This window comes from Salarias fasciatus (assembly GCF_902148845.1).
Source record: "Salarias fasciatus chromosome 7 unlocalized genomic scaffold, fSalaFa1.1 super_scaffold_4, whole genome shotgun sequence".
NCBI lineage: Eukaryota > Metazoa > Chordata > Actinopteri > Blenniiformes > Blenniidae > Salarias > Salarias fasciatus.
In genome coordinates this window covers 1,818,843-1,959,159 of record NW_021941229.1, presented here as the reverse complement: position 1 = coordinate 1,959,159, position 140,317 = coordinate 1,818,843, and the positions used below count along the sequence as shown (strand labels likewise).

Sequence of the window (140,317 nt, the reverse complement as noted above, 5' to 3'; positions counted from 1 at the left end):
CAGTTAGGAGGGGTGATTACGTGAGGCTGGAGGTCTGCGGGGCGAGTGAGCAGCCAGACATCTGGGGAACAGCTGGGGACGAGCGCCCGGGTAACAGCAGCCCCTCGTCAAACCACAACACTACTGAGGGCGGAGCAACCGGCGCCGCTTCAAACAGCTCGTCAACACTCTGAATAGACTTCACACACACCCACACACACACCGGCCAGGCTGGAGTCCTCCAGCATCGCCTCAGTCCTCCGGCTGCTGGTTGCTCCAGAGTAAAGCGCAGGTCCCTGCAGGTTCACTGAACAGCCAGAACCTTGTGGACCCACCGAGTACAAGGTGTGAAATGTGATATTCTAAAGAATATTTTAACATTTCATCACCACACACGCCTGTCAGCTGGTTTCACTGCAGGACATCAATAATGAATCTGACCCGAGCCCGTAAAAATGAATCCAACAAGACAATGCTGATAAGAAAAGGCAATTTATCTCGTTTCCCCACCGAGGAGGAGGACATGTTCCAGACCTCTGCTCCGTTCCACAGGACTCGGTAGTCTTTCTACAGAGGAGAGACCTGGACTGGCGTCTTTCTCTCGCTCTCTGTCCAAATCGCCACTTTGCCCACTTGAAGCAGCCTGTTCAGCAGAACGACTCCGAGGACGGACGAGCGGCGGCGTTCTGGGACAAACACACGCCGCCTGCTGCCACACCGACTCCTCAACTCCCTCTCATGTCCTTGGCAGGATTTCCAGGCAGGATTATGCAAACCGGATCGTTTGCTCGAACGGCTCGGCTCGTCCACAGCGGGAGGGTTTCATTAATTTCTCCTGCGGTGCATCTGAATCCATCCCGCCATGGAGAGAATAAAATCTAATGACATTTCAAGCCACGTTTCTGAGTTGCTTGAGTGTTTGTTGTGGTTGGTATCAGATTACACTGAACGGTTACATGGTAAAGCCTGTAAAAACACTCCGGAGCCTCGTGGCTGTCCACCATTCGCTCCACAGTCCTGGAAGACGAGGACTGAAGTCTCACAGGGCGCTGCTCTGCAGGAGGCTGGCTGAACACACTCCACACCAGGACCAACCGCCGGAGCAGACGCTGGGAGCACGGTGCACCAGCCCTCTGCACGGAGGAGCACCTGACCTTTGAACCCTGACTGAGTCATCTGCTGCTGACTCGAGCAATAATCTGGCGTGAGATTACTCAACATGTCACTTCACAGAGACCGAGTCCGACCTCAGCAGACAATCCAGACTGCTGGTTAACAGAGAGCGGCACTGGTCAACAGTTAAACTAGAGGTAACAGTATTCACCCTCCAGGCTTCCTGTTCTCCCCGGGCCTCCTCAGAACCGTCCTGGCCCTCCTGCCTCTCCAGCTTCAGTCACTTTCACACAGCAGACGCGGCGTCCGTCTGTTTCCTCTCTGAACTCACACTCCGAGCTGAAACACTCGTGCAGCGCAGACATTGATAGCAGGGAACACTCCACGGGACTGATCTACATCCACATCCTGCAAATAAATAACGGGGAGCGCGGCGTCCTCCGCCGTCTAAAGGACGCTCTGCGCCGCCAGCGAGGCGCTGCACCCCGGAGGAGCTCAGATTAGACACAACCGGGTCAGCCTCGCTCCTCACTACAATACGACCTACACACAATCCTTCCCCATTATTTCCACTTCACACCGTGCATTTGTGGGATGAGCAGCAGAAAAGCCGATGGAAATTCACCGTATCCTCCGAGAGCTGCTGATTTGAACATCTGGTGCTTCTTCACAAACATGAGGAAACTACTGCTACAGTGCAGAAGTAATCCATCAGAACCAGGTTTTCTGGCCGGGTCTTCACAGTTCAGAGGTCATCCTGGAACGGTGGGTCTGCACCACTGTGTCAAATGACAGCCACGGCGTCCAGCCCTGGTCCTGCACGTCTCAAATAAACACTGGTGGATCCAGTGGGCCAGGAGCAAAGTGTAACCGCAGCGCTCAAACATTATCTGAGACAGTGAAAGGTCGGTTTGCTGAATGGGGCGCCACTCGCCGAGGCCGCCAAACCCTGCTGCCTCCAGCCGGAGACGCTCTCCCGCCTCTCCAGACGCTCCATGGTCACTTCGCTTAGCCGCACGGTCGAGCTGTGCAGCTGACCGCAGGAGTGTGAGAACTACGTCAAAACAGAAGGAAAACACTCCTAAAGAGCAGCGAAACAAGCCGAGTTAGCGTCTGCAACTCCGTCCATGTTGAAATGAGAGGGGCTCAAAGTGAGGGGTGGGGTCTCCCAGGGGGACAGCAGGGACATTTCAGCAGCCGTCCGGTTCTCAGGGAGACGCCTGCTCACAACATGACATCCTTTTCTTCAACTGGAGGGTAAAACTACCAACGCTCAACTGTAAATGTAACGGAGACGACTAAACAAAACTGACCAGATGATCTGGTTTAAAGCAGGGGTGTCAAAAATAAGGCCCGTGGGTCAAAACCGGCCCTCAAGAGGCTCCAGTCCGGCCAAACCAAGAGGCAAGCTGTAACAATTCAAAGAAAATATTGATTTTTTTTACATATTTCTTAAGAGTCACAGACAACAGTAAGAGGTATGAGTGGTGCTGTTCCCAACTCTGTTCTCAGCACAACAACAACAACAACAACAGCAACAAGTAAAGATTATGAGGGTGCTACTTCTCCAGTATGGCTCATTTAATGAAACGTGACTGTACAGAGCTCCTGGCCCACCTGAGTGTAACACTTCTGGTTATAGTGTTAAAACCCAGCCTCATGGTTTCATGCCATTCAGTTTTTTTTTTTTTTTGTAATAATTGTGTTCTCTGTAGAACCTGAAATACAATTCCAACAGAAGTCCCAGCATATGCAAATCAGTCTGCGTGATTGACACACAGACTGATGCAGAGCTCAGAACCTGTTGATCTGTTCAGTTAATCCCTTGTCTGAGCGTAACATTAAAACATGAAGCCTTGCACCTGATCCAGGCTGATCAACGGAGCCCCGGGCGTTCTACTCACCGCCACGGCGATCATGGAGTTGTCGGGTTTCCACTCTGCTTTCTGGTAGAAGCCGAACTGGGCGGCCGCCTTGGCAGACTCGATGTAGCTGACGATGAGGACGCTGGGCTGCGGGGAGAGACAGGAACAGTCAGCACTTCAAACACCGACAGAGGCAGGCCTCCTCACTCAGATCCCTGAACACCACAGAACCTTCCTATCAAAACATCTTCATCAAATAAACCCCAGAAAAACAGGACTTCTTAAAGCATGCATGTGAAACTTTAACTCAGTGGATGAACAGCACGGTAATGAAATCCGTGTCTTCAAAACCTGGATGCTGTGAAGCTCCTGCAGAGAACTGAAGCTTCACTGAGTTCATCAGTGGTCTGAACTTGGTGTGACGAGCGCACAGATCATTACAACATGAATCACTCTGTCATTCTGAAGCAGGCAGTCCTGCCATCATGTTGACATTCATTTTCTCTCCAGAGCGTGACCATTTGATCATTTTCTAAAAAGGAGGCGACTCCACTCTGACCCCGCTCCGCCAGCCAAACCAGGACGCTGTGTGGAAACGGACCGGGCGTCCAGTCGGGGTGTAATTCCAGCTGCGCAGCGGCGATACCGGCGCCATGTAACCAGAGCGGCTTCTCCCGCCCGCCCTGTCTCCACTTCACACAATTAAACTTTAATAATGCAAATGAAGGTAAAGCAGGGCGACTCTCCACAGCCTCTCTCAAACGACAGTTCTCTTCAATAAAAACGTTCACGGAACCCTGTGATCTACCAACTGCTCTGTCTGATGTTTTCAAGACAGGATGTACAACGTCCGTTTCCACGGCAACGGTACAACATTTAAAAACGCTGTGACTCTTGACAGCCTGTCAGGCTGAATCCACGTCTTCAGCGTTTCACGCTGTTGTCATGTGAACACTCGACTGTTCTGAAACGGAGTCAACGCAAGCCATGTTTTCACGTGAAGCGTCCTGTTTAAGGGGGGCATTAGATCTGAGGTAACCCCCAGAGAGAGTAGTGGACCGGGGACCGGGTCCTCAGTTACAGGGTCTGATCCTCTAAGCCGTCAGAGCGTTGGCGGTTTAGCGGTGGAGCCGTCTCATCCAGGACGGCCTCGGTGCTGAACAGCTTTACTACGCTCACTAGGCCTGCACAATATATCGTTTGAACATCGCCATCGCAATGTGCACATGTGCAATAGTCACATCGCAGGATGTGCAATATTTTTTTATTATTATTATTATTATTAACTTTTGTTTTGCTTCGTAAAAGCAGCAAGGTGCTCCATGCTCTGCACAGCTGCACTCTCTTCCTCCCTCCTGCTCGGCACTCACCGCCCCCCTCCCTCCTCCACAGCAGAGAGGAGAGGGGAGGGGCCGCTCTCAGGTACACTCTGAACACAGGCGACATGCAGGAGGAAGCAACTGACGATTTAGTCCTTAAAAGAAGGTCAACATCCAAAATTTGGATGTATTTCGACTGTAAAAAAAGATGATACAGAACAAAAAAACGTTCTCTGCCGACAGTGCCTCGTCGTGGTTGCCTCAACACGAGGTAATACGTCAAACCTGTTGGACCATTTGAAACGCCATCACAAGCTCCTGTATTTCCAGGACAATTACAGAAGCCTTTGCCGGCATAACACCGTATGATAAGAACTCCAAACAGCATCGACAAATCATGGATGCAATAACTTTTTACCTAGCAAAAGACATGGTGCCATTGAACACAGTGGATCGTTAAAGAGGGATTTAAAAAAATGATCCGCATGCTCGACAAGCGGTATGAAACACCACGTATTTCTCTCAAGTGGCCATCTCCCCAAATACAGCTATTCAGGTCATCTGGTGAAAATTTTTCTATTTTTAATATTGCAATATATATTGCAATATATTGCAAGCCCCCAAAAAATCGCAATGTCAGTTTTTTCCAATATCGTGCAGCCCTAACGCTCACTTTAACTCGGCGGCTGAATGAGGAATTCCAGTTGAGGAAGATGTTCCAACATGCAGGACGGGGTCTTCCAGAACTTCCAGGACCAGAGTTCTACCTGAGCAGAACCGATGAGGGGGCCGGTGAGAGCCTGGGAGCTAACCTGTCAAATCACCAAACCAGCTAGTCCAACATGCCTGTTAGCAGCGGCTGAAATCGAGCGAAGCACCGATACCGATCAGCTCAGATTCTACTGAAGATACCAGTCACTGGTAGCCTGACGCCTACCAGCCCTCTGTGACGGGCCGGGGTAACAGTAGGGTGTCTGGGTCAACACTGAGCGCTTCCTGTCTGCTCCGTCCCCGGCCTTTCCCTGAAGCACACTCAAGCCTCCTGCAGCTCTCGTTCGTTGTCATTTGGAGGGATAATTGGGCAATTAATGGGACAAATGAGTGTGTGTTGGTGGTGATTAAGCTCGTGTGATCTGCCACAAGAGGGCAAACAGACGCTGGAAGCAGGGAGTGAGGAGACGTGATGGACAGGGGTTGGTGGAACTCTGAGCTGCGGTCCGTTCAGGGGTGGAGTCCAGAATCCCTCCAGAGCGGCAGGACACTAGTGAGACCTCAGAGCGGCGGAGAGTGACTACTGCTAATCTGTACCCATGATTACACACAGTGAAGAAATCCCAGCAGAGCATCAACGGTTCCACGCACCATTACTTCCAGTAGTACGGCAGCACAGTGAGAAACACTGAGCGCTTAGTGATTAAACTGATTAACGGACGTCCAGTGTGCTGCGCTTCAGAGCAAACACCTGGAAAACACCTGTACCTCAGCAGCACGTCAGCCTGTAATCCCATCAAGGGTTTATGACCCCTCCTTGACCCCTTACGGCCAGGCTAACTGGATTCCCTGGCTCTGAGGCAGTCCCACAATGTGCAGCGCCTCACAGCTTTCTGTACGGATTTCAGAACCAGCTCTCAGCATGTGGACAGTGTGTGTTGCCAGTGACTGACGGGACTGGACGGCTGGAGTTTAAAGACACAGATTGAGACAGGACTGAAACATTAAACAATACTAGTGTCAGCATATTTTCAGGCGTTTGTTTTCCAAACCATTTCTGCTTTGGAGAAACAAAACATGATTTTGCAGATTGATTCTCTGAACATTCCAGTGAGGGAGACACAGCCACTCTCACATTTCGCTGGATTAAGACTCCTGGTTGAAACCCAAACAGGTGGGGACGTGAAACAGAGGCTAAACAGGAAGTGAACGTTTGATTTTCTTCTCTCTGCTGTAAGACACACGCTGGCCTCAATAGATAAATCAATGCAGTAATTATATAACGATATTGACATGATTCACAGCCCACTCTGTCTAATTTAAGCTCTCTAAGCTGTTTTTGACATCTAATCCATGTTTTGCTGGAGCGCCGGCGCGTTGGCAGTGAAGGGATGACGGAGCGAGCAGATGTCAGGAGGAAGACGCCTCGGCGGCACTGGAAGGCAGGCGAAGCCCCGGAGAAAGGAGGGAAGCGGGACACGTCCACATCCTGTGCGGGCCTCAGGAAACCGGCGGCGACCCTGAGCCATTGTTGCTACGACTCAATAATATACAGGCTGCTGTAAACAAGGAGCTCCGAGGCGGTGGGGCGGCGAGGCCAACGGTCCGCAACTCAGAAACCAACCGGGAACAGGAGGAAAAACAAGCGCACAAGTCTGCCATGAAGCAAAACCTGTCCGGGTTCCCAGAGGATCACTTTAAAGGAGGGCCGAGTCGCCAAACTGCTCCAGCGGTCCAATCACAGCTGCTGGACATCAGGGCCAAGAGAAACAACACTGTTGTTTACAAGAACACGTCCTATCGCACGAAGACGTGATCCAATCAGAAGCTGCGATACTTTAGACCTTTACAGGTCTGAGCAGCTCTGAGGGCTCGCCCCCCCTCCAGCCTTCTATCCAGGAACCGCTTCACCGTGCGGCTCAAACCGAAAGCAGCCTGAGCCGAACCTCCTCCAGGTTCACAGTCCACCGCCAAGACGCTGGCATTCCCCTTACTTTTACGGCGCCGGCGTTATGTAACTCTGATCTTTGACTTGTGGCCCGGCCTGCATCGGAGACACGGTGTGTTTTCACTCTGTCTTCACTCACAACACTCAGGAAGTACAGCTTGGATTGTGTATAATATTCTGTAGACAGTAAGTAAGAACACACCCAGAACTAATTTACCGGTGATATAATGAAAGTGGTACATGAACACACACACACACACCGAAACAGACACACACGCCTGTTGTGTATGTGGCTCCTGAATAAGTAAGTGTTTAGAAACCTGGAGAAGACTGACGGTGATAAGTTAGAACGTACCGTCAGATATATCTACAGCACTGGAAAACATTTGAAAAGAGGATTTTAAAGACTTGCAGTGAACACGCCATCTGACTTTCAGCTCTGTAATTCACTTCTTTTGTCTTTCACTGAAAACCAGAGCTGTGATTAACAGATTCTGGTCAGACCGCTCCATGAGGTTACCTGCTGCTCTTCTTCTTCTGAGCTGAATCTGGTGCAACAACAACAGAAAGTCAACTTTCATCAAACTAACTCACTGTAATGACAGAGGCAACAACCCAGGAGTGGCTCTCTTCTCAACAGAAGCCAAATCATTTCTGGTTAATTTTTGACTCTAAAGCTGAAACAAAAAGTGAGGAGAAGAACTAAACTGCTGGTGGAGAAGCTCCCTGTCCGCAGCGATCAACCTGCAGGTTCTAGATTCAGTGCAGACAGTGTCAGGGATGTTTCTTCAATAAGAAAAATACAGTGTTTTAAATTATTAGCAGATTAAATTAGATCATTTTCCAAGACTGGGAACTGTAGATGAAATGTTTTAGAGAGATGTTCATGTAAGCACATCTGATTTCCTGAAAACCTCTTGAATTACCGCTGAACTCCCCGTGGGAATGAACCCAAACAGTCAGGGTTTGTTTGCTTCAAGACTCCAGTGGATGTTAACCAAAACGTTGGGAAAACATCTCTAAACATGACTCCCACACCCCAGAATCTAATGTGATCCTGTCTGTTATAGCATTTCATCCATCTCAGCATGCATTTTCAGGCTGGGGATTTTAATACTACTGATAAAAACTGAATGTAACGTCCAGCCCAAAGCTGCTCGTTCTGCTCCCACCTCCTTCAAGGCTCCGCTTCTTTTCCTCAGTGCAGCAGAGACGAGAGAAAATCAGGCTGCAACAAAGAGCTCAAGAGGAATTGATTTTTTTCTTGAAGTAACTGTGTTGGATTTAGTGCGATAGAAGCTGAACTGAATTGGTAAATATAAATAACTTAGCCCTGACTAGAAATTCACTATTGAAGCAAAGAAGTCTGTAAAATGAGGATTAGAATGTCTCCATTTCTCATTTCAGGGTCTTCAGGAGTTGAGGCCGAAAACTAACACACCCAATTGTAAATCACACACCACAGAAAGAACATGCAAACTCTACACAGAAAGGCCCCAAAGCACAGCCTGGACTTCGACCACTACAGCACAACCACTACTCCACTAAGTCAATCACGTGTATAACTGAAGTCTCTTTTCAAACTTCACTCATCATAGACACATTCATTTAGAGACTGTATATATAAAATCCAGATCTTTTCTCGTCAGTTTCTGCAGTCCTCCTGTTCCAGTGTGATGCTGCTGTTGATTTTGTTGTTTTATTGGTAAATAAAGTCCAGTGAGCAGAGGAAAGGTGTGTGATCAGCTGTTCCGTCCATGAGAGCGGAACTACAGTGAACGTGAGTAGCTGCTGTCATCAGTGTGTAAGACAGTGTGTGTGTGCCAACACACCTGCGTTACGTGTGTGTGTGATTTGCTCAACGTGTCAGCGGGTTATTAGGCTCGCTGAGCCTCGGTAAAGAGGCGCGGTAATGGAGACGTGGATGCTGGGACTCACCCGGCTGAACCACACGCTGAGCTGGGTCTCGGACAGCAGGGCGAAGTAGAGCCTCTGGGAGCTGGGCTGGATGTGGAAGGGCTCCTCGTCGCTCCGCAGCGGGCAGAGCAGCCTCCGGGGCCAGCCGGTGAGAAAATACATGACGGCGGACTCACTCCGAGCGGCGCCGCTATGCCAGGTCGGACGGTCTGAGCTCCCCCGGATCCTCCCGAAGCACCGCTATCAATCCAGGGCGCTCATCGAGCGCTGCAGGCGGTGAAAAGAAGCTACTGGAACCCGGTGTAGGCTGGCTAGGAACCCCCGGGCGCCATACGGAGGGAGTCCGAGCCGCCGACGGAGCTACGCGGCTAGCTGCGGGCTAGCATCGGCTTCCCAACTTAAAGCTAACGAGCTGCAACCGAGAGCCAGAAGCGACCCGACTCCCCCAAACCCGCGGCCGGTCGAACGGCTCGACCAGCTGTCGCTCCCGGTGTCGCGTCGGCTCTAGCGGTGTCCGGTCCAGACGTGTTTAATACGGGAGAAGCGGCCAGTCTTCACTCCTCTCTGCTCCTCCGCCGTCGCCATCTTTACAAGAGTCTGTGAGGCTGCGCGCTGATTGGCCAACGCCGACGGCTCGCGTCGTGTTGACATGTGACGTCACCGCCCAGACGTTTCAGTCCACGGTGGAGCCGGAGGCCGCACGGCCCGATGCTGACACCTGGTGGCGGATATCTGGAACAGCAAGTAAACTTTTTTTGTTTGTTTTGTTTTTTGGGGAAAAAACAAACGAGAACAAAATAGTCGCAGCATGAACTTAGTGTGACATTTCCATGTTTCTTTGTCTCCATCCGACACAAACAAATAAAAAAGCCCCACACCTGAACCTTGATAGCACCTATCTAAAAAGTATGTAAACATGCTAAACAATGCATGAGTAAAACAAAAACTGACATCAAGTGATAAATCAGTTAAGAATAACCAATATTTTGTAAAATATTGTTCCTATTATCAGTTTTTGTGATGTTGTGGGTGTAATGCGCTGTTGTTGCCACTCCGGATCAATAGGTGGCGATAATGATCACCGACGCTGTTGAAAGGGCTTCAGAAACAAAACAGAGGAAGAAGAGGAAGTGAGGTTTACGAGCATGCTGCTGTGAAACATTCCGCCTTTTCCCTCAGCTTTAATGTTTCCCATGGTTTAAAAATATCAGTTTATTGAGCGGAGCATACATACACATTGCTCTCTTGGTAAGTGGTGGGAAACTGTTGGATTAGGCGCGTAAACCTCCAGAAACGGACGAGAGGAAGGAGCTAAAGCTAAAGAAGCATGGCAGCTGACATGAGATTACCCAGAGTCCGAAAAACTCTCTCTGTGTCAGAGTCTGCTTCACACCGCAGAGATCTGGTCGTCCCCGGAGATATCATCACTTCAGATACCGGCTTCATGAGGTAGGAGGAGGAGGGACACGGAGATGTAGCTGCTGAAGCTAATCAGGGAGTGAAAACCATTCAGTCTGTCAGGGTTCACACACACACACACACAGACCAGCCAGACCCTCCAGAAGGGGTCACTTCATGTCATCAATATTTAGTTCATGGCCGGTTTTCCTGTCTGATTGTAGTGAAGGCTGTAAACATTCCATCCTCTTCAGAGGACTGAGTCCACTGCAGGGGGACACATTTCAAGGCTGGCTGGTTTAATGAAAGGGTCTTCAGTCATCCTCCCTCCACCTGCTCCTGACCTTTGACCTCTCCCCAGGGGCCATGGGACCTACGTCGACGACGACAAGCTGACCGCCTCAGTCGCTGGAGAGGTGCAGAGAGTCGACAAGCTGATCTGTGTCAGGCCTCTGAAAACCCGGTGGGTGATGATCTGCATTCTAAACACTGGTGCTGTGGTGTATCGCTCTATAAACCTGTTTCTGTGCTAAATATGAGCAGTGTGTTGCTGATTCTGCGGTTCACACCCTCCTCATGCTGTCGTTTGTGTTGTTTCCCTGCAGGTTTAATGGGGAGGTTGGAGACGTGGTGGTGGGCAGAATAACGGAGGTGAGGCCCTCGTCTCTTCTCCTCTCTCCTCATTTAAATCTGTCATTTCCAAAGCACCTCTCTTCCCCCCCTCTCTTCTCCCCCATGGTGGCAGAAGGTTGATGTGTTCTCAGGTTACAGATGTTGCGTTTCCTCTCCTCCACTGTTCACAGCGCAGACGTGTTGCTCTGGCCTGTTCTCAGCTGAACGTGTGTGGTTTCGTGTTTGGCTGCAGGTGCAGCAGAAACGGTGGAAGGTGGAGACGAACTCCCGCCTGGACTCCGTCCTCCTGCTGTCCTCGGTCAACCTGCCTGGAGGGGAGCTGGTGAGGGAGGCTGGCTCCGCCCACAAGATGGACTCCACAGCAGAACTCCAGCAGCAGTGATGAGAACCGTTTCCATGTGTCTGGACTGTTTCAGAGGAGGAGATCAGCAGAGGACGAGCTGACCATGAGAGAATACCTGCAGGAGGGCGACCTGATCAGTGTAAGCCCCCCCCCGTCAGTCCTCCGCCAGCCGGCTGCCTCCCGCTCCTCACTTCTCCCGGTTCCTCCCCTCAGGCCGAGGTTCAGTCCGTGTTCTCCGACGGAGCGCTGTCCCTTCACACCCGCAGTCTGAAGTACGGCAAAGTGAGTTCCTCGTCGGGTTTTCACCTCCCGCCTGCTCAGAGCCGTGGAGTAACAGTGTGAGCCGTGTGTGTGCCGTCAGCTGGGCCAGGGGGTGCTGGTTCAACTCTCCCCCTCGCTGGTCAAGAGGCAGAAGACTCACTTCCACAACCTGCCCTGCGGCGCCTCCGTCATCCTGGGGAACAACGGCTTCGTGTGGCTGTACCCCACCCCGGGGCAGCAGGAGGAGGAGGCCGGCGGCTTCTACACCAGCCTGGAGGTGAGAGCGCCCCCGCCGCAGGGTGGCCAACAGAAGGCCCGGGGGCCAGACCGGGCCCCGTGTGTTCTGTGTTTCACACCAGAAGTTTCATTAGTTTTCTTTCTGAGGAAATCAGGTGAGTAGAGGAGCAGAGTGCGCCTGGTTCCAACAGTACCGGCTTTAATGACTCCTGAAGCAGGACAACTTTCAGACCGAGATGTGGTTCCACGCCGAGCACTTCCTCCATTTTTTTTTTTTTTTTTTACTGGAAATGTAACACCATGTTTTGAAAGATGAAACTTCTGGATTTCTGGAAACGTAAACCTGATGAGTTCATGACTGAACTAAGAAGTCATTTGTTGGAGGTTTCATGATCTCAGTTTAGTAGAAATTGAATTCAAGATGGCGACCAAAATGACCAGATGTGGTTTATTGCCTTAAATTGATTGTATTTCCATAATGACTGATCATATAGCAGCTCCATATGACCACTTTTATTCCTTTTTGTTATTAGTGACGTGAAAGGCGTCAATCACAGTAAATATGCATCTTTTATTTTGAATGATTAAAAGATCAAACTATAAAGATCCAATAACTGAAATGAAAATGACCCCCAGGAAACCTTGGTGTATTCAGCTGAGCAGGAGAGTGAGATGCGGCTCCACCAAATTCTGATTAACTCTGACTGACTTAGCATTTTTTCAGCTAATTCAGAGCCTTTATTTTGAAAAAGCCCTTTAACCCCCCATATTTTATTTATTTATTTATTTATTTATTTTTACCAAAAATGACTTCACCTCATTTTTCCGTCCATCTAGAGTCAGTCCAGCATCATTAATGTCTGAGACAGGTCCTGTCCCCCCGCTGTCATGTTAAAACTGGCTCTATGTTGAGATCTTAGTTATTTATGGAAACTTTGTGGAAATGTAGACATTTTCTTCACGTGCACGACAACAGTATCTGCTTATGTGGGTTGGAAATCACTTTGAAAGATGAGGAACTGTTCTTTGGTCTTCAGCCGTGTCTCTGTCCTCTGTCCTCTCGTCTCCCGTCTCATCCCGTCAGCCCGTCAGCCTGGCCGACCGGGAGGTGATTTCCCGGCTGAGGAACTGTCTTCTGGCTCTAGCGGCTCACAAAGTGCTTCTGTTCGACACCAGTCTTCTGTACTGTTACGAGTCGTCGCTTCAGCACCAGGTGAGACGTCCTCCAGCGGAAACACTCGTCTTCAGGAGCCTCTGCGCCCTCTAGAGGTCATCCGGTGACCCCGCAGCCTCCGGATCAGGGCAGTTTTCCACTTTGCCCTTCTGCCCCTGCGGTCTGGAGCAGCTGGGAGGGGTGATTGATTATCTGATCATGTGAAGAAGGCCACAGGAGAGACAGCTCTGCTGTACTCAGCTTTTAAAATCCATCTCTGTGGTTCTGACTGGTTCTCCCACCTGCCTCCCAGGTACCCGCCATTTGTTAGACGCTTTAAAAACACTCATTGTTTTGTCTGTTTAGGTGAAAGACATCTTGAAACCGGAGGTGATGGAGGAGATTGTGATGCTGACACAACAGAAGCTGCTGGAGCAGGAAGGATAACGGAGCTGGGACAGACGGACGGCGAGGAGACGGCGTCACGGTGCTGCTCAACGCTTCTGCTCTGTAGTTACAGAGGATTCCGGTTAAATTTTGAACTTTAAGAAGTTTCACATTCATAAGATTACAGCTCTTTTTTACCAACAATATGTGATTTTTCTGGACAAACTGTTGTTTTCAATAAATGTTCTTGTATTTCCATCAGAGGCTGCCGCTTGTTGTGGTCCGTTTCAGAAAGAAGCAAAATTGAGTCTGTAAAAATGACATTTTGGATAAATGTCCAAAACGGGGGTGTCAAACATAAGGCCTGTGGGACAAAATGGGCTTTATGTTGAGATTGTAGTCATTTTCCATAGTAATTTTTTTTTCATCATGAATACTCTGCACTGCTTCAAGGAAAAAACTTTAAATTGTGAATTTAAAGGTCATTATGTTCAGGATTTCAGTCCGACTGAAATGTGTTTGGTGTCCCTGATCTAAAACAGCCCGTCGATGTGGGGAGAACAAGTCGCTTCATGTCCGCCCAGCAGCTCTCGTCTGTGTCTTGATGTTGCACATGTGCCACCAGGTGGACAAAATGCAGAAATCAGCAGCTCATTCATAAAAAAAGATCACCGCCGAGACGTTTGCTGCTGCAGCAGAGCAGATCGGAGTCTGGAGGCGAAAGTGAAACGGCAGTACTGCTGCTCATCTCCACATCTGAGCGGATCACAGTCCAGCGTGTCCACCTCCAGTCACTGCAGCCCAGGAAGTCCTCCTGTGGGCTTCAGTGTTCAGCCTGGCGCGTCCTGACGCCCTCTACGTGCTGCCACGTGCTTCATCTTCACGTCTGTTACAGGATTTAATAAAAATGAACAAAATAAAAAGTTTGTGGTCCGCGGACCAGCCCTTGAGCGCCCCTGTAATAAAACCTCGACTGCGCCGCGGCGTACGAGCCCACGCACGCACGTGACGTCACGCGTCGCCCCACCCACATATTTGTGTAAACCACCTTGCGTGTGGAAGTATGGCGGCCCAGGCGACCCCGCTCCGCGCTCCGCACAACTTCGCTGCTCGCGCTTCCCGGGGGGAGCGATGAGCGGGCCCGCGGACCGAGGGCACGGCAACCGACAGCGCTGCGCCTGCGAGCAGAGGAGCCGACCCGCGGCGGGAGCCGCCGCCCCGCAGCCGGAGCACTTCCCTCGACTCGCCCCGATCGAAGCGCCTCCAGCCCGGGTTCCGCCGGGGAAGAAGCTCCGCGGGACACGGAAGTTTGGAGCTCGCTGCAGTCCGAGCCCGCACTAAACCGAACGAACGAGGAGAAAGCTCTGGATATTCCGCTCCAGAGGCCGCATGCTTTCCTGAGACTTCCAGCTGGACTTGGCGAAGTTTCGTCCGCGGCGTCACGGCCAACTGTTGCCCGCTCGGAGCGCCTCTCGGGCCGGCTCGACCCTCCAGCAGCAGCCGCTGGTTCGCTTTCATGGCTGCCTGCGACTCCGGCCTGAGGCCGCCTGTGAGTATCACTCTGGGAAAACACACCTTCCTGAGGGGGATAAAGCACTTTTATTCACTTTTGAGTGGTGATCGATGAAGTTGATCAACTTTTCACTGGAGTTTTAGGACCATGTCTGATAGTTCTGTTGAGTCATCCTCTGTAATTATACTTTTTTGTTGATTAAATTTCCAAACTGTGACACTTAGATCTTAATTATTCTGCCTTTAAAACACGTGTCAGACCCGAGGCCCTGCCTCAGGCAGATCAGTCAGTGTTTCTGTGCAGACAGGTAAACAGACTTTTATATAGTTTGATATTTGAGGCCAGCTCATAACTTTATCACACTTTGATTGCTGACCTCAGGAAAACTTTCTGCTGCGTGTTATAAATCAGTTTTTCTCACGTTGATGCTTCTGAAAGGTGATTAGCTGTTTTAAAATCTGATTTATGGGATAAAATAAGCAGAATAACGGCAGGTTTTTTTTATTGGTTAGGTTACCTGACTGTTAAATCTTCATTTAAACATTGTTTAATCCACGTCCTCTGCAGGTAGAAAACACCTGTAATACAGATTTAATAAGGCTGTAAATCTAAATGAGGCAGGCTCTAACTCTAAGTTTCATTAAATAATAGCATATTAACTTACAGATCATGTCTTCACATGTCCTACAAGTCTTTCACCTGACAAAACGGGCTGAAAGATCACATTATTATTCTTAAAGTGACTGGATTGGCCTGAGAGTTGTGTGCTTGGTCATGTTAGACGACCTTTAAAGCACCAATTCAGCAATCCAACAGTCAGTCAGAGTAACTCCAACGCGCTGCAACGTTTTGAGTGTTTCTGCATCTAAAAACACCAAAATGACCTTTTGATAGATGTCTCTTAATGCCTGCAGACCGGAGCCTCTGTGCAGGCTCACGTTAGTGACAGCTGCCCCTGCCTCCTCCTGGAAAGCACTCTCTAGTTTTCTGAAACATTGCGTTCAATGACAAACTTAGAGTTAAGCCTTAAAGGTAAAGTTTTTTTCCCCTTACACAGAGTCAGAACTGTTTGGTGACCTATTGGCTTAAATCATCAGGGTCAAATATAAGGCCCGTGGGCCAAAAAAGGCCCCTAAGAGGCTCCAATCCGGTCAACACACCAAGAAAACTGGAAAAAGAAAAAATTTAAGAAAGAATTTTTTTTTTTAACCAATTTCTTCAGAGTAGTGAACACAACACAGAGCTGACATATTGGTGATACTTCCATGAAAGCTAGCTAACTAGCATTAGCCTCAAAGCCTTGCTGTCAGGGGGAGTTCGGAAAAACACCCAGAATGCAACAGTTGTAGAAGTTTGTGGAGTAAGTTGTAATAAGTTGTGACTGTGTTCCGTCTCTCCACAGATCCCCGGGAGTCTCTTCCTCCGTGCTCTGAAGCGCTCGGGCCTTATTGATGCATGATAACCAGAGACCTGCTGGAGAACCTCAGATCTGCGTCGGTGCTCTGCTTCGGCCCCGCGTCGGGAGAGGAGCCCGTGAGTCCGGGCCCCGGGCCCCCGCCCGGCCCCCGTGTGGCACGGCGAGCCGCGGAGTCCAGCTCGGGGAGGCCCGGCTGCGGCTGGCACCCCGGCCTTATGGGGCAGCAGCCGGGGAAGTTTGTCGGGGACCAGAGGAGACCCAGTCTGCCGGCCTTCATCAAAGGGGGGAAGAGGGGGGAGTCGCGCCATGGCAGCCAACCCTGCAACATATTTGTCGTGCACGGTAAGAGAGTCACTCACTACTGACGGCGGCGGGCCGCTTTGTGTCGTGATGGTCGACAGTTGGGACCCATTAATACTGCAGGGTTGTCAAAGTGGAAGCTCCAAACCTTTGTTGCCTTTTGGGGGTCTGTTTCCATGACAACGGTGCTCGAAGCCACTTGAAATGCAACTATGGAGGACTTTTAGATTCCCAATATCAGTAACTCTATCTACTGTGTTTTCAAGTCCAAATAACTGGACTTCACATTGCCCCGGAACCAGCATAACAGCATAACCGTGACGATACTAGACTCCAGCTGACTGGATGGAAGCATCTCCCGGGTCTATATTGTATATATCTATGGTGGCTACGTGCTGCCATCTTGTGGAGATTGTTGGTAAAGGGGAAGCGTTTGGCGCTTCTTGATTGGCTCAACAGCTCAGACTGAACGTTCATACAGATCACTGAAATATGCATGAATGAAGTCAGCTGAAGTTTTAAAGAGGCCGTCACACACTGAGAATGTCAAAATAAAAGTCCATTTTTCATGATGGGGCTCCTTTAAAGGGCAACTCCGGTTTTTTGACACCTGGACTTCATTTCTAGGTGTGTCATGCTCATAAACTCACTCAGACGAACATGGTGCAGCTCGGAGTCCTTCAGAAGTTATTTAGATCCAACCGATGTAGCGGGGGCCACGGCAAGGGAGCTTCAGCGCGGGACATCATCTCTGCAAAATCGCTCATTTCGGCTATATTTTTTCATCCATCGCCAGTGTTATCATAATGTCAGCTCGTCTACGGTCTTCAGGTGGGTCAGCTGACCCTCCTGAAGACGGCAGACGAGCTGACAGTTTTCACTAACTTAGCCACAATTAGCTTGGATGGGAACATTGCGGAGCTCCTCTCCCCAGCAGAGAGGCACTTTGGCTCGGCCTCGGCTGTCGGCGCCCGGGCGTCTGACTTCCAGGGGCCGAGTTGGGGCCGATTGGGTAAACGGGCCGGAGCTGCTCCACGGAGGCTCCGGAGGTCCCAAAGCCGGCGGAGGTGCACCGAGCGCGGGCCGCCGCGTTCCTCCTGGAGCCCTCTCCTCACCGAGAGGCTCCGGATCCAGATCAGCTGACCCACATGAAGACGGTAGACGAGCTGACTTTATGATAACACTGGCGATGGATGAAAAAGTATAGCCGAAATGAGCGATTTTGCAGAGATGATGTCCCGCGCTGAAGCTCCCTTGCCGTGTCCCCCACTAAATCGGTTGGACCTAAATAACTTCTGAAGGACTCCGAGCTGCACCATGTTCGTCTGAGTGAGTATATGAGCATGACACACCTAGAAATAAGGTCCAGGTGTCAAAAAACCGAAGTTGCCCTTTAAGTGAAAAGCTGTCTGGTGGCAGACTATGTGCTTCTATTTGTAACCTGTAGGGGGCAGTAATGCTCCTTTGCTGCATGTATTCTGCCAGAAGCTGAGGAGGAGAAGGAAAGCAGCAGCAGAGAGCGCAGCCAGGAGGGCTGTCTGAGGATACCTTCATTGAAGATTCGTCCACCACCTTTAAATCATTGAGTGGCAGCATTTTGTCCTCGGTGTAAATAATGAGCGAGTGTATCGTCACACCCCCACCGGTGACTGTTCTTTACACCCTTCTACTAATGTGTAAAAGCAGCAGGAGCAGCTTTTAATGGAGTGAAGTCTTCCAAAGTGAAACCTGCTCCTCCACTGTCAAGTCTGACTTTTGTTTCCTTTTTATGGCGAAACGACGTCTCTCAGGTTCACGTGATGACCGACATCAAAAACACCGTGAAGAAAGACACTGGGAGGGAAGGTCAGATCAGATCATCAGGTGTCTGTGCCTCAGTAAAGTTCCTGAATAAACCTCTTCCTCAGACTCTGAGGTCCAAAGAATCCAGCAGTTTACTGATCAGGACTCTGACTGACACACAAAGACTTCCTATTGTTTGGCAGTCACTTCCTGGTTTAATTGATTCAGGTTTTCTAAAGCTTTCTTCCTATTTCGTTCTAAGAGTAATGTAATTCAATGTGCCTGACTCCAGGATCACAATGTGGATTTAAACCGTTAACTTTCACCTAATCAAACGTGAGCAGACATATTTACATGTTTACACATCTGAAGGCTCAGTTTCCAAAGGGAATTAGTGTAAAGTGGAGGGATTAAGAGGATGAAGGCGCTCAAGTGAAAAACCAAAGGCGTCTCTGTTAAAGCAGTTCCAGATCGTTAAAGGTCTGGAGAAGCACATCGGTGTGTTTTCTAATCGCCTCTACTACTAACTAACCTTTAAATTGTTCCACTGTTCTCTGCCTCTCAGTTTAAGTTGCTTCCGATTCTTAGTTTTTTTTTAACGTGGTGCAGAGCAGCAGGACTTGGATTGAACATTTGGATATGTCCCGTCTGTTTTCAGTTTGATGCCTGTCGATCCTGCCCTCTGTGTTTCATCTGATTGCTTTTGTTTTGAGCAGTAATATTTCTGACACGAGGGGCTCGAATCACACCAATATGATGGAGTCATCTGCAAACAGAATGACTTCTAGCAGTTATGAGACGCTAAATACGTCACTGAGGGAGATGTTGAGCTGTTGGGGTACCAGGACAGACCCCTGGGGGACGCCACAAGAAACAGCAGGTTTTCCAGATAAGTGAAGTTCATTGGTGATCCTGATTAATTATCTGGCGTTTTCTCAGAAACTGTTCTCGTCTGGAACTCCAGAGGTTTTCCAGGATTTTGGAGAATTGTGGCAGTAGTGTTATCGGTCCGTGGTTTGTGTAGCTGTGTGTACTCTCATTTGTGCTTCTTGGAATGACTTCAGTGTTTTTCATTTTCATTGGGAAACGACCAGGTTTTTTCCCAGTGATAAATTCCAGAGATGGCTGAGAGGGTTTACAGGGTTGTTTATGACTTTTTTAAATGAGTGTATCAGTCTTTAAGTGTGTGATTATTATCATAAATTTGTGTCATCATTTTCAGCAGCTCGACTGTTAATCAGAGCTGATTTTTGGTGCTGTCGGTTTTAATCGTGATTAATTGTTTGAAATTGCAATTAATCACATCATTCATGAACTTACAGTCAAGCTTCAAATGAAGAATCTAATCCTCGTAATTCAACTGGACTGAACAGGGATGGAAAAACAATGCCGACAGGAAAACGAGTTTTGTCCTCTTTGAGCCAAGTGCAATTGATCACTAAGTTTAAAAAATATTAAGTTTTAAAAAAAAAAAAAGGTCGTTGAGAGCCCTCCATGAATTAATCGCGATTCAAACTGACAGCTCTCCTCGTTTCCATGAAAATGGCAAAGTTTTCTGAAACGGAAAAGCAGCTTGTTTAGAACACCAGCCTGTCACAAATAACAGCTTTCAGAGCACTTTTATTATGAAGGTCCGTCATCGTGCGCGTGTGCATGTGTGCGTGTGTGTTTCCACTGACTGTCCGTGTTGCGTAACGCCGAGGGAGGAAGGTCAGAAAAACACAGTGAGAGCTTTTTGCCGGTAACTGGTGAGATGTGTGGAAGGGTCAGTGACACTGTGTGTGTGTGTGTGTGTGTGTGTGTGTGTGTGTGTGTGTGTGTGTGTGTGTGTGTGTGTGTGTGTGTGTGTGTGTGTGTGTGTGTGTGTGTGTGTGTGTGTGTGTGTGTGTGTGGTGTGTGTGTGTGTGTGTGTGTGTGTGTGTGTGTGTGTGTGTGTGTGTGTGTGTGTGTGTGTGTGTGTGTGTGTGTGTGTGTGTGTGTGTGTGTGTGTGTGTGTGTGTGTGTGTGTGTGTGTGTGTGTGTGTGGTGAGTCACGGTGCAGCAGGAGGGCAGCTTCAACACGAGACTCCAGGCCGGTTGAACCTGAGCCGAGGTTGTGGGTTCAGGCCTTTGCTGCCTTGCTCTGCCATGCAGGCAGCGGCGGCGGGCATGCAGGGACCTGCCGGTGCTCTGGGCTCCTCCGTGCACCATGTCGAGGGGACCTGGCGCCTGCTGCCTTCCCACAATGCTGTTCTTCGGTAGATACCCGGGGCTGGCTGGCTGGTTGTTGGATAATCGTTGAAGCTGATTGATCAGAGTGAGGAAGATCAGAGAGTCAGGAGGAAGAAGAAGGGAAATAAAGACAAGTCTGAGCCTGATGGATGTTCTGGATCCAACTCATGGATTCCAGCCGGAGCGTCTTTGACTTGGTGGAACTTTGTGTCGTCTGTTATCAATAGATTTTCTGTTGCAGCTTTTCTAAAACCCTCGCCGCCGTGTGTTCCACGGTAACTAGACGTTGTTTTAAGCCACGGTTGTGTATCATAAAGTTCCCAGAAGCCCCTTCGTCCAGCAGTGTTGCTCTTCATCAGCTGTGTGTTTTCATGTCAACGGGACAGGAAGTGTGTGAGCTGAACGGCTGGCCGTGAGCCTGACTTGGCGTTTGGCTCCGCCTCCCTGCTGTCGCTCTGTCATGTCCTGAAGAATTAATTTCCCCTTTTCCTTCTTTGTTTTCCTGCCGTTTCCTGGAGGCATGTGACTCAGGAAGCCGGCCAGGAGGAGGAGGAGGAGGAGGAGGAGGAGGAAGGAGCTTTTTCTCCACTCATTCCACAGCTCAGCTGTGCAGGGAGATCCGCCCCCTGGTGGTTAAAATGATTCATTGCAGCACATTGAAATTCTGACCCAGATACCTTTTTATTTTTTTCCCAAACTACTACTCATCCCCATGAAGGCCCGTTTGACTGGTATGCACAGCTGGATGGTTTTCCATGGTTACCATGGCGACGTGTTGTATTTAGAGCTTTTCTCTGGAGTGTGTGTTGTATAACCTGTGTTGTGCAGGCAGAGGTGACGAGGCAGCGGCGATCCCTCTGAACCCAGTGATTCCAGCAGCTGGACGCCGCAGCAGGGCTGATGGGACGCTCTGCCTGTGGTTGGCCTCCCCGCTCGTCTCAAGTTTTAATTCCCTCTGACTTTCATGTTTCATGTGGCGGCGGCGAGTAGACGGCGGGGCCGACCGACGGTCATTGGCCAGACGGCGTTAAAAAAAAAAAAAAAAAAAAAACGGCGGCCCTCTGGCTTGTTTGGAAAGGTTTCAGTGTGGGTGCAGCATTGCTTTGATTCTTACCCATAATTCTGCCTGGCAGAGCTTCAAGCTCCAGAAACAAGGAGATGACGGCAGGAAGGCGCCGCCGCCGCTGCTTCGCTGTGGCGATTGACCGCTCTCTGTCCGGGGTCACAGGGCGCCAGCCTGAGCGCTCTAAATGACGTGTGTGTTAATGTCCAAGCCGTAAAATGAGTCAGTGTTTTCGTATCAGATTGGCTCGTGTGTCAGTGATCAGATATCCAGAGGAAAGTCCTCCTGGGGTTAAAGGTCAGTGACGTTCGGGGTGAGTGTGACTGTTAGCTTAACTCTGTGCCAATGTTGATCTTGTTTTCAAACTGACCTGTTAGTTTTATTACAGAGGTTCTGCACATTTTCGGAGCAGCGTTTGTCTCAATTCACTGACCGTATAAACCCTCCAGAAGGTCCAGACAGGAGCTCCTGCAGCTCAGCCACACTTTGTTTCCTTTTAGCCTTTTGTTTTCCTCAGACTCCCAGGCGCCGTTTACGCATCATCATTTCAGAAACGTTCTGCATTTACACTGCAACGTTTTGAAAACGGTGTTTTCATGTGGGGCCACTAGAGGGAGCTGTTGGTTGGTTTAGAAGGAATCCACACACACTCTGGACCTGCACCCCTGCTCATGTTTAGCTGTAGAAACTGATTTGGAATATAGAGTTGGAAAATCATTTTGTGTGTGTGTGTGTGTGTGTGTGTGTGTGTGTGTGTGTGTGTGTGTGTGTGTGTGTGTGTGTGTGTGTGTGTGTGTGTGTGTGTGTGTGTGTGTGTGTGTGTGTGTGTGTGTGTGTGTGTGTGTGTGTGTGTGTGTGTGTGTGTGTGTGTGTGTGTGTGTGTGTGTGTGTGTGTGTGTGTGTGTGTGTGTGTGTGTGTCTTTCTTGGCTGGAACTCGAGGAATCTATACAGTCTAGACAGCAGATCTCCTCCCATGATCCCTGTGGGTCCTGAAGATGGGAGGAGCGGTGTGTGTGCTAGCATGTGTGTGTTGGCGTGCACGCCCGTGCCCAGGGCGCCTCGCAGTGCTCCTGGTTCAGCCAGCTGTTGGGCCGCCGGAGGACATGGTGTCTCTGCTCTGCTTACTCCCCAACCGTCCAGTGTGTGTGTGTGTGTGTTGTTTCCCGGAGCCAGAACCGTTCTGTTGGCTGGCAGCAGGAACCGCCGCCACGGTTCCCGCTGGTTCCTGGTTCTGAGGAATGTGTGTGTTGTGCCACCTCTGCACTGCGACAGACAGCTGTCCCCCGGCTGACCACACACACACACACACACACACCGCTGAGTCCTGAGTGTTTCCCCTCTCATCCGGGCGCCACCTGGAGCGCAGCCGGCTTTGTGGCCCCAGCAGCTGTGTGTGTCCATCAGGACAGCAGGACGTCCGTCTCACACACCTGGCAGGAGCAGACCCGCCCAGCGCTTCTCTATTGTTTTAACTACATTTACCAACCGTCCTGGCTGTTTCTGAGCTGAAGCTTTCACAACCTAATGTTAAAAAAAAAAAAAAAAAAAAAAAACTCTTTCAGATTGGTTATGGTATTTCTAGACTTATTTTCAGAATAATGTTTGCCAGCTGAAATGCCTCGAACAGCTAACATGATCAGTATGGCTGAAAGTACCGAGGAAGACCAGATTAAACAGCTTCAAAACAGAAGAAAGTCCTCAAACGTCTGAAACAGTCTGAACCGAGAGCAGATGGAATGACTGGAAACACAGAAATGCCTAAAGCTACGGCAACCAACAGAGACCAAACTTTAGGGTTTGGGTTTGTGGCTCAGGCCTCATTTACGCTACTTTTCAAGTGAGAAAACTTGAGTCGTGTTTGTGCGCCCGTTTACAAAACAGCTGGGTTCGAAGTCACTGACAACACAAGTTTTTAGAAATGGCTTCCAAGGTGGAAGTTTTGGAAAAAGCTCCGTGGAAAACACTCAACAGACTTTATCTTTTCTTTTTTTTTTTTTTTTTTTTTTTGCTGGATGTTAAAAATGCTTATTGTTCAGATCTATTTCGGTCTTGGGGAGCTCTGCCAGCGCACCATGAATAGTTAATGGCAGCTCAGCGTTTCCTGGACATAATGCTCACATTGAGTCGGAGCTGGCGGCTCCGACCGATCGATCAACGAGCCGTCCAATCGCACGCTCCATGTTTTCAGTGTGAAGAAACGAGAGCCGAGATGCAAACCAAGGGAAAGAAGCCGGCGAGGCCCAGAGCAGAGCTTTTTCCCTCCGGCTCTGCTCAGAACAGCTGAGAGAGTGCATGGCGGTCTGGGACAGTCTGAGTCTCTGACTCTCGCCCTGCTTTCTGAAGACCGGACTCTGTTATGTAATCAGGTCCTGTGATTATCCCTGCACTGACAACAACACCGTTATTTACCCGAGGAACTGAGCCTGAGGCACTCCCCCGACGGCTCCAGCCTCATCTCATCGTGTTTCCATCGTCCTGGTTGCCTTCCAGCACGTGACGGCGAGGGCAGTCCGGGTTTTAGAGACGGTTTTCACTCTGGGCTCTGCCTTCATGGTGCTCACACTCTGCTGCTCCACACACTCAAGCCGGTTGAGCCAGGAATGCAGCATGGGAGCCTGACGCCACCTGGTTACACACACACACACACACACACACACACACACACACACACACACTCTCCCTATTCCCTTCTGCCGCTCCAGCTCCAGACAGCTGTTGTTGTCTTCTGGGATGGCAGCTCTGGCGGTCTAAACAGAAACCTGAACTGCTCCCTGCTCTTCAGATAGCTCGATCGAAGTCCGATGTTTGGACGGTACTGGACACTTGGTATTAGAATGCGTCTTGGGTGATCTGGAGATGGGTACCGAGACCCAGTACCTGGGAGTCAATGGTACCGGTTTTCGGTACTTTTGTGTGTTTGTGCAGTAATACATTTGGTGCTGGCTGCAGATGAGTTGCTAACAGATGCTAGCGCGCTAACGGTCTGTGCGGTGCTGGTCTGCTGTCCTGCATTGAGCTGGTCCGGGTAGAGCTTTAGGAGGATCGGGGAGGCCTGCAGGGCTCTCTGCATCTGGATCCACTTATCCTGAGAGAGCCGTTCCTCCTCTCAGCCTCTCAGTCGCTCTGCTGTCGGCTGTTTTTACTCCAGCGGGACAGACGGGGTCTTTCCCCAGACGTCAAGGCAGGTTGTCTTGGTGTGAAGACTCTGTCTTTACTCTTTAGTGTGTGTGTGCGTGTGTGTGTGTGTGTGTGTGTTGTGGCGCCTCTGCTGACCTGCAGTCACCTGGTTCCTGCTGGATGCTCATCAGTCGGTGTTGCTCGTTGTGGTTTTCCTCCTTCAGACTGTTGCTTCTGATCCGTTCCTCATCTGCGGCGCTGCAGCGTCCATCTCACGGCGTTGTCCCAACGCCAGCTCCGCCCGGCTGAGGCGGAGCTCCCACGCTCTGTACGGAGTGTGTTGGTCTGCAGGAAAACTCACGTCATCCGGTTACAGGAGCGGAGATCAGTGCACCGGGACTCGAACCGCCGCCGAGCTGCTCTCAGCGTGGGACACCAGACGGCCTGTCCACCGTCATGAGAGACGCGGTCCAGATGCTTTAAGGGAGGGAAGGTGGACTGTACCTGTAGAGCTCACACCTCCTGACGCCCGACTGAACTCGGTCTGTGTGATCTGTCAGCCGCTTCACTCCTCATGGTTTTATAAGGTCTGGTGAGAATGCCATGGTTAGAATCCCACTCTGAACCCGGCACGGTGGAAAGTTGGACAGCTCTGCCTCTCGATAGATGCTAGAGAGGTGTCTGATTGGCTGTCTCCTGGCGTGTGCTGCTGGATGAACCCTGTTGACGTGCCATATGTATTCTGTGTGTGTGTGTGTGTGTGTGTGTGTGTGTGTGTGAGAATGTAGCTGAAGCTCATTTTTTTCAGGCTCATTTATGGTGCTGCTTTACAGCGGAACACGGCTCTGAAGGAACTCAACTCAAAGGTTCTTTGTGCCGAGAGAAATCAAAATAAAATCACCTCTCTGAAGTGGAATGCTGGGTTTTCACCGTCCCGGAGGACCGGGCCGACCGGAGGGTTAGGAGGAGCTCTAAACCCTGAACCTCTTCTGCCTCAGACAGCCTGGCCACATTCTCTAGAGTAAACACACACACACACACACACACACACACACACACACACACACACACACACACACACACACACAGCCAGAGACTGGCACCAGGTTTCTTCAGTGCCTCATGTGGAGCCTGGTGCTGGTTGCAGTGGTGCAGTGGAGTGATGTGGCGGTGCACGGCCTCCACACTCTGTCATTAGGAAGCCTGCTTGGTCTGAACGTGTTAGAACTTTTGTTCCATAACTTGAATGGAAAAGGATTCAGGCCAAATGTGGCTGGCTGGCTCCTGAAGCATTGTTAGTGTGTGCGCGCGCGTGTGTGTGTGTGTGTGTGTGTGTGTGTACACACATGAGGTGGACAGGAGAGGCATGAAGCAGTCCCTGAATACTTGAGAAAATGGCTCAGAACCTCTTAATCTATGTTTTTAACTTGGTTGCTCACTGCCTGAGTGCCTTTGGGCCAGTCTGAGGGCAGACGGCAGCCGGGTGGGACCAGGGACAGAGGCTTTGATCATAGGTCTTACAGTGTGAGGGGGCTGCAGACGTCACGCAGCCGCAGAGTCGTACACAATGAGGCAACCTTCAGGAACAATCCGGAGAGACTGCAGCTCCGCCTGCTGCTGCTGCAGGACGGCAGGGTCCTCTGGAGGGGGGGCGGCAGGGTCCTCTGGAGGGGGGGCGGCAGGGTCCTCTGGAGGGGGGGCGGCAGGGCAGGGCAGCCGGGGGAGGGGGCACAGAGAGCCAGTAATCCTCCTCGGGGTGGGGGGGGGGGACGATGTACGTCAGCTAACTGCTAACACACTCGGTCTGGATTGTAAAACGCAAGCGAGCGATTCTCCAGTGAGCTCAGCCCCAAACAATGTGCTTCATGTTTCCCCATCAGCCCCCCCCCCCCCCCCCGACGCTCTGCCACTGCGGTAACTTAACGGCCCGGCTCGGAGCTGGAGGACGGCCCGCATTTCTGCCTAATTGGTGTTTGGGGTAGAGCAGATGTCTGCCGTACCGGCTCTGCTCCCAGGATGCATTGCTGTAGGGGTACGGAGGTCATGCCTTGCTCAGAGGCACGTCGGTAACGTGGGCGGGGCGTGGGAGTTCTCGGGCCGACAGGACGTCTTCCCGGTCAGCGTTTGCTCCCTGATTAGAAACCCCGTTTCCTCGCCGCCTCGGACGGCCGCTCGTTACCTGGTGTGGTTAGTGGTCTGGGTCGTCGGCGCAGCGGCGATCAATAATCCCTTTTATTGAAGCTTTCAATCAGTCTGAAAAAAAAAATCAGTGCTGTCAGTAGATTAAGACTTTTAAAAACTAATTAATTGCAACTCTGACCACAATTAATTGCGATTAATAGCATTGTCTGTGAACTTGTAATCAACAAAATCAACAGTTTAATGCACAAAACTGTCTTTATGTGAGTCTTTTAACTGAAGTGAAGCAGTTTCTCATCAGAAAACGCTCATGTGGGATTTGAACCATCCAACAGTGTAAAGTAAACTGAGCTGCTCAAGGGAAGCCAGGCCCAGATTCTCTCTCGGTGTTGAACAGTCTGAATATCTGAAACATTTCAAGCTTCAGATGAAGAATCTGATCCTCATAGTTCAGCTGGACTGAACAGGGAGGAGAAACTACGACGCCTCAATAACAGGAAGAAGAGTTTTCTCTCCTGCTTCTCCTCTTGGAGCCAGTTGATCATCCCAGCCCTCACTCTGGGATTAATCTCAGTTTAAGAGATTAATCGCTGACAGCCCTCCTTTAGTTAACAGTCAGTAAACTGACAGGCCTGTGAGCGCTGCCGCCTCCAGACGCCCGCTGGACCTGGAACCCCGAGGAGGGACGGAGGGACGGCGGGACGGAGGCGGGACGGTGGGGGAGGGGAGGGAGGAAAAGTTGGAGGAGGAGCGACTCGGCCTCTTCCTGCTCCTCCAGCACAAAGAGAGGAAGACTCCAGACGGGGCTCTGCAGACCGGACCCCCCTCAGCCCGCCGCCGCCGGAGCCTCGGTCGCCGTTTGTGTTCTTCCCGGAGAGAGAGTGTGTGAGTGTGTGTGTGAGTGTGTGGCCGCCCCCTGCTGCCGGGGGGAGGGCTCAGCTGATGTCGCTGAGTGCAGCGGGCCGGTCCTGAAAGAGGCCCTTTGTTGGCAGCGGAGGCAGGACTGGTCCTGAGCCTGGGACTCGCACTGCGCCGGGGAGGAATGGCACCGCCGCGCCGCCGCCGCTAGCACACACCCCCGCTGCTCCGCCGGGTCGCGGCTTCGTCCAGCCAGAGAGCTACGGAGGAAGCAGAACATGGAGACGTGTTGAGGAGAAGTCGGGTTTCTTGGCCGGACCGCCGACTCGGAGTTTGGGGAAGGACGGATTCTAACGGCCGGGACAAGAAGGCCTTTCCTCCTCTCCTGCTGGACACATGTAGATGGGAACCGCTCGAAGGACGCCGCCGCCGCCACCGCCGCCGCCACCGCCGCCGCATTCCAACAAGCAGCCCAAGTTTTCAGCGGGAGAGAAAACAAATGAAAATGTTGGAGATCTGCCTGAAGTTGGTGGGCTGCAAATCCAAGAGAGGCCTGTCCTCGTCCTCCAGCTGCTACCTGGAAGGTAAGGCGGCGGTCCCAACGCCGTGTAGAGACACCAGACGTCGGGGGGGGGGGGGTACGAGGTTCACCCTGTAGAGAAACGATTCCTGCGCTGTGGAAAGTGGAGAATGAGGAGGGGAGGGGGGAGGGGGGGCAGACACACTGGCTAGCTGCAGAGGAAAAAAAGAATAGAAGGAAACCTGACTCCTGGCCCAGTCCCCCTCCACTCTGCCGCTCTGCTCTCAGCAGCAACACACACACACACACACACACACACACACCGGGGGCGCAGGCGGGGGGGTCTGAAGACGCTCAGGCCACTGCGCTGCACTCAGTCAGGAGTCACTGATCAGTAATGCAGGCTGCAGCGGGCCAGATGTTGCACAACCAGATGCCTGAGATGCTGATGGTCCCGGTTCACCGTGCGGCGCTCGGATCCTCACACCGCCGAGACGACGCTCAGACTCTGGAGGAGCACGGAAACCACGAGAAGCCCGTCGGACCACAGACCTAAGCTCTTTGTTTCCACCTCATATCAAGGTCTCAACAAGTTTTTTTTCCAATTTGAGGCAACAGTTCATCACATTCTTCTGGGACAAAACCCGAAATGTAGTTTCTGAAGAAGAAGCAAATCCAATTTTTTGAAGCAGAGGTCAGCTGATCAGCCTCTGTTCTGGACTCTGTACTGCTTTTATGATCAATTGATTCCTGACGCATTGCTGACGTCAGACTCATCCTGAGCTATCGCAGTCTCATCCAGTTGTCACGTTTCTGCCTCTCTCCTCGGCCCTGGCCGGCCCCGTTACCATAATAACTCTATTTTCATCACGTATGTTAATATGTAGCCTGGATACAGGATGTCCTGATTTTTAAATCACAACTGATTTATCCTGTGGAGCTTCATGAAATGTGGAAACAGTTTGGTTTAAAGCGAGACAGATAATGGGTCTTTGTAAACACTGATGATCAGTTAAAGAGCTGAAGACGCACCTTAACACCACGTTCAGTGGCGGCGAAGCTCACAGCCGCCTCGCTTTGTGCTGCTCAAGCTTCACAGCGTCACTGATGAAAACTGACGTTTTCGTGACTTTCCACCAAGTCCAGCTGTTCTGGAGCCATAAAGAACATCAAAATGAGGCGAAGGCAGCTCAGGAAGCTTCATTCTTGGTTTTGATGAACAAACAAAAACTAGATCTCATGATGCATTTATGTAGTTTTACTACCGTTCTGCTCTTTTCAAGCTTTTTTTGTTCATTTTTATATTTTAGCTGTTTCATCCATTTTCCCTCTTTAAAGCAGTTTTGCATGTTTTTTCCATATTTAATTTCCTTCTTTTACAAATTAGAGACATTTCAGGGTTTTTTTTATCTTTTTTTCCCCTTTCTTGTAGTTTTAGCTATTTCTCCTGATTTTTCTTATACCTTTTTTTAATCCCCTCTGAACCGAGGCTGAAGAATCGTTCTGAATCACGCCGCAGTGTTTCACTTCAATAAAATGAGGTTCGGTGTTTATTCTTGCTTCATGAGCCGCTACAGAGGGACTAAGGAGTCGCATGAGGCTCCAGAGCCACAGGTTGAACACCGCTGGTCTCAACAGATACCAGCTCTCTGCTACAGTTTCCCCTTTTCACCGGAAGACGTTGCCGTGGAAACGGGGGATCAGACTCTGTTTCGGGTGTGTGTTCTCCCCGGTCTTCTCGGACGGGGGTCTGTTGGACCACATGTGGCTCCAGGATGACGGAGCCGGGGCGCCGGCGGGACGGGGCGTGTCCTCGTGGCGGCGAGCCGGCGCTCTGCTCCAGGCCCCGCCCTCCTCTTGTAAGCCACGCCCTGTCTCCGGGCCGGTCTGAGGTCTGGAGCCTCGACTCCGGACAGCGGTGCCGTCATCGCTGTGAATTCTTTACGAGTTCCACAGCAGCTGAATCATCTGGACCGACATCTTGAGCCAAGACGTGCGGTCACTCCTCCCAGCCAGCTGATCAGAGGCCCTCCTCGCTCCTGGATCGGCGTCGGTTCACTCTCCATCGCGCTTTGATGCTCGATATAGAGGAAAAACCTTTTCTGTTGAACGGTGCCGCCTTTAAATCTGTCAGGAATGGAAACCGGACGTGTTCTTCTGAAGTTTGTGGTTTTCCGAGGCCGTGTTTTTCAGCTTTAAGTCCACTCACAAGTTCACAAGTCAGTATTTGCTGTCCCTAAACCGTGTGGGTGACCGGATGTTTCCCCTCCAGTCCGGCCTCTGGCTTTGTTCCTAAAACCTGCTAATCCCCACAAACACGGCTGTTCTGGAATGAACTGAATGGAGATGCAGTTAGCATGCCGGGCCACTAGCTGGTGCTGTCGATGGATTTTTGTTATGGAGCCACACACACACAAACACACACACACATGTTTCATAAAAGCAGCGTGTTCTCCCGGTTCCTCAGAGACGGAGTCGCTCACAGCGATTTGGAGAAGGTTTCAGAGGCTCCGAGCACCGTGGTCATGTGACAGAACACCTGTTCTGTTCTGTTCCGCCAACATGTGAGAACAGCTGAGGAAACCACAGTGACACACACTTCCAACTGAAGGCAGCTACAAATGCTCTCTCTCTCTCTCTCTCTCTCTCAGCCGGCTGTGCTCACCCCCCTGCTCTCTCTTCCAGAAGCTCTCCAGAGACCTGACTTGGAGGGTCAGGGTCTGACCGAAGCCGCCCGCTGGAACTCCAAGGAGAACCTGCTGGCCGGGCCCAGCGAGAATGACCCCAACCTGTTCGTGGCGCTGTACGACTTCGTGGCCAGCGGCGACAACACGCTGAGCATCACCAAAGGTGAGGGGCTTTATGGGCGGTCCGGCTTCCTGTCGGCTCTGACGACAAGCTCTGACCTGGAAACACATCTGGGAATCAAACCAGCATTCGTTAGCGAGCCCCGTGTTCCTTTAGCTGGCAGGAGGAAGTGAAGGGACAGAAAAGGGGGATTACATGCAGTTGGGCTTGAATTGGGATTGTGTTAAGTCCTTAAACCCCCCCGGTCAGCAGGGCGGCACGAGGAAATCCTCCTGACGGGTCTGAGGGAGAACCGCTCCAATGAAGGCTCTGAAAGAAGGTAAAGATGCAGTTTTAACCAGGCCTTCATCTGGTTTATAGGTATGAAGACAGTTTTCACTTTAAGAAATTAGCTTTTAGTCACCAAAGCAGGATTGTCAAACCTAAGGTCTGTGGTCCAAAACTGGTCCGCAAGATTCTCCAATCCGGTCCATGAAATGATGAAGAAAACACTGACTGAGTGTTTTGTTTAAAGGATAGGAGACGTACCAGAGCGCCGAGACCCAAACTGGTGATGCTAATGGAAGCTAACCTCACGTTAGCGAGCTAGCATTAGCCTCACAGCCAGCATGCTAAAGGCCAGAGCGTATTCATCCCAGGAGAGTAGGGAGGATTCAGGGAAGGTTACTGTGGGCTGTGACCTCTGAACTGTGAACTGAGATGAGGTCGGCACCGCCGTGCCAAAGGGAAGTCGGAAGTAGCGCAAACTGTAATATCTGTGTACACCACAACGGTTTCTATTAACGCTGGAACATTTCAGCGTTCTGAGTGTCCGTTTCCACGGCAACCAGCCAGTTTAAACACACCTGTCAAGGTGGAGGTTGTGGTGAACGATCTGACTCCATGTCCGTGTAAACGAGGGGAAACCGTCGTGACTCGCCATTACGGCGCCGACGAGTGAGAAGGCATCGTCACCCTTCAGAGACCGATGTCTGTTTCCACGGAGACGGCAGAAACGCTGAAAACGGTGTCGTTGGCATGTCTGGATCTACAGCCATGGCGAGCGTGTGCGATACTTTCGATCACTGTCTCGTCACACTGGCTGCGTTGCTGCTGACGTTACGCTCTTGGAAGATCCGCCACTCTCCCACCGTCACAAGGATGCGCTCAGGTACCGTTTGATTTTATGTGGATCAGTTCTCGGTTGTACCTATAGAAGTGCTGCGTTCAGACCCGTCCCCTTAGAGGACACGTCCAGGTGTCCAGAAACGGAGCGTCTGTCTGGATCGTCCTCGGTGCTCGCTCTCTCTCTCCCTCTCTCTCTCTCTCTCGCATCGGTTTTTCCCTCCAACAGTCAAACAATCCGGCAGAGGAAGGAAGCCGGGAACACGTGTGCCGGAATAAACAAGCCGAGAGCCGTGTTTGACTTTCCGTGGCGGCCCGTTTGTGTTCAGATGAACCTCTTCAGATGTCTGGAAAAGGTGCCTGACCTCTCGCGCCGCGGTGCGTTTCAGGGGAGAAGCTGCGAGTGCTGGGCTACAACCACAATGGCGAGTGGTGCGAGGCGCAGACCAAGAACGGCCAGGGCTGGGTGCCGTCCAACTACATCACCCCCGTCAACAGCCTGGAGAAGCACAGCTGGTACCACGGGCCCGTGTCGCGCAACGCCGCCGAGTACCTGCTCAGCTCGGGCATCAACGGCAGCTTCCTGGTGCGGGAGAGCGAGAGCAGCCCGGGGCAGAGGTCCATCTCCCTGCGCTACGAGGGGCGGGTGTACCACTACCGCATCAACACGGCGTCCGACGCCAAGGTGGGCCACACTGCACTGCCTCGCCTGTCCATGCTGGGGGGGGGGGGGTTTCCACTGCTCGTAGCCGGAGGAGCCGGTTTTGGCCTGCGTGTATGTGTGTGTGTGTGCATGCGTGTGTGCGTGCGTGCGTGCAGCAGCGAGGTGAGCCGGCTGCAGGAACGCCTGCTATGACAGGAATGCCTGTAACCGCCGCCGTGCTGCTGGTAGCTGCAGACGCCAGGCCGGGCCAGACTCTGACGCCCATGCTAAGACATGTGTTAACACACTGAGACAGCCTCACACACAGACACACACACACACAGACACAACACACACACACACACACACACACACACACACACACACACACACACAAACCCTGTATCGGCCACATTCTCCCCCTGAGCTGAGGGGAGGATGATTCTGGTCTGACGGAACCGGACTTCGTTTGGTCCACTCACCCTGGTCGGGGTGAAAAACCCTGTTTTCCTCGTTCCGCTGCTGAACGGTCGGGTTTGAAGCAGCGCGGCGAGCCGAGCAGGGCGGTTATGTAAGAGTGGGACGATGGAAAACAGTGTGTCCGCCGAGCGCTGACCAACATCCTTCTGTCGTCCGGCTTCCTGACCGGGGCCAGCATGAAAATGATTCCTTATGGGAAACATTCAGTCACTTTTCCACCGACGGCCGGTCTTTGAACAGACGCAGCCAGTGTTTTGTTTCGGGCCCAGTCCGGCGCCGCCTCGCCGTCCTCTCATCCTGTCCACCCGTCCCGCAGCTCTACGTGTCGTCGGAAAGCCGCTTCAACACGCTGGCCGAGCTGGTGCACCACCACTCCACGGTGGCCGACGGCCTCATCACCACGCTGCACTACCCGGCGCCCAAGCGCAACAAGCCCACCATCTACGGCGTCTCGCCCAACTACGACAAGTGGGAGATGGAGCGCACCGACATCACCATGAAGCACAAGCTGGGCGGCGGCCAGTACGGCGAGGTGTACGAGGGCGTCTGGAAGAAGTACAACCTCACCGTGGCCGTCAAGACCCTGAAGGTAACGCCGCCGCGCTGAGTGCCGCCGCCCCCTGCTGGGCTCTGGGCGTAACTGCGCGCCGTGTCTGAGCTGGTCCTGCTTGTGCCGACCCTGCAGGAGGACACCATGGAGGTGGAGGAGTTCCTCAAGGAGGCCGCCGTCATGAAGGAGATCAAACACCCCAACCTGGTGCAGCTGCTGGGTAGATATGATCCTTCTGGCTCTTCTTATCGCTGTTTTCTGGGTGGGGGCTCATTTTCTGATGTCTATGGGCGTCCGGCAGGTGTGTGCACCCGGGAGCCCCCCTTCTACATCATCACGGAGTTCATGACCCACGGGAACCTCCTGGACTACCTGAGGGACTGCAACCGGGAGGAGGTGAACGCCGTGGTGCTGCTGTATATGGCCACGCAGATCTCCTCCGCCATGGAGTACCTGGAGAAGAAGAACTTCATCCACAGGTGAGCGCCGGACGCCGCCCGCCCCCCGCCCCCACAGCTCCAGGATAGAACCAGCCTTTCTGCCAGTTCCCTGTGAACAGCTGTTCTCATGGTGTGTGTCCCCCCCCCCCCCCCCCCCCCCCCCCCCCCCCCCCCCCCCCCCCCGCAGGGACCTGGCTGCTCGGAACTGTCTGGTGGGGGAGAACCACCTGGTGAAGGTGGCGGACTTCGGCCTGAGCCGGCTGATGACCGGAGACACGTACACGGCGCACGCCGGGGCCAAGTTCCCCATCAAGTGGACGGCTCCAGAGAGTCTGGCCTACAACAAGTTCTCCATCAAGTCTGACGTGTGGGGTGAGTTTGGTCTCCGGGAAGACGGACTCGGACCGTTTCCTGCCGTACCGCGTCGTGCCTGACGTGTTGTTGTCGCCGTGCAGCGTTCGGCGTGCTGCTGTGGGAGATCGCCACCTACGGGATGTCTCCGTACCCCGGCATCGACCTGTCTCAGGTGTACGAGCTGCTGGAGAAGGACTACCGCATGGACCGGCCGGAGGGCTGCCCCGAGAAGGTGTACGAGCTGATGACGGCCTGTGAGTACGGCCCGCTGCCCCGGGGGGTTCTGGGTCCAGAGGTTCTCCTGGAAACACTCCTAACTGCTCCCTCCCCGGCAGGCTGGAGGTGGAACCCTCTGGAACGTCCGTCGTTTGCTGAGACGCACCAAGCCTTCGAGACCATGTTCCAGGAGTCCAGCATCTCTGACGGTCTGAGCTGATTCCTCCTTCTTTTGTTCTTCGAGCCTCAGGTTAAACCAGAGGTTAGGTTTCAGTGACGAAGACGCCAAAACTGTGTTGCTCTGTTCTTTTAGAGGTGGAGAAGGAGTTGGGGAAGAAGGAGAAGAAGGCGATATTGGGCCCCATTCAGCAGGCGCCCGAGCTGCCCACCAAGACCAGAACCCTCCGCAAGAACATGGACAATCGAGACGGGGACAGTCCAGGTGAGACGGTCCATTATCTCAGGAACCGGAAGGAACCGACTTTGTTTGACGGGTTGTTTTCTTTTGTTTCCTGTAACAGGTTGAAATCTCATCAGCAGTAAAACGTAAACATTTGTGCCGTAATGACAGAAAACAGTTCAGGATTGAAAACCTTCGGGGTTCAGTTTTCTCCTGAAACTTGTTTTGATGGCAAACATTGAGCCTATTTTCCCGTCCTCCCTCAGACCTGGACCCGGAGGCGGCGGTGTCCTCCCCCATGCTGCCCAGGAAGGAGCGCCCCCTCCTGGACGGCAACCTGAACGAGGACGACCGCCTGCTGCCCAAAGACAAGGACAAGACGCGCGGCAGCAGCTTCCTCAGCCTCATCAAGAAGAAGAAGAAGAACGCCCCCGCCCCCCCCAAAGCGCAGCTCGTCCTTCAGGGACATGGACGTCCACCACGACAGGCGGGGCCTGACCCCCGACCCCCGGGACGGTGATGCCTTCAACAACGGAGCGTCTCTGGCCCCCAATGATGCCCCGCACGGACTCGACCCCCCCTCCAAGTTCATGGGCCCCAACAATAACGGCGCCGGAGGGATCGCCAACGGGGCCCCCAGCTACCCCGGACCTTTATATCCCCGAAAGAAGGGCGCGCCCGCCGTGCCCGGCCCCGGAGGAAAGGCCGCCACGACCCCGCCCAGTGAGGAGGAAACCCCCATTTCCAACTCCAAGAGGTTCCTGTGGTCGTCCAGCCTGGCGACGGGCGGCGGCGCCGACGGCAACGAGTGGAAGTCCGTGACGCTGCCGCGGGACCTGGGCCAGCGCCACTTCGACTCGGGGACCTTCGGAGGGAAGCCGGCTCTGCCCCGCAAGAGGACCGGCGAGCAGAAGGGGGACGGCGCCCCCCGGATGGGCACCCTCACCCCCCCGCCGCGCCTCAACGCCGCCGCCGACGTTCCCGCCGCCTTCCTGGGCAAAGACTGTGACCCCAGCCCGCAGGCCCTGACCCCGAAGGCGGTGAAGAGACCCGGCCTGGGCCTGGAGAACTCCAGGACCAGCGCCCTCCACGCCGAGCTGCTCAAGTCCAACGTGTTCCCGGCGCTGGGGGCGGCGGGGGAGGAGTGCCGCGCCCGCCGCAACAAGACCTCGCTGGACTCCTCGTCCTCGTCCGTCAGGGAGAGAGGGAAGCTACAGAAACCCAAACCCGCCCCGCCCCCGCCCCCCACCAACACCAAAACCGGCAAGGCGTCCCGCAGCCCCACGCAAGACCCGCCCCCGCCTTCCTCCGCTGCCCCGGACGTCAAAGCCAAGTGCCTCCCCGCCGTCTCGGACGCCAGCGACCCGGCCCGCGACGGCCCCAAGAAGCCGCCCGCCGCCAAACCTCAACCGCTCAAGACCTCCGCCTCCTCCACTTCAGTGACCAGCTCCGCCTCCAGCCACAGCCTGGGAGGCCCCTCCTCCTCGCCGTCCTCCCCCGGCGATCCCGCCTCTCCCACCGCCTTCACGCCGCTGGCGAGAACCCGCTGCTCCCTCCGCAAGACGGCGCCGCGCCAGTCCTCCGAGCGCACGCCCAACTCGGCCGTGACGCGCGAGATGGTGCTGGAGGGCACGGAGCTGCTGCGCGCCGCCATCTGCCGCAACTCAGAGCAGACGGGCAGCCACGGCGCCGTGCTGGAGGCCGGCAAGAACCTGTCCAAGTACTGCATGAGCTTCGTGGACTCCATCCAGCAGATGAGGAACAAGTTCGCCTTCCGGGAGGCCATCAACAAGCTGGAGAGCAGCCTGCGCGAGCTGCAGATCTGCCCCGCCGCCACCGGGGGCGCCAGCGCGCAGCAGGACTTCAGCAAGCTGCTGTCCTCCGTCAAGGAGATCAGCGACATCGTTCAGAGGTAGCGCCGCTGAGCCCCGAACTCTTCCCGACCGCAAACTGCCCTTTTGTCTGAGCGTTGGCCGCGGCACACGCCGAACGGTCGCCTGAGAGCCGCGCAGAAACACTCAGGCCTGTGGAGTCGCGGCAGGCGGAGTGGAGATGGAACTCTGACTGAACTCTAACGCCATCGTGTCTTAGCGCTGACGCTTCTCCTTCCCCCTTCACCACGGACTGCAGCGTCCGGCGTCCCAGTGAGTCGCCAACGCCGATGACGGTGAGCGACTCCCCGGTCGCCCGCCGCCTCCGGCCTCGGTGCCGGCGGTTGGAGATCTTGTCTCCTGCACAGCGCCTCTCCCGGCCGTCGGCCTTTGATCTGTGTTTCTCCACGAGTGCTTTTACCAGTATTCACCAACGTGCCATAAGAATAATGACGGGAGCCAGAAAACCCAGGCGGTGTCGAACCGCAGCCCCTCTTTAGTGCCTTCCACTCCGTCGGAGTGACCTCTCTTCTGTTCTGGTGTTTCTTCGACTGAATGGAGCCAAGCGGCTGAGGGAATGTGTTGAACTGAAATGTTTGTGTTGCCAAAAAAAACCAAAAAGACGCTGAGCCCGGGGCGACCGGGGAGGGACCAGGGTGCAGACACTCTCTTCATGTCGTCGTCGTCTGTTCTTGTTTCACGTCTCGTTCTCGACACGCCAGTCTGCAGCCGTCAGTAGCATCCGGGCCGCCCGGGCCCCGCCCCCCGCCCCAGAGGAGGATTCCGGAGGGGTGAGAGACTTGAATGAATTCCCACTGGTCGGGTTCTGGCTGACCGAGCCGCCTCCACCTGGTACTGTCGGTGCCCCCCAAACATACCACTACTCTGTACTCGTGTTTAAAGCCTCTCCACCAGTTTTGTAGACGAACTTTGCTATCATTTGTAAATGTTTCTGTTTCTCCTTCTAGCCCCGGTGCAATTTTTGTTGCAATAAAATAAAAAGCAGTCGTTGCTGCTTGAAATCCAGAAAAAGTCTGGAGCTTTTTCAATACCTTCCAGAGAGAACGCTTCACTTTCACGGTTTCCTCTCAGGAGAGCCTCACGTTTCCAGGGAGAACCATGCAGTTCTCCTGTTGGTTGTTTCAGTGATGGGACATTTAAATTTTACATGAAGAGGGAGCCATTTTCTAAAATGTACTCTTTCAGCCTCCAGACATCGTTGTGGTGTAAAAAGTGACAAAATTTTAGTTTTCACTTGAAATCAGTTTGTTACCAGGCTGTGAGAGTGCTCAAATATTTATTATCACATATCGGGTTTAGTTACGATCAAACCGTGAAATAAATCCGTACCAGACAGGAAAACAGACACACAGCAACAGGTTATGTATAATTTATTTTTTCTGTCTAGAGTATTTCATCATTAAAATCAAAATGTCAACATTTTAAAATCATATACACGCAAGAACGCATTTAAATGTTAGCACAGCTCCTTAAAAATTTATACATATGTACGGTTTTTTTTTGTACTTGTGGACAGACAAAAGCAGGAAGTGGTGACTGACTGCAGGAGGTGGGACACAGGAAAAGAAGAGGACCCCCCCTCCCCCCCAGTAACAAACCCATTCCTGCTTTCTGAAAAGAGTTAAGACAGTGATGCAAGCCCCTCCCATCAGGATGGGGGGGCAGGGACAAAAAGAGACGTTAAAGTGTCCCGTTCATCCGGGGAATCAGACATAAATACTAGTTTGCACATCATCTGGCTCCACTGCCCCCCTCCACCGTTCAGTAGTGTGCAGACGGGGGGTGGGGTGGGGTGGGGGTCTCGCCGTCTGTCCTTTACATACATTTATTAATAGAAACTATGTTACAGAATTTTTCCCAAGCATGAAATTACAGGCAAACCCACGATCACACCGACTGTACAGGTCCTGGGCGGAGCGTCCACATCCAGAGGGACAGGAGTTAAGAAGCACATATATACAGCTGTCCAGTCAGGGGGGGCCGCTATGGTACACTGAGGGGGGGAGTGACATGATGTTTGATTTGTGGGGCGTTTCCATGCTGCTGCTGCTGTGATGAAGGCAGAGGAAGGACCAATCAGCTTCCTTCACGTTACGGGAGTGTGACGCTTCTTTCTGCACCCTTGTCAGGGTGTGGCCGCGCTGTGGGGGGCGGGGCTGGGCGGGGCGGGGCGCCGTGTGGGGCTTTCATGTCTGGGTCGAGGACAGACGCAGTGATTCCTCTGGAATGAGTTTGATTCAGAGTGGAGAGCGAGAGCAGCAACAGACGAATCATAAGGCAACAAACAACCAGACACAAGCTGCTGATATGGGGCTGACAACACACACACACTCACACACACTCTTCATTCAGCCGAGAGGCTGGAGCAGGAGGAGTTCCTCCACTGAGCACACGTACAACCCGGACTTGAACCAGGGACCATTTACTGTGCTAACCACTGCACCCACCATCACCTCTCTCTGTCATCACATCTTCAGTCAAAACTTCAGTGCTGAGCGGCAAACGAAGTGAATAAAAGCGGCGAGCGGGTTTGAATCCTGCAGGGGAAGCTCGCTCTGACACACACACATACACACACACACACACACACACACTCGCTGATGAACACATGAAGCGTGGGGGGAATCTAACAAGAGTTTCTACACATGACAAAAGAAACAAAGTGTGGGTTTAATGCGACCATCTAAAGTGTCAGTGACCCGTGTGTGTGTGTGTGTGTGCGTGTGTGTGACAGTGAGAGAGAGTGAGAGTGTGTTACTGTGATGAGGCAGGGGGGGCGGAGCTACAGGATGATGTACACTGAGCAGGTTAAAGAGGAGGATGAGGAGGAGATGTAGTCCACACAGCTGGATCTGGCCCCGGCTGATATGTGCCCCCCTGCCCCCCCCTCTCTGGGTGCGGCGGGGGAGGGGTGGATGCAGGGCGAGCGGGGGGGCAGTACGGGGCTCCTGGTGGTCATTAGCAGCCGCAGCCTTCCCTCTGCGGCTGTGGCTCGCTGGTTAGCCGCCCCCCCTGGGGGGCTGACGGCTTGTGCTGGACCCCCGACTCGGCGGCGTTCAGGTCCAGGCTGCCGTCCTGGATGTTCTGGTAGATCTTCTTCGCCGCTTCCAGGAAGGCGTCCTCCACGTTTTCACCCCTGCCAGGGGAGGGCGGAGGTGAGACGAGGGGTGTGTGTGTGTGTGTGTGTGTGTGTGTGTGTGTGTGTGTGTTGTGTGTGTGTGTGTGTACTTACGTCTTGGCGCTGGCCTCCAGAAACAACAGACCTGCAGCAACATGAAAACAAACATCAAAATAAAAGTCTTGGTTCAGGTAAAGGAGAAGACGCTCAGAAATGAACCAAAACGTTCCCCATCAGTCAGTCTGACCCGAGATGGGTGTGTGTGTGTGTGTGTGTGTGTGTGTTTAGCCTGGTGTACAGAGTGTTAATGAGCTGACCGTTCTCCTCAGCAAACTGCTTGGCTTCTTCATACGTCACGTCCCGCTGGGCCTCCAGGTCCGCTTTGTTCCCTATGAGGATGATCACCTGGACACACGCACACACACACACGCACGCGCACACGCACACGCACACGCACGCACGCACACACACAGGAGTGAGGAGGAGCCTGGAGCCGCTGAGTTCATTACTGCCTAGAAGAGTCTGACTGAAGTGAAACATTCCTCCATGTTTACATCTGAACTGCAGCAGCGCCCCCGCCTGGACACTGCCAGACACTACCACTGAGGCCGCAGACCTCGACTCGGGGCCGGACTGACCTGCTGGACCTCGACAGGATGAAACAGACCCTGAACTGTGAGCTGCAGAGTGAACATAATGTTTTAATGTTTTCAGCCCAGCAGGGCAGAAAGTGTCAACATGGAGCCAGTTTAGTGAAAACTCCTCCTGTTGCATTCTGGGGGTTCTCCAGGCACCTCACTGTCTTTATTATAAACACCGAGGCGAATGGTCCGAGTTATCGCGGTGTATTGACCAGGCAGATCTAAGCACTCTGTGCATGTCACACACACGAGAGTGACACAGATGATTTACAGCTAAATCGTTTTCAGAAAGAGAAACCAATTGAAGAAATGGACGTGGCTCCATAGAGACGGGGGGGGGGGGGGGACGGACGGACGGACGGACGGACGGACGGACGGACGGACGGACGGGACGTTTCAAACGGAGGTCAGGAGCAGCAGAGCCGAGGACTCACAGTGTTGGGGTTGGTGAGGTTCCGGGCGTCCGTCAGCCAGCTGCTCAGGTGGTTGTACGTGCTTCTCCTGCACAGACGGAGACGGCGGTTACTATGGCAACGGTCACAGACACACATCCTGCCATCTCCTCAGCAGGAAGACAGCTGAGTCTTTATCCAAACACTACACCTCAAACCCAAAGATGGAGAGAGGAGAGGAAACAGGAGAGAGGGAGGACGAGAGGAGCAGGAAGGAGAATCAGTTCTGCTCAGAATGTTTTGAGGAAGATGGGATGTTTGTTTCAGATGAACCTGAGTAACTCAAACTGGAACATTCTGATTTTATTTACCGTTTCCTGCTAAAAGATGATTAAATCTAAAACTACAACATTTTGCAGTGTTTCATTTCACTGAGCCGGATCAGGTTTCACTCAGTGAAGAGAAGACGAGCGGCTTTTTAGCTCCACCCCCTTCAGTCAGAGTCCTGTGTGTGTGTGTGTGTGTGTGTGTGTGTGTGTGTGTGTGTGTGTGTGTTTAGCATAGCTCCGATAGCATCTGGCAGTTTGTCCAGGGAGCCAGAGCACGAGCGACAGGACAAACTGGTCCAGTGTGTGTGACGGGACACGCCCCTCCCCCCTTGGAGTCCCCGTGCGGCGCCCCCACCTGGTGATGTCGTAGACCATGAGCGCCCCCGCCGCGCCGCGGTAGTAGGAGCGGGTGACGGCCCTGAAGCGCTCCTGTCCCGCCGTGTCCCAGATCTGCAGCTTGATCTTCTGGCCGCTCACCTCGATTATCCTCGTGCCGAACTCCACGCCAATCGTATGAGGGCAGTCCGCCATGACTGTGGACACACACCGGGGTGAGGGCAGTCCTCCGTCACTCCGCACACCGCCTCACCCCAACACTCACACACTCACGAGAAAATATCTGACGGCGTTGTGGAGTGTTGACACCCGGCTTCAGAGTAAACATTGGACAAGAGGTTTAGATAAAAGTCACACTGAGAACCTCTTCCAAAATCTCAGAGTGTGTGTCTGCGCGTGCGTGCGTGTGTGTGTGCAGGATGTCGTGGTGGAGAAGTGAATGGAGAACACAGCATCTGGCCTGTTGAGCACAGTGAGCTGAATGATAATGAACTGCAGCTGCTCAGAGAGGAAGACTCTCACTCCTCTCTCCCGACACACACTTCCGCTGCCACACACAAACACAATCTGAAGCATCACACACACACACACACACACACACAAGTTACAACAAAACACACCGGGCGGCACTTACATTTCTTTTCCGTGAACTGGTGAAGCAAACATGACTTCCCTACCCCCATGTCCCCTGGAGAGAGAGAGAGAGAGAGAGAGACAGGGAGAGAGAGACAGGGAGAGAGAGAGGGGGAGAGAGAGACAGGGAGAGAGAGACAGAGAGAGAGAGACAGAGAGAGAGAGACAGAGAGAGAGAGACAGAGAGAGAGAGACAGAGAGAGAGAGACAGAGAGACATCGGGTCAACATGTGAACTGTTCAGTCATCCTCCTGCAGTGCTGCAGCTCCACAGTAACAGGAAAACAGGCTGAACTGTAATGTTTACAGTCAGAGTCACTCTGTTCTTCAGGTTTGACCACCGCCGTCACGTCTTCCAGGGGCGTCTCACAAATGTTTGAGTCTTTGAGTTATATCTTTGGGGCACTGCTTCCCCTCTTCCAGCTGTGACCATCAATCCATGGTTCAAGCAAATCATGTGAATTATCACATGGTATGAAATGAGTAAACACAAAGTTTGAGTGAAAATGACCTGGAATTAAAAGCCAGATATTATTCCTACTGAATATCTAATCTGTTGTAATCCATCAAGGGTGAAGAGAGCCGGTCTGACCCACTGTTTCTGGGAAAAACTAGCAGCTTGTGTGTGATCAGGCTATATTCTTCACTTTAATATAATTCCTGTTTCTTTCCTTGCTGTCGCGTCGGTTCTCCTCCCTCCCTCGTTAGTTGTGGATATTGGGTTCATCTGCCAGAGCACTTCCCTGCAGTAGTTTGCATCTTACCTATAGCTATACTCCTGTGTGCTGAAGGTTTAGTTCTATCTGTAGATACACTGATTGTAATCCCAGTGAATACCCACCCATGCAGCTCCCTCCACGTCAACATCATACACCCAGGTTCTCCACCCCCGATCAGTACTGCATCCACCCAAACACCAGACGACACGCAGCAGGATCTTAGATCCAGACTGGAAGCTTCTCTCTGAGCTCACTTACCGATAATGATGTATTTGAAGATGTAGGAGTAGTTGTACGGTGCAGTGGCCATTGTGGCTCTGAAAGACAGCGGAGAAATCAACAGTTCAAGTTAAACCTCCAGAACAACAGAAGGGCTTTTCGACACTGTAGCGCTCACACGAACACAATGATCCTCCAAACTAAACATCAGTCGTTCACTGATCAGCAACAAACTGCAGCAAATCTTTACACTGGAAATTAATCCTCAAACCTGAACACAGAACTAAAAACACATTTTAATCTGGAGGAACATTCAGCCAATCACCATTCAAATAATCACTATTCTGTTCCAGTATTTTAAACTTTGTAGATTTTGCAGTTTTTGTTGGTATTTTGAGCTAAATTTGGCACAAAAGTACATTTGTGTTCCTGTTTTCTTTTGAAATGGAAACTTTAAGAATCATGCACTGGCAGGCAGAACTGCAGCCATGAAAAATCAGCACGGGAAAGAAAAACTGAACTGAAAGCCAGCGACCTACACATCCGCCTCAGTTCGAAGCACGCTGATCGTCTTGATCCAAACATGACAAATATAGAAACGGTAAATAAAAACTCACTCTACTGCAATGCTTCGATACACATTACTGACACTCAACAGGCTTTCTGCACGTGACTCATGTTTTCATTTATCACTTAAAAAGGCACATCAGACTTTGGATAGTCCTGGGTGTGTTCCTACACTCATTAAATATCGTTGGTGAAATTCACAACATTACTCACGAGATAGCATACAGCGTCACTGCCACCGGATCATACAGTCTGAACACAGATTTCATATATTCATTTTATTCTTCAGAATAAAGCAGAGAGAAAGGTTTGCAGCAGGGGCGTCACACACACACACTTTAGTTCAGATGACACACACACACACACCCATTTCATCAGACGGGGGTGTGAAATTTTCACAAAACCAAACAATTACTTCAGAAAACTACTGCAAGTTCAAAATGAAGACAATTCTGACTACATCTTCTGGCGCCTTATGTTTGACAGCCTGGTTTAGCACACAGCAGTACAGCAGTCACAGCATTCATCGCCCTCTGTACTGCTTTATTTACATGTTGGATCAGGCTCCTGCACACACACAGGTCTGGGTGGCCTTCCTGGGTTATGAAGCATCTTTGATGCCAGTTATTAGAAAAGTTCTGTCTGATTCACTGAGTCCCACTTGACTGATTTGCAGGGTGGAGGACGAACATCCTGCAGCTCTGACGCCGGTGTGATACCTGATGAGGCTTTCCGTTTCACAGTCCAGTCACAACACGTCTTCATATTTCTCACACTATATCACCAGCACAGGCTGTAGAAACACTAAGACACGTTTGCGAAAAAGCTGAAAGAAGATGCACTTTTTCAGAACTTTGACAGAGGTGCTATAAAGAAGTTATCAGGTTGTTTCAGAAAAAAAAACACGCTATTTCACTTCGAAATGCCAACTTCCCTCCCTTCAAGGATGTTACAGATTGTATGAAGGAGCTTCTGTAGAGAAGTAAATACTTTAAACTTAATCAATCAGCGGCGCCAAGTAAAGACAGTCAGCCTTAAACGTCTCTCTAATCTGAAGCTGACTGGAAACTCATGACTGGAAGTGAAATCAGCGATAAACACAGCGTCATGCTGCCGTTACACTCATACTTCTGACCGTGTCCGGCGGTCTCCGTTAATGCTGACAACCACAAGAAGAGGGAAGATGAGAGAAGCTGGAGGGAGGGACAACGGAAACACAGAAAACCAGTTGAGAAAAGAAAACCAGGATAATGGAGAAGCTGAGAGAGATATAGAAGATCGGAGACACAAACGTCTCAGGCAGGAAACACGGGAGAGCTGCGAGGCTGTTCAGCTGAGATGAGTCAAGATAAAGGTGTCACATAAACCAAGGCTCTATTAAAACTCCTGAATGACTACAGAAAGCCAGTGAACTCTGATTAGTCCTGATAAACAAGACAAATCACATGAAAGATCCATCAAATGGAGACGTCTGGGTCAACTCAGAGGCTTTCTGCTGTGAAACCTTCCAGAAACAAACAAAACATGACAATCTAATAAAGTAGGCGCTTGAAGGGCAACCAGCTGAATTTATGACTGACGTTTACAGCTCTCCAGAAGCTCAGCAGCGGCAATCTCTCAGGCTCAGAGTGAAAACAAAACTCATACACACAATTATCTGTGATTTAAATCCTTGCAGGTGAAGTTAGCAGACAAAACTGTCTTAACTCTGGTTTCACATGTTGACTACATGCTGCATATTAAGGGATGAGCACAACGGCTGGCTACACCATCAGAAAGCCCTGTCCTTGCTAGTCAGCAACAAAAGCATGAGTCTGCTTTATCTGAGTGCAAGGGGCTGCTTCGCTGTCGCACACCCGATCCGCTCCATTAGAGAAACACCAACACCTTTCAGTTAAACATTAGCCACAATGTGCTACGGCGATATCTTTTACCCGGAGACACTGATCCAGCCCTGTTGGGGAGGATAACGCAGCTCATCACCACAATGTCTGAACACAGCCAACTTCCACTGAACCTCAGCTCCGTTTACACGACGACGGTTCGAGTGAAAACATCATTTCATATCAGAACGGTTTGGCTTTTAGAATAGAATAGACTTTTTTTTGTGGCATTGTTTTTGAAAACGATGTCCATCTATACAAAATTAAGAAAATGCTTAAAATGATGGGATGAGCATGTAGGACCATTAGTGGCTGCTGTTTTTGTGATAGAATTGCACACGAGTACAGAACAATACACTCTAAACCTTAACAACGGAGAACACAGACATTCATATGGACAGAACACCGAGCTGGATTGTTGGATTGGATAGGATCTGGACTGAGACCAGGACCAAGAGGATATGGACCAGGAGTCACGACACTCTGGAGGAAAACACTGTTTTGCTCGTGTGCAGACCTACTGTTTGCTCTGGCCGCAGGGTGCAAGACCAGTAGCAGCATTCCAAAATTTGCATTTTCCATGATTTCCATAGAGACAGAGGATTTTTGAAGAGTTCCACCATGGAGACAATAAGTTGCATAATCCGTGACTCCAAGCGCTGTTGTGTTGACACTCAAAATGCCACTTGAATACGTCGGTGTGTAAACCTTATGCTTATACTCATGTCAAATGATGGTGTTCGTGCAACACCAGACATTATAGTATAATGAAATGTAGAATACCAAACCCAATATCTGCAGCCATAACAGGCATTTCAAATCCAATACATGTAGTGACTGAGGACTGTGATAAAAGGCTTCAAATGACTCCTAACACATACGATATACTTCAGAAGCAATGCTTAAATAGAAGAATATGAATATGCAGAATTAAAAGAGGAACGATACTATCAGTGAATGTTTCTATCACTCGATTTGTGTAAAGTTAATCTATTTAGCCTGATTGAGACGAGTCAATCAAATGCATAACATCGTCCGTTTCGTGGTAAGATCCCAGCTTCACGGCCTTTTCTGAGCTGCCTCGTGTCACATGACCCTCATGTGGCCCTCTGTTCTCAGTGTGATGGGAAAGGAGAGTACTGGCGAGGGGAAGAGAGGCAGGGGATATCTCCAACAGGGGCAAAAATAAAAACCAAGTTTCATTCGTGGCACTCTTCCACCCACTTTTCAGCTTTTTGTGCTTGTGACGTGGAAAAAGGCCGCGTGAGGACCCATCAAGGAGAAGGCAATTCTAGTCATGTGACCAGACTGCAGGCTCAGCACTTCGCCGTTACTCCCCGACACACTGAATCCGTTTCCAGAAAAACACTGCTGCTGCCAGCCCTCCTCTCAACCGTCACTCCCCAAAGAGGAGAGCAGAGGAGAGGAGACTGCCATGGAAATCACGACACACGCATGAAGCTAACACACTTCACTGGCTTTCAACAAACTCCTCAATTGATTTTTGGATTTTATTAAGACCAATTAAAGCCAAACAGGGCGTGAATCCTGAGCACATCTCAATTCTCATTACGTTCCCTTTCACAGCCTGAGATAATCCCCCGCCTGCCCTCCTAAACTGTGGACTGAGGGTCAGTGAACTCCACTGTTGGACTTGCAGATCACTGAAACAACTTTTATCAGGGAATCAAAGTATTCAGATCTCTTTTTGTTTGCCATCAGTTGATATTAGAAATGTGCTATAAAAAAGAAGCCATTTAAACTGGATTGCCTGAACTCAGGCTGTAACAGCATGTTTATAGCTCATTATAGACGTTTTAAAATACACATTAACAGAGCATGTATCGTGATAACTGGAAATGGAAATCACTGATGTAAACTAACACAAACGGTGCTGATATATAAGTAGATTTACCTTAAGCCTCCCAAAACACAGGGCAACAAATAGAGATGATGCAGCATTTTGTTTGCTCAGGGTAGGTCTGCCTACATGTCCTTCACTGTGATCCAATAATAGATTCCTTTGCCACTATTTTTTTGTGTTTTGTTTTTTTTGTAGTTTTCACATCGTTTCTATCTGCAGTAAAGAGAAGCGCATCTAAAGAGGAGCCTAGAACAACGTAAGCTAACAAGCTAGCATCGCGAGCTCAGCCGCAACACTGCAATCCAAAGATCCAGCATATTGTCGGGGTTTTCAGAGGAAACACGGGACTTAACGAGGGCGATTAAACTCTCCAATAAGCATTAGGCGGCTGTCCGATGTTAACTCTTTAATGTGACTGAAAACACTGCGGTTCAAACCGCGGCTAGCTTAGCCTTTAGCTTCACGACCGGCGAAATGACAGCGTCGGCTTGTTTAGCTCGCAGGTCTGGCTGAACACACACACACACACACACACATTTATACACACACACACAAACACAACAGCAGACAGAAGCAAGAGGTAAATACATAAGAGGTGACACGGATTCGGTTAGGAAGCCATACGGCCGTACCTGTTCAGATTCACGGCCTTAAATCGGCTGTTTTGACGCCCAAGTTTATGTTAGCCTGTTAACCTGCTGGACCAGCGGATGCCGCTTGACAACAAACCACATAAATCACATCAATTCCGTTGGTCGCCGGGACTGGAAAACATCCAGCAGAAGCAACGAGACTAACTGTCTAATTGTGAAGTTAGTTGTTAAAAAACCAAACCAAAAAAAAAAAAAAACTTGGCCTCGGCGTAATTTCACAATAACCACTGGACTAACGGAAGCTAGCGATAGCTTTAGCATGCGAGTTCATCAGTTAATGAAAGACCCGTACCGGGTTCCCATATAAACCACAGTGTCACGTTTCCTCTCGGTTATATCAACATTTTCTGACTGGTTAACTCATAATAAGGATTACTAGATGGTCAACAACAGATAATAAGATGTGATTCAGCTAGCTGTGTTAGCTTTGCACCTAGCTGCTGCTGGCTAACAGAGGCTCGTCCAACACTCCCAGCTGCGCTGCGGCTGAAACAGCAGCCTCCCTGCGGTGATCAGCCACTGTTTGGGGGGTTTGTTCGCGCGGTGGAGACGCTCCCGTGTTGTGTCCTCACCTGAATTTGAGTGTTTTGAAGCTTTGAGTCGGGCTGCTCGGAGGAGGAGGAGTGCAGGTTATCCTGGCTCAAGTAGGATCTGTGTATCCAAGATGGCCGCGCTCGGCACAGGGTTTCCTGCGCTCGCTACAATGGGCTCGCGGGACAAAGAGCCGAGTCTGCGGCGGGGAGCGTGTGCCAATGATTCATGGAGGGCGCGAGCGCACCTGTGAAGGTGTAGTGACGCCTCGCGCCTCACGCCATGATGTCACCTTTACAGAGCGGCTCGAGCACACCTTCCCAGGTACAGTAACACCATGATGTCACCTTTATAGAGGTTTCAGGTACAGTCTAAAAGTACTCAGTTACATGGTGGAATGTTTTGGTAAATACTTTAGTTATTTTCAAGCTTATTTTATTTTCATGCAGTGAAAGAGAAACTTTCTACTTTTACTCAGTTTGTTTGGAAAAAAAATTCCTAACTCTAACCCTAAGTACTGAGGTACAACTATTATTACTGTACTTGATTTGTATCTAGAACTCCTACATATTTTAGAACTTTGACACGTTCTTGAAGTTTGGCATATTCTTCAACTCTGATGTGTTCTGGAATTCTGTCATATTTGAGAACTCTCACATTTTAGAACTCTTACATGATATAACGTTGACATATTGTCAAAATTCTGCATATTCCAGAGTTCTTCATTATCCCCAAACCCTCACACACTCTGGATCTCTCAAACATTTTGGAACTCTGCATTCTAGAGATCTAATACATTCTGAAACGTTGATCTCATCCAGAACTCTGTCATGTTAAAGCTTACATTTCTAAATCTCTGGCATACTCTGGAGCTTTGACACATTTAGGAACTTTCTTTAGAACTCTTCCACAATTAGAAACACTTTAGTATAATCTAGAAATCTGACGTAGGACCCTTCTAGAACTCTTAAAGCTCTCACTCATCACTCAGGGATTTTAGAACGTCAGCGCATTGTGGAACTCTTCCACATTCTGGGACTTTGATTTATTCTAGAGTTGACGTGCTAGAAGGCCTACAAATTCTATATTTAATGCCTACAAATTCTACAACTTTGAGACTCTCTGGAACCCACAATTATTCTAGAACTCTCATATTGTAGAACTCCGAAGTGTCACATGCTGTGTAACGCTCTCATATTCATAAACTGTCACACATCTTACATCTCTTACAGATTTTCAAACCTTGATCTATTCCTAAGCTTATACTGTATATCCTTAATTCTCGTGTACTGTAGATCTCTCAGGCATCTCAGAACTTTGATGCATCCTAAGTCTTAAACGCTCTGGAACGTTGAACTCTGTCATGTTTGAAATTCTTTACCAATTCTAAATCTCTGATATTTTGAATATTTCTGAAAATATCTGAATATTTCTAGCTGATTAATCTCAGCATCATATGAATTGTTCCTGTTTTTAAAATCTCTTTCTTTATGTTACACATGTTGAATAAAAGCCACAGTGTGGGCTTGTGCAGTAAAAACATGCCAGATAAAGCTGGTTTCCTTTGAAAAATATGAAACATTTTATTACAGTAAATCACAACATTACATGCTTCCACTGAACAGTATGTCTCACAGTCTGACACAGAAAAGCCACATGCACTATGCTTTCTCACGTTTTCCTGGACATCTGCACACAAACAGAAACCCCTAAAACATAACTATCTTTAAATCAACAGTGTGTTAAAGAAGGAACCGCCAAAACAGTGTTTCCCAACCTAGGGTTTGGGTCCCTTTGTGGGGCCAGGCCTGAGGCTCAGTTTGCTCGGAAGTTTTCAAACTAGACGTTTCAAAGACAGTATTAATAATAAGACACTTTCTAGAATCTAGAGACCTGGACGCCTGGCGGCTGTAATGTTTTGGCGGATCAAGAGGTCAGCTGAGAGACGGAGAACTTCCTCCCAGAAAAAAAGCCTCTTTTTGTTTCGCGTTGATAAAACTGGATTCAGACAGTGAGGTTGTGAGCAGTGAGGTGGAGGGGGTCAATCTCGCCACAATCTCTGGAGTGAGTGGATGTGCACGAGAAAAGAAACCTAAACCACTGGGTGTGAGCCGCTCCAGCGTGAACCTGAACCACATCCTGCCCTGGCCCCGAGCCAGGCACCTCTGCAGGACCCCCGTCCGGCCGGAGCACCAGGCTGTCCAGCGAGAGCCCCCCGGTGGTCCACTCCGCCCCCGCTCCGGACCCGGCTCCTCTCATCACAACCACATCCCCAGCAGCAGGAGGCTGAGCAGCGCGCATGCGCACTGCAGGGCGCCGGGCTGCCACCGGGCGGCGCTGTTGCACAGGTCTGAGTCACAGCAGTGGATTCGCACCCCCGGCAGCTCCTGCTGCTGGCAGTGTCTGGATGTGGCACAGCCGCTGGTCAGGACGATGCCCAGGGCCGCTGCAGGGACAGAGGAGGGGGGCAGGGGGGGGGTGGGGTGGGGGGGGGGGGTGGGGGGGGGGTCTGTCAGTCAGCCTGTCAGCACAGTGATGAGCTGCTGTGTGGATCAGCACCAAGGGAAAACAGCAGGAGTCAGCACCCGGAGCCTGCCAGTGTGTAATGAGGGACGCTTTGAAGACACACTCCGCTGGTCTGAGTGTGTGAGGCTGAGCCCAGGGGTTAAGGCAGGGTCTGGTCAGAGCCTCACACACTCCCTGCATGAGTCTGAGATACCAGGTCACTGCCACACACATCACACACTGTTACAGTTACCATAGAGTCATGGCTGTTTGTAGTGATGCAGAGTAGCAGTCGAAGAAGAAGAAGAAGCTTTATTTCAAACATGTGAAAAACAGAAGAAAACAATCAAGGAAAAGAAGGACAGAAAATACAATATAGAAGAGACAACAGGAAGGAGGGAGCGCTGGTTTGAAAATGTCTGTTCTTCCCCAAACCAAGCTACATCCCACATGACAGAACATGACTCCAGTCTCCACATGAAGCCAGTTTAAATGAAACCTTCTGGAGGAAAATACAGTGAAACGTCCGGAAAAGCTCTCCTTCTGTCCAGAGAGGGGTTAGGTCTAAAAGCACAAAGGAAGCATCAAAATGACGTCCATGAAAACAACATGAAGACGAGGGAATCACAAGAGTCACAGCTTCTGCTCCGCCAGAGATCTGGAGGATCACTTCCTCTCTGGAGACTCACACCGGGGCCCTGCGCTCAAAAGGCTGAGGCGTCACCTGACTGACTGCCAGAGGGGACTCGTACTACAGACTCATTCCGCTCAGCAGGTCTCATTCAGCACCGCTGGGTCTGAAAGCTTTTCATTGAAAACGTCCAAGAAAATCCACATCTCAAACTGTGTCACTACTTAGAGTTGAATCACTGTGAGTTTTATCCTGCCTGCTGATCTACAATCAAACCAGAATGTTTCCTTTTCCTTTCAATTCATGAAAAGAAATCCTTATTAAAATAAATGAAATGAGTTATGAGTGGAGATGAATTAAGGCCTTTAAACATCTTGGGGTGGGGGGTGGGGGGGGTGTTTGTTTCGGCTTGTGTTTGTAATGTGCACCAGTCACTTCACCATGTTAAAATGAAGAGTTTAATTCTCTGAGAACTTAATAAATTCATGTATCATTAAAGTTTGAACGGCTCTCCGTTCTTCCATCTGATCTCAGTGATTCGATCTGTTTTGATTAGAATCACACTACATCCTGGCAGGACTTCATTTTATTTTTTAATTTGAACTCCACTCTAGAAGCTAAATGATTCAGATCCAGTTTTTCATCTTGTTTTTATGTAAATATTGCAGCAACTTTAGCAAACAGTATTGAAAAAAATAACCCACTGGGATTGAGACAACTGTAACAGCATATAAAGCAATGAAGATTTAGTTTTATTGTGAAAAGCAGGAAAAGAGCTGTCCAGTGTTTGGCCCTGCTGCCTCACAGTGAGGCTGTTGTGGGTTTGAACCCACAGGCTCGTCTCCAGGATGTGATCCCAGTGCCTGAACGGCCTTTTGTCTTCATCTAATCCACATACGCATGTTGGACCCAGATTGGTGCAGGTGTGTGTGTGTGTGTGTGTGTGTGTGTGTGTGTGTGTGTGTGTGTGTGTGTGTGTGTGTGTGTGTGTGTGTGTGTGTGTGTGTGTGTGTGTGTGTGTGTGTGTGTGTTTGATGCGAAGCCACCGGAGGATCCAGGGATCACCAGCATGCAGCAGTGGATTTCAGCCGGGTCCCTGGTGTGCACAGAGTCCTCTTAATTCTCTAAACCTCCCAACCATATTATTTACAGTTCCTGATGAAATCCCAGAGTTCTTTGCTATTTTCGGCAGAGAATTATTCATGAATTGTTGCTCCGTTTGCCCTCGCTGTCTGAAAGACTCTCTTCACTCTGCAGCTTTACAGACTGGACTGTGATGATACTGACCGCTGGCTGATGTAGAGCCGGGCTTCAGGCTGTGGGAGGAGCAGCTCTCCTCAGAGATCAGCTGCAAAACACCTCCGAACTCTCGCCCTGTCTCACACCAGCAGGAATATTACAACGCCACGTGATGTTGGCGGCCGATAAAAGCAGAAACCTTCTGGTTTTAAAAAGCCGGGCAGGTTTTTAAAATGATCAGTAACAGTTGTAGCTGCTGCACTTTTGATTTTATGGTTTTAATCCATCCTTACTATCAAAGTATGTGTTTTTTGGGGATATTTGGTAAATACTGTAACTGATCTGCTTTAATCTATTATTCATCTCAAAAATAAAATACCAAAAAAGCCCTCAAATGCACAATCTTCTCATTCTCTCATGTTCTAACAAAGTGGTGTAAAATATAAGGTAGGTGGACCGAAAGCGGCCCGCAGGAGGCTGTAATGCGGCCTGCTAAAATACCAAGCAAATTAGAAAAATGACCAGGAAAACGCTGATTTCTTTTTTCTTCAACACGTTTCTTCAGAGTAGCAGACACAACACAACACTGAGATACCGGTGAAAGCTAGCTAGCTAGCATTCGCCTCAAAGCCAAGTTTGGGAAAACACCCAGAATGCAACAGAAGGTCTTTTTAGACATTTCACTGTATTTTGCAGCAGAAGGTTTCATTAAAATAGGCTTCACGTTACTTCTTCATCTTGTGCACTCCGGATGGAGCCGGGATGAACGTGGAGAATGTTGACACCAATGTTCTGACATGATGAAAATACAGAAATGACATCAAATTCAACTTTTATTATTTTAGAGCTTCTGATATCCACGTGTGCAGAAGAACCATTTACCACGGCCGTGGCGTTGCACGCACAATAGCACCGTTAGCGGGAAGCTATTAGCCTATTTGTCTGCTCCTTCCTGGACTGCTTTTTGCTCAGCATTGGCGTTTAACGCCTTGTTTTTAATCATGTAAAGGTGCTGGAAGTAATGTTACGTCACGTGACGTTCTTTCCCCTCTGACACCCTTCAGAGAGAAGCACACAGGTTGCTAGTTTGGATCTGATTGGCTCTGGAATCAGGAAGTGTGACATCTAGCCCCGCCCACCAAAGCTGTTCCATCCAGAAGTCTCAGTTTGAAAGAAAAAAACTTGACCAAGACACTGACTGACTGTTTCAAGGGAATGTTTCTTCAGTGACAGGTGAAGAATTACAATGATTTAAAATATTTTTATGGTAAATTTCTTACTTATTGCACTTTTAAACTGCGCATGGGATGACTTTCGTAAAATTTTAAAGAAAAAAAATAATCAAGTTGTGGACCAGTAGTTGCCCCAGAGCTGTAGGCTACAGTGAGAGAGTTGTGATGATGAAAGTGAGAGGTCCCCTGTTTGAGTCTAGGCCTGTTTTCCGTCACTCAGCCCAGTGACTGGTGGCTGATCACCGGTCAGTTTAAACCCTAACCTTAGCCCTAACCCTGTCATTCTAAAGCTCCACTGACATAACAACCTTTCAAGTGAAAATGCATCATTTTTTCATTTATGGGTCAAAAAAATGTCATATTTATGCAGCGATATGTAATTAGCATGCCAGGCCGCTAGCTAGCACTGATGGTGGCTTTTGAAATGAAGCCATAAAGACAATACACTGTAAACATGAACAATGGGAGAACCACCAAGTGAGACTGTTCAGAGGCTCTGAGCTGCTCTCAGCGTCTCCTGGGTCATTTCCTCTGTCTGATCGGTCGTCACATGGTGAGTTCAGCCTGATTGCAGCATGTTTGGCGCTCCTGCGTTAGCTGTCCAGTTCCAGGGTTCAGGTTTCCCCTGTCAGCTGGGTTTACGGCAGGAAGGGGGCGCCGTGTGGAGACATTTATCGCTATGAGTCGAGGACACGTCTCCAGTGAGGCGGAACGCTTGTGTTTGAGTCTGGTTCGGGTTTTTCTTGACACGTGAGTTTCAGCAGGCTGACTGGCTGCAGATTAACACCGAGACACCGCTTTAAGATTTTGACAAAGTGTGTGTCACACACAGCCTGACAGGCTGTTGTCAGGGCTTGTCTGAGCTTGCTGTTTCTCCCAGCAAACGGGGGGAGAAGGTGCCTCATCAGCCCCTTTTGACACGAGCGGCGTTCTGGAGACGGCAGGCCAAGGAAACAGCTGGACGGCCCACGCTCCCGTGCACGCTCCCATCTGACCATCACCGCCCTCTCAGGGATGTCCACATCCACATCCTCCCCGGTTTGACTTAACATCAAACAATGACTGACTTAGAATTTACTCAGCAAAGCACACCGAGGCGGGGTTACGTAACGCTCCTCCGTGCAGGGGGAGGCAGAGCGTTCACATCAGCAAACAAAGAACATTAACATGAACGTACGATTAAAAATGATTATCCCAATGTCCAGTGGAACGCCAGAGTGAATTCATCATGCTTTAATAATCTCCTGCCCCATAAATATTCTCCAAACAAGTACGCGGCGCATTAGAGTCGGAGGACGAGGAGCAGAGGAGATAATTACGAACCGTCATTCACGGGAGGTTTACTCACTGCTCTCTGTCTTGATGCAGAAGCGGTGTTTGAAGCCCTTGTGTGAGTGGGTGCAGGTGATGACCTCCGGGTTGGAGCAGCCCACGTCCACGTACCGCTGGCCCTGGATGATGTTGCAGCCATAGCACTGCAGCCCCTGGACTGCAGGGGTCAGACACAGGACGGTGCACGTTAGGGAGCAGATAGCATTTAGCCTTCCCTGCAGCATTTGGGCGAGGGGAATCACAGCACACACACATTACAGAATTACAACAATACTAAATAGTGAGCCGGCCGCAAACGATCAGAATGCATCAGAAAGCCAACGCTCAGTTTCATCACTGCATAAATACCATTAGAGTGTAGCAGTAAACACTGCTGCACAAAGCACTGGGATTAGCATTAAAATGTCAACATTTCATTCCTCAGCAAGGACAGAAAACTGTTTACGTCCTAAGAAAAGCCTGCAAATGGTTTGTACCATAATGAGGAAGGAAGGAAGGAAGGAAGGAAGGAGCCACCAGGTTTGTTGTCAGCTTCACATCATCTCAGATCAAGGAGTAACTCAGGGTTAAATTCTGCTTTTCTCAGCCAAATGTTTACAGCTGGTAAGACAGAATTTACATTTGCTAGGAAACGTGTTTTCATTGCTGGTGGTTGTCGGTCGGTTTAGATTTTTCGGCTGGTTGGTTTGTTGGTCGGTCGGTCGGTCGGTTGGTTTGTTAACCAGTCAGTTGATTTATTGGCCGGCTGGACTGTTGATTAGTTGGTTGGTTGTTCGGTTGGTTTGCTGGTTGGTCGATTCGTTCATTGGTCAGCTGGTTTGTTGGTTGTTTGGTTTATTAGTTGCTCTGCTGGCTTGTTGGTTGGTTTGTTGGTTATTTGTTGGCTGAATAAAATTCGTAATCATTTTACCCTTCACTTCTTTCATTTCTGCATCATTTTGTCAGAACTCAAAAGAAAAATGGAGACTGCATCTCCATGACCTCTGGAGGTCACAGCCTCCTTCACCAGGTCGTTCTACAGCACTGGTACACAGTGCAGCTGAGGACAGTTCAAACAATGAACAGCTTCTCTCTTCCATTATTCCACACACTGTTATCACTCCCATTGATTAAAATAAAAGCTCCCTGCTGTGAGACCTCAGTTCCAGTCTGGAAGAGTTATACTCAAATGATATAATTCTGCATATGTGCGTCATGGGGGATCTGATCTCTGATGGCAGTTTGGATAATAATTCTGTACCTGGTTAAGTCCAAGCTAATCGCTGCTGCCCTGTCTTACCAAACATTCTACAGAATCATGACGTGTTTGATGTCATTTCTATTCCCTCCTCTTTATCAGTGTTCTCCAAACTATGGTTTGGGACTTGAACTGGGTTTTTCATTGAGTCAGCAGATGGCGCAATACATCGCTTCACTCTCTTGACTTGTTACTTGAAAATAGTTTTCATGTAAGTCGTAAAATTCATGGTTCTTTATCAGAAAGATGACGTGATGTTTTGGGTTTTAAGTTGAAAAAGTTCAACTCTTTACTGAAAACCAGCTGGGTGGTCTTCATTAAAACATTTTATTGAAACGTATTTATTCATGCTGAATTCAGTGTGAGTCTAAGGTCCAGTCCCATTTCACCCCTCAGCCCTCCCCCTTGGCCCCACCCCTCCGTTTTGTGCGTTGACATGGAGGGGTAGGGTGTCCTGATTGTCATTATGACGGAGGGGTAGGGGGAAGGGGGAGGGCTATTCACCCCTCCAAGCGGACATTCTCCCGACGCACACTCCAAACGGACGGAGGGGTACGATGCAGTGGCGGCCGGTGGCGAGGGGCGGCGGCGGGAGCGCTTGTTTTGTCTGCCTACACAGCGAGTGTCGGGCGGCGTTAGTTCACGTCCGCATTGGCGGGGGCCCTCGTTTCCAAATCCGCGCATTCCAGGCGGGCGGTGTTGAAAAAAGCAATTTATTGAAAATAACCGTCTCTCTGTTGTGTTTGGAATGCGGCTGGAATGCGCGGGTGTGGAAACGAGCGCTCCCGCCAATGCGGAAGTGAACTAACGCCGCCCGCCACTCGCGGCGTAGGCCGACAAAACAAGCGCTCCCGTCGCCGCCCCTCGCCACCGGCCACCACTGGGTATGACAGATTTCCCAGAAAGCCTTGCAAGATCGGCAAGATGGCGGCGTCCGCAACGAAAGAAGTTCATAAATGTAAGTATTTTCTCAATGAGTAAAGTTTTAAAATGCAAGAAAAACATTCTTCTTCGGCAAACAATTGTCGCATCTGCCTACGTCATCGGCAGCAGCCACTACTGATGACGTATGAGATTGACGAAGGGGTGTCCCAATTCGGAGGGTTTACTTTCGGCCCTCCCCCTTCAAAGGGGGAGGGCCAAGGGGTAGGGCTTAAGGGGGAGGGATAGAAAGAGAAATGGGATTGGGCCTAACTCATAATAAATAGATGAATTGTTGTAGAAAAAAATCACAACAGAACAAGATGCATCGTTGTTGTTCAGCCAAACTATTACAGGAGGAATATATAAACTCTTATAAGATTTTCATTCACGATGATGCATTGTTTCTTCTTCGTACTTGGATCCAGGAATCAATCCGCAGCGGAGGCAGATGCTACGACTGCAGCTTAATAGTTCATGACGAGAGCTGCAGAAGCGGCATTAAACTTGCAGCAACGTTGTCTTTTTTTACTGGAGTTATGCAGCGAATAAACACAACAAATTAGTTGCAAGCGATCGCTCATTTCAGGCAAAGGCAGAATGCTGCAGAATATCTCAGGAGAAATATTGGTACCAAGAGTATTCCTTCAAAACAAGCCCAGAAAGAAGCATTGCTGTGGAGTTTTTATTTGAATTTGCTCCGATGTAACCCCAGTAATCAGCTTCTCTTCTCTTCTCTTGAATCTGGAGGGTGACTCACCCCCGGTCGTAGTCTACTCCATCTCGTCTGCCTGCCAGCTGCAGCTTCTGATCTCAAAGCCATTTCTCAGCCACTCGGCGCCTCTGAGTGGAGGAAGCCACGGGAAGCGAAGGAAAGGACTAAAAAAGACATGCAGCCAGTTTTTGACAGCAGACAAGAAGAAAGCTTGGGTACCTGCTGATGAAAGGAGTAAAAGGAGCTGGCGGTAGAGACTGGTCATTTCCAGCTACTCTTCCCTTTGAGGCTCTAAAAGCCTGAGGACCAACAGTGAAGCCAAACGCCCCAACATGAAGACTTCCTATAAAAATCAGGATGTTACATAGTTTTAAACGGTTTGTTGTTCTTGTATCTCTTTGTCTAATTATAAATCAAATAGCAATCATCCAGCGCAAGCATGAACTGCATTGACTGAAAAAATAGAAGTAACTAGCATTTGCCCCGAAGCCCGAAAGTATTGTTGTTGAGTTAGTCAAAACTGATCAGTTCTTGTTTTGGTCACAGTGTAGCCAACCTAACAGGACAGGACAGGCAGAATCAGCTTGACTGGAGAGGAAGTGTTACACAGGGAGCAGCCACACCAAATGTAACGTTTGTGTGTCTCCACATGAAACATAGATCCCTTCCTTCTTGTCTTGTTATTTATGACCTGTATATAGCCGTGTTTTCAGTCTGTACACGACACAGTTCTTTAAAGATGATAAATGTCGAATGGAAAGCATACAACACTGAATGTTGTTGCTGAAGAAAATCAGTGTTTTCTTTGGAGTTTCTACCATCTGCTCAGTGGTTAGGCCTATGGGCATATTGGCTGTTTGGCAGATTGGTGGTTTAGCGGTTTGGTATTTTGACGGTTTGTTGGATTGGCGGTGCAGTGGTCTGGCAGATTGGTGTATTTTGGCGGTTTGGCAGACCGGGTTGGATCCTGCTGTGGGCCGGTTTTGGCCCCCTGGCCATATGATTGACACCCCAGCTTCATATGATACAGCCTATGTGCATAAATTCAGTCACGTGGAGTACAGGTAGCACAGCCCAGGCTAACTCTCATGCACTGAGCGCAAAACAGCCGCATTTCAGCCCATTCACACCCCCATGCCACATGTGACGTTTCTCAAACACACCAAAAAAACAAAAAAAAAAAAACAAACAGCCATCATCAGGAGTTGGAAAAAAAATTCAACCAATGCACGACTGTAAAATCCCTTGTGTTTACATTTGTGAGCAGCCACACAACCTGTTAGCTGTGCAGCACCCTGCTGCTTTTAGAGACGTGAAAACAGCAGGCTGTTAGCTAGCTGCAGGAGCAGGGAGCCGTTAGCTTAGCTCTTAGCTTAGCGACTAGCACGAGTGTTAGCTGCAGGAGCAGGGAGCCGTTAGCTTAGCTCTTAGCTTAGCGACTAGCACGAGTGTTAGCTGCAGGAGCAGGGAGCTGTTAGCTTAGCTGTTAGCTTAGCCATTAGCTGCTGGCAAACCAGCTAGTTTTGAACGATTTGTTTATATTCCAGCGCCACCTGGCGGGACTGGGGCTGTGAGCGTCGGACAGACGAGGACAGGCTGTCAGGGACGGACAGTCACGAGAAGTGTGAGGGACGCTGCTGCTGACAGCTCTGCTACTGTGAGCGATTTCATAATTCAGCCTATTAATGTGTTTTATTTTTCCATTTTTATTTGTGTGTGTGTGGAGCAGGAGGTAAAGTACTCCTTCAAACTACATTTCTTAAATCAATCTTTTTTTCTTGAAGATTGGATAGTTTGGATTGGAATAAAAACATATTTAGTTTTGATTATTCAGTTTCATTACACAGCTTTTCCCTATATTAGTGGAATCAACACTGCTAAACATTTCAAAGGCTGAACTCCGTCCATCTATGTGCTTCGTAATGTTTTTTTTCCCGGAGCTAAAGAGAAGTGCAGGTCGTACGGTGAGTCTGACACTCACGAGGCCTCCGCCGTCTCCTCTGCTGACCCCCCAGGTTGGGAGCCGCTGCTTTGGAGCGTAATGCGTCAGGATTTTGAGGGCATCCTTTCAGAAACATCCCGATCCAAGCACTTCTTTCATCTCAACTTTTCCCATGCAGCTGTCTCCCCTCTCAAATGTCTAAGTCTTTTAAGAAAGTAGGGCTAAGCCCGAGCAGAACAAATCCACCGCGGCTTAAAGGGATTGTCCGTGAATTCAGGCCGCTAACACACCTGAGCATGACCTCCAAAAGCCTGCACACACAAGATGGAAGATCAGCTTTGGCTGAAACCAATCCTCGCTGTTTATCTGTGCAGGCCGGGGGCCGGAGCGCGGCGAGGGCGGGGAGCGGCGAGCGGGCGCCAGCCTCTCGCTGCCTCGGCCCTGTTAAATAGCCCACCCAAAGCTCTGATGGAGCTTTCAGAAAGCAAACTAATCCTGGGCAAATGCTCTTACAAAAATCACTTTAGAAATCTGCTGGAATCGATGTAAAGCCTCGCCGGGACACGGAGCACATGCCCGTCTGTAAAGGATGCGTCATGTTCCCCGGGCCGCCATGCACCGTGTGCCGAGAGGCTCCCAGGAACGCTGCGGTGAGGAGGGCAGCGAAATGACAGCAGTGGCACGGTCATTTCCATCTGGCTAATAGCCCGATTTAACAATTGCCTGTGCCGCTCCGCACGGCTCTGCTGAAACGTTGACGAGCTGCCCGGTACGAGCGTTTGTCAACATAATGAGGCCATATTAGAACGACATTCTGCTCCCACGGCACACACCAGGCCCTCTCCAGTCTGCTCTGACCTAAATATACTGATTAATTATTAGTTAGGAGCACATGCATCCGTTGTTTTCGGTCGTCATTTCCTAACGGAGCCACTTCTCGCCGAAATGCCATTATATGCTGCATTCATTCTTTATGAGAAACAGTCTGAGGAGGAAAACTCAACCAAACAGCGTCTTTATATCAGACGATTACTTTCCTTTTCTACAGACTTATTTTTCTCTTTGAAAACACATAATTAATTGATAGAGGAGCTTGATTTGAGGTCCTGAACCTTCTCGTTTCAGACCCACAGATGCATTATCTGACTCGCACAATCAATATTGGAGCTTCCAGATAAGTTGGTTTGATTGTTTTCTTGCATTTAATATTTTAAACCTTTGATATCAAACGTGCCGTTTTCCTAAAGATCATCTGCTGATCTATATTGCTTTTGCTGGAAGACGCTGGATTACGCGGACCTGTGGATTATATCTGTCCCATGACCACATCCTCATGTGAACAATCTCAGAATGTCACAGTATTTGTGAGGCGAGCGGCTGCAGAGTAAAGCCAGCGGTGTGAGCAGCAGCTGCTCCGTGCACGCTCCCATATCAGGAACCATCGCATAATTCACCCGCTCACTTCACCTCCGCGTCTCCCAGGCTGTGTGAGTCACATGAGGAAGCTGAGATTGGAATAAAGCAGAAGTGAAATCTCCACAAACGAGCCCAATGATCCGGTTTGATTTTCCGGAGAGGTGAGCGCTCAGCGCCCCTCGGGTCGATCTCTACGGCTCCAGGGGGAAATCCGCTGATATTACCTCTTGTTTGGAGACTCGGACGCTGACTCCCTGCTCACTTATAGAACTATTCATTGAAAAACACGGCCATTCGTTATGTTTCTGCGCTGGCCTCAGCGGGGTTCAGAGTTTCGTCCTTCCTGTTCTGCAGATGTTTAAAGTTGATTCTCATCATTAAAGCAGGAGTTCGGATCCATTACTGCCACCGCAAAGCTTCCTATTGAGCCTGCAAGAGGCTGCTGGAACGGAAGATTATTGTGTCTGGGATATCATTAGTGCTTAGCGCGCACACACACACACACACACACACACACTGCATGCTTTCATTCATTCATTCATTCATTCTGCCACAGTGAGAACTCACCTTGTGCTGAGCAGAGAGTCCAAACCCAGATGAATCCGAAGCCATACATGCAGGTGTGTAGAGTCATGGGTGCAGCCCGGCGGCGGCGCTCGGTGCTCGGTGCTGGAGGAGAGGAGCTCGCCCCCCCGGAACACACACACACACACACACACACACACACCCAGCAGAGATCCCGCTTCCCCGACCCGGATCAGCCGCCTGCCTCCCTCCTCCTCTGCCTCTGCCTCTGCCTCGCCGGAGCTCTACAGCGTGAGTGAGTGTGTGTGTGTGTGAGTGTGAGTGTGTGTGAACTGCCAGGGAGAGTCCAGTGAGAGAGCGAGCCAAGCATCCAGGCAGGCAGCGACTCGGGGGTGGAGGAGGATGATGGAGTGGAGGAACTAAATAAATGAAAGTGTTCCTCAGCGGCTCCTCAGGAGGAGAAAAACCAAATCCAGAAGATCAGACACATCCTCCAGGGAAGGAGAAGGAGGAGGAGGAGGAGGAGGAGGAGGAGGGGGAGGAGGACAGCCACTCTCTGTCCTCCCAGAGGCAGACTCCAGCAGCGCCGCTCTGGAAGTGGCTCTTTTCCAGTTTGGGCAAACACATCAGTCAGGATTAATTCCTGATTGATAATCCATGGCGTCTAATAATAACCCGATCACAATGTGTTGAGAGCCTGAGCGTCACGCTGAGGGGTCCGGGTCCAGGTCCGGGTCCGAGTCCGGGTCCGGGCTGCCGGTGTGTCTCAGCAGGGGGGCTGATGCCAGAGGACTCACACACACACTCTCACTCACTCACACACACTTTTTCCCAGTAGCCGGGGTCATGGGCGGCCGGCGTATCACTGCTCTCGGACACCGGGGAGAAAATTCTATCTAATCAAGAATTAAAGACTAAATCCTTTCTTAGAGGCTGTAATGCCAGAGGATAAGGCAGGCTTTGTGGTAAGCCCTCATTCCCTCCCCACCCAAAGCAACATATGGTCTGCTGTGACCGGAGACGCTGCCAGCCGCTGCTGTCATTCACATCAGGACACACACACACACACACACACACACACACACACACACGTCTGCATTCCACTGCATTCAGAGACACAAACAATGACTAATCAGGTCCCACACTTCATCTTTTTGTTGTGCTTCTGCACACACACACACACACACACACACACACACACACACACACACACACACACACACACACACACACACACACACACACGGGCACATGTGCCTCTTGTTATCTGTGAGTGTGTGCAGCTGTGTGTGAGTGGTCTCTCCTCTCTGCTTTAATTCATGAGTCAGTGTTTGTGTGAGCGGAGGAGCAGCGATGCCTTCGCTCCGGAGCATATGGCGAGGAGGAGGGGTCACGAGCACGAGCACCACCGCTACCGCGCCAGCGAGCGTCCAGCTCGCCACGGGCGGGAGCAGGATACACCTCCATCACACACACACACACACACACACACCCAGGGCCAGGTCAGGGCCGCGAGGTAACCTGGGAGGAACCCGGAGTCGGCAGAGTAACGTCAGCGTCACAGCATCCCTCAACAGCCGTTAGCTGAAGAAGAAACCCAGACACACACACAGGGAGAACATGCAAACTCCCCACAGGAAGCCCCTGGTGGGGGTTTGACCCCCGACCTCACCACTGTGAAGCCAGAGCTCGAACCACTGCCCCACCGTGCCACTAGAGGTCACTATCAGACGTGATCATCATGCTGGAGTTTGCATGTTCTCCCCCTGTGTGACGGTGAGTCAGAGTTTCTCTGTTCGTCCTGTTCAGGCGCAGTTTGCTGTCGTCAATGTAGAAGAAACACACACACAAAAGAGCAAGGCAGTGGCGTGTTGGAGTGTGTGTGGCGTTCTGCGCTGAGCCTTCTCCTCTCTGCTCTTTTCTTTGATTTTCTGCTGAGCCGGTGAAGCCGTGAGAGAGCGAGCGTCCGGCAGAGCCGCTCCGGACTGATCCCACCTCACAATAGCTGCTTTAAGTCCCGCTGGCGGCGGCGGCGGCGGCGTGACAGCGGCAGGAACAGGGACCACGTGGCGTTAAATTCTTGATGAAATTGCAATCAGGACACCAGAAGCAGGAGCCGAGCCCCGGGGCCGGCGAGCAGCAAACCGAGAGGAAACAACAGGGATGTGAGCGGGAGACGCATGAAAACTTAATTCAGCTCTGTGGGCTTTAATTCAGGGCATCTGTCATCACACATGCCCCCCCCATACACACACACACACACACACACACACACACACACACACACACACACACACACACACCACCACCACCCTGATCTGAGATGAGGCTGGAAATGGCCCGTAGCGGTCAGACGGCGGTGTTAATGAGCAGTAATCCCGCCGTGTTTGACCACATTGTGCTCTGCAGCATGCGACCCCCCCCCCAGCAGAAATCCTGTGGGGTCTGCTCCCTCGGGGACAGTGTTTTGTGCGTTTGTCACATGTGGCCTGATTATCGCCTTAATGCCGGCGCCGGCTGTGAGATTAAGTGCGAGAGCCTTGAAGGGAAACGGCCTTTTAGCACCCAGAATATCCGGGCTGTGCGCTGCGCTGCGCTGCGCTGAGGCGGGCGGAATGTTCGCCGCTCTGCAGTTTTCACACCGAGGGACCGGAGAGCTGATCCTCCCGGCAGCAGCGTCTGCTCAGCACGGCGGCTCTGCGGCCCGGATCCCGGGCCCTGGCGCTCCGGTCGGGGTTGCTGGAGGCTGTGCGATGTAAATTCTCCCGTTTGATAAAACGTCCCCTTGTTTTAAATCATGCGGTCTATTTTTAGCGCCGTCCTCTCATTTAAAAGCGTCCCCTTCGCCTTGGTGACATCTCCAACTCATTGTCTATTCTGAGTTGTTACCCTGCTCATTCCAAGAAGAGGCTTTTCCATTTTCTGACCCAAAAAGCTGCGAGCGGCGCCAGGCGGAGGGTCCTGGACCCCCGGGTCAGCGGGACGGCCCGTCCTGTGGAGCGTGCAGGCACCGCTGCTCTCGGCGCCTCGCCGGCCCGTGGCGTCCAGCGCCGCACGCTCCGGTCAGCGCTCGCATATCTCGTGCATGGCTGCTCTGTCGCCGTGCCCGGCGGCCCCCGGGGGGCGCCGTGCAGCCCCGGGCTCCCTCACCATCTGCTGCCGCCACTGGGGGAGGCTCCGCGGCGCTGACAGGCCAGGACCCGACCCTCCCTACCTGGGTCGGGTCCGCCCAGACCGCTCGGGCCACACAGGAACCACGAGGAACAGCTTCACCAATTTAATGCAGGTCAGAGCGGAGCGAGGGGACGGACGGGCTCATCAACACACTTTTAAAATCTATCTGGGAGGAAAACCTGCCGTTTAACAGGAAGAAACCCGCAGAGCCAGAGTCAGAGGAGAACACCATGTCCACAAAGCGCCAGTTCGATGTGATTCTCAGAAAACATGTCCCTGTTTGGACATTTCCCCTCCTTCCTGTCTCTCCAGTGAGGCAGTGTCTCTAACATGGAGTGTTTTTCCTACGTCCCTCTCCTGGAGTCGTTTGATGAGCGGCCACGCCAGCCCTGGTCTCTCCTCCCATGCAGCCGTTTAAAGCCTTCTGAGCAGCGCTTATCAGATTCCGGAGATGATTTCTGCCTCTTGGATGATCGGAGTCGAGCGTGGAGAATCAAACCAGCATCTGAAGCGCTCCGGCTGCGGGGCCGGGCCCGCCCGCTACGCTGCGGCTCTAATTGGATGTTTGGACTATTTTTAAAAAGGTCCGCTGAACCCACGGCCGGCGTTTTGAAGAGCGGCTGATAAATAATTGAATTGACACAGATAGGCTGGGAGAACATTAAACTGTAACCCCCATTTAAAGGCTTAGCTGCACCATCCATCGACTCAATAATCTCTTAATTTAAACATTCCCACCATCCTCCATGGCTTAGAGGAAGCATCTGCTTCCACACACACTCAGACGCCCGCGTACACACCCACACTGAGACACGCCGACGTCCAGAAGTCCCATTGAAATGAAGATTTCTCATGTTTTAGACGATTACTAAATGAAAAGCAAAGCTTATAAATCATGTGTGAGTGGAGAGTGAAAAACAAACCGTAAGGAATGAATTCCAGAAATGTACTGTCGGTTTTAAGAAGGAAGCTGATGTGAATATTCATGAGACGAAGCACCCTTGATCGGTAGTGGGAGTCGGGATGGACTCCTTTAATTCCACGTCTGGGAGGATTCCTGGCATCGGTCACATGGATGAAGGCGCAGGAGACCTGACGTATTGGACAAAAACACCTGGAGAAAAGGTGTGAGAGCTGCTTCAGCTGACCGGAGAGCGCCAGCTCACACCAGCGTCACATTCTCTAATAAATACCATTACTGGCTGTTTTCACTGCGCTGTGGCTCCAGACTAAACCAGCGTTTTGCCTTCTGAAGCTGTTCTGATTGTTTCTGAGTGCAGTTTTTACTGAAACTGTCTTGATCTAATTTCCCCAGCACAGACCCAGGTTTTAATAAAATAACTCTTTTCTTTTTATCTAAATGAAAAGGAGGAATCACGCTGGGATAAGGCGTCCCCCTGACCCCCTTATTATTCCTGCAGCTGCAACCCCTTTGAAGCTCTCTGGCGCCCCCCAGGGGAAAAGCATCTCCCTAGCGACACAGCCAAAATGAGCTTTCCCAGCAGATGAAAACACAAACAGCCGTGAAGATGCTGGAGATGGAGCGGAGCGGTGTTTTCCTCCAGCAGCGGCTGGCCTTGCTCTTTAATTAGACCACACATGTAGAGTTTCCCAATAATCAATATGGAACAAAGTGGATGCATGTTGTTTGAATATCAAACAAAAATGAGATCAACGCTGAAAAAAAAAAAAAAAAAAAACCACCCACTCACGTTTGAGCCGAGTTCTGATCCCCTTGCTGATCCATCCGGTCGTGTGAGATTAGTTTTAATTCAGGGCTGTCTAGGGAGCGCGTTACGGCTGAGCGTGATTTATGAATGGAGGGAGAGCTCTGCACAGCAGAACCATAAAATACAGCTGAGTGGAAAAAGCTTCCTCTGTTTTAACCAGAGTGAAGCAGGCGTGGAACACGTTCTGCTGTGAGCTCAGCTCCCTGAGCCGGACGACTTCCTGGACTCTGGCAGAATAAAGCAGACTGTTGTCACATGAGTGAGTCGACTTCCAGAGTGTGGTAACCCCACCCTGAGAGGAGCAGAGCGACGGGAAGAAGATTCTGCTCCTCTGGTGGACCAGGTTTTTCTTCAGATTAAAGACAAATGAAAGAGTTATTAATGGAGGGGTGATGGATGGATGGATGGATGGATGGATGGATGAATGGACTGGAATAGCAGAAAGCCGCCACCTCTGAGCCTGGTTCTGCAAAGATGTCTTCCTGTTAAAAGGGAGTTTTTCCTTTCCACAGTCCTGATGCTGCTCATGTGGATCTGTTGGGTTTCTCTGTAAAGTGTCTAGAAACCACCATGTTGTAACTGGCACTTCATAAATAAAGCTGAATTTGAATTTTGAATTTGAATGGAAGGAAGGCTGGAAGGATGGATGGATGGAAGAAAGGATGGATGAATGAATGGACGGAAGGAAGGATGGATGAGTGGATGGGTAATTGATGGATGGGTGGATAGTTGAATGATGAATGGACGGATGGACAGAGGGATGATGGATAGAGGGATGGAAGATGGACAGACGGACGTCCTCTTTGGTGTGGGATCTTGATAACAGATGGTCGGTTCCTCAGCTCTTCCTGCTCAGATGGAGCTCGGCTCCTGTTTTCGTTTCTCTTCAGTGTTTTTGGGCCAAACGATGGAGCTGGAGCCAGATCAGAGTCTCTAGTTCAGAAGGTCTGATCTTCATGCTGAACTCCTGCTTTAAGAGTCATTTCTACAGAGGCAAGTTAAGTCAGGTCAATACTATAATCATCTGTTCTCCAATCATTTAATTCCTTTCTTCTGACGTTCTGTTGTTAGAGATAGATGTGACTCAATATTTTACCAGCTTTTAGAATGAATAACTTTTATGCCTGGTACCCTTTATAAACATTTGTAAATAACTTCTTTTAAAAGAGAAAAAGCCTGTAAACTGAGAGGAATAGGTAAATTTATTAGAGAAGAGTGTCACAGTCTGTGATACTTTAGGAGTAAGTCAGCAGCTCTCAGGCCACACCGGGCTGAGCTCTCCTGATCTGGAAGAGGCTGGAGGGAGGAGGAGGAGGAGGAGGAGGAGGAAGAGGAGGAGGAGGAGGAGGCTGGAGGGAGGAGGAGGAGGAGGAGGAGGAGGAAGAGGCGAAGGAGGAGGAGGAGGAGGAGGAAGGTGTGCGGCGGAGCGAGGCACTCCACAGTGTGATGGGCTCCAGAGGCCCGGCGGGCTGGTGAGCCAGGTCCTGGAGGAGGCGGAGCCACGGGGAGCCCTGCAGGACAGCAGGTGGAGTGGTGGATGACGTGGCCAGAGAGGCGTCCCAGACCCCTCCGGGCCGAGGCGGTGTGGGCGCTGCCCCCACCAGACCTGCTTGAAGCTTCCGCATTAAAAAAGAAAGCAGCCTGACGAAATGGACCGGCGCCACCGTATGCGGTCAGCTGGAGGCGTTTTGAGTGGGACTGACCTCAACCACTGAGAGCAGCTGGATTCGTCTTCACTGACTACTGGACGGCAGCTGTCTCATCCTGTTTCATATGTTTCCAGATTTCTGATTTTAAATCGCTTTAGAAAGAGTTCATAACCGCCATAACACTTTTTTTAAAAGGAAAATTCTGAATTTGAAACAGAATTCAGATCTTCATTCTCCAACCGATGACAAACGATAACACACCAACATCGCATCGTTGGTAGTTTTTTCTCGTGTAGTTTGCAGAGCTCCTGGGTCTGTGGCGCCGTGTCGTCAGTGAAACGTCACATGTTCACGACCTGAGGCGGCAGCTTCGTGTTCCTCTGAGGGTGAACTGGTTTCTGAGCTGTGAGCAGGTCTGGAAGAGGACAGGACAGGAGCTGATGGTCCTCCGCTCAGTGTGGACCAGGAAGCCTTTCACAGCACGTCAGAAATCCCACAATCCTTCCTGCTGTCGCTGGTCAGCGGTCTGATTTACTGAGATCAGTGAGAGATCGGTCACACTGGGCTCAGTTCACAAGAATCACAGCAGGACGTCAGAACGTGAAAACAAAGAGGGCTTTAGATGGACCAGGCTCGTCTGCTCGGATGTTGTCAGAGTCACTGATGGTTAATTAATGTCGGCCATCAAAAGACGATTTAATCGCGATTAGTTGTAGAATCAGGATTATCAACAATCGGCTCAGATAAAAGAAATGTTCGAGAAAACTTGGTCAGTTCTGAATCTCATGTCTAATGAGTTCATCTCCTCTTACTGTCAGCAGAACCTTGTTTATCTTCCGGATCAGCTCAGGTGAATGATGAGGATCAGATTCTCCACTAGAACCTTGAAAATGTTCCAGATGTCCCGTCGAGGTTCTGGACCGTTCTCGGTTCTGTTCCTCATAAAGTTAAATCTGTGCCCAGTGTTCCGGATCACCCCCTGCTGTTCCCTCCAGCTAGGATCAGTGAGATGGTTCTGCTGATGGTTCTATTACTGATTTTATAGAGTGATCAGAGAGCGAGCTGATCTGCTGACTCTCTCAGTCCTGGTTTCATCACTGCTGGAGCTTCTGGTTTAAGACGGTCCTTGAAGTAGACCACATGGAACTTTATTTTGAAAGAAAATCGTGAAGGTCAAGAAGGAAATTCTTCATTTGTGTTTGTTTCCCAGTTAAGACACTCTGGAAAGAAATCAGTGAGTTGAAACTGACTTGAAATGCAAAATAACTGAATTCCATCCATTCCATTGATTTTCTTCCCTCTCAGCAATGTTCCTATTATTTATGACAATACTGTATTTAAATTAAGCTGTACACAGGAAACCTTTATACAAATACATTTAATTAAACCTTAAGCAATTCACAGTTTGGGGGGAAACAAACAAAACCAGTCAAGAGAAACACTGAATCGTCTAATGAGGGAACAGGTTCAGAAACAACCCAAAGAACCGAGCTCATCTCAATATTCCCATTAATGCAACTCCCACCTGTCAAAAACATCAAACCCACATGTCTGGCTTTCTGAAACCTCTCTTCACAAAACAAAGTCTGATATTGAGGGTTTAACATGAGTGAGATGCTTTTCTGCAGCTATGAAAGGAAAATGAGTCGCTGTATTTTCTGGACTATAAGTCACTTTTTTCCATAGTTTGGCTGCTCCTCTCACGTACCTACCGAAATGTATTTAACTGAACAACTTTGTTTCATCCTGACTGTCATGAACCATGGAGGAAACATGACTGTTTACAGCCATGAGAGGGCGCTCTGGATCCTGTCCACTCAACTGCAAACATGAACATTCAGACCACTGAGACAGCTGTTAGTATAGTCATTGTCAGCTGTTAGTCTATTAGCTTAGTGATCGGCCTCAGCCGGCTGTTAGTCTGTTAGCTTAGCTACGTCGCCCTCAGCCAGCTTGGCGATCGCTGTCAGCCAGCTGATGATCTGTTAGCTTAGCGATCACTGTCAGTCGGCTGTTAGTCTATTAATTTAGCGATCAGTCTCAGCCGACTGTTGGTCTGTTAGCTTAGCGACGTCACCATCAGCTGACTGTTGGTTTGTTAGCTTAGCGATCACCGTCAGCCAGCTGTTTGTTAGCTTAGCGATCACCGTCAGCCAGGTGTTAGTCTGTTAGCTTAGCGATCGCCGTCAGCCAGCTGTTGATCTGTTAGCTTAACGATCAGCGTCAGCCAGCTGTTTGTTAGCTTAGCGATCACTGTTAGCCAGCTGTTAGTCTGCTAGCTTAGCGATCACCGTCAGCCAGCTGTTGGTCTGTTAGCTCAGCAATCGCCGTCAGCTAGGTGTTAGTCTGTTAGCTTAGCGATCACCGTCAGCCAGCTGTTGGTCTGTTAGCTTAGCAATCGCCGTCAGCTAGGTGTTAGTCTGTTAGCTTAGCGATTGGCGTCAGCCACCTGTTAGGCTGCTAGCTTAGCGATCGCCGTCAGTCGGCTGTTAGTCTATTAATTTAGCGATCAGTCTCAGCCGACTGTTGGTCTGTTAGCTTAGTGATCGCCGTCAGCCAGCTGTTGGTCTGTTAGCTTAGCAATCACCGTCAGCCAGCTGTTGATCTGTTAGCTTAACGATCAGCGTCAGCCAGCTGTTTGTTAGATTAGCGATCACTGTCAGCCAGCTGTTAGTCTGCTAGCTTAGCGATCACCGTCAGCCAGCTGTTGGTCTGTTAGCTTAGCAATCGCCGTCAGCTAGGTGTTAGTCTGTTAGCTTAACGATCGGCGTCAGCCAGGTGTTAGTCTGTTAGCTTAGCGATCACCGTCAGCCAGCTGTTGGTCTGTTAGCTTAGCAATCGCCGTCAGCTAGGTGTTAGTCTGTTAGCTTAGCGATTGGCGTCAGCCAGCTGTTAGGCTGCTAGCTTAGCGATCGCTGTCAGTCGGCTGTTAGTCTATTAATTTAGCGATCAGTCTCAGCCGACTGTTGGTCTGTTAGCTTAGTGATCGCCGTCAGCCAGCTGTTGGTCTGTTAGCTTAGCAATCACCGTCAGCCAGCTGTTGATCTGTTAGCTTAACGATCAGCGTCAGCCAGCTGTTTGTTAGATTAGCGATCACTGTCAGCCAGCTGTTAGTCTGCTAGCTTAGCGATCACCGTCAGCCAGCTGTTGGTCTGTTAGCTTAGCAATCGCCGTCAGCTAGGTGTTAGTCTGTTAGCTTAACGATCGGCGTCAGCCAGGTGTTAGTCTGTTAGCTTAGCGATCGCGTCAGCCAGCTGTTAGGCTGCTAGCTTAGCGATCGCTGTCAGTCGGCTGTTAGTCTATTAATTTAGCGATCAGTCTCAGCCGACTGTTGGTCTGTTAGCTTAGTGATCGCCGTCAGCCAGCTGTTGGTCTGTTAGCTTAACGATCGCTGTCAGCCAGCTGTTAGCCTGTTAGCTTGTCTGTTCGTCCGTCCTGTGGCTCACTGAGCTCTGAATCCCTCTGGATTGAGCTCAGTGGGTTCAGTCATGTGGAAGGAGACCAGGTTTTCGGTGAACTAGTGTTGCTGTGGTTTAGCCTGTCGTTCTGGGAGCAGTTGAATATCCAAATGGTCTTTTTTGGTTTTAGATTTTCTGAAATTAATTTCAAAATAAAATTTTTGGACCGATGCGACTTATAGCCTGGAAAACACGGTGGCCACACCTCAGAAAGAGGAGAGATGTTTTGATGAAGCTCATGTTTCAACCTGACATCAGGGTTGATGGTTCAACTCTCAGGTGACGGGTTCATCTGGACCCGAGTTCATCCAGTCGCAGACGACGGGGGCCCAGGGCCTGAAGGGGCCTGAAAGGCTTTGTTTCTCCTAGTGCAGCATTATCTTCACATCTCCTTAATCTGTTACAAAAATATCTCAATTCTTTTCTACATTCCAAAGACGAGCTGCGCTCGTCCCTCCATGGTCGGCGGCTCCTTCCACTTCTGTTTCACTTCATTTCGCCATCGTTACAACATTTCATATCACTAAAATTTCATTTGCAGCAAAACAATGTATTTTTAATCCCAGCAGGAGCAGAATCCTCCACTGGAGCCGGTTCTGCAGGGTTCACCGATTATCTTCCCTTTACTTCTATCTCCACAAACAACTTCTGACTCAATGTGACTCAATTCATTTTCCATTTGATGGTCAAATGTTAAAACAGCTTAAAAACCTTGGATAAAGTCCAGTATATTACAGACATGGAGGATGGAGTGTTCGGCTCTGTCCTCTCCGGAGGAGACAGTCTGACCACCGCTGATTGTTCAAACATGAGGCTCTGACCGCAGACCCTTCACCTTCTGCGGCGTCCGTGATGCGAAATACAAAAGAAAGCGGGGAGTTTTTCACAGGATGGGCGTTCCAGCAGCGTCCAGGTCAGAACTCAACACTGGTGTGTAAACTGAAGGTCTTCGGACGACTCTACTCAAACACGCATTTGACACATTTTACAGAGCCCAATGTGGGCCAAAGCCTGAGTGCACCGCCCGGCGGGGGAGGAAGCCAGCTGAGCAGAGAAACACAGGCCTGCTGACATGGTGGCGACAGCTCCGGGGTCAGAGTTCACCGTGCCGGTACCGTCTCTTCAGGTAACGACACGCTGCTCTGCTGCTCGTCGTTTGGCGCACCGCTGTCCCACCACGGCTGCTTTCAGTCAAACGACATGAGGTTGGCTGGTATCTGCTGAAAGAACAACGACGACACTGATGAAAGGAGAGCAGAGCAGACATCGGCAAAAACCATCCCATAAACCTGTCCACGTGTCTCTGCGAGGTGTTGAACATCTCTAGGTAGAATAAAGTCACAACAATGACATGCTGGTCTGACAGACTGGATCCTGGAGCAGGATTTCGATGGACTGAAAGGGTTTTTGAGACAACGCTGGATGAAGAGTCGGTTTGTAGAAAGTCTGATCAAAATGCTCATTTGACTAAAACAGCATCATGATTTTTATTCTGAATTCAATCATTCTGCTTCCTGTTTACATGAGAACAGGAATTCTGACTCTAGGCTGTATAGAGACATGGATTCTCCTTTAATTCCTCCTCAGATCTGGAGGTTGTGAAGCGTTCTGATTGGACAGGAGGAGGAAGTGACAGATTTATGTCTACAGGAAGTAAACAAACTCCACTTCCTGTGTTTCTTTCATTGTTTCTCGATTAATTTTGATGCCACAGTTTTAACAAGCTCCCCTTCGTCAGGCTTCTATCCATCCACTCTTTTCATTATACCCATTTCTTCTTTTAAATAAACCGTCTCCGTTCCAGCCTATGGCTGTGTTCGAAACCACATACTGCCTCCTACATCCTTACATACTCATACTATCCATCCTGCATCCTGCTTACTCAGTCCATCAGACAGTATGCAAAGCGTTTACACTACAGCATACTACATAATAACCCACAATGCATTGCACTCCTCCCTGAGCAGAAATTGACCTGCTAAAGCTGATTTCACTGTAGCTCTAAACTCTTCAAATGTAGAACTTCATTGAGATTTTTTTGTAAATTAGGCGACAAAGTGGTTGTTTCGAGCCCAAATGTGTCGTTTATTTGTCCGAATACCAGCCGTTTATGATTTTGTTCGGATGAATTCTGCGAAATTCAAGCGAACCGCAGTGAGCAACGCACTTCCGGTTATTTTCACCAAAATAAACCACCCCTTTCCCTTTCTCATGCAAAAAAACTCAGTGATAAATCTGTGCTTTTACTTGAAAACAAGAAGCCAACCTTTCAGCAATATATCTCGCTTAACATCGCCGTGTGGACCGGTGTTCCGTTAACGGACCAGTAATGATGCCAATTATGATGCTTTACCGACGGAGAGTTTTTCGGCTCTTCAACAAAGATCGGCTCGCCGTCTTCGGTGCATCATGGTCGCTTTCAACATGGACTTGTTGTCAGATGTAAGGGTTTTTTTTTTTTTAAATATTTTTAATCAATGTAAATCCAATCAGAAATCTCGCAACATAACATACCTACCAGCACAAAAATTGGAGGGAAAATTATATCTAGAACCATACTCAGCTTGCTAAATGTACATCATTAAGAAACAGTCACTGTGAACTGAATAAAGTTTATTCAAATGTCCGTCGCGTTGCATCTTGGGTAATTTCAGTATGAGTAGTGAACTCACGATGTCTACTCAACATTTCTGGCGAATGCAGTATGCATCCGGGAACTTCTCACATACTCAAAATCGCATACTGCCAGTGTGAACACACTGCATACTCAATAAGTTAGTATGAGTAGTAGGTAAGTACGCAGTTTCGAACACAGCCCAACTCTTGCTCCAGGCGGCCATTTTGAAATATGAGAAGGAGCAGTAAAGAGAATCAGACCGATTCTTGCTAACTGTGACCGTCAGTAAAGAGTGTGGCTGAAGATGTGGGCTGGAGGCTGGTGGGGGAGGACGGACCTGAGGTCTGCTGCTCCGACAGGCTTCCTCCAGGTTTTTGTGCCAGATGATGGCTGAAAACCTGGACCCGGTCTGGAACTTGTAAACATTTCCTGTGGATTGAACGACGCGTCTTAGACGTGAGGGAGTCTGGAGGACAGGAAGTGTTCTGGGGGGGCGGGGACTGACCCTTCTCTGGATCGTTGAGCTGGAAGATGTTGGGTCTGGCCGGGTCGTCCGGCAGCACCACCATCCATCCAGTCACACACACCTTCTTACAGGGGTTGGACTTGTACTGTCGAAGACACAAGAGCATGAAGATTCAGGTTTAGGCTGATAAAAGCTAACGGAGCTCTGAGGCCCAGCAGAGACGGTTCTGGACCCATACAGCCCAGTGTCGCTCTGAACCGGGACTCACATGTTTCCTTTCGGAGGCTCTTAGTGCTTTAGTCCCGTAGAATGTGAGCGTCGATCCAGACAGGGCGATCCAAAACCTGGTCCATGAAGTCAGCTGGCGACCGGAGAAGCACACAGTCATGCAGGAGTCGCTTTCAAAACCCGATTCCTGATCCCAGCAGAGCTGGGGGGACGGGCGTGGGGTACCTTTGGCTTCCGTCCCTCTTTCAGCAGCGTTTTCCTTTTCAGAGGGCCTTCGATGGTCACGCTGGTTCCCTCACTGCACTCGTAGCAGGAGGTGGTCGCAGAGAAGCTGCAGACGGTGGAAGAGGAGGGCGGTAAGCATGGCGGTTCACTGGAAGAGGTTCAGGTTCAGACAACACAGTACCAACGGTCCCTGTTTGCTTTGTTCCAAACACTTCAGTGAGTTTTCCAGCAACACAGGAAGCTCGCCAAACATAAAGCGAAGACGATACGGAGTGAATCAGGAGAGCAGAGGCTGCTTCTCTACCTGTAAACGTAGCTGTGGCTGCGGGGCGAGGCGCGGAGGGGAACCCTCCAGTTGGGGCCCAGCGTTGCGTACATGCGGCCTCTGTTTGTCACACATGGTCAGAGTCAGTGAGGGGGTCGCGAGGCGGGGCTGAGCAGTGCATCTCAGACACAGCAGAGTAAAAACAAGAGAGACTGTCCGTCACCGCCGACTGAAACCGGACCAGGCAGGTCAGACTCTCTCTCTCAGTAAAGACAAGAATCACACAGAGTGAGAGCAACACACACACACAGATATCATACATGGTCAGTATGCTACACACACACACACACACACACACACTATTCAGAGGATCAGTGCAGTGAGTGAGTCGAACCTCTCCATTCCGGGCGACAGCTCCTCTTCAAACGAGCTCTCACTGCTGCCTGGCAGAGCGAACACAGCAGACCCAAGCATTGGTCACCACGTTCCGTCTCCAGAGCGCCGCCCTGGTGACAGCCCCGGCTAAAGCCCCGGCGTACCTATGGAGAGGCCGTTGGACACGGAGGTGCAGTGCGGGTCGTTCCTGGCCGGACTGTGGGACTCCAGGAAGCTGTCGTCCAGCAGGTGGCGGGCCTTCTCGATGGGGAACGTGGCGCTGCGGCTCTCCGAGATGCCGTACTGACACATCATGCTGCAGACAGAGCCGGGGAAACACACACCACACACACGCACGCACACGCACACACACACTCTCAGCCTGAGGACACCGGGGTTCAGGTTCTCCTGCTGACGGTCTGATGGTACTGAGACCCGGAGCTGCCGGCAGGTCCTGACCGGCCCTCCGTCTGAACTCACTCGTTTCCCAGACTGTGGCTCTTCCTGTGGTGAGACGGAGGGGGGGTGGGGATGTGAATCCCCACCGAGGCGTCGGGGCAGGTGGGCCGGCGGTGGAATCTCACCGAGGAGGACACTTCAGACAGACCTGGAAACACAGCAGAGAGAGACGGCTGACAGAACCCCTCTTCCTCAACAGCTACAGTATCAAACGCTGCAGACGGCCGGGACGGTTCTGGATCGACAGCCTTCTGTCTGGGAGGGAAAAGAGTGGCTTCTTTAAAAATATGTAAACTCTGCTCTATAACTCAGAGAATCAGCACGGTACTCATTTTTACATATTTAGAGTATAACCAAAGGAACAGCAAAGTTCACATGATGATGTCTTCCTGGATGTATGGCGCCCTCTAGTGGAATATTTGCCTCATGATCAATACTCCAGAGGAGTTCCTCCATTTCAATACAGACTTCTTAACTACTTGTAGCTCAGGCTGTTCATTGTTTTTGGTTTTGTTTGTGCGAGTTTCACTTTGTCTTCGTACGTTGTTTTGTTCCGATATGTTAAACAAGAAAAGACCTGACCCCTGACCCCTGCAGGACGGCGTCTCTGCTGCTCACCTGCCAGGTCTTCTTTAGAGGAGGCGATGCGAGGTGAACTGTTTCCAGGCTCGATCTTCAAAGAAAGCCTGAAACACAGTTTATCAATAATAATAATAATAATAATAATAATAATAATACATTTTATTTATAGGTGCCTTTCAAGACACTCAAGGTCACCGCACAACGAAATAAGATAAAAACAGTTTCAAATACATAGGTTAAAACATAAAAAAGTGTTAAAATGAATTTACGAATACAAGTTTACCAGATTAAAACAGAAGGAGGACTGGAGATCAAAGTGAGTAAGCTTGTCTGAACAGGTGGGTTTTGAGAGAGGATTTGAAAATGGGTAATGAGTTGATGTTTCTGATGTCAGGAGGGAGGGAGTTCCAGAGGCGGGGAGCAGCGCGACTAAAGGCTCTGGAGCCCATGGTGGTCATGCGGGCAGGGGGGATGGTGAGACTGAGAGACGAGTAGGATCTTCACGACCGGCTGGGTGTGTTTATGTAGAGTAGATCAGTGAGGTGCGGAGGGGCGAGGTTATGGAGGGCCTTGAATGTTAACAGAATGGTTTTGTAAATGATACGGTGAGTGACTGGAAGCTGCTTCACACTCTCTTATTAGGCGTCGATTCAAACTGATGTGTTTTTATTTAGCTTTGACATCAGGCTACACAAAACGCTGAACGATGATATTTTACAGACTAAGCCAGAGATCTATTTCCCCAAAAACATGCACATCTCATCTGAACTTTCTCCTCAGAATCCTGGACTGAAGGTCACAGAGGTGAAAATAAAAGCAGAGAAACAGTTTAACAGCTGAAGCGTTTCCAGAGTGAACTTCCAGTGGAGACATCGTGCTTTAGCTGCTCCTCCATCTGAACACGGCAGACAGGAAGCTTTAAAGGAACGCTCTCCCTCAGAAAGTCAGCTTCAAACAGCTCTCCACACGTCCAGCTCTGGCTTTCCGTGGGTTTAAAAAATGAGGTTGTGGTTTGTTTTATTTTTCCTGTAAACTGACATGACTTCTGGACACGTGGCCCTCTGCTGGACAACAGCAGAACTTTCCATCAACCCGTCTTCTGAACACAACGCCGCAACGAGGAATTTAAAAACTCATAAAGCTGAAAACCTGCTGCTGCTCACTGCAGCCCGACAGTCTGGGACGAAGACCGTCGTCTCAGTATAATGAAACCAGAGCTCTGAATGTTTGTGGTGCGTTTTAAAGCTTCTGCTTCTGAGCCGACAGCCCTGCAGTGAGAGTTTCACTGCTGTAGTTATGAGCTCAGGAGTCTTTTCTCTCTCCGCTGAATTCGATGAGCTTCAGGAGGGAAAAACAGAAACATGAACTCTTACTTGAAGTTGTCGTCCTCCACGAACTTCTGCAGTTCCTCGATGTAACGAACCGACAGCAGGTATTTCTGGACATGTGGCAGCGTCACCAGGTGATCTGAGCCAGGAGGAAACGGACTTCTCATTCAGGCTCATTTCAAATGTTCAGTGCAGCTGAAGAAAATTACACAAACTACTGTAGTTTAAGTTGTCCCTGGAGGAGTTTCTCTGTCCAGTCTGTAGTGACCGAATTACCAGTAACCTGCTTCGGGACAATATCAACTCAATGCCATGCACCGAGCTACAATGCTTTCTAGAACTCAAAAGACTCACAATAAACCTTTTGTGCAGTAAATCGGTGAGTTTGTGTGTTGATCATTCCAAGTTCACAAATTATGTGATTAACTGCGCTGAGATTTGCAGTTAATTAGTAATCGATGGAAACCACTGGCTGGACTCCTTCAGCTGCTCTGCAGGGTTTCTCCATGTTCAGCAGACCTCTGGCCCCGTTATGTAGCCATAGTGTCATGACGTGTGGAGGTCAGAGGTCATGGGGCGGCAGGGTGTCTCACCATAGTTACAGGACATCTGGAGGTCGGAGATGACTCTGAGCAGGTTGTTCATCTGATTGGTCCGCTGCTGCGTCTCGATGATGCTGTCAGACGCAGGATAGGCCGAGTCGATGTAAATCATGTCCAGCAGGTAGATCCCTGGAGAAAACACACGACGGCAAACGACTCGTTCTTAAACCGCGATTAATCACATCATGTCCATAATTAATCTCATTCTGAATAGCATTTTAAAATTCAGTTCCAAGTCATTTCTTTCCAGGGCGTCTTAACTGGGAAACAAAAAATATATGTATTTTTTTAATCTGAGGAAATGGCTAACTCCAATCCTAATTCTGAGATTAATTAATCTTCTGCCATCCCTGTGTGACTGAATGGCTGTTCAGAGACTGACCCAGGTAGGGAATACAGGGCACCATCTTCAGAGAGCGGATGTACTCCCTCATGCAGGTGTAGTTCTCCTCTTTGGACGTCAGGTAGTTCAGCTTCTCAAACGTGGCCTTGTCCTTCCGACTGATCAGCTGTAGAGAGAGGAGCGACGGAACACACTCCGTTCACCGCCTCGGCTCAGGCCTCCATGTGACTGACGGTACATGATCACTACCAATACCCCAGCAACACTTCAAATGGACCAGTCACCCACTGACTGATAAATCTGTATTTACTTCTGGAATGTTAAGAGGTTCTTATTTCCATGCTCCTAAAACAATGGTTCAAATCAGCACAGCCACTGTTCAGGGTCTTCATACGAGATCATTTTCCTTCAAGACGCCATTGTTTAAAGTTTAACCTCATGTACGTTTTCCATGTTCCCTAAAGAGCAGGACTGGTCCCAGCAGCAGTTTCATCGGCTGCAGAGAACATTTATATCAAACAAATATTAACAACTTTAAGACCAAGATGAACGATGTTCAGCTGCATATCTCCAGGTTCTTTAACGAGTCTAGAGCTGAGCACTCCTCTCCTCTCCAGTGACTTTCTGGAGTGAGGGACTTCACTACAAACAACAGTCAGAAGTGAGATTAAAAAAAGAAATAATTCTGCAGCCAAAACAGACTGAAGTGGTCTAAACCATTGAAACTGTGACGGAAAAATCATCAACCGACTTGAAAATGGAGCGTCTGAATGGACAGCCAGCTCTAGAGACCGGAATGAATGAATGGATGAATGAATGGATGATGTCCAGCATCCCACACCCCGGGCCGAGAGGCCGAGTAACAGTGCAGGTCTTACGGCCCACGTCTTGCTGAGTCTGAAGATGGGAGCGCTCTGCAGCGCCGACACCACCGACACCAGAGAGTGGAGGTTGTTCAGGTCGAGCAGCTTCTGTGGAGACAAAGGAGAAGCTCTTCCAACATCTGGAACATCTGGGTTCTACGACACCGCAGGACACAGGCTCTTCATGGCCACTGCAAAGCTGTGAGGCTGGGGGGGCTGACGAGGCCGTTCCAGTCAGGATAAAAAGTCGTGGTGTTCCACAAGGTTCAGTTTTGGGACTCCAGTTATTATAACTTGATTTGAATGATAGTTGTACAGTATTTAATAAATAGAATTTCATTTAATTTGGGGATGATACAGCTGAAACACCCAGTGACGGCGGGGTGAACCGCCGTCCATGTGCCGTCCGTCTCCTTCTCTCAGCTGGAGGGCTGCTGCTCCGTGGAGTTTAACCGTCAGTCATGATAAATGTGAGTCGATAAAACCGCCTTGGACTCACCTTTGCTATTTTGACGAAATGACTCAGTATTTCAGCTCGAATCTTCAGCGTCTGGGCAGTTAGGATTTCCCTCACCAGCCAAAAGCTCACCTGGAACACCAGCAAGCAGACAAACACAGGGGATGGTCCAGAGTCTCCACGGCGCCCAGCTGGGATCTCAGTCAAACTCTGAGTAACACTCTCTTCCAGTGCAGCGAGCTGCTGCCACATTCACATTAAAATGAGGCCACTTTATGACCTACAAACTAAAATAAACTGCTGTTTGCTCATGTTTGTTTCTATCAGGAGGAAAGAAACCGAACAGGAAACAGCAGGAAAACACAGATACTGAACAATAGGAAAAATGTTCAACTCAAACAGGAGGAAATAAAGGTTCTCGACGCTGATTCAGGGTGAACTGGTATATCCATGTGATCAGGGTACCACTCTCAGACGAGTGACGTTTGAGGACAAATGGAGCGAATGAGCAGTCGACAGTACTTCCTGTTTGGAGGTGGAACATCTTTTCCGCGTTCTTTAACTTTTAAAGAACATTTTGGTCACTTGTCATCAGGTAAGTCTGCTGTACCAACGGGCCATATTTGAGGTCTCTAGGCGTTCCGCACTATGCTGGTTCCACATGACGGCTCCAGCAGGGGGTGTGGCCTGATGTGCACACAGCAGACGCTACAAATGTGAGACACTGCAGGGACACTGAAGCCGAGAACGCAACACACGGGCCACACCTGATTGAACCTGCGCGTGAAAGCGACCACGTTGGGAGCCAGACTGTGTTTCTCCTTCCCGTTCCATCCACAGCTGGAGAGTTCCTGCAGATACAGAAACACAAGCAGGACACTCAGAGGAACACTCACGACTACACACGATCTGAGTGTGATTAAAGGAACAGCGTTGGCCGGGTTCAGTCAGATTCCACTGCGCTGGTGTCATGATGGCTCCTCTAATGCCCCCGACGATCTCAAAAACATACAATTCTGTTTTGGCATCTGGCAACAAACCGCTTACGTGGGAAAATGAACTGGGAATACAACCGGATGATAACTTCTGGGAGGATGCTGCTGAAGGACACGGTCTTCGACCTCATGTGCTCGCCTCGGACTGATTCAGTTCAGCTCATCAACACAAAATGTGATCTTGAAACTGGAATGCTCGTAAAGTTAAAACCAAAAGTGACGTTGAGAAGAGATCTCAGCAAATCCAGCTGTTTCTTACCTCTGGCTGAATGGCTTTAAAGACTGGAGCATCCATCAAAGTGATTTGACTCTGAAACAACAGGAAGCGCGAGTTAAAACATGCAGAAGTAAAAGCAGTGATAAAACTGGAGAACATGAATTAAAGCATCATGTTGTTCGTGCATTTATGAATCGCTGATCTGACATGCAGTCCTGACCAAAGACAGGCTGCTCTCCGTCAGCTCCGTGACTGAAATGACTCACAGCGAACTCCTCGGGCGTCACCTTCAGCACGTCAAAAATGACGGCATCATAGCTCTTGGTGTGATCCAAGCAGGGTCCGTCCAGAGAGTCCGAGCTGCTGCTGGCCTGTCCGGGACACACAACCCAAATCACAACACGGTCTACACAACCAGACGACCTGCGTGACAGCTCATACCACAACACACACACACACACACAACACTGTCCCTGTTAAAGGCAGTTTTTCCTTCCCTCGGTCTCTTCTTGCTCGTGTGGATCTGTTGGGTTTTCTCTGTAAAAGTGTTCAGAAATGACCGTGTTGTAATTGACTCTTTATAAATAAAGCTGAACTGAATCTTCCAGAAGTATTCATACTCCTTCAATTCTCCCACATTTTGTGACATTACAGTCTCAAAGATATCTCTCTGTAATGTGATCGACCAACACAGCAGGCAGCTGAACAGCGCAGTGGAAGGAACATGATCCGTTCCTTTAAATGTGTTTTACAGAGAGAAGCTGAGTGAGCCTTCAGAATTCATTCAGGACGTAGAGTCCGCCTGCTGTGGTTTTTCCAACAGCATCACAAACAACTCGGAGAGAGACAGTTGAAGGATTTCAGGCAGAAGGGCAACAGAGCTTCATTTGCAGACAAGCTCTGCATTAAAATCTAGAAAGACACCTGGACTGGACATTAGGGCTGAACGATATGGGCAAAATTTCATATCTGGATATCCATGCCAGATATTTCGATATCGATACGATGTATTACAATGGATTCAGTGAAAGTTAAGCGTTTTTCAGAAAAATAAAAACATCACAATACAAAAGGATGTAAAAAAAATGCAGTTTTATTTATGAGAGCTCACTGCCACGACCACAAAACTCGTTTGTGCAGATTCTGCAGCCGCCCTCTGCCATCAGCTGTCAACCAGTAAACGAGGTTTGTGGTTGGCTGACCTTACCTGTGCATGGGCGAGCTTACATGCAGGGCAAGCAGGGGAAATCTTGATATCGTTGATTTTGAGAAACTAATGTCCTGAATGTTCATATCGCGATATCGATATGATAACGGTATATCGTTCAGCCCTACTGGACATCCTGACTAAAGAAGTGAGCTTGACTTCATTTGAAGGAGGAAAAAAATCCACACGGATGTTGTCAGGGTTCCCTCTGTTCCTCGTCAATGACTGCAGTCAGTGATCCTCCTGAGAACCGTCAACTCGAGTCCTGCAGTCTACAGTCCCTCCTCTGTGGGAAACGCCACACGGACAGAAATATTTCACCTGAACTGTCAGAATTAGTCCGTCTGACTTTCCCCCCTCTCCCGGACCAACCCTGTGGGGACCCGAGGGCCCAGATGTTTGGAACCGTTTCAGAGGGGTCAGAGTTCTACTGTGCTGTGGGCGCTCCAGCAGAATGAACACCTCAGTCCTCTCCATCTGAACAGTGTCAGTTTACTGACCCAGCGTCTCCTGAGCGACCTGACGGAGGTCAAACCGGGAGCGGCGGGAGCAGAGGGCCGTCCTACCTCGGAGCTGAAGGAGTGGATGCTGGTGCCGTCTGAGAGCCCGTTCCTGCGATACATGCTCACGAGGGAGGGGTGGGAAGCACAGGTCTGGAGCACACATTACCTCTCATCCATTCCTGGAGGCAAAGAGCACAGAAACACTCACTGCTCTGGTGTTCAAGCTGAGAACCCTTCCCTTCCATGACAGTCGAGGTATCAAAAAAAAAAACAAACCCCGATGCGATTCAAACTTTGCAAAGCAAGGCCATTTACAGCAGGATGAACATCTGGCTGGCAGCGAGAACGAGCAAAATAAAACGCTGGATTATTGTGAAAGTTTTATAGGACAAATAAAGGTTCTAAAAAAAAAAATAAGATAAGAAGCAACACTGTCAGGGTTTCCAGGTCTGATGGACAAATCCCACCAAATTATGACTCAAAATCAGCCAACAGAAGAGAAGAGGAACACTTCAGTGATCCAGAGGGAATTTCTGAACACAGAATAGAACATAAAGAAACAGAATGTCGAAAGGATCACTTCAGAGACAGAATAAAGTAGAATATGAACATAGAAGCAGCTCATCGGTGCTGAATAGAAACATGAATAACATGGAACTGACAGAAACATAAAAACACCATTTATGCTCCAAACGGATTTGACAGGATCTCCTCAGAGGTAGAAACTGTCTGGACATGGTGGTGGAGCCGATATGAAGGCAGCGAGGCTCACGAACCACAGATCCTGTCTGAAAGGCCACCAGGGTGAACCCGGGGTTTGGTTTGTTACGGCGTTCTGACCCTGCAGTAACAGATTACTAGCTGTCATTTTCATGGAGGGATTTTAAATTCATTTTTACTTCACAACTTTGTAAGATAATTCACGATGCTTCCTTGCTACTGCTGCCTCATCAGACCATGACGGAGGCTTTAGCTGTGGGACGCTGGACTTCCTCTCCGAGCGCTGCCAGGTGGCGCTTTAAATCAGCAGGGTTTGATGGAGCAACTCCTGAAGCATTGTGGGACGAGCGAGGAACATGGTAATGACGTCTGAAGGCCGCGTTTAAAGAGAGCCCAATGTCCTCACTCCGAAAGACAGACCAGGACCTGGAGACTGGACACTTCCCTGTTCATTAGAAACACCTGAAGGCGCTGGCCAGACGCAGAATCACATGACGACCCCCGTCCGTCATAAAGGTCAGGCCAGCTGCAGACCCAGCAGGAGACGCCACAGGACCATCCCCACGCTACCAGGGCCTTTGACAGGCGAGAGCGCTCCTCTCTGGCCGTCATGCTCAGAAAACATGGTCTTGACAAAAGCTGTAATCCTCTGACGAAGGTTCTGGTTCTGGTGACGGGTCGGTCTTGATGGAGAAGCCGATCTACTCCCACCTCAGTAAGAGACAAGGACTTGGTTCTGTCCAAATCCCCGTCACCCCCCCTCAGGCATTCTGCTAAGAGCTGCCATTTCCAGCTAGAGTCCCAGCTGTGCCTCAGAATTAAACTTTCTCTATGTTTGCAGCTCTGAATCACACTGACCAACATGTGGGTCAGTCCTCCCAGCTCCAGCAGAGTCCCTCTCTCTGGACATGCTGCCCAGCTAGCAGCGCTGAGCTCAGGAAGAAGGCACATTTTCAAAATGAAAGATTTTATTGTGTCTTTGCAACCAGGGACCACATGACCCCGGCGGGTGGGGACCCCGTTAGAAAGAACCCACGCTACCAGGGTTTTATTTTGAAAAACACTTCACTTCCATCAGAGCTTCTCTTCTACACTTCTCTCCATCAACTCATTCTGTCTCCCAGACGTTGTTCAGCTTGATGAGCCGTCTGTCCTGCTGGTTCAGAGAATGGTGCATGAGGCTGGACTCCACCGCTTTATTCTACGTCCTCATGGTTTGACCAGCCTGCAGCACATTTCCACCAGCTGATCATCACCATCAGCTCAACAGCAGAGCACTGATATCTCGCGTCTGCAAACGGTCGCTGGCAGATGATTTCAGTTTGTATTTGTAAATCAAGATTTTGTCATCCAGCGAAAAAATTCTAACACCCTCTCTTGAGAGGAGGGGCACATGGCAGGAGAACTGCTCCTTCATTCATTCATTCATTCTCCAAGAACACATTCAGGTGGACTCCTCACATCCCGGCCCCGCCCCCTGCTCCCTCTCAGCCAATCAGCTGCTAACTCACCGCAAAGGTGCCTTCAGGTAACCATAACGGTGGAACTTTGGATTTTTGACACTGTGGTTGTGAGGCAGGTTTTCTAACGACTCCATCACGCTGTCTGGTGAACAAACGTCCACTTTTTAAACCTCGGCCTTCAGAGGACATGTTCAGAAAGGCCCCTGAAACCTGCGTGGGCCGTGTCTGCGGTGTCCTCTCCCTCTCTCAGAGGCAGGAGTTGGACTCCGAGCAGGATTATCTCATATCCGGCCATAAACAGTCAAAGTTCAGGTTCTCAGAGAGCAGTAAAAGACTCTTTTCCCGCCTTGGTCTGGACAGACATGAGGAAGAGTGAACCGCATGCAGCCCTGACTCTTCTGTCTCAGAATAAATCCAGAGGTGGAGGACAGGATGAAACGGGCTGGAGGACAGACTGTCCATCAGTGTGTTCAACCGGTCTGTCCTGTTTACAGGATCACTCTGGGGGGAGAAACATTTTGTTCAAGCTGAAACATCTATTTTTGTTGTTGTCTCACTGCAGAGTTTTTTTTTCCCCGCTGATCATTACAGAGATCCAGGAAGACTTCTGATAAACACCTGATGTAGATACAGCCGTCTGACTCTGCAGGTGTCTGTGATTCATGTCAGGTGTGAATCAGTGTCCTGTCTGCCTGTAGTGTCTCTGCAGTGTCCTGTCTGCCTGTCCTGTCGTGTCTCTGGACCCCGTCCTGCCTGTCCCGTCCTGCCGTGTCCCTGCCGGTGTCCACGCGCCGCAGTGACAGCTGACATTGACGGACCGGAGGCCCGCTCCCGGAGCCCCGCGGCTCCGGCGGGGCCTGTTAATCGGCTCCACCGAGCGGCCTCACCTCGTCTTCGGGCACAGCCCCCGGTGCACCTCCCGCTGCGCCTCCTGCTGCTGCCGTGACCGTGAAAGCGACAGCATAGGTCCGCCGGAGCTCGGCCGCAAGACGCGTGATTTGCGGGGCGACAGCCTGCGGGTCCCCGGCGGCGTCCTGGGACTCACTCCCGCTTCACGTGAGCACGGCGGGGCGACGTTACGTCTCCGCGAGACGCAGAGGAAGGAGGGAGCGAGGAGGGGACGTGCGACCCGAGAATAACATCAGAACATCAGAAGCAGAGCCGCAGAGGGAAAGAGAAAGGAGTGAAAATGAAGAAATCCCGACCGCAGGAAGTGGCACGTCGGCGCTTTGATATTGACGGGCAGGCGCGTGGTCCAATCATCTGCTCAGATCTCCATACAGGGCCCGCCCCCTACACCCGGAGGACCAATCGGAGAGCGGGTTCATTACAGACGTCTCCAGACTCAGGTGCATGTAGTTCCTCTGCGGTCAGATAATCGAGATGATCCGTTTAGCCTGAGTCCTGACGAAAGGCTGAACTCCGGGCCTCCTCCACCGACAGCAGCGACACTTCTCCTCTCCCCCTGCTCACTCTGGAACAAACAAGGGTCTGTGGAGATCTGGAACAGCCCATCCCCAGCTGTCCATGCAGACCAACTTATTTAAGGATGAGCAGTTTGGTGGTATCTGAGCAGGACTGAAATGACAATGGTATAAATGTCATTATTTTAAGCGCAGTTTTAAATTCATAAAGACTGGTTTAATGTGGAACTGAAGGAGACCTGGTCTAAAGGAACTCCAGGTTCCTCTCGGTGGTTCTGGTTCTGGTCTAAAGGCAGGTTCCTCTCAGTGGTTCTAGATATTTAGATCACTCCTCTGTCAGGTGTTTATCAGAGTTCAGAAGCAGAAAATCCCAACTCATCCCAGTTTTTATGTCTTTAAGACAAACTTCTAGTTTGACAAGTTGATCAGTCAGATCTGGTTCCACTGATCAATAGATTTCAGTTTCATCAGCAGAACATTATGAGAGTTTCCTGATGATGGTCCCTCCAGAAAGCATAATGTGAAGAGTCGAGGTTCTAAGACAGAACCTTGAGGAACTAAATGTTTAACTTTCACGTGAGCTGCAGTCATTAACAGGAACCAATGGAACCCATTAAATCTGTTATTTTCTTCGTCTAACTTCTGTTGTAGCTTCGTGTAACGTTGGAACCATGAAGCGAAGTAAGATGTGTTGTGAACACAACGTCGTGAAGTAGAACTCCATCGGAACCACTGAAGTACTGCCGCATAAGAAATGTCCATATAATGATGATAAACCTGTAAACAGAGTAAAAAAATAAAACCAGAGAGTCGAGACCTGAGGCTGTGTGACCATCCGACGCCTGTTTCAGAGAAAGGTCCGATCCCAGCGAAGGGGAGGAAACGTCGGAAACAGACGAGTCGGTGAAGGAACCCAGTCAAAGTAACGCCATACAGTCCAGACTCAGCCATTTTTAATCGCTTTAAGAAGATATGCTGAAATATTTACTGTATTTTAAATCCAGTAGTCAACACATATACATCCCTCTGAACACACACGCACACACACACTCACACATCCTGACAACAACAAAAAACAAAAACAAAACAAAAACAAAGCAGGAAAAAAAAAAGCACAGTGAATGAAGCCACCGAACCAGAACGCACTACTGGACTGGGACTAGCCTGCTCTAGCTGGAGGACTAACGTCACTGAGATGTTCATCAACGACAGCAGACTAGCTACTGGATATAACACAAGCTAATCCTACACGTTGATACGGTTCAGATGGATGCAGTCAGTACTGATCTACCGGGCGTGGATCTAACGGCAGCATGAGGTGCTAGCATGAGGGGTTAGCATGAGGTGCTAGCATGGTGCTTCCCTCCTGAGTTTGTTTTGTTTTGTTTTAAAGTGACAGAATCTGAAATGACGGGACACACGAAGGCAATCCTTCAGAGGTGAGCGAATCGAGCGCCCCCGTTTGGCACCGGTCTGAGGGGGGAGTGGAGCCGCCTGCTGATCCACCGGCTCAGTAAGACATGTTAACGGCCGGACCCTCTGCTAAAAGACAGACTGGTCATGTTCAAAGGTCAAAATCAAAGCGAGTGAATGAACCGAAGTCATGACTCATTTTGTGTCTCGGACATTTGCTGTTGTAATCATTTTAAAATGTAAAACATAAAGCTGCGTGACGCTTGTTCTTAAGCCACTGAAATCATTTTAACGTGACAGTAAAACTGTACTGATGGGGGACTTTCAGGGTCAAGTCTCCTGTCAATCCCTCCAAATGTTCACCGCTGCAAGACTGTCAAGTTTCTGAAAGTCCAAAGGAAGGCGGAGACTTGATTCCACCGAGTCGTCACAGATTGACACGAGTCAGAGCTGTAAACCTCACTCTTTAAAGCTCTGCCCTCTCTGAGGCTTCCCTGCTCCACTGCTGACAGGAGTTCATCCAGCAGCTCCCAATGCTGCCCAGTCCTCGACCCACGACCCTCTCCATGGCCGACTCTATAATCTCCCTTCAAGAAGGAAAGTCCCTTCAGAGCATGAGGTCAAAACATTGGTGAAAAGAACAAAAACACTCCTGGTAGGGATCCAGTGCACGAGCATGAGTCTGTAATGATGGTGAGAGCCAGTCAGCTTTCCACAGCGCCAGACACAGAAAAGACAGAGACGAGGAGACAGAAGACAGAAAGACAAGAGAAGAGAGAAGACAGCAGGAACAGACGAGGCTGCTGAAGCAGAGCTGAGGCTCACAGTAACAGAAGATCATGATGGAGCAGAGGATGGAGGTGTAGTGACAGGATAGATGGAGCAGGGGATGGAGGTGTAGTGATGGGGTGGATGGAGCAGGGGATGGAGGTGTAGTGATGGGGTGGATGGAGCAGGGGATGGAGGTGTAGTGATGGGGTGGATGGAGCAGGGGATGGAGGTGTAGCGATGGGGCGTATCTCAGTCAAACGTCTCCCACTTGCGCCGCAGGTCCTCCACCTTCTTCTTGTCGTGCGAGGCCGGTGCAGCGAGAGTCAGGAGGTCTCCGAAGGGGTCCGCGGCCTCGGCACAGGCCGGCTTCGCACCGACAACGCAAGAAGCGTCCGTGAGGCTGGAGAGGGCGTGGCTGCTGGCGGAGGACGGCGGCGGGGCGGGGCCCGGGGGGGGGTAGGCTGCCTGATGCAGGCCGTAGTTCCGGGGCAGGCCGGAGCCGTCCGGCGACGGCTGCCGGTACAGGCCCGGCAGCGTGGGGAAGGACTGGGGGCGGGCCGGACCGGGCAGGTACGAGCCCGGCGGCGCCCTGTAGACCGCGTTGAAGGGGTTCCCCCCCACGGTGGGCGAGCGGTGCTGCAGGGACTGGGAGAACGGGTTCAGGGACATGTGGGGGTGCAGGCCGAAGGGGGGCAGGCCTTGTTGGTACGACCGGGGCGGGGGGGCCGGGACACCGACGTCTGCCGACGAGTTCAGGGGGTCCAGAAGGCGGATCAGGTCTACGCTGTCCACACCCTGGGGGGGCCTCAGCAGGTCTCCCTCCGCAGTCATGGACAGAGCTTGTCTGAACTCCTGCGCCCCTGATGTAGTCCTCCCCCCCACAGGGGGCGCCAGCACCGAGCCCAGCTCGGGGGTCTTCCTTCCGTGAGGACGGGGGATGGTGATGTTTCCCGGGGTGGAGGGTTCCAACGGGTCCAGGCCTGCGCCGGCACTTTCGTGGGTGGGAGAGTGGGCTTGTGTGTGTGTGGGGGGGTGAACGGACGGGGACGGGGACGGGGACGGGGACGGGGCCGCCCCGTCCTGACCCGAACTCCACAGCTTGTGGTACGGAGCAGACAGCTTCAGGCCCGGAAGGGTCCGCGAGTTCTCCCCAGAACTCAGGTCCATTCGCTGCAAACACAGAGAGCACAGGCTGGTCAGCGGGGGGGGGGGTCAGGCTGTTTGAAAATCACTACTGGAGCAGCTAAGAAGAGAGTCTAGCTACTGAATTGATCTGCATCAACGAACAGAACACGGACGGCGTTCAGACCTGGTAGGTGAACTTGGCCTGCAGCTCGGCGTCTTTGGCCGTCCTCACGTCCTCCAGGCTTTTGGCCGAGGTGACGGGCTGACCGTCGGGCTCGTCCTGGCAGCCGAAGATGTCCCCCAGCAGGCTGATGTTGGAGAGCTTCTCGTTGACGGGGCTGGGCGGCGCCGTGTGGCTCTCTGTGCCCAGGCCCAGGTCGTCCCCCTCAATCAGCTGGGCCTCCTTCAGGGAGCGGTAGGGCTGTGGCCTGAGGAGGCGGCAGGAGTTACCCTCAAACACCCGCGATATGGTCCTCATTCACAGAGGAGATTAAACTCAGGTTAGACAGTCGCGCTTTGAGGCTGAAATACTGATATAATCTGTTCAAACTGATCTTTTGAGAAACAATCTTATTTCACGGGGACAGCACGCCCCTGCTCTGCAGTCTTACTTTATGAATCCCCTGAGGAAAACAGATGACATTCCTGTTTTCATTTGTACATGTCATCTACGTAGGGCCACACCTCGTCTACGTGGAGCTAAACGTAGTCTAGGTCAGGCTACACAAGGTCTATGTAGAGCTAAACGTAGTCTAGGTAGAGCTAAACGTAGACTAGGTAGGGCTACACGTTGTCTACGTAGGGCTAAATGTGGTCTACATAGGGCTACACCTTGTCCACATAGAGCTAAACATCATCTACATAGAGCTACACCTCGTCTATGTAGAGGTACACGTCATCTACACATGGTCTACACGTGGTCTCTGTAGGTCTACTCGTGGTCTCTGTGGGTCTACTCGTGGTCTCTGTAGGTCTACTCGTGGTCTCTGTAGGTCTACTCGTGGTCTCTGTAGGTCTACTCCACTCTCTGCTGCCTTGATGTTCCATGTTTTTCCTGTATTTGCGGTTGGGAGGGAGGTTACTGTTTTAGACAGCAGGCTCTAGCTTCACCACACATGCACTCAGATTAGAAAAGAGTGATGCATACAGAGGAGACCACTCGAAAGGGACGGAGAAGAGAAAGCTGTCGGGAAACCCAGAGATGGAGTCATCGTCGCACTGGAGCTCGTCTCCGGACGAATCCTCCGACAGAAAGACGGTGTAGTGGCGAGTAGGACGGATAGAGCTACAGTGAGGAAGACACACAGCAGGTTGTGCTCATGACAGATCAGTCAGTCTGTTAGCAGGGACAGCAGGAGCAGAGGAGGAGGGCAAAGGTCAATCATGGTAGGAGAAGCAGCAGGAAACATTCAGAAACATGCAGATCAGTCAGAGCAGAAAACAGCTGGAAACCATGAGAGATGTGTCTGATTCTTCATCAATCATCAAACCGAAGCTCCTCACACTCAGCTTTTACCTTAAACATGAACTGATTTCAGGTTAATTGCAGAGTTGCACAATTGTGGGGAACTTTCCATGGGAATAAAGCAGGAGTTTGGCTCTTCATAGAGAACTTATGCACATTAGAGCACAATACTGTATAAAACAACCAGATTCATGCAGGTAGAGTTAATATCTCTGTCATTCCTTCATCACATGCACACAGCTGACTGCAGGGGTTAAGGTGAGATAACCCTGAGCTAACCCCAACCCCCCAGGCACGGCGCACTCCTCCACCACATTCAAGATGATTTCTACAATCCTAAATATAAAGTGAAGTAAGTTCTGGCATCATGTGGAGATATACTGAACAATACTGACGAGCTCCAAACATCACTTCTAAATGTGAGGAGTGCTGAATTTCACTCTTTCTTCAGCGCATTTTGACACACCTGAACGATTCTGCATCGACGCAGCGACAAAACAGTCGGCTTGAACACATTTTAACAAAGTTCCACTGCTTAAATTCCAATGGGAATTTATAGGAAACTTTCTGGAAATTTAGCAGATATTTTCCTCCCTTTTTGCAACTTCAGCTAATAACTGAGTGGGGTGGGGAAGTGTGAGCGCATGTTTGAGTCTCAGAGCGACCATCTGAGGATTCATCATTACGTGGGACACACTCGGTGTCCGGGGCTCGAAGGGCGTCCTGGATGGCGACCGAGGGCCCACCCATACACCCGACCGCCGGTTTATACTGAGTAAACCGGTGAAGCGTCAACATGAAGAGCGGTGATCTTACTGGTCGATGCTGTTCTCCAGACTCAGGTTGCTGATTGGTCTCTTCAGCGGCAGCGGAGGCCGAGCCTGAAGGACAACATGAGACAGAAGACGACGTGATGTTTTGATCGGAGCGTGAGCTCAGAGCGCCGGGCCGTCTGATCCATAACGCTCTCGTCACTCTGCTGAAGCCTGGGTCGACGCCTCCCCCACCTCGCTCCTGCTCAGATGTCCGAAGTGCACGGTGAAGGGCCGGTGGTCGTCCAGGGCCCCCAGCGCCTCCTCCCTCATGGCGGAGCTGGAGGACGAGGAGTGGAAGCCTGCCAGGCCCTCGTCGTCGATCACCGCCGAGCCCCCCGTGGAGAACCCGTTCTCCGTCTGCTCCTGCAGAGACAGGAAACGGAAAATTCCCATGTATTTCAATCAGGGATGAGCGACACGTCGGGATCGACATCGACATTAACAAACACCAGGTGTGTGTTCACACATCGGTCCTGTAAGTTCAACTGGCCAGACGTTACCAGCTGATACTGACTTCTGTTAGTCACCACTGTGTGTCAGTTAAGGTTATCCAAGTTGGTCAATGTGCTAACACAAGTTCTAGTTCAGTTTGGTTCTGATATTCTGGATTCAGTCATTTCATGGATGTGAGTTCTGACTTGTTTGAACTTCACAAAACCAAAAAGTAAAAATAAAAACTTGTAGTATACCAGAGGGTTCGTTCTGGATTCTTCCTCAAAACACTGTTTCAGTGTTTGACTTGAAGTTGACTCCAGCGTCTGTGGTCGATGAGTTTGCTCAGTGAGAATGTGGTCTGGACATCTAGATATCTCTGAGTTAGTCTATTTCACTGATTTGAGTTCAAACTGATCTTAGTTCTAAAACCCTGTCAAGGTATTCTGAAGTTTTTGAACTTAAAGACTTCTTCATGTTCAGTGTTTACGTGGTTTTCAATTTAGCAAATCATCACAGAAACTTGTTTTATCATCAGCAGTGATATCAGTGGTATGGTTCTATTCTCTAGACCCTTTATCAAACCTGAATCCCTTCCCCTCACGCTGCCAGACAGTCAGATTTCACCGTAACTGATTTCATACCAGCTGTTCTGGTTTGAGTTTGAAACTGAGAGAACTGAGAATAAAGTACATTTTTATTATTTATTCTCAGAGTGGGTTTTTCTGTCACACCTTCTGCTTCAGCCGGCTCTTCACTTCCTTGATACGCATCCTTGCATGGTCTTTGGCCTGATGGGACGAAACAAACGCAGGGAGGTTATCAGACCGCCGCTGCTGCTGGGTGGGGGTGGGGGTGGGGGGGTGGGGGTGTACTGATACACAACAGATTGATGGTATTGGAAAGTGATCATATGTAGAAGAACAACAGAAAGACGTGCTTACAAACTTGTAAACAGTCTTCATGGCAGGATTTGCCTTCGTCTTGACGGTGTTGAAGATAGCCCCGCCCCCTTTCTGTCAGGAAAACAGGCAGACACGTTTATCAGTGTTAACTTTAAAGACCAGTGAATCTGTAAGCATAGCTCTTCTGAATCTTTAACAAAAGAATTAAGTGTTGACCCATGAATATAACGTCAGGCCCGCCTCCAAACCAAGCAGCACGCTGATAAAATCCATCTCACCTTGACCGTGAACAGCCACTGGTGGTAGGTCTTATCACTGCCTGGAAGGAGTCAAAATAACAGGTGTGTGTTAAGTAGAGGACACACTGAGGCAGAGCCAAGAGCATTATTTTAATAGGATAGAGTCCAGTCATTTTAAAAATCTTCTCACTACGTTAAAACGGAGCAGAGGCTGACCGCTGATCACATTCTGCAGCTGAAATATTCCGCTCAGTAACTGAAACTAAAAAAGAACTGATATTACTTCCAACTAAACTAAATACATTTCTATGTGCAGCCAGGGGCTGGAGGGGGTCCGGTTCAGGGACCAGGGGCTGGAGGGGGTCCGGTTCAGGGACCAGGGGCTGGAGGGGGTCCGGTTCAGGGACCAGGGGCTGGAGGGGGTCCGGTTCAGGGACCAGGGACTGGAGGGGGTCCGGTTCAGGGACCAGGGGCTGGAGGGGGTCCGGTTCAGGGACCAGGGACTGGAGGGGGTCTGGTTCGGGGACCAGTTTGGGGACCAGGGGCTGGAGGGGGTCCGGTTCAGGGACCAGGGGCTGGAGGGGGTCCGGTTCAGGGACCAGGGACTGGAGGGGGTCCGGTTCAGGGGGTCCGGTTTGGGGACTACAGGATCTGGTCTGTGCTCTCAGGAGGGGTCTGGGGCCGGGGCAGTCTGGGCTCCCCTGTTCAGACTGCTGGCCCTGTGAATCTGCCCCGGACAACCAGCAGAAGACGGACGGATAGAGTAAGAAAAACATCAAAACACAGAAATATCTTTAAAAAAAACTTTTAAAATTGAAGTTTTAGTTGAAGTGTTCTATCTTTTCTATCTGTGTTGTATCTTCAAAACAAAAAACAAAAAAAAAAAACGTAAATTAAAACTGAACAGATTTTTTTCCAGCAGTGGACGTTCCAGGTTAACAAGGTTCAACCCTCACATCATCTGAGGTCAAAGGTTAGCCTGCTGCTTCCTGTCTGAGAGACGAGGAGACGGAGGCTCGCCGTCACCTGCGTATTCGCCCATGTTGATCTCCTCCTCGAAGATGTCGTTGAAGCCCTCTCCCGAGTTCAGCAGGTCCAGCCGCCCGTCGATGAACTGCGGGCAGAGGGAGCGTCAGCTGCGGACCGGAGAACCGGGACGCCGCGGCGGGGAAGCTGCTCACCTGCTTGAAGAGCTGCAGCTGGATGGCGTTGTGCAGGAACTGCCTCATGGCGCTGGAGCGGTGGTTAATGAAGGCGTCCTCGCTGAAGGTGATGGGCTCGCCCTGAAACCCAGACAGGTCTGCTCTGGCTCTGGCTTCAAGACTCATCCTGCTTCATACGTCTCAGGAGAAACTGACACAGGGCGCCCGGTTCGAACCCCGACTGACCGACTCGATGTGCAGAGCGCTCCGGTAGCTGCCGAACAGCGCCGCCTGGCTCTTCAGGAAGGCCTGGGCCACGCCCACGCCCGTCGTCGTGGAAACCTTCTTCAAGCGGCTCTTCAGAGCGGAAACCTGGAGCGCGCACACACACACACACACACACACACACACACACACACACACACACACACACACACACACACACACACACACACACACACACACAGAGCTGCAGTGCTGACCAGGAGAGCGCCCCCCGCTGTGCTGCCGCCGGACCGGCCCCTCACCACGTCGTTGGGTAAACTCTGCAGGTCGTCGTGCGGCGTCTCCAGCATGTTGGTGTCCACGTTCAGGATGACCACGTCGTCCAGCGCCATGCCGCGGACCTTCTTCACCGGCCAGACAGGAGACACGGCAGACGGTCAGCGGGAGGCCGTTAATCTGAAAATACCTGAGCGCCAGCGGAGAGCGTTACCTCCATCAGGCTGGAATGGACGCCAATGAGGTAGGGCATCGGGGCACTGCAGGACACACACACACACACACACACACCAGACAATCACTGTTTTAGAAAACAGTGTGGAAAATATGGCAAAAAAAGAAAAGAAAAAGGAGACTCTGCACTGAGTTTTATTTTGAAAAACATGTTGGGCAGAACTGGGGATTCTCAGACTTCTGCAGAGTTCACAGGAAGACGTGAAGGTTAATACGACTGTGTGTGTGTGTGTGAGTGTGGTGTGTGTGTGTCCAGCTGCACACTCACCAGCAGTAGTCCAGCAGATGCTGAGGCAGGACAGGAATGTAGACGTGCTGCCAGTGCATTGGAAACAGCATGGCGGCGGAGCCGTGGACACACGCGGTTAACTGAGAACAAACGTCAGAAACTGTAACGTCCGCTGCAGCTCGTGCTTTTATTGTGACGGTCTCCAGCAGTCATGTGACTGAGCGCTGCAGCTTGAAGACACGATTCCAGTTCCAGAAAGGTTTTCTTTCTAACAGCGAGCGGAGGAGGAGGACGGGAAGAACGACGACGTCGAAGAGTTTAAACAGAAGAGGAAGTGAAAGTGATCAGAGTTCCTGGGCTCCGTGGACGGAGCGTCCTGAGTCACGCCGTCTCCTCTCAGTGTCGGGAAAGGAACTGGTCTAAGACGCCAGTCTTCACTGGAAACAGCTGAGTGAGAAGCAGTGAGCGGGTCCAGAGGCCTGTCCTGTCCTGCTGAGGCTCGGGACAGGACGAGACGTGCTGTGTTATACTGTTATGACTGTTATGACTGTTATGACTGTTATGACTGTTATGACTGTTATGACTGTTATGACTGTTATATGACGTGCTCGTGACTGTCCAGGAAACGCTTGAGGTTTCGGCTGATCAGCTGCTCCCATAAAGAACCAGCAAAAAATGTGTCATTTCTTAAGAAAAGTGTCTGTAATGATCTAAAATAACAGTGATCTGAGGTGTGTGTGTGTGTGTGTGTGTGTGTGTGTGTGTGTGTGTGTGTGTGTGTGTGTCCATGCAGGCAGTCCACTCACAGTGCTCAGTTTGCTACAGCAGATGAGGATTCGGCGCTCGTACAGCATGCTGGCGTACAGATGGAGCATGTTGTTGACGTCTACTGCTACGAAGTACTCGGTCAGGTTTCTCTGGAACGGCCGGGCGGAGGAGAGAGATCAGCACCGAGCGAAGCACGAGGCGCTTCGACACACAACACCAGGACCCTCTCGGTATTCCAGGGACTCCATATCGACTCACACACTCATACCAACTGGAGCGACTCACATTTTCCGGGATGCTGGGGAGTTCTGTCGGGTCAGGCACAGTGAAGAAGGAATGCTGGAGGAAACAGAACGGCAGGGATCAACAGATTCATTTCTTAATCGTGATTAATCACAGAATTCCACAGTTAATCGCGTTTTGTAAAATTCAACAGTTCTGCTTCCTGGAGCAGCTAACGGAGGGTTTTCTGCAGCAGCGTTCTGCCGCCGTACAGCGACACCTGGTGGCCACAGGCGGTACAGCAGCCATGAGGAAACAGTTGAACAGCAGGTGACACTGACCACGCCCAGGTGAACCGGCACGCCCGGCTCAGGGATGGGGAGGGTATGCAGGGACACCAGGAGCTCCTCCCACTGGCTCTCCTGGAAACAAGCGGCAGACCCAGACCCGGTCAGACCAGTTCACCTCTGACCCCCAGACCCCGGGCCCGGGCAGCCTCACCTGGCCTTTGACCCTGTAGTCCGCCAGGATGTTCAGCAGCTTGTAGAAGACCTCGAACCAGGGCAGGTAGCTGGAGGGAGAGGAGAGCGAAGGCTTCAGCGGAGACCTGGACCAGCTCCGCTGGAAACACACACCGGCCAGGGGCCACACACACACACACACACACACCTGAGGATGCAGTAGCAGGTGTGAGCGCCGGACGACAGGCGGCAGAAGCCGAAGCGCTGTTTACTTTCAATGTCCGTCAGCACGAAGGTGAAGTTCTGTCCCACCTGGTTGAAGATCAGGCTGCAGGGCGAGAGGGTGAGAGAGAGGGAGAGAGAGGGGGAGGGGGAGAGAGAGAGGGAGGAAGAGAAAGATAGGGAGGGAGGGAGAGAGAGGCTCAAACATCTATGTTGGTTCACATTCATTCATTTCCTGATACAGATCACACCTCATCAGGTCAAAACACACATCATAGAGAGAGAGAGAGAGAGAGAGATGAGAGAGAGAGAGAGAGAGAGAGAGAGAGAGAGAGAGAGAGAGAGAGAGAGAGAGAGAGAGAGAGAGAGAGAGAGAGAGAGAGAGAGAGAGAGAGAGAGAGTGTGTGTGTGTGTGTACCTGTCCATGCTGAACGGGAAGCAGAACTTGGGCACAGTCTGGACGGTCTCCTGTGGTTAACAGAGGGATGTGAAGTCTGAGTTCATGAGCAACAGATCGGAGCAGTAAAGCTCCTTTCCCGTGACGGATCAGTGAGGTCGATAAACACGAGGAAACGTGCAGAGTGTCCGACCTGCTCGGTGTAGTCCACGGGGTACTGCCTGAGGATTTCTGGCCCTGAGGAAAACAGCATTCTGATCAGGAGGTTGACCAGACTCACGGCCTCCGAAGAGAAACCTGGAACTCCTCAGCAGGTCCAGGAGGAAGACTGCACCGTTCAGGATTTCTGAGTTTGAGCACCTTTTCACCAGATGTGTTGTTTGTGTAACTCGGAGGTGTAAAGGTGCATCCCTCCATGTGAGACAAACACTTCTACAGCAACCTGGCTGAACACCTGAGGCACAAACCAAACGCTGACCACAGAACCAACTGAACCACCGGACTGAAGACGGAGCAGCGTCCCACTGGGCTCCATACGGTATTACATTTTAACAAACCACTGGAATGCTGACATTTCACCAGCTTACGATTGTTAGAATACAAACAGCTTGCAGCGTATTTATTAGTGTCGTGTGTTTAAACTCTGACCGCAGTGCAGGACGGGGAGTGTGTTCAGCATCAGGACTCCTGGACGTGCTTCTCACACACCACCGAAACACTGACAATTCTATCTGACAATGATATTCATACTGATCATTATTATTTCTGCCCATCTGCATTTCCAGGACTTTTCCCGGCCTGGAAGTTTTGCTCTACATTTCCAGACCCTCCCAGGTTTCTCAGGACGGTCTGACTGATTCACGCATCATCACAGAAATCCCCCCAGATCCAGCCGGAACCGGAGACAGCCCACGCTTTGATCCCCACTGAGAACAGAGATCTGATCCAGGATGAACCGGTCCGGGACTCACCTGAGCCGAGCTGGCCCGAATGGTACACCTCCACAAACACCTCGAACGTGGACTCCGGCTTCTCCCTGGAACAGGAACCACAGTCAGAGGGCGCTCAAGACCAGAACCCAGTGAGAACCAGAACCATCCCCAGCTGAGACTCTAATGGAGGCTCCAGAGCGTCCTGGAGGACCGAGGAGACCCTGATGGGACCCAGGCAGCCGATCCAGAACCACATGAGCCAGAAAGACTTCCATCGACAGAGAAACATGCAGACTGGACGTAGACCAGGTCCTCTCTCCAGCCCAGGAACATGAGAACTTTAAACTGAGAATCCAGAATATCTTGGAAAGTACTGGATCAAGACCCGGTTCAGGTTTCAGTGCTCTAACGGTCTATGAACGGTTCTCCCAGCTTCTGGTCTTCATGTTCCACACAGAGCGGTTCTGCTGACGCTCAGGGAGAACAGAGAACAGTGGAACCTTCAGGGAGACCCGCTGGGTACCGGGACCAGGTCTCACCAGGACCAGGTCTCACTGGGACCAGGTCTCAGTGGACCTGTCACAAGGAGCAGGTCTCAGTAGACTCGGACCAGGTCTCTCCAGGACCAGGTCTCACTAGGACCAAGTCTCAGCGGGACCAGGTCTCAGTGAACTTGGACCTGTCACAGGCACCAGGTCTCAGCGGAGCTGTCACCGGGACCAGGTCTCAGAGGACCTGTCACCGGGACCAGGACTCAGAGGACCTGTCACCGGGACCAGGACTCCCCGGGACCAGGTCTCAGCGGACTGGTCCTCCTCGGGACTCGGTCCTCCACCGCTCAGCTCCAGTGTTTTTAGCCCAGATCGCAACAAGTCCGGCCTGTCAGCGAGTGTCGGACAGGAAGCGGACCGGCGGAGCGGGGCCGGGCGCCGGCCGGGTCCGGGCGGCCCTCGGAGGCGGTACCTGATTCGAGACCCCATGGTGGCGGCGTCGCTGGCGGCAGGAGAGGAGCGCGGGAGCGGCGGGCGGTCGGTCCGATGCTAGCTGATGTAACCGGAACCTGATGTTACCCGGAGCCTTCATACGCCATGCTACGCCCGGGTCACGCTCTGCGCCGCAAGGAGCTCTGGGTAATGGAGTCCTGCTGCTTTCTGCCGCTTCAACGGCGGCTGGGGAGGCGCATGACTGCCACCTGCTGGCCTGGAAGGTCACCGCAGGGACATGAAGCACCACCGACCGTTCAGCAAGATTCTCTTCTGCTGCAGGAAGTCTCCTCTGAGTCTGGTTCTACAGGAAGTCTCCTCTGAGTCTGGTTCTACAGGAAGTCTCCTCTGAGTCTGGTTCTGCAGGAAGTCTCCTCTGAGTCTGGTTCTACAGGAAGTCTCCTCTGGGTCTGGTTCTACAGGAAGTCTCCTCTGAGTCTGGTTCTACAGGAAGTCTCCTCTGAGTCTGGTTCTACAGGAAGTCTCCTCTGAGTCTGGTTCTGCAGGAAGTCTCCTCTGAGTCTGGTTCTACAGGAAGTCTCCTCTGAGTCTGGTTCTACAGGAAGTCTCCTCTGAGTCTGGTTCTACAGGAAGTCTCCTCTGGGTCTGGTTCTACAGGAAGTCCCCTCTGAGTCTGGTTCTACAGGAAGTCTCCTCTGGGTCTGGTTCTACAGGAAGTCTCTGGTTCTACAGGAAGTCTCCTCTGAGTCTGGTTCTGCAGGAAGTCTCCTCTGAGTCTGGTTCTGCAGGAAGTCCCCTCTGAGTCTGGTTCTACAGGAAGTCTCCTCTGAGTCTGGTTCTACAGGAAGTCCCCTCTGAGTCTGGTTCTACAGGAAGTCTCCTCTGAGTCTGGTTCTGCAGGAAGTCCCCTCTGAGTCTGGTTCTACAGGAAGTCCCCTCTGAGTCTGGTTCTACAGGAAGTCTCCTCTGAGTCTGGTTCTACAGGAAGTCTCCTCTGAGTCTGGTTCTACAGGAAGTCTCCTCTGAGTCTGGTTCTACAGGAAGTCTCCTCTGAGTCTGGTTCTACAGGAAGTCCCCTCTGAGTCTGGTTCTACAGGAAGTCTCCTCTGAGTCTGGTTCTACAGGAAGTCTCCTCTGAGTCTGGTTCTACAGGAAGTCTCCTCTGAGTCTGGTTCTACAGGAAGTCTCCTCTGAGTCTGGTTCTGCAGGAAGTCTCCTCTGAGTCTGGTTCTACAGGAAGTCTCCTCTGAGTCTGGTTCTACAGGAAGTCTCCTCTGAGTCTGGTTCTGCAGGAAGTCTCCTCTGAGTCTGGTTCTACAGGAAGTCTCCTCTGAGTCTGGTTCTACAGGAAGTCCCCTCTGAGTCTGGTTCTACAGGAAGTCCCCTCTGAGTCTGGTTCTACAGGAAGTCTCCTCTGAGTCTGGTTCTGCAGGAAGTCTCCTCTGAGTCTGGTTCTACAGGAAGTCTCCTCTGAGTCTGGTTCTACAGGAAGTCTCCTCTGAGTCTGGTTCTGCAGGAAGTCTCCTCTGAGTCTGGTTCTACAGGAAGTCCCCTCTGAGTCTGGTTCTACAGGAAGTCTCCTCTGGGTCTGGTTCTACAGGAAGTCTCTGGTTCTACAGGAAGTCTCCTCTGAGTCTGGTTCTACAGGAAGTCTCCTCTGAGTCTGGTTCTGCAGGAAGTCCCCTCTGAGTCTGGTTCTACAGGAAGTCTCCTCTGAGTCTGGTTCTGCAGGAAGTCTCCTCTGAGTCTGGTTCTACAGGAAGTCTCCTCTGAGTCTGGTTCTGCAGGAAGTCTCCTCTGGGTCTGGTTCTACAGGAAGTCCCCTCTGAGTCTGGTTCTACAGGAAGTCTCCTCTGGGTCTGGTTCTACAGGAAGTCTCCTCTGGGTCTGGTTCTGCAGGAAGTCCCCTCTGAGTCTGGTTCTACAGGAAGTCCCCTCTGAGTCTGGTTCTGCAGGAAGTCCCCTCTGAGTCTGGTTCTACAGGAAGTCTCCTCTGGGTCTGGTTCTGCAGGAAGTCCCCTCTGAGTCTGGTTCTACAGGAAGTCTCCTCTGAGTCTGGTTCTGCAGGAAGTCCCCTCTGAGTCTGGTTCTACAGGAAGTCTCCTCTGGGTCTGGTTCTACAGGAAGTCTCCTCTGGGTCTGGTTCTGCAGGAAGTCTCCTCTGGGTCTGGTTCTGCAGGAAGTCTCCTCTGAGTCTGGTTCTACAGGAAGTCTCCTCTGGGTCTGGTTCTACAGGAAGTCTCCTCTGGGTCTGGTTCTACAGGAAGTCTCCTCTGAGTCTGGTTCTACAGGAAGTCTCCTCTGAGTCTGGTTCTGCAGGTTCCTTCCTGTTAAAGGTGAACTGTTCCATCATGTCCAGTAGGACAGTAGATCCTTCTCAGTAAAGCACCTTCCAGTTCCTGTTTTGTCACAACAGAACTGAAGTAGAATGGGACGTTAGACTCCTCGCTGTGTCCAACTGTTCCAGACTGTTCCACAGACAGACTGTGTTGTATTGAGATATTTCTGCCACTTTGAACTCCATGATTCCTGTAAAGTAAGACATACGTAGAGGATGTGATGAAAAATGGCGAAATGTGCAGTTTGTGCCAATTCTGCACTGCATCGCAAGAGGATGATGGTGCTGAAAACAACAACAGCAACGTTAAAAACAATAATACATTTATTTCATATGGTGATTTTCAAAACAGTCACAGAAACTACATAGTTTAATATAAAATCATCAAACATTTAAACAAAGGAACCTCAGAAAACACGTCATAAAAATACATTAGTATCATGTGTCGACATCAGTTCTGAAGTGGAGGGTCTCTGAAGGTGTGTGTGTGTGTGTGTGTGTGTGTGTGTGTGTGTGTGTGTGTGTGTGTGTTTTCAGGTGAACACGTCTTGGTGAGAGCGCTGTACAGGATGACACTCTGGCACGTTAGAGCTGAATGAACAGCGAGCACCACAGGTATTGTTCGGTTATGAAGTGAGACCCCTGAGTGTAGAGGAGCCACTTCACACAGTGTCCAATAAGATCGATCACACACTTCCAGGGACGACATGTCGGGATGTGACCGAGGAAGCAGACAGCTTCTACTCATCCCAGAGGGCAGCAGGCGCGTTCTGGACTCATGTTCCTGGTACTGATCTACTCACTGGGAAAACTACCAGGCTCTCTCTGTCATTCTGTTTTTCAGTGGCACTGGTGTCTTTTTGTTTCTACAGATTTTAGTTGCGTATCTGCAGGTCTCCCGCCATCCTGCAGGGGGCGCTGTGTTCACCTCTCCACTTCCCACAATGTGAACGACGGTGCAACACTTCAGGGGCCTTTTCACCTTCTTACATCTTTAAAGTACACTAACAACAAGTTCTGAGTCTTTTTTATTTTTATATATCAAAGTAAAGAAAATAAACTGAAGCTGATTTCAAAATAAAAGCACGTGACATTTTCACAGTGTTTCCAGTTTCTGCTACCAAACTCTCCGTTTCATCCAGTGCACACAAACTCTTCTCTGAAATGATCCTGGCTGGCACAAACAAGCCTTTCAAAACACAGAATAAACATAAATATGTACATTATAGGGTTATTTCTACATACGTTTGTCATGGTGGGGAAAAATCAATTCCACAGAAAGCTTCAGATGGTGGATGTGGATTTACTGGAGTCTTTTTAAAATATTCACACTGGAGGTGAATGTCATTATTGTGATTATTATAGGTCCTTTCATCCACAGTTTCTTCATTAATGAGTGAATGTTCCCATCCTGTGGCTCCCAGTGGTTTTATGGCTCGACTTCACACACAAGTTCAGAATTTCAAGAAAATTTCATCTCATTTTTAATTTAACGGATTTGAAAAGTTGACTACTTTTAGTGATTTCAGTCTCAACTCTTTTAAAGGCTTTATTTTTAAAATTTAATTATTAAAATATCAAAATAAGTATGAAATTCTTTAACTTTTTCAAGGATTTCACCGAAAAATGTCTTTTAAAATACAAACGTAAAAAAATTTAAACCATCAATTTACAATGAGATAAAATAAAAACATATAAAACTGACGGACATTGCTAATTTTTCACAGTATAAACTTACAAAGGTGTTTAAATCAGTAGGGGTTTTTTTTTTTTTTTGTCGGAAATCATAAATTCTCACAAATTGACAACTAATTCAGTGCTGAATCTCCCACAATGCAATGTGCTGTTGCAAACCAAGGCTGATGGAGGCGCTGGGTCCCGGCGCTCCCGGCCAGTTTTAGAGTGAGAACAGAGTAACTTACATCAGGTGAAATTTGAACCCTGCTTCAGAAAAGCCGTTTCACTCCAACTGCCGTCGACCTTCACCTCAGAGAGAAGGTCTGTTCGCTCAGAAACACAGTAAACCGACGACCTTCCGGCATGTTGTCACCCTTCCCCCGCTGGGTTTGGTGCTTCGTGGAGATGATCCATGTAACCAGTGCAGCAGCAGCATCCTGAGTTACTGTTTGTTGTGTTTTTCAGACCGTCCCTCTGCTCTCCTGGTTTACCCTGTGAGAATTATTCAGTGCAGTTCATTCAGACTGGCAGTTATTTGAACCTCTGACTGTCCGGAGGCGGAGCCTCAGCAGGCGGAGCCTCGGCGCCACCGGCCAGCGGACTCTGGACTGGTCCTCAGATGAGCCGTTCCTCCGGAGGGACCTTCAGCATGCTGTCCATCTCCAGCCGGGCCCCGGCCAGCTCCTGGGCGCTGGGGCTGTACACGCCCTCCGACTGGCGCTTCTTGCGGGCGGTGAACACCATGACGGCGAGCCCGGCGATCAGGACCAGGACGCAGATGCAGAGCAGAGGGACGACGGCCACCAGCCAGGGCAGGACGTGCTTCTGGGCCTGTTTCTGCATCAAGCAAGTCACACATACAGGAGTGTTTCAGCTGTTTCATCACTTCACAGAGCGCTACTTTAAAGCAGAGGCTCAAACACAGGCCTGTGGGCCTAAACCGGCCTGTCATTGGAGAAACATCCTCTTTCCTCCAGACAGTTCAGTTTAATCATAAAATCTAGGAAGTATCAGTTTTTCATCGTCTTTCTGGTGATAAGGTTTCATGAGGCTCTTTGCACTCAATACTTCACTCAGAGTAAAAAAAACAGTGAATCAGAATATTTCCTCTGAATTTATTCAGTCAGACTTGAGAAGAGTGAATTCTGCTGTTTTGTGCCATTGCTTGTTGAAAACAGCCGATTTTAAAGGCTGATAAATCATCAAACATCCATGTTACTGAAACAGATATATACAATTTTGTTATATAACTATTTCATATTCATACTTTGGAATATAAATATGGTTTATAGGTTAATATTTTCATTCTATTTTAGTAAAGGTACAGTATCGTTGGGGTGACTTGACGTCAGGACGGATGTCGTCTTTTTCAGAAATTAAAATGTGGATGAATTGCTGAATATTGTGAAAACGGGAGTATTTTGAATGACTGCAGCAGCTGGGATTGTCCCGTCTGGTCGTCAGGCCGGACTTTAAAGCAGATCTCTGAGAGATCCGGCCGTCCTGAGGAGGGACGGCGTTTCAGACTCACGTTGGTGTCGCAGGTGGAGCCGCTGTATCCCGGAGGACATTCACACACAAACATGTTGAAGCGATCCAGACAGGAGCCCCCGTTTCGACAGGGGTTACTCTGACACTCGTCGATCTCCGTTTCACATCTGCAGAACAAAGAGACGCTGCGTCACACACAGCCTGGATAGCTAGGTCAGTCTCAGTTTGTTCGTCACACACGTTTACAACAAGCAGTGGAATGAAACTGGTCGTATTACAGACTGTGTGAGAATAGAGAAAACTTGTTGTTGTTGATGAAAAGGACACAAGTAGGACCAAACGTCAAGAGGTGGGGCAAAAGCTTTACCCTACCACACCAGGAACTTCACCACTGAGATCCAGCTCGCCATCACTGATGCTGATGCTAAGCTAAGCTAGCAAAGGAATTCAGACTGAAAAAGAGGCTTTGGTGAGGACAGGTGGTGCAGGCTGGTGCTCAGAAGGAATCGGGGAGCGTGATTCACCCTGACAACTAATGGCTACTGTCAGCGGAATTCCTGCAAATGTGAAGTCTCAGGTGTGAATTCACCCTCAAATCACACACACACACACACTCACACACCATTTTCCTGACTCACCTGCTCCCAGTGAATCCAGGCATGCAGGTACAGTTGGCCCCCCAGGGGCCGTCGTTACACACTCCGTCGTTCACACACTGGACGTCCCGGCCGCACTGCGCTGGAGGATAGTCCCACCTGGTGGGAAAAACAGAGTCGTCTCCACCTGGTTCTGCCTGAACGGGAGCTGCTGATCCACATCCATCAAAGAAATCCGTACTGTGAGCAGAGTGCTACTCTGTGTTTGAGGAAGCTTCTCTTCCTCCCACTGAGAGCGCCTCATTCATGCTTTTAATTTGAAGAGATGATCGGACACAAGATTAATTTGAAACCAGTTTGATGACCTGTGCACATAAAACTACTGCAAGCAATTCCAAAACTTTTTAGCATTTTGTAAAAGTCATTTATGTTCAAAGGTATGGATCAAATAAGAAAACCTTCCCATTTAGTGCAGAACATGTGTGCTTCTGATCAGTTTGTTACTGATTAAAACATTTCATTACACAAATGTGGCAAATAATTAAGCAAATGTTAAAGCTATCTTCTCAATCTGGGAATGAAAGGTTTGCTGAATGTTCCCAAGATCCTGCTGTAGAGCTTCTGGGGTTCATGTGAAACAACTCCGTCACTCTTCATGTCCTTATACAACACTTTTAGATTTCTGTGTGGTTGAAGCACAGTAAGAGTAGAATAACAGCTGCAATGGATCTGACTCCTGAAGAATACCCAGCTTGAGGCACTTCTTCACACATTTCACATTTGCTTTTTTCTCTCACGCAGGCTTTTCTGTCTCCTCCAGCGTTCATTGCAAATATTTGCAGACGTCAGTGTATGCTGATGATGTGATGATGTTTTTAAGGGACTTTTAGGACAGTTCATGGTTTTGTTCCTGACAGCACTGCATGTAAATGAGCTCAGTCTTCAGTAGAAATGCTACCATTACGGTGGTGAATCTACATGCTTTTAGTGGAGTTGAGCACTTACTGGCAGCGAGGGCCGCTGTAGTCCCTGGGGCAGGTGCAGGTGAACATGTTAGGTCCGTCCTGACAGGTCCCTCCATGTTCACAGGGATGCTGCTCACACTCATCCAGGTCTTCATCGCAGAGCGTCCCAGCATACCCGGCCTGGCAGCGGCACTCGAACCCGGCCAGGTAGTCCTTACAGCTGCCGTGCACACAGGGCTGAGACGCACAGTCGTCTGCGTCCACCTCGCACGTCTCCCCCTCCCAGCCCGAGTCGCACACACAGCCGAACTTGTTGAAGAGGTCCAGGCAGGTGGCTCCGTTCAGGCAGGGGTCCGAATCGCACACCGGGGCGCTGCTGCAGCCCAGCTGGATCCGGGGTTTTCCCACCACGTGGAACTGGGCGGCCTGCGGGGCCTTGTAGTTATCCACGAAGGGGAGGTAGACCCCCCCGAGTCTGATGGCCCCCAGACAGCCAGTGAAGCTCTCCGCCACGGCCAGCGTGGCCGCCTTCTCCACCAGGAAGTGAATGCTGCCGGCCCGCTGCGGGGCGCTGCTGGCGTCCGTGATCCCGTCCACGGCGATGACCCACGGCGAGGACCTGAGCTCCCTGTCCGCCATGAAGATGCGTACGCGGTGCCACTTCCCATCCGCCATGTGCCGCACCCCCGTGAAGACCAGCACCTCGCCATCGCCGTCGCCCAGGTGGATCTCCACCCGGACCGAGGCGTCCAGCAGGCCCACCAGCAGCAGGTGGGGGCCCCAGGAGGCCCTCAGCAGGACGGCGTTCTCCGACCGGGTCCGCAGCTCCAGGTACACGTCTGAGACGGGCTGGGTGAGCGAGCCGCCGGCGCTGAACCACACCGGGTTGTTCTCAAACGTGGCGTTATACACACCTGCAAGGCAGGGAGACGATCAGCGATCAACGATCAACGACACACCGCCGTTCAAAACTATTCAGTCATACTGACGGCAAAGAACAACTATGGTGGTTTCCTTTGATTCTTTCAGTTTTTTACATGTCCATGTCCAACTACTACGCCTCAAATAAGGAAAAATAAAGACCAGTGGTTGTCATAGCTATACTTTACTTTACTTTACTATACTTACGTATACTTTAAAAGAGGAAACCATTAACTCCTTCTGCTACCTTCACACTTTATCATCATTATGGTTGTGGTTTTATGCTGTGGTTTTATGTGGCATCAAAACAGAAGGCAGATCAGTGGAATCACCCACAGCCGATCACTGTCTCTGAGCTGGTCTGTCTGTAAGTGAAGGCTAAATCTGTGTAAAAGCTGTGGATTCCTGCAGTCTCGGGCTGGATCTTACATTCGTAGCCATCGGGGAGGTCCACACACTTCCCTCCGCGGACACAGGGGTCACTCACACACCACACCCGGGTCTCGCAGGTCTTCCCAGTGTAATCCTCCGGACACGAGCACGAGAAGTCGTTAAAGGTGACCATGCACTTCCCTCCGCTCTGGCAGGGCCTGATCTGCAACACAGAGCAGGAGCGCTGTTCACATGTCTGCAACACGTCAGGAGCCTCTTCAGTTTGCTCTCAGCACAACAGGGTCCTCATGACTGAGATGATTATGATGGTGCTAAAGGGAAAAATAACAATACAAGTTCTCTTTTAGCACATGTTCTCTACAATCCTGAGGAGCATCTGTCTCCTCAGACGCTCTGTCTCCCACCTTGCAGGTGTCGTCGCTGATGCAGTCCCTCTTCATGTTTTCAGCCTGGACGGATAAATTCACGTCCTCCTCGTCCTCCTCGTCCTCGTCATCCCTGTCTTCCACGTTCAGGTGCACTGAGTCCAGGCGAAGGTCCTGCAGGCAGCCTTTGAAATGCCCCCCCCACCCTTGGGCGTCCCAGTCCGTGGGGAGTCCCCCCACGTAGGCCCTGTCCCCGCGGGACACCTCCACCTGGGGGAACTGTCCCACAGCGTAGCGGAGCCCGGCGTGCTGGAAGATCACCTGTCGCCGTCGAACCTCCACCCGCAGCAGCTGCTTCTCGCCCGTCGTCACAAATACGGGAGCGGTGAGCGGAGCGCTGCCGGGCAGCGAGCTCACCAGCACCCGGCCCATCCCCAGGTAGACGGAGAAGTACGGCCGCCCCCCCGCCTCCCCCGCCTCCCCCCTCAGCTGGAACAGCAGACCGTCCGGCTTCAGAGACCTCAGGAAGAAGGACACGGTGAAGTTGCTGCCGTGGTCTCGGTCCACCTGGTAGGCGCTGAAGCTCAGAGTGTCCTCGTGACTGTACGTCCATGAAGGGAACTCTGCAGAGCAACAACACACACTTCAGCCCACTTCACACACTTCACCAAACCCTGGTCCACACGAGGCTCCACTTGAAGCTGAAGGTGTTGATGTTTTTGACAACTGTTGCTTTATGTATGTTTATGATGCACAGGAGTCGGTTCTCCAGAGGAACGTACCTTCAGAGCAGCTTTCACCGTGGAAGGGCCGCTCACAGTCGCAGCGATAGCTGGTCCACAGGTCCACGCAGCGCCCGTGCTGATGGCAGGGATCCGGCTCGCACCAGTCGGTCTTACTGCATCCCAGCTCGGGGGCCTGGCTCTCCGGGAGAGCCTGCGGCAGAATGGGCTTAGCATCCACCACCAGGTCCTCCATACACCCGATGAAGCCCGCGGCACTCTGGGAGTACTCCATCAGCTCCTCCGGGGCTCCGCCCACATACACATGACTGAAGGCCTCCGAGGGCTGGAAGGGCGGGTCACCTGCTCCGCCGTCGGTCACCCTGCACCCGTTCCCGTCACAGCCGGGGCCTCTCAGAGTCAGAACCAGACGTCCATCGTGGACGTACACGTGGACGTCCTGCCAGTCTCCGTCACTGACCGGCCGGGGGAAGACCACGTCCAGCTCAGACTCCTCAGAGAAAGCGTTGGCATGAAGACGTCCATCCACAACCTCCAGGAGGAGGTGGTTCGACACGTCCCCCCTGAAAAACAGCAGCATGTTCGGAAGGGTGGTCCGAAAACGCATCTGGACCCCGAGTCCTCCGTGGGCGTGGTGCTGCACCTCCCTGCGGACCCGCTCCTCCAGGACCACCAGGATGTGGAGGAATCCAGGGGAGGAGAAGGAGAAGGTGGTCCTGGTGGAGCAGTGCTCGTCGTAGAAGCCGTGAGGACAGAGACACGTGTGTCCATGCTGTCCGTCCTCCAGCCAGGGCAGGCAGGTGGCTCCGTTCTGGCACCGGTGGTCCCGGCAGCCGTGCAGCTGGACCGTGCAGTGGTCCCCCCCCCAGGGAAGCTGCCCCGGCGGCACCTCAGGGCAGTGGCAGGTGTAGGACGCTCTCCCGTCTTCACACCAGCCCCCGTTCTGACAGGGCTGACTCTCACACTCGTCCACGTCCACCTCACACAGCTGACCTGGGAAGAGACGGGCGCAGGGTGACAGGAAGTGATTCAGAACATCGACATTAAACTCTTCAGGCTCCACTGGTCCTGCTCAAACACAGACAGATTTGCCGTGGTGGTCTTGGTTGAGTTTTTATTTTGATGTTCATACCCATACCCAGTGAGGTGCAGTATGGGGGATAATCAGCTGGAAGACACCCAGATGTCTTGTTTTATATCTCTAGTTTCGTAACACCGGTTTTCAAATTCTTTCGCAGGGAGATAACTAATAACTTGTAAGGTGGGACCCAGAGGTTCCAGGTCAAAGACCTTATTCTGAGGGCAGCACTGGACGCAGGTGAAGGTGTCTGAGGGAGAATCCAGGGCGCTGTCCCCTGAAATGAACACTGACTGGAGAGGAAGTAAAGTCTGACAAAGAAGGAATGACAGAGCTGCCAGAGTTAGCGACTAGCCTCAAGCAACCACGATATGTCTTCTGACCCTCTATCAATCATGTCCTGCTCCTCGCACCACTAAATATTCTTTCTTTGTGCGTCTGTTTCTTCTGGCTGGTGCCATTGGCTTCATTTGTTTTCCTACCCAAAATGCATTGCAGTCCATGTCACGTCCTCTCACTATGTCTGCTGGAAAGTGAACCAAGACTTGGTTTTCAAGGGGACCACAGTTCACCTGTGTGGTCTGGATCAGAGTTATAATTCTATGAAAATCATCATGTTTTAATGATTTGGATATCTTTCTGTGCACAGCACTTTGGCTAAGCTGGTGACATTTTAATATTGAGAAATGTATTTCACTGCAATTATTGATTATCTTACCATTAAAGAGTTGAAACGTCAAAATATGGACGAAACAAGATTTTCAACGTCCGTGAGAGCAGTGATGTTTCAGTACAAACACACAGAAAAGCAGCTTTGAAGGATGAAAGTAGAGAGGGGGTCAGTGTTGGTGTGAGACCCACCGACGAATCCCTCAGGACAGGTGCAGGTGTATCCGTTGACGCCGTCTTCACACGTGCCTCCGTACTTGCAGGGTTCAGACTCGCACTCGTCGATGTTGACCGAGCAGTTCTCTCCTGCGGGGAGAGTCCAGTTCAGCTGGACGTCAGGAACGTGGAGCGGCGCCGGGCGGCGTCGGCCGACTCACCTGCGAACCCCGGCTGACACTGACAGATGTACCCTGCCGCGTCGGCGAAGTTCAGCTCCCAGTCCTCGTCCCAGTCCGACGGGTCCGACCTCTCGAAGCACTCGCCGCCGTTTTCACAGGGAGCCTCGGCGCACTCGTCCACGTCCACCTCACAGTTCAGCCCCTCATAGCCTGAGGACAGGAGAGCAGCATCACCCCGCCGTTCCTAACATCGTCACTGTGTCGTGTTGTTTGGCTGCTGCTGATGATTCTTCTTTTGCATGCTTAGAAGTGCCGTCCCGTCCGCGCACATGCACAACCAGATAAATGAAATCCTTCCCCTCAGAGCGGACTGGTGAAGTGCAGTTCAGTACCTGGCCAGCAGAGGCAGGAGTATCCCCGGATTCCCTCCAGGCAGGTGGCGCCGTGCTGGCAGGGCTCGGACAGACACTCGGGGATGTCCAGCTCACAGTGATCGCCCTCGAACCCGGTGCCGCTGCAGTCGCACTCGTAGCTGCAACGAACACAGGAAGCTTGACTCAAACCCTCACCCTCCTCACAAACTGCACCGTCTCCGCCTTCTCATGTTTTCATCCTCGGTGTCCGGTTCGACGCCATGCTTTACCTGTTGACCAGGTCGTGGCACGGCGCTCCGTTCTGGCAGGGCTCGCTGGCGCACTCGTCAACGTCCACCTGGCAGTCGACCCCGTCGAACCCCGGCAGGCACTGGCAGGAGTACATCCCCGTCAGGTCCTGGCAGGTGGCGCCGTTCTGACAGGGGCTGGACTCACACTCGTCGATCTCATTCTCACAGTTCACTCCTGCAGAGAGAGAGAGAGAGAGAGAGGGAGGGAGAGAGAGAGAGAGAGAGAGAGAGAGAGAGAGAGAGAGAGAGAGAGAGAGAGAGAGAGAGAGAGAGAGAGAGAGGTGGATTTTTACAGAAATCATTTAATCCATGTTCTTAGATTTAATGAACGTTGAGCAGAAAACAGCCCAGAAACTTTGATCTATAACATCATGACGTGATTCCTGATGTTCTCTTGAACGTGTTCCTGCAGCTGGGAGCTGAGCCGGGCCTCCAGACAGATTCCTGATCCCTTTTATTGACTGATGGTCCTCCTTGTTGATGTATGACTCCATTGTTGGTTTGATCAGTGGTGGGCCGTCAGGGCCTGCAAAGCCTTCTCTGCTGGCCTAAAAATTATCTGAATTACAGACTGATGTAAATTATATTTTGTCCATAAATAATTAATAAATGATTCCAAACGGTATGTTCCGGTTCCTTTCATAGTTCTCCCGTGGTTGCGCTGCTTCCAGACATGTTTTTTTCATATTAAATCATTTAACCAATCAGATTTCAGGCATCATCTGTTGCTAGGGTCAAAGAAATCTGCCCGAGGCCTTCACTGTCCGTTCCTGATGGCGCAGTAAAGTGAAGCGTCAAACAGACAGCTGCTTCAACCAATCAGACAGTTGCTTCAACCAATCAGATTTCGAGTTGGCGACTCAGTGCCTCCTAGCTTCTAACAACAGCAGATCCAGGCCCTCTGATTTACATTCACCAAGAGATGCAGTAGGGGGCGGTATGCACCTAAGTTGTTGGCCGCCTACCTCAATTATTCCGAAGAAGAAGAAGAAGACCTGAAGAGAAATAAAACTTAGGCCAGAAATCCCACAGGGCAGCTGGACTTTCAGCCCTGGCTTTATGGAACTGAAACGCACAGATAATCTATATGACAGAGCAGTTGAACTCTGTTTGAGGAAGGAAAGGAGGATGTATTTTGTTTTCAAATAATCGGGATTTTGGTGAGTAAAATGTTCCTCTTTTCCTAAATAATATTGCTGTTTTATTAAGTTGTTGATGCTCATTGTATGTGCACAGATGTAGTAGGAGACTTGTGCACTTCAGCAAAGGCATTTATTCTGGCTGCACAAGTATCTATCTGCTGTGCAACAACTCTTTATGTGCATATCTGCATAATAAGATTTTTTTTTGTAGACAAAATAGTTATTGAGAGGTGGATTGATTCAGGCGGATCAGTTCTGAAGGCCTTAGTGTGAAATGCACGGTCCGCCACTGGGTTTGATGGAGCAGAAGGTCAACAGGTGGAAAACAGTTGTTGAAGAAGAGGTTCTGTCCAGGTCAGGATGGGGTCATGAAGAGGTCATATAGACAGACTTTTTTTAGTTATTTCATAATTTTGTTTGTGGAAGCACACCTTTGTTTTGTTTTATGTTTCATTGTTCAAGTTGTTGGAGGAGTAGATCTGTTGTTGATCTTTGTTTCAGTGACAGATACAGACGGCCAGTAGTACAGTGGAAGCTGTTTGTTTCAGTGTAAATGGATTTTTGATCCTCAAGAAACAGCAAAAAATCAAAAAGACTCAAAACAACAATAAAAGACAACACCACAGCAAAACGCCGCAGCAGAAGATGACTGTCTTGTTCTATATGCACTGTGTGTGTATTTGAACAGATACAGTACTGATGTGTGGTACCCGTACTCAACGGTAACAGTTTCCAGTGTTTGTGTTTATAATAAATGTTAACTTGTTGCTGTCTGCAGATGATGAATCAACATTCATGGGGATTGGTTAAACTGGTTCGTTGGACTGAAAACTGCCTTGACCAGCAGCACCGTGATTGATCTGAGTCAGCATGTGTTCATGGGATACGATCTAATTCCACAGCAATCTCTGCTCCCTCCTTGAGCACTGAGAGCTCATGTTCTGGTATATTGGGTATGATCTTGATGATGCAGGTGTCGTCGAGCCAGTCACCTTTCCAGGGTGTTCTGGTGTCTCTGTTCCAGAGTTTACTAACCAGGTTGCTTTCTCATGTTGTGTGTATCAGTGTTCCTGTGTCTGGTGTTTCCAGTTTCTGGTATCATCCATCAAACACGTTCTGTGAAGCTTTCACAGTGTAAGATAAAATATGTATTAACCTACACTGTGTAAATGTCACCTTAATCTCCTTTATATACACTGCTAAAAATAAATAAAGACAGAAAGACAGCACTAAAGTCCAGGTCAATCACACTTGTATAAAATCAACCTGTCCGTTAGGAAGCCATACTGATTATTAATCTTTATTTTGACCTGCTGAGGTGCGACTGGAACAGGAATAAGCTGAAATGTGCTCCTCCTCACACAGTCAGTCCTGCTGATTGCTGGTGAGCTTCTCACGTACACACACACTGTAAGCTCAAGACCGGCTGCAGGTACGTCGAGCTGGGACTGCAGACTGTCACATCTTCCTCGTAAACATGCCTCTGAGGTTTCCCAGGCCGAGGAGAGTTTTTCCATGGAGCCGGTATTCATTTCAAAACAACGGTCTAACATCCTCTGACCAGGTGGCACTGAACGGTTCGTCCTGCAGGAGCAGCGGAGTCTGGAGCCTTCAAAGACCAGTGGTGGCCCAAACTCTGGTCCTGGTGGGCCGCAGTGCTGCATGTTCTAGACCGGACTGAGCAGACAGTGAGGAAAGGATTCATGAAGATCTCATAATAAGAGAGAAGCTTTTCTGTTTTTTCAACTGCATCTGTAATGAAGCTGCATTTTCAGGCAGACGTCACTCTGCTCATCATGGCTCCACTGATCTGCTGGTCTGCAGCTCAGTGCTGCTCAGGATCCACACTGCAGGTTCTCCTCGTTCTCCAGAGAACCCTGGTGTCAGCCTGCTGCAATTATGGATCAGAAATATATTGCAGTGTAATAGAAAAAAATCATTCAATATATGAGGCAATATATTACCATAAAAGAGATTTATTATATTATATTTTCCAGTATATATTGAAATCAGCAATTATTTGTATATTTTTTAAATATGTTGCAGTACACATCAAGAAATATTTTGTTAAATATGTTTTGTTTTCCTTTGAGTAACAGAAACTGTGAATGATCAGAAATGTGTCCAGAATAAAGCAGGTCAGCACCTGAAGACTGGGGGAGATGTTACCGGATATCTTCACCTGTCAGATCCTGATCAGATCCATCTTCATTAATCTGAGCTGATATCTAAACACAGACCTGTAGCTCTGCAGCAGTGAAACTTTCTATAGAAGACACTTTGACAGGACGCCTGTCTCCTCCTCGTCTCCCATTGCTTCTGAGTCCACTGAGGACACACCAGCTGACCACATGCTGCCGTTCACTGTGTTTTCTCTCATCAGTGATTCCACTGTCTCCATCCTTTTCCTGCCTCCACCTCCTCCAAAGCTCTTCTGTTTTGCTCTCTGTCAACTGTTCCATGTCTTCTGTGTTCCAATGTTCAGCAGGCAGAATATTCAGGAGCTTCTTTGGATTGACCATATATGGTAGAAAGTGGGCGTGTCCAGGGCGGGGCATGAGGAGAATCCACCTGAGCAGGTTTCAGAGCTGACTGAGATTTATAAAGGGAAAAGAGAGTGCAAGTGAGCACGCGTTGGCTTAATAAATCTGACTTTCTTTGGCGTAAGTCATTTTTGGCTTTAGGTAATACGTCAACAATTAGCATGAATCCTACACCATGTTTTATAAATGAGGTCATTTTGCAATTTTGGTGCATGGAGCATCTGATCCCAACACCAGAACAGCACTGTGGTGAGAGGGAGCCTCAACTCTCACTGTGGTTCAGATGGCAGAGTGGTTGTCTCGTAATTAGTCATTTGTTCTATTCTCCTCTATGCTTTTGATTCTTCCCCTTGCCCACATGCTGAAGGGTCCTTGAGCAGGACACTGAACTCAGAACCGCTCCTCATGGATGGCATGGCAGATGCCAAGACTGATACCCCTTTCCCACTGAAACTAGCGGGTTGACCCGCAAACAATCAGCAATTGACTCCTTTCCCAGACCCAGGTCTAATTGCCTGCAGGCGAGCTGCGTGGCTGTTTTCCCACTCTGATGGTGTCCCACATTGATGACATCATCAGCGTGACGGAGCACAGCGAGGTAAACAATGCAGAGGAGTTGACGACTCTCCTCTTCCCCAAGGATCAAGAGAAGCTCTCTGGTCTCGCCGTCTTGCCAATGCTGCGTCGTCTTGACGAAGGAAATCTCACGCTGTGTCCAGAAACAACAACTAGCGCGCTAATGTAGCCATGCTACGGCAACGTCATCACGGAAATTACTGCGTCGACCCGGGTCTGTCTTTCCCACTGAAGCCCATCGGGGGCGAGCCGATTAAAATCCGGGTCGCTTGCAGGGTCAGTCGACCGGGGTCGAAATGCTGTTTAAACCCTTCCCACTGCCATGAGGAGCCGGGTATTATAGGGTTTAAACGGGTTTTTTGGCCAGTGGGAAAGGGGTATGAATGAGTGAACGTGAATTGCAGTGTGAAGTGCTTTGGGCTCACTCAAGCAGAGCTAAAGCTCCAGAGGTTCTCTGAGGTATATCACATCCCAAATGCTTTGAATAATCATTCATTATTACTGATAGTTAAACTGACCAACATTATGGTACCCCTAAGTAGAAGTGTGTGTGTGTGTGTGTGTGTGTGTGTGTGTGTGTGTGTGTACCTGAGAAGCCCTCCAGGCACTCGCACTGGTAGTGGTCCTTCTCGTTGATGCAGGTGGCGTTGTTCTCGCAGGGTCTGGAGGCGCACTCGTTGATGTCGATCTCGCAGTTGTATCCCTGGAATCCCGGCACGCAGAAGCAGTGGAACTCGGCCGGCCCGTCCACGCAGATGGCCCCGTTCTGGCAGGGCTCCGACAGACACTCGTTCACGTCCTCCTCGCACGTCTTGCCCTCGTACCCGGCGGCGCAGTGACACTCGAAGCCCTCGGGGAGCAGGACGCAGGTGCCGTTGTTCCTGCAGGGCTCGTCGATGCAGTCGGTGACGTGGGTCCTGCAGTCCCGCCCCCCGAAGCCCGGCGGACACCTGCAGAAGTAGCCGTTGAGCCGGTCCACGCACAGGGAGCGGGGCGCGGAGCAGGGGTCGCTCAGGCACTCGTCCACGTCCTGGGTGCAGTTGTCCCCGGTCAGCCCGTCGGGACAGACGCAGCGGTACTCCGTGGTGCCGGGGACGCTGGAGCACACCTCGCACGGAGCGAAGACGCAGGCGTCGTACAGCTGGTCGCAGTTCTTCCCCATGTAGCGCACCCCGTCCCGGGCGCAGATGCAGGCGTAGTCGTCCATGGTGTCCACACAGGTGGCGGCGTTTTGGCACGGCGCCGACAAACACCTGTCCGCTGTGGCCGTGCACAGCAGGCCTGGAAAGAACACAACAGCGCACTGTTACAAGGAAAAGCAAAGAAAGGAAGGAATCGCATGTCAGACAGTGAAGAAAGAAATCTTTATGTGACGATTTAAAGGGATCTGTGGCTGTGGTGATAAACCAACACCTGATACAACTGGTCAGACGAAAACCAAGAACGATTTATCAAAATTCATCAACAGTCTTAGAGGTAAGGGTTCCAAAAGAGTTCTTGAAGGACAGAGGATCTACTAAGAACACTGAACTCTTGAATTTTTTCATCCTCTTCCAATTCCAGTTGTGGAATTCTCACAGTGTTTTGTACAATCAAGTAACGTCTGTTACATCGAGTAACAACATTCCACAAGTCAGTCAGGCTTTATGTTATTTTGTAGGTTCCATCAGTAAATCAGCTTCCACATATCTCTGCAATATCAAAATTCTGTCATTTTCTAGATATATTTACTGCTCTTTAAATAATCAGACCTCAAGGAAGTCATGAGTGTCATGTTTAAATGAGGCTGGAGTTTGGTTTCTTATCGACACAAATAAAGTTTTCTAACCTGGCAAAAGCCACATTGACATGTACAGCAACGAATTGCTTCACATGTCAATCTGGGATTTCACTCGGCAAATCCGTTCGGGGAAGGAGGGACTTGCTGTAGAACTCTTTGCGTTCATTGGACAGAAGGACACCGTGCGCCCACCTAACCATGTCTGGTTTCAGCCAATCACCGCAAAGACAAAAATGACGTCGACAGCATGCGCCCGGCAAGTGAATATCAACAATCAGCCCACAGTGGACAGAAAGTGAGATTCGTGACAAGATGTCGAGTGATTTTTGCCATTTATGTAGAGAAAATCTGCGTATTAAGGGCGTACTGAAAAACACTGTGCTCATTTTTGAAAAACCCCGCTTGACCAACGACAAATGCGTGGCGGACGGATTAGCAGAAATCGGCTGTCAGCTTAACCTTGCCGGCAAGATGAATTCTGGCAGTATTTGTTCACACACACCACGAGAATCCATCCTGCACCGCTCGCGCTCAGGCTCGGATTTTCTTCCTGCGGTCCAAACACGCCTCGTTTAGAGTTGTTCACATCCACTGTTTTCGCTAGTCATGCTAATATTATTAGCAGTCCGTCACTTCCTGCTTTCGTCAAAGCTTCATGTCCCGCCCTAAACGACGCGTGATTGGTCGGAAGGAAAACAAACTGAGCCCGAGCGCATAAGCGCGAGCGGTACAAGATGGATTCTCGTGGTGTGTGTGAACAAATACCGCGAGAATTCAGCTTGCCGGCAAAGTTAAAAGTTTTCTAAGTAATGATAGAATATTTATTCCATCCAGCATCCTAAAATCTGCTCTTTCAACCCTCAGCTGTCTGGATTCGTTCTCTACATGTTGTGTTTTTCTCAGCTGTGTCGGGTTCATGTCAGGTCAGCTGAGGCTCGCACGCCCGCATTTTTAATTAACAGTGTGGGTCTTTAAATAGAAAGAAGTAAATGTGGCAGAAGCCTAAACCTATTGTATTCCGTGTGAGATTGGCTCTAAGCTGCTCTCACTTAAGCAGACACCCTGTGAGTGTCCTTCTTGACACTTTAAAGTCCTTAAACAGGAGCTGTCAAACTCCCTTTACTTCAGTTTGATCTTTGACGGGAAAAAGAAGACAGAATTACCTCTGAACAGCACATGTGGAGGCCGAGCCAAGGCTTTAGGAGGCTACAGCGGGACACTGACACCACGCCATGCGGGTCCTGAGCTACAACTCAACTCCTCAACCTCTATTTGTGTGACGTGAGACACGAGGTTTAATGTCACCAAGTGAAAGAAGATGTATTTGATGTGGCTAAGAGAGAAATGGGAACTTACATAGCTTGAGATTTCACCATAAGACCATTCACTCATTCATTCATTGAGTTTTGTCAGAACAGTTCTGACAAACAGGGTGAGACAGAAAGAGTGATTTAAAGAAGAAAGGGAGCCGAGCGGTGAGCGCTGGTTCCAGTGAGTCAACCCTCTGGAGCTGCAGCTCGAACATGTTCATCAGCTCGCCCTGTCGTGGAAACTCTGCTTTAATGTCTCCATGACAGTCCGCTCTGGAATGATTGACAGATCGACTGTGGCGAGCAGGAGCTACGGTGGTAAATGTCTTTTACCGCCATTTGTCTCTGGGTCCAATAATGCAAGATGGCCACCTCCAACCTGGCTTCATTTTCTCAGAGCAGAAACCAGCGGTGGTGTCAGAGGTGCTACGACCATTTCTACTATACAGTCTGTGTTCACACCGGATATATCAGCTGAAATTTAGATTTTTAACAAGTTTGTTGGATTTCCTCCTGTTATTATTTACTGCTCTGCCTCATGGACGTGTGGCTCCAGGTATTCAGCCGCTGAATTCTGACTGGACTTCACTCTGAGCTGTTCTAGTTTCCAGTTTGAACAGTTTGATTCTATTTGATGTGGATTCAGAGGGTTTACAGTTCAGTGACGGTCTGTCCTCAGCAGCAGACAATGAGGTCCCAGTGAAATCAGCCAGCATTTGTTTTGAAAAGGTGCTTCTGACCCCCCCTCCCCCCCAGCCCCCAACACTTTGATCACTGTCCTGTTTCCAAATCCTCAGTCAAGTGGAAGAGCTGAAGAGCGGTGGGCAGTGGGCGGTCCCGAGCGGAGGAATGTGACTGGAGGAAATAAACCGGGGGTGTCAAGCATATGGTCAGTGGGTCACAACCGGACCGTGCAAAGAATGGAAAGGAAGCCTACTGTACACAAGTGCCACAGTGCCCGATGTTCCTGAACGCCTCATGTTAAAACTGTTGCACTCTAAAAACTCTAGGGTTATGTCTTCGAAGCATTTCCTGGGTTATTCAGGTGGGTTATTTTTCAGAGACATACCCATTTCTTGGATGATACGCTTTTTATTTTAATCCAGTTTTTGGGTTTTTCAACTTGCTTGATATGGGTTATTTTTCCGAGAGTAGGCTAACTCATTAATTGGGTTCGGTAAACACTCTCATTGGCCAATCAATGAGACCTGAGTGTGATGGAATTCTAACACTATCAACTGCTTGCACTTAAAGCACGGGGGCGGAGTTTCAGAGCAATGGGTCCATTCACTATGTCTTGTTTTTATTGGAGCCCTGTGGTTTAAAATGGATCTTTATTAATTATATAAATATATTTTATGGCATGAGCCAATATCACACCCAATCCAATGTGACACCACTTTTAGAATACATGGAATAGTGTCTTTTGAATCTCTCACAGTTTTACAACTAGAGCTTCTGCTGAGTTGAATAAATGTCAGACTGGATAAAACTAGATCATTGCCAATGAATTAATCCACGCATGCTGAATATAAAAGACAAGAAGAAGAAGAACAAATCCCATTCAGCAAGAAGCTCGTCCATTCAAGGTAAAAGTTTTACATTTATTTTGTATTCAAGCTGCTTTCATTTATACACAACATGTTCCTCTCAGACGGGAACCCAGAGCGCTTCAGAGAGAACACTCATGGTGAAGCAGAGACAACCAGAGAACCTCAGTGCTGACTGTACATTCAGAACACACTCTGTCCAGAACCATCAGCTTTCCCGTGGACAGCTCCTCCCTGTGACCCTCCCCCAGCTCAGGAGTCTGGGTGTCATCCTCGACAGCACTCTTCTTTCTAATCTCACATCAATAACATCATCAGGTCTGTCTGCTTCCCTCTACGAAGCATCAATGGTCTCCACCCCCCCCCCCCCCACTGAGTGGGTCGATGCCACGAAGGAGGCCTGCTACAAAAACACAGCTCCAACTAGTGGTGTGACACGAATACTACAGCGTTTTCACGTCTGTCAACTGTGATCATTTTGTAGTCTGAATGTGAAGGGTTTCTCCAGTGAAAATGTGAAAACGATGCCGTTTTCAGTAGAGAGCTGATGCAGTCTTTAAAGAACTGAAATCATCAGAGCGACGGCTCCACAGTTCAGTTGTTAAAGCCTCCTGACAGGCGGGCGGCCTAGTTTACCACCCCGACACACTGTGGGTGTGAAGCTTCACATCTAATGATCCTTTCCCAGCTGAAGGGGAGACGTTACCTGTGTTTGAACCTGACGGATTAGGCGGGGCCGTCGCAGAGCGTCGCCTCCCGCAGACGAACAGGTGGCCGTCAGAGAGCCGTTTCCAGATTACTTTCACATCTCGTTGATGTGAGAGGGACCACAGGATAAAGACCGACTGAATGACGAGGTGATCCGCTGCTCGTCTTAAGGCTGGGACTTAAGGCTGTCCTTTTTTTACCGCAGGGTTAAACAGTCCTCTCACATGTGATGGCAGGACAGCGGTTCAACTCTCCCATCCCAAAACACTCAGCTTCTGCTGATTCCAGCTGATGATGAGTGAAAGCAGGACACACTCAGGAACACACACTCACACCAAGTCGCCAATACCATGCAAAACATGCAAACCACACACATCTGAACCCATGACGAGACCGCTAACCACTACACCACAGTGCCGGCTCATCTGTTGTGTGTTATGTTGAATTCTAAACCCTTTCCAGATGACACCTGGTAAAACGTACCTAAAACAAGCAGAAGCCAACCATCACCTGTTTGATCTTTTTTGTAAATTGACTTCTGGTAATAAAAATGTTGGAAAGGGGCCAGAAGTCAATCAATCAAATCAATCAATCAAATTGTATTTGTATAGCTCTTTACACACAAAGAGTGACCAAAGTGCTTTACAGTGAAATAAAAGCAATAAAATCATAACAACTACAACAGATGGTACAATTTGAAATTTTGTCCCTGATCAATTAAAAGGAGCCATGAAAATAAAAACAGATATAATACAATTAAAACGAAGTGCCACTGTGCTATTGAGTGTTAAAAGGCAGCCTGAATAGATAAGCTTTAAGCCTTAATTTAAAAAGGCCCAAGTCAGTGATGGTTCGCATGTCGGGGGGCGGTTCGTTCCAAAGTCTGGGCCCAGCAACAGAAAACACCCGATCTCCCCAGTGTTTATATCAGGCTCGAGGGACTTCCAGCAAGAGCCGTGGGACGTGGGCCACAGTTGTTCATGTCTGAAGTAAAAATCATTTGTTATTGATCATATTTAACCTCCTTTTCTTCAGAGACTCTTAAAATTAAAGGATTTTTCCCCCAAACATAAAAATCTGTGAAATACTGTATATGTTTATAGGGATTTACTGAAGTGTTTGAAAATAGAGGATTTCAACACCCCTGTGGCTTCAACAGGATAAGATGGATCTATAGGCGACATAGAAGTTGGATGGATGGACATGGATTAATTAAAATGATGTATTTCAAAACTAAATGTAAAAAAAAAATCATTCAAGAAAATTCCCATGCTGAAAAGACTGGTTGGCTTTGACCTCTTAGGCGAAGAAAATTATTTAAAAAAACCCACATTACAACTCTGAGAAAGACAAAAAATGACAGACCTGCAAGAAAATCAAAGAAAGCAACATGTTGAAGTCACACGTGGGGGTCTTCCCTTCTTTGCTCTGCTTTTCGTAATTTTCAAAGCCTGTCTTCATGAAAAACCTCAGAATAGGATCTTTGAACATCAGCCGTGGGAGGGACAGAGAGAAGAGGGATTTAATCTCTGAGGTCTCTGCTGAGAATGCGACAGTATTATGGTCTACTGAAGTGGTGAAGGGTCGATTATTAAATATGAGGGTGAAAATAGAGAGTTCTGCCCCAAATCAAGGTTCAGAAAGAGTCGGTTTCTTTAGACCCCGACAAAATGAACTGGTTGATTTGATCAGGATAATCTGATTATCAATGGGGCTTTCATCTGTACTCTGGGTTTCACTATGAGCAGGACAGGAGAGGCGCCCCACCCACAGTCATCCCAGAGCCTCAACAATATCATCACAGGTCCGATCTGTGAGACACATGGAGGGCGAAGCCTCCACAGTCCAGACAGGACACATGGTGAGGCCCGGCAGCAGGTTCAGCGGCCAGACTAGACCAGTTCTACACCTCCCAGAGTCTGAGCTCCAGACTCATTCACAGCAACATCACTGATCATCATCTCATCACCTCAGACTTACTGTCTCGAGCTCAGAAGAAAGGCGAGTTAAGTCTCATCAGTTCAACACACTACTACAAGAAAACACTTTCTGTCAGTGTCCAGATTTCGCCGAGCTATCTGCTATAATTAGCGAACTCCCCTCTGAAAGGGTCTCCAAGAAAGTACGGTGGCTATAACTCACTATTCAACACGTTTTATTTCTCACACACTCATCAGGAAACACGCAGCCGCGCTACATAGCCTGCTCCCAGTGACTCCTGCACTACTACAATAAGAAAATGAACGCCCTGACTCTCACTAATAGTCGTGGTTGTTGACTTTTGCAGGTTGTAAACCTAAAACACAAACATATATTCTAATATCAGTCGTCAAACATCACACTTCTCAAACATTCTTTTTAACTTTAACTCACAGACACCGTGTACAGTCTTGGTAATTCACCCACACTAATGAATGCACTAAGAAGCATCCCCCCCCCTTGCGGCAAACTTCAATATACATCCTTCACACAATTACAAACACAAATATTGACTATTTTCATACGTGAACAAATAATATTTAATAATCAAACACAAATGTGCCATATTTCTCATAAAAATAACATAAATAATACTTACATTCCTTTCCTCGCTGGAAAGTTATACAGTCAGAACTTCAAAAAACTTTTGGGAACAATGAGAAGGGAAGAAATGTGACTTCAGTTCTTTGAGGCAGCAGTGGGAGGTTGGGAAAGCACAGGTTAGTGTCATCAGTCCCACCTGTGGTCTGTCAGCCTCGCCTCATGTTCCAGTCATCTTATTACCCTATCCCTTTCCAGCTCCTTCCCTCTTCAGTAAAGCTACGTTCACACGGTAGGTCTGATGGTGAATTCCAATTTCGTGCTGAGATCTGATTTTTCTGCAACATTATTCACAGTATATTTTGAATGCGAACTCCATCGGACTGCAGTGTGAACGGAGTGGGCAAAATCCGTGACGCCACACTGAGTGCACTGTTTATGGGAGTAAATATGGACGCCACACAGGTCAGTGTGCGTATATTACTTTTCAAGTGGCTGCGCAATAAGAGCCCATATAATGTTGAGAAAATGACGAGGAAAAGAAGAAAGAAATTGAGAAAAAAGAGCACAGCTTCCTCCAGCACAGATCCGTGACGTCAGTCCCACATCAATGACGTGAACGTCACATACATGTGACTTGGCCGTTCAGACCGCGATCGTCTTGAAAAATATCAGATACTGAACCAATTTGGTACCACATATGATCGAGGCCACGGTCTGGTGTGAAAGAATCGAAATTGCAACGTTCATAAGGCCACAAAGCAGATCGGATATGGGTCACTTGTGATCAGAAAATCAGGACTGACTCACATTTGCCTGCAGTGTTAACGGAGTCTTAGTGTTGTCTCCCCTGGCTGTCCGGGTCGGTCGTCTGATGAGACTACGTGTCTGATGTGTTCTATGAGTCCTGATGAGTCCTGTCGGTTTGGAGATCAGCTCCTTCTGTCTTCTACCTGTCGTTTCTGCTCATCTGGTTTTGGCTTGGACTTTGACTCTGGCTCGGAGTACTCCTTTTTTACTTGCATGCTCGATGAAAACCTGCTCTTCATCTGAATCAGCCTGGTCTGCTGTTGGGTTCACTAGTGGTTCTTGACAGGCAGCAGTTCAGAGGCTTGGGACAGATAGCATTAAAAACATTGAGGGAGGGTTATTTAGGAACTCTGATCCCACTATGGGTCATCTAGCGCAGCAGTAGAAATCAGAGAGGCGGGGCCCTTGCAGATCTGGCTTCAGGCAGGGCTGTCCAGTCTCAGACCAGCGGTCTTAGCTATTGAGCTGCTGCTGTGCAGGATTAGAAAACGACTCATTGGTTTCACTCTGCCTGGGTCCTTGGACCTTGACCTCTCCCTCACCATCTCTGCTTGTGCAGATTATATCAGTGCTTTCATAACTAACCGGGGAGATGTTCAATGTCTGCAGGACACCCTTCAGTAGGGGAAGGAAGGCCTGAAGGTGCTGCAGGTGTTTTGGGGTACAGAGAGCTTTCAGCCATAGAACTGGGAGGGTGTTCAGGAGAAGGTGTGTGCATGGTTGTCCAAGAAATGGTTGCGAGCTTAGCTGTCATTCTGGTTGCCAACAACTTGGTCACTTCTGCTCTTTGGCACCAGTTCAGTGATTTGCCACCAACAAGAAGTGTTGGAGGAGATCCAGAGGGCCATTGTGGACTTCTTCTGTTCTGGGAAAAAATGGGTTCAAGCCACAGTCCATCTACCACTGGCTGAAGGGGGACAGGGACTGATTAACATCTACTCCACAACTGACTCAACGTCAGGCTGTGTGAAGATCGTTAGGTTGGATTGATCCAACTTGATCTGCTGCTGAAGAGAACTGGGCATCCGGGCTATGATAAACAGTCTTTCTTGCAGAAAGCCAGCCTCAGAGAAGCTGGGTCCACCAAACTGGGTTATCTGATGTAGATGGACACCCTGAGAGCAAGGAGCAACATCACCTCTACCAGACTGATCAGCAGAGGGGTTGGAGGAGCTCTGCTTTGCTCTGCCATCATCCCTGAGAGCTTTCGCTGAAAGCAGCAGTTTGCAGAAGAGAGAGATTACGGCTTCCCCTCTCAATGGGGAAGTGCTATGGTAACCAACAGATATCATGCAAACCAGGATTGTGCAAAGACAGAGACCTTGTTTCATCTGTTTTCTCAGTGTGTTAGCAAATGGACTACACTTGTATAGCGCTTTTTACCCTGCTTGACAGAGCCCAAAGCGCTTCACACTGCAATATCACATCACCCTTACACTCCATACTGGGTGGTGGTAAGCTACTATTGTAGCCACAGCTGCCCTGGGGCAGACTGACGGAAGCGAGGCTGCCAATCTGCGCCATCGGCCCCTCCGACCACCACCAACCATTCACTCTCACAACTTTCATACTAGGCAAGGTGGGTGAAGTGTCTTGCCCAAGGACACAACGCCAGTTTTACGCCTGCGGGAGCGGGGATCGAACCGCCAACCTTCCGGTTAAGAGACGACCCGCTCTACCAACTGAGCTACTGTCGAGGTGGTTCCTGTTCTGCAGCGTCTGATACAGAACCAGACTGAGAGTGATAAGACGACTGACAATGTGCTGTCTGACTTTGGTCATGGCAAGTGAGGAACGGGCGACACATTTTCTCCAACTCCCGAAACGTTTTGTAGTGTAACATTGGCATTACCATTGGTAACGATTGGCGACGGAGGAGAGCGGAGCAGTGATGACTCTGTCCACAGCCCAGAGGAGAGCTGCTAATGAGTTCTGGAGCTCTCTCGATCACACCCTGCACTTCTGCAGCCATACTGAGGCACTCAGGGTCTATTTTTGTGTCCCTTTCTCTGCTGAGGTGGGCGGCGCTGCGGCGGTGCTTATGTAAGCACGGGCCTGGCTGATCACTGAATTATGTTCAGCTGCCACTGGGACTGGAGATCATTTTCCTGATGAAGAGGACATCTATTTCCCTATGACCTCAGACTCCTCTCCGACACTGGATCATAGCTTCTTCTACAGTCAGTTTGTGGAATGTGTTTTCGTTCCCAGCAACCTCAACCTTAGTCTCTTCTCTGCTTCCAGCCTGCAGACAGCCCAGCTGAACCTACCTTCCTGCTATGATCTACCGGCCTCAGCCGCTCGCCTGCCTCCACCTGCACTCTGTGTCCACCTGTAACCTGCATGTCTGACCCTCGGGATTAACCCTCCACTCAGCCTTTGACCCCCGGCCCTGCTCTGTTCTTCCGGAGGATTCGACTCACAGCTCTGGATTAAGACTGAGCACAATAAGAAATTTGTGTTCAAAGTCATACACTCCTGCCGTCATTTGCCCTTCGCAGCTGAGCTTCATGCAGGTCAGATGGACCGGCTTGTCACCAGAGGACAAGAAGTGACGGTTCCGCCAATGCTGAGGGTTTGTACTGTGGTCAATTGGGGCATTTTCTAACCTTCTGTAGCATGAATGGTCGAACTAACAGAAGTATTCAGGTGGGACATCTTCAGACCAGAGCTACAAGCCTGTCAGTCACCAGTCCGCCTGTCCACCCTCAGCCAGCGTTTAGTCAGTCAGTTTTCAGCCTGCCGGTTCTCAGTCAGTTGTTTTTCAGCCTGCCATTTCTCCCCGAGTTCCCTTCCAGTCGGTCCCCATTTAAGCACTTCTGAAGAGGACAGCGATGGTGAGGACTTCAACAGTGTAGGTTACAAGATTTCAAAAAGGATGAGGATGACACCCTGGACCTTCTGCACCCCTTCCCACCTGAACAGGGTGTGGTTAGAGTCATCCAAGAATCCGACCTCCAGGCATGTCACCGGGGACGCGGTTCCACTCCCTTCAGGGGCGGGATCTTTGGCTGTTGGTTGCTGTCTGGATATCCTCCCAGTCTTTGTGCCCGTCTGTGAGTGTTTGTGCTGGTCTGTGATTCTTGGTGTCATAACTTTCTGAGTTCAGTGAGAGCCCTCCTCTCTGATTTCTAGGAGAGTCCTGTGGCTTTGAGTGGTCACTGTCAAGGACATGGAGATGGGGGAGAGCCGGCACTCCCATTCGTCCATCTCCTCCGCCCAGGTTGTTCGGCAATGGAATGTTCTTCTGGGGGCATTGGCTTATGAGTTCTAGCCAGATTGGTTCTTGTCATGCACCAGGAGGCACATGTTGGTGGGGACGTACTGGGAGTGGAGGTCATTTTCCTGATGGAGAGGACATCAGACATCAGAGTCCACTCTGGCACTTCTGCGGAAACGTAGAGGTGCTTGGGGTCAGTTTTTGTCTCCCTTTCTCTGCTGAGGCGGGCGGGGCTTATGGAATTACAGGCCTGGCTGATCACTGAATTGTGTTTAGCTGCCACTGGGACTGGAGATGAGTTTCTTGATGAAAAGAACATCTATTTAAACTGGCACTGGATCATAGCTGCTACTAAAGTCAGTTTGTGGAATGTGTTTCGTCCAAAGCAACCTCAACCTTCTCTGCTTCCAGCCTGCAGACAGCCCAGCTGAACCTACATTCCTGCTATGATCTGCCGGCCTCAGCCGCTCGCCTGCCTCCGCCTGCACTCTGTGTCCACCTGGAAGCTGCACGTCTGACCCTCGGGATTAACCCTCAGCTCAGCCTTCGACCCTTGACCCTGCTCCGCCTTCTCCGGAGGATTCGACTCACAGCTCTGGATTAAGACTGAGTACAATAAGAAATGTGTGTTCAAAAGTCACACACTCCTGCCTCGGTTTGCCCTTCGCAGCTGAGCCACAGAACTGCCCCGTAAGTCTCCGTCCTAAACATTAACTTCAAAACATTATCTAATGGGCTCACTGCTCGTCTCCAGAAGGTCACACCAACGTCGATAGATTCACACCAAACTGGTTTTGCTTCTGGTCGCCAGTCTTTCCATAATACCAGGAGGTTCAGCTGCTCTTCTTCAGACTAACTCAGCAGTAATAATCCAGTCCTTATCCACCAAGGAGACATTTGACCGTGTGGAATGGAGCTACCTGTTCTTCATTTTGGACAAATTCATTTTTAATTCCAACTTCATATCATGGATTAAGCTTCTTTAAACATCCCGCGTTGCTAGTATTAGTGTTACTGGCATAAAGTCGGGACAGTTTTATTTATTCCATGGCACCCATCAGGGATGTGTTTTCTCCCCATCCCTGTTTGCACCTGCTGTAGAACTTTTAGCCTTATTTCTACATAGTGAAAGTACATTTGAAGGGATTTGGCCTCTCTCACAAGCTTTCTCTGTATGCAGATGACCTTCGACTGTGTAGCACCAATCCAGCCTCATCCCTTTCCATTCTGGATATTTCAGAACAATTCAAGAAGGTATCTGGCTAAAAAATTAACCTGCACAAAAGTGAGTATCTTCCAATTATCTCCTCTGCTTAGAACCTTCATCCTACCCAAGGATTGAAATACCTTGGCATTATCGTAACTACATCACAGTCCGAATTATTTGCAAAAAACCTTCAACCACTGCTTGAAAGCTTTAAATCGGGCTATCAATTTGTCACTATTTGGTTGTATCAGTTTGATCAAAATGATGATACTCCCCCGTTTTCTTTATGTATTTGAATATGTTCCGGTGTTCATCAGCAAATCTTTTTCTGAACTTCACCAGTTGATTAATTCTATTTTGTGGTGAAATAAACAAGCTCACGTCAACGCTCCAATTCTCAAATCACTCGAAGGTTTGGCTTTACCAGACTTTAGGCGATATGACTGGGCTAGTAACATCAATAAAATCCTTTCCTGGAAAGCTAATATCTCTCCTAATAGTCGTTCTCTATGGGTGTGTATGGAACTAGCCTCACATGTTGTGTCTTGTTCAGTGGTGTGCTAATAGCTACCTCCACCAACTCACTGAGTAGCACAGAACTCTATTGTGTCAGAGATCTTGAACATTTAGAGTCAATTCAGGAGAAAACTTTGCCTAAAGGAGTCATATTATGCAAAATTCACTTTAAAAAGGAGTCTTTACAGTCATATCACCTCCCAGAGCCTCTGTATGAGCCCCCAGAAGTGAAAAATTCAGTCACCTCCCTCAATTGCGCACTCCACCTTTAAGGAAATATACACTCAAACATGCGATTCTGAAATCTTCCTCTTGACGACGTCAACAAGAGGAACAACCACTTCCCCCCCAGAAGAGGATCCAGCCTTTGGGGGGCCCCGGGTAGGTGATTATAGTAGTATGTGCTGCCGTAGCCTCATTAAGACATTCAAATTTGAAAATTGTCTGTTTCCTCCTTGTCTCCCTACACCACATTTTTCAAAATGAATCTGAAACTTAAGTGCCTCTGACTGTGGCCCCACCGTGTGTGAGAGAGTGGGCGTGGCCAGATGCGTTCAAGTGCATCCTGGAAAGTAGGATGTGAAAAACAGGCTGTTCCAATCGGGGCTCCTCAGAGCCACTTTTTAGGCCGCTCAAACTCCAAACATAGGATGAATTTGGGGCAAACAAACTTATATACTATGTTTTTGGGCTTCTGTGACCTATATGACGTGACTGAAAAATAGCATAATAGGTCCGCTTTAACTCCCCATTGAAATTGGTCCCAGTCTATCGAAATCTCTTATTTTTTCCACCCTGTGCTGATCTGGCCTTTGAATCCTGGTCCAATAAATGTTTGTGCATCCTTGATTATCTTGGCAGTACCTTCCATTGACTCCCATTAATTACCATTGCAACAACACATCGTCAGTAGGGTAAAACTAACCTGTCTCACGGCAGACTGATAAAAATAAAATCAATGTCCCTCAGTCTCATTTATGGTGTTTCTTCCAGATCAGGCATTTTGTGTAATATGTATTCCCTCACTTTCAAAATCATCCTCCAGATATCCTGATAGATTCCCTTCTGCTCAGAACAACAAAAATCCCTCGCCTCATTTTTATATGGTTCAACTTGAATAAACCAATGACCAGGACCTTGGGATCACAATTTCTGATGAACAACGGGATTGTATAATTAATCTTGTATGCGTTAGGCACAAACTAATACAGTGCAAGATCTCTCGCAGGAGCCGCTTCACCAAAGCAAGATTAGCTAAGATTTATCCTGACAGAGCCAATTCCTGCAATGGATGCAAACTCTCACCAGCTAATCACATGCTTATGTTCTGGTCCTGCCTCGAACTTCCTGAATTTAGACGGGCCACCTTCGACACATTAGGGAAGCTCCTTGGTTGTACAGTGAACCCTGACCCCCTCACCTGTTTCTTCAATTGCCCCTGGCACCTGGCTGGTCCAAATCCACTACAACACAGGCTTTCACTGCCTTGCCTCCGAAGAAGCTCATTCTCCTTAAACGGACTCATTCAGCTCCACCTACACATAATAGAGGGATTCAGGACATTTTGCAATGTGTGACACTTGATAAGATCCTCCTGTTTTCTCTCCTATTCTTTTGTTAATTCTGTCATTTTATTTCCCCAAACATGTTTCCGATCATCTGTCTCCTCCATCCTGTTCCTGGTGTGAATGAGTGTGATTGAGGGAGTTGTCTGGGTAGGGGAAGGGTACACCTGGTTTTCTGATCAGTGAAACTCATTTCTGGGTTTGAAGTAGATGCAAAGGTTTAATGAAGAGACTTTGAAAACCAAACCTCCCTTCTCCTCCCCCTCTCCCCTCCTGGATGCTTTCCCTCCCCCTCTCTCAGGTTTTGTAGTCTCCCTGACCTCCCTGGTCTGTCCATGTTGTAATCCCTCTGGCCTCTTGGGGCCAATCCTCTGCTCCTCTAATCTCCTATACCTGCACAGATTGTAACTTCAATCTCTTGCATGTGTTCACTCTGTCACCCTCCACACACACACACACACACACACACACGCACACACACACACACACACACACACACACACACACACACACACACACACACACACACACACAGAGTTTGGGTTTCCCATTCTTGTGGGGACCTTCCATTGACTCCTATTCATGTCTAACTCCTAACCCTAACCCACACCACAACACAGCCTAACCCTAAAGAAATGTTTTTTGCACTTTTACTTTTTTCAGTAACAACAACATGGTCAAGAAAACACTGTTTCCCCTCATGGGGACCCAAAAAATTGTCCAGACAAATGACATTGTGCCGGGTTTTCCTATGGTTGTGGGGACAAAATGTCCCCACAACCATAGGAAAACCCAGAACACACACACACACACGCACGCACGTACGCACTCACACACGCACGCACGCACACACACACACACACACACGCACACACGCTCAGTCTTGTATTTCTATCCTCGTGGGGACCGTCCATTGACTCCCATTCATGTCTAGCCCCTAACCCTGACCCTTACCCTAACCCTAACCCACACCACAACACAGCCTAACCCTAAAGAAATGTTTTTGCACTTTTACTTTTTTCAGTAACAACAACATGGTCAAGAAAACACTGTTTCTCCTACTTAGGACCGGAAAAAGGTCCCCACAAGGCACGTCGTTTCACGTTTTGCTATCCTTGTGGGGACATTTGGCCCCAACAAGGATAGAAATACGAGAACACACACACACACACACACACACACACACACACTTTCTCGCCTGGCGTTTCAGTCTTCACCTGCAAACCTGAGGAAAAAAACGGATCTTTTCCATTTGTTCATCAGTATTATCTGAAAGGTGTGGTCTGTTTGCTTTAGTCATTTAAGCTCTCTCCTTCACATCACCAGCATTTTTCCTGGAATATTTTGTGTGCATGAATTCAACAATATGATTTACCTTTACCATTTGCGTTTGGACTCTACTAAAACTTCCAGACCTCCTAACTCCACTGCAATATTTTTTAACAGTGCAATAATTATAAAAACATGCTGTCCATTTGCAGTTTCTACTTTCTCTCTCTGCATCAGTTCTTCTCTCAGATTAATGTTGGAAAACGCTTCTCAGGATATATAATCTCTGCAGGATTCAGTATGTTTCTATTGCACCTAATGACAAAATATTGACCAGGTCAGCAAGGTCCAGACCAACGTCCAACCTTCCACTCATCTCTAAAATCCTACAGAAAGTGGTCAGCTTTGTGACCATTTATGTGCAAACAACCTTTTACAGTCTTTTCAGTCAGGTTCTAGAGCTCATCACAGACCAGAGACCAGGTTCTAGAGCTCATCATAGGCCAGGGACCAGGTTCTAGAGCTCATCATAGGCCAGGGACCAGGTTCTAGAGCTCATCACAGGCCAGGGACCAGGTTCTAGAGCTCATCATAGGCCAGGGACCAGGTTCTAGAGTTCATCACAGACCAGAGACCAGGTTCTAGAGCTCATCACAGGCCAGGGACCAGGTTCTAGATATGATCATAGACCAGGGACCAGGTTCTAAAGCTCATCATAGACCAGAGACCAGGTTCTAGAGCTCATCATAGACCAGAGACCAGGTTCTAAAGTTCATCATAGACCAGGGACCAGGTTCTAGATATGATCATAGACTAGAGACCAGGTTCAAGAGGTAATTATAGACCAGAGACCAGGTTCAAGAGGTAATCATAGACCAGAGACCAGGTTTTAGAGCTCATCATGGAGCAGACACCACTCTGGTCAAAGTTACGAATGATCTTGTCGTGGCCTCAGACAAAGGACTGGTCTCTGTTCTAGTCTCTGTCCTGGTCCCTGTGCTGGTCCCTGTGCTGGTCTCTGTCCTAGTCCCTGTGCTGGTCTCTGGCCTGGTCCCTGTTGTGGTCTCTGTCCTGGTCTCTGGCCTGGTCCCTGTTGTGGTCTCTGCCCTGGTCCCTGTTCTGGTCCCTGTTTTGGTCCCTGTCCTGGTCCCTGTGCTGGTCTCTGTCCTGGTCTCTGGCCTGGTCCCTGTTGTGGTCTCTGTCCTGGTCCCTGTTCTGGTCCCTGTGCTGGTCCCTTATTTGGTCCCTGTTTTGGTCCCTGTCCTGGTCCCTGTGCTGGTCTCTGTCCTGGTCTCTGGCCTGGTCCCTGTTGTGGTCTCTGTCCTGGTCCCTGTCCTGGTCCCTGTTCTGGTCTCTGTTAGATCTCAGTGCTGCATTGATTCCATTGATCAGAACCTGCTCCTACAGAGACTGGAACAGAGGATCTGGATTAGAGGTTCAGAGTTAAACTAGTCTGGATCATGTTGATCAGACAGGTTCTACTTGGTTCCTGTTAGTGACTCTTCAGCTGAGACTGAAGTTAAACATGGAGTTCTTCAGGGTTCTGTCTTGGAACCTCTACTCTTCACATTACACATGCTCCCTGGAGGAAATATCACCAAACTCTCTAACTTCCATTATTCTGCAGACGATGCACAAAACTACTTGTCTTAAACACCAAAGTCTAGAGGAGTCGTAATTCTCTGCTCCTAAACTCAAATAGAACATATCATATTTATAATAGCATTATAATAGCATTTTATTTGGCCCAAAATATCTGAGAGAGAAACGATCGGAACATCTGGTAACTCTAGAGCTTTAGGAAAAGAGAGATTGGCAGATGTGATTTCAGTTTGATTTGTGGGTTTTCTTCAAATCTAGCTTCAGCGCAACATTCATCATGAACAGTAACAGAGTCAAAACATGACAGAAAATTTCATCACACCACCAAAACACTATGAGGAAAGGATGGATACTACAAGGTAAGAATTGCCTCCAACATGGATAAACTGCAAAGAAACATGCATGTACATTCTGTGAAGTCCTTGACCAATGGTAGTTATTAAAGAGTCCTCTGACAGATGGACCTGACACCCTCCTATTGACCTGTGGACCACTGACCAGGCCCCGCCCCGAGCACAGACTACCCAATAGCATTCATCTACCACCTGCCGGTAAACGCCCACTGGGAAAGTGTCAGTGTGTAAACTCCACAGAGAAGATTAGAACTGAAGACATTTCATCTGTGGGTGGTTGCACAGCAAGATTTTTAACTCTGGAGCGTCACTCACAGCGTGTTGGCCACCCTGTGCCAAACACCTTGGTTTTAACACTTTCAGCTGTTTCCTCTCAGTGTTAGTTTGGTCTGTCCCTGCACAGTCCTTCAAATGTCCGTCTTATACAAATACATTGGATTTGTATTGAACTGAAATAAGTCAGAATGTGTGAAGAAAAAAGCTGTTTGAACAGTGAAATATGTAACTTGGTGCCGTGGAGCCAAATTCCAGACTGAGTAGACGCCATGTGACCCCGTTCTTCCCCTCCATTCAGACGGGGGACAATATGTATTTGCTCTGATTGCGTATGCATGACTGAGGAGCACCGCCTCCCATTCTGACTCAGTCATGTGTCAAATCTGACAGAGTGGAACCCAGAAGCAGGGTTCGGAGGATTATCTGTACACAATATAAAGAAACAGTATCGAAGAGCCCTGTCCCCTGTCAGCCGGGAAGCTGCCTCCTGAAAGACACTTGTTCTTGGAGCAGCCTCTTCAGAGCGGCGTGACATTCCTGCAGCCTCCTCCTGCTGCTGGTGGGAACAGAGGAACTCCTCTGGAGTGACCGCCCATGGATTCAGACCGTTACGGTTCCTCCTGGTTCTGCCGTGAGCAGCAGCTGATCCACTCACCCCATTTGAACATCATCATGGTGAGCAGGAGGGTCTTCAGGCTGGGAGGAACTTTCCCCGGCTCCATGACGGAACGTCCGGCCGCGGTCCACCTGACGAAGGAGCGAGCGAGGGTCCGCTACGGGAGCCGCATGCTGACGTGTGACGGAGAACTTTTTCACTCTCGGCTCTCGCCTCACAGGCTCTCACCCCGCCGGGACTCAGGGCTTAATCAGCCTACGGGAGACAAAAGGAAAACACGAGCTGGACTCCGGCCTGCTGCCAGCCGCCATCCACCTCAGGACGCTTTGCTCAAGAAACTCATCAGGGGACAAGAAAACATGTCTGACCTCTAGAATGAACACAGGATTAACAGGAAGTCATTGGGTTGACTTTTTCTGCCACTTTTAGCTGATTTAGCGAATGTAGCTTTTTTTTTTTTTTTTAAAAAAACAGTTTAAGCAGCTGTAAAAGATGCTTTTTTTTTTTTTTTACTATTGAAGTTATTTTACTTTTTAACCATTTCAGTTTTTAAAAGCACTGTCAAGGTTTTATCATTTTTACCTTGTTTAGCCATTTTTAGCGTTGTTTCATTGTTTATCCATTGAAGGATTTTCAGCCGCTACATTAGCCGTCGTAGAGATTTTAGCCGTTTTTTAGAGGTTTGGCTGTTGGTTTGAACCCATTCCGGCTGCACTGCTGGAGTGTTTTCCTGTCCACACTGGTATAGCCACAGTAACAACATCCTCTGATTCTAGTCTTCTTCTTAGTTATCAAAAGTAACACAATAAAGCGTGATGCAGGTTTTAGAGCTGAAACAGCTGCTTGACGTTTTCATCCTCTCAGTGGTTTACAGCTTTGTTGTGTTTTTATAAGTTTAAATCAGTTCTTCTTTTTGTTGGTTCTTTCTTATAGTTTAAGCTTCTTTATCGTGGATTTACCTGATGAACTATTTTTTCTTCATCACAACTCCTCAGTGCTCTGTGCACATCTCAAAGCTCCAGGAAACGCAGCCGGTGGGCAGGAGAAGTCAGTGAGTCAAAATATTTTTCTCTGAGACTTCTCTTTATTTGAATTTAATCCTGGCTATTTTTACCAAGAGGAGATATTTTGTCACTTTTGAATGAGGAGATAAGCTTCCCTTTGGTGTGAATGTGTGCAAATGTGTGTGAATGGATCGATGGGACAAACTGCTGGGGAGATCAAAGCTTCTTTAAACCATCAACAGAAGCGAGAACAAATGATTTGACGGCTCTGTGAAAATGTATCTGAACAGACAAATATATATACAGCTCAAAAACTATTTAATTAACTGGAAAGGCTGAGTGGCTTTAAGTTGAAAACACATGACAAATCAATGATGAAGCATTCATTAAAAAAACTTTAAGAAAAGCTCTGGGCAGGAAGTGAAGTTAAACAGAAACAGGATGTGAAGGTGAGATTTAAAACGATTAAAAGACCTAAAGAGAGGATCTGATCCTATTAAACAAAATAAAAAAATAAATCAAGTGATTAAAGAAAAAGAGGAGCCCATATAAATGCAAATTAATGACAAAAATTAAATGAAGAAGAATGAGAGAGTAGATTCAGAAATAAAATGAAACAGTGCTCAGTGCTTCACCGGTTAGCCATGGTTTGTGGTTTAAGCCATCTGAAGCGTCAGCTGGTTAGCCTTTCTGACAGTCTGACCTTCCTGATGAGTTTTCAGCTGTCGGAGCTGCTTCCTCTCTCTTCATCTGGGCTTGATCGGAGAGCCGCTGCAGGGATTCAAACCCCACACAGCACAGTCCAGTAAATCCAGGCCGGGATTTAGCCACAAGCTCATTAGTGTCTCCAGCAGCTTCAGTGGATCAGTGGTAGGATGGAGTCAGACACTCCTCAGTGATCCGGGGACAGACCCGGGCCTCGGCCCCGCCCCTCTCACACTGCAGAACCACCTGGACGCCGTGGCGCTGCTGATGGGCCTTTAGCATCTGAGGATGGATTTGGGTGATCTGATCACACGGTGTGACTGAACAGCCCATAAACTGGTCTGATGGGACGATGTGACACCCTCTGTCTTCTCTCCTGTTCTTCCATGCATCTCTTGACGTCTTCCTCCTTCTGGAGTCCTGCTGGACGTCTGGGCTGCATTCATTAGCATGTGTCTGTTAGCGGTTAGGCCCCGCCCCCTGAGGGGAACCAATCATCGTCACTGCTTTGGATCCGGGGAATAAATTTCCTGCAGGACCTCTGTTCCTGGGTCTCTCAGTCCTTCCGGGTCGGAGCAGGTTCAGAGTTTTCCAGCCTCTTCCCTCCATGCTCCACTGAATGCTTGCGGTTGCGGCGCTAGCAAAACACATCAGAACGCAGAAACACAGCCGTTAACCAGAGCAGAGGATATTCGATGCGCCGGGTGTGTCGCTAAGCATTCAGTAAATAAGGACTTTTCGTCTGTCCCGCCATGATTCATGTGTTTCCACGCGGGATGCAAACAGAGCGATGCTCAGAAGTCCCGCTTCCTTTTCTTGGATGAGGTGAAATCTGTCTCTGTCCATCTCCGTCTCGTCTCTCCTCCTCTTCAAGCATAATTACATGCACATTACAGCGTAACTACATGCGTGTTACAGCATAGCGTAATTAAGTGCGCGTTACAGTGCAATTACATGCATGTTAGAGTGTAATTACATGCACATTACAGTGTAATTACATGCGTGTTACAGTGTAATTATGCTAGTTACAGTGTAGTGTAATTACATGCACATTACAGCATAATGACATGCACGCATACAATTACACTGTAACGCACATGTAAATTGCGCTACGCTGTAACGCACACTTTTTTTTGACCCAAGATCTACTTTTCAAACAGCCAACCCCTCCAGGATCTATCTGTTCAGAGCCAACATCACAAACCCATGCACATCATGTCCAGCCTACATCAACAAACTCACAACACTTTACCTCCCTCTCTCAAAAGACAAACTCCTCTCAACACAGTTGCACATGACAAATAGCCATAACTGACCTTTACTAATATGAACCAGAAATACGAAACTGAAAAAAAAATCACTTCCTCTCACAGTTTCCAGTTGCATAGTTATGTATGTCCACTCTCACACACACACACACACACACACACACACACAGTCAGCAATAGCCACATAACCACACCTGGATTTACTTATTATGAACCAAACAGAAAAAATAAAACTGTGAAAGAGGACATGACTTTCTACCTGAAAACTGATTCGACTTTTGCTGCGACGTTACCAGCATCAATAGTTGAAGCAAATGGATG

The 140,317-nt window shown here is 49.8% G+C and overlaps 7 protein-coding genes across 11 annotated transcripts in view; 2 read left to right on the top strand and 5 right to left on the bottom strand.

The window, feature by feature from the left end:
- Positions 1-9,014, bottom strand: part of ric1 (RIC1 homolog, RAB6A GEF complex partner 1) — a 27,787-nt gene extending 18,773 nt beyond the window's left edge. Inside the window, exons 1-2 of the mRNA XM_030085666.1 lie at positions 8,874-9,014; positions 2,997-3,104 (exon numbers count right to left, since the gene is read on the bottom strand). Of these exons, the coding sequence (XP_029941526.1) occupies positions 2,997-3,104; positions 8,874-9,014 (249 nt within the window). The remainder of the gene's footprint in view (positions 1-2,996; positions 3,105-8,873) is intronic.
- An 871-nt stretch (positions 9,015-9,885) lies between these two features.
- Positions 9,886-13,527, top strand: exosc2 (exosome component 2). Its single transcript, XM_030084956.1, has 9 exons — positions 9,886-10,301; positions 10,612-10,713; positions 10,856-10,901; positions 11,116-11,205; positions 11,300-11,365; positions 11,440-11,508; positions 11,588-11,764; positions 12,809-12,937; positions 13,244-13,527. The coding sequence occupies exons 1-9, from the start codon at positions 10,180-10,182 to the stop codon at positions 13,322-13,324; spliced, it is 882 nt and encodes a 293-aa protein (XP_029940816.1). The 5' UTR covers positions 9,886-10,179; the 3' UTR covers positions 13,325-13,527.
- A 790-nt stretch (positions 13,528-14,317) lies between these two features.
- Positions 14,318-37,100, top strand: abl1 (c-abl oncogene 1, non-receptor tyrosine kinase). The gene is given in 13 exon segments (XM_030085018.1): positions 14,318-14,813; positions 16,180-16,536; positions 30,871-31,035; positions 32,487-32,782; positions 33,537-33,809; positions 33,906-33,990; positions 34,072-34,249; positions 34,398-34,582; positions 34,666-34,818; positions 34,900-34,989; positions 35,094-35,222; positions 35,447-35,616; positions 35,618-37,100. Coding segments are annotated over 12 exon segments (3,507 nt in total). The 5' UTR covers positions 14,318-14,813; positions 16,180-16,232; the 3' UTR covers positions 37,097-37,100.
- A 1,325-nt stretch (positions 37,101-38,425) lies between these two features.
- Positions 38,426-49,152, bottom strand: rab14l (RAB14, member RAS oncogene family, like). Its single transcript, XM_030085254.1, has 8 exons — positions 48,998-49,152; positions 43,498-43,556; positions 42,523-42,576; positions 41,908-42,085; positions 41,266-41,332; positions 40,508-40,595; positions 40,305-40,335; positions 38,426-40,208 (listed from the first exon to the last, which is right to left on the bottom strand). Exons 2-8 carry the CDS (start codon positions 43,547-43,549, stop codon positions 40,031-40,033), a joined length of 648 nt encoding a protein of 215 aa, XP_029941114.1. The 5' UTR covers positions 43,550-43,556; positions 48,998-49,152; the 3' UTR covers positions 38,426-40,030.
- Positions 49,153-70,563: 21,411 nt separating this feature from the next.
- On the bottom strand, positions 70,564-87,774 carry LOC115383178 (ras-specific guanine nucleotide-releasing factor RalGPS1-like). 3 transcript variants are annotated; one of them, XM_030085270.1, is made up of 20 exons: positions 87,465-87,774; positions 84,458-84,573; positions 82,951-83,055; positions 82,727-82,777; positions 82,240-82,323; positions 81,515-81,604; positions 81,031-81,123; positions 80,192-80,318; positions 79,801-79,938; positions 79,253-79,346; positions 77,916-77,983; positions 77,319-77,445; positions 77,003-77,154; positions 76,858-76,906; positions 76,503-76,583; positions 76,199-76,304; positions 76,014-76,106; positions 75,785-75,890; positions 75,617-75,708; positions 70,564-73,882 (listed from the first exon to the last, which is right to left on the bottom strand). In XM_030085270.1, the coding sequence occupies exons 2-20, from the start codon at positions 84,512-84,514 to the stop codon at positions 73,850-73,852; spliced, it is 1,746 nt and encodes a 581-aa protein (XP_029941130.1). In that variant the 5' UTR covers positions 84,515-84,573; positions 87,465-87,774; the 3' UTR covers positions 70,564-73,849. The 3 variants fall into 3 exon arrangements, 2 of the variants coding, with proteins under 2 accessions (XP_029941130.1, XP_029941131.1); XM_030085271.1 differs by having other exon boundaries at positions 70,564-73,879; XR_003930649.1 differs by lacking the exons at positions 70,564-73,882; positions 75,617-75,708; positions 75,785-75,890 and having other exon boundaries at positions 76,858-76,902.
- Positions 87,775-88,937: 1,163 nt separating this feature from the next.
- On the bottom strand, positions 88,938-101,384 carry dennd1a (DENN/MADD domain containing 1A). 3 transcript variants are annotated; one of them, XM_030085259.1, is made up of 23 exons: positions 101,238-101,384; positions 100,314-100,378; positions 99,536-99,579; positions 99,364-99,413; positions 98,932-99,051; positions 98,764-98,833; positions 98,604-98,684; positions 98,326-98,379; positions 98,079-98,189; positions 97,312-97,412; positions 97,024-97,069; positions 96,836-96,937; positions 96,555-96,680; positions 96,348-96,449; positions 96,193-96,280; positions 95,206-95,246; positions 94,967-95,038; positions 94,757-94,813; positions 93,783-93,953; positions 93,592-93,656; positions 92,458-92,595; positions 91,495-91,738; positions 88,938-91,355 (listed from the first exon to the last, which is right to left on the bottom strand). In XM_030085259.1, exons 1-23 carry the CDS (start codon positions 101,252-101,254, stop codon positions 90,435-90,437), a joined length of 2,886 nt encoding a protein of 961 aa, XP_029941119.1. In that variant the 5' UTR covers positions 101,255-101,384; the 3' UTR covers positions 88,938-90,434. The 3 variants fall into 3 exon arrangements, with proteins under 3 accessions (XP_029941119.1, XP_029941120.1, XP_029941121.1); XM_030085260.1 differs by having other exon boundaries at positions 96,836-96,934; XM_030085261.1 differs by lacking the exon at positions 92,458-92,595.
- Positions 101,385-105,848: 4,464 nt separating this feature from the next.
- Positions 105,849-137,108, bottom strand: crb2a (crumbs cell polarity complex component 2a). Its single transcript, XM_030084998.1, has 13 exons — positions 137,059-137,108; positions 118,306-118,998; positions 113,436-113,631; positions 113,185-113,324; positions 112,832-113,002; positions 112,647-112,760; positions 110,747-111,700; positions 110,004-110,587; positions 109,636-109,801; positions 108,326-109,199; positions 107,363-107,479; positions 106,765-106,891; positions 105,849-106,070 (listed from the first exon to the last, which is right to left on the bottom strand). The coding sequence occupies exons 1-13, from the start codon at positions 137,075-137,077 to the stop codon at positions 105,849-105,851; spliced, it is 4,377 nt and encodes a 1,458-aa protein (XP_029940858.1). The 5' UTR covers positions 137,078-137,108.
- Positions 137,109-140,317: the final 3,209 nt, after the last annotated feature.

Coding starts and splice junctions, on each gene's coding strand:
- exosc2 (XM_030084956.1), top strand. CDS start 10,180: ATGGCAGCTGACATGAGATTACCCAGAGTCCGAAAAACTCTCTCTGTG. Junction 10,902..11,115: donor TGGTGGGCAGAATAACGGAG/GTGAGGCCCTCG, acceptor GTTTGGCTGCAG/GTGCAGCAGAAACGGTGGAA. Junction 11,765..12,808: donor GCTTCTACACCAGCCTGGAG/GTGAGAGCGCCC, acceptor TCATCCCGTCAG/CCCGTCAGCCTGGCCGACCG.
- rab14l (XM_030085254.1), bottom strand. CDS start 43,549: ATGGCCACTGCACCGTACAACTACTCCTACATCTTCAAATACATCATT. Junction 42,086..42,522: donor CCAGTTCACGGAAAAGAAAT/GTAAGTGCCGCC, acceptor GTGTGTCCACAG/TCATGGCGGACTGCCCTCAT. Junction 40,336..40,507: donor GCAGTTTGCTGAGGAGAACG/GTCAGCTCATTA, acceptor ATGTTGCTGCAG/GTCTGTTGTTTCTGGAGGCC.
- LOC115383178 (XM_030085270.1), bottom strand. CDS start 84,514: ATGTATCGCAGGAACGGGCTCTCAGACGGCACCAGCATCCACTCCTTC. Junction 81,124..81,514: donor ATTTCGTCAAAATAGCAAAG/GTGAGTCCAAGG, acceptor TTGTCTCCACAG/AAGCTGCTCGACCTGAACAA. Junction 79,939..80,191: donor GCCCTGTATTCCCTACCTGG/GTCAGTCTCTGA, acceptor TGTTTTCTCCAG/GGATCTACCTGCTGGACATG.
- dennd1a (XM_030085259.1), bottom strand. Junction 99,052..99,363: donor TTCCCGTTCAGCATGGACAG/GTACACACACAC, acceptor CTCGCCCTGCAG/CCTGATCTTCAACCAGGTGG. Junction 98,834..98,931: donor ACCTGCTACTGCATCCTCAG/GTGTGTGTGTGT, acceptor CTCTCCCTCCAG/CTACCTGCCCTGGTTCGAGG.
- crb2a (XM_030084998.1), bottom strand. Junction 109,802..110,003: donor TCAGCGACGACACCTGCAAG/GTGGGAGACAGA, acceptor TCTGTGTTGCAG/ATCAGGCCCTGCCAGAGCGG. Junction 107,480..108,325: donor TACAGCGGCCCTCGCTGCCA/GTAAGTGCTCAA, acceptor TTTTCCCACCAG/GTGGGACTATCCTCCAGCGC.